Source organism: Nerophis ophidion, linkage group LG12 (genome assembly GCF_033978795.1).
Source record: "Nerophis ophidion isolate RoL-2023_Sa linkage group LG12, RoL_Noph_v1.0, whole genome shotgun sequence".
Taxonomy (NCBI): Eukaryota; Metazoa; Chordata; class Actinopteri; order Syngnathiformes; family Syngnathidae; genus Nerophis; species Nerophis ophidion.
In genome coordinates this window covers 38,702,430-38,836,207 of record NC_084622.1, presented here as the reverse complement: position 1 = coordinate 38,836,207, position 133,778 = coordinate 38,702,430, and the positions used below count along the sequence as shown (strand labels likewise).

At 40.4% G+C, this 133,778-nt stretch overlaps 7 protein-coding genes across 7 annotated transcripts in view; 4 read left to right on the top strand and 3 right to left on the bottom strand.

Annotated features, from left to right (window-relative positions):
• The window catches only part of man2a2 (mannosidase, alpha, class 2A, member 2), a 198,359-nt gene extending 156,342 nt beyond the window's left edge, over nt 1-42,017 (bottom strand). Inside the window, exons 1-20 of the mRNA XM_061917557.1 lie at nt 41,860-42,017; nt 39,125-39,885; nt 38,776-39,033; nt 38,529-38,673; nt 36,024-36,195; nt 35,677-35,804; nt 32,935-33,108; nt 31,832-32,018; nt 26,663-26,840; nt 26,167-26,369; nt 20,870-21,052; nt 20,570-20,684; nt 17,643-17,713; nt 17,391-17,556; nt 2,201-2,437; nt 1,999-2,121; nt 1,806-1,920; nt 873-1,006; nt 242-383; nt 20-153 (exon numbers count right to left, since the gene is read on the bottom strand). Of these exons, the coding sequence (XP_061773541.1) occupies nt 20-153; nt 242-383; nt 873-1,006; nt 1,806-1,920; nt 1,999-2,121; nt 2,201-2,437; nt 17,391-17,556; nt 17,643-17,713; nt 20,570-20,684; nt 20,870-21,052; nt 26,167-26,369; nt 26,663-26,840; nt 31,832-32,018; nt 32,935-33,108; nt 35,677-35,804; nt 36,024-36,195; nt 38,529-38,673; nt 38,776-39,033; nt 39,125-39,256 (2,997 nt within the window). The 5' untranslated portion in view covers nt 39,257-39,885; nt 41,860-42,017. The remainder of the gene's footprint in view (nt 1-19; nt 154-241; nt 384-872; nt 1,007-1,805; nt 1,921-1,998; nt 2,122-2,200; nt 2,438-17,390; nt 17,557-17,642; nt 17,714-20,569; nt 20,685-20,869; nt 21,053-26,166; nt 26,370-26,662; nt 26,841-31,831; nt 32,019-32,934; nt 33,109-35,676; nt 35,805-36,023; nt 36,196-38,528; nt 38,674-38,775; nt 39,034-39,124; nt 39,886-41,859) is intronic.
• Nucleotides 42,018-57,421: 15,404 nt separating this feature from the next.
• Nucleotides 57,422-69,962, top strand: unc45a (unc-45 myosin chaperone A). Its single transcript, XM_061917545.1, has 19 exons — nt 57,422-57,582; nt 57,658-57,850; nt 61,358-61,533; nt 61,626-61,715; nt 61,806-61,973; nt 62,328-62,496; nt 62,785-62,955; nt 63,129-63,300; nt 64,226-64,526; nt 64,599-64,693; nt 64,796-64,937; nt 65,029-65,169; nt 65,294-65,421; nt 65,492-65,558; nt 65,628-65,741; nt 65,820-65,935; nt 67,609-67,726; nt 67,791-67,946; nt 68,028-69,962. Exons 1-19 carry the CDS (start codon nt 57,562-57,564, stop codon nt 68,292-68,294), a joined length of 2,805 nt encoding a protein of 934 aa, XP_061773529.1. The 5' UTR covers nt 57,422-57,561; the 3' UTR covers nt 68,295-69,962.
• Nucleotides 69,962-79,547, top strand: LOC133563424 (RCC1 domain-containing protein 1-like). The gene is made up of 8 exons (XM_061917546.1): nt 69,962-70,217; nt 70,296-70,496; nt 73,430-73,595; nt 73,666-73,787; nt 73,864-73,971; nt 74,473-74,622; nt 78,965-78,994; nt 79,072-79,547. The coding sequence occupies exons 1-8, from the start codon at nt 70,019-70,021 to the stop codon at nt 79,221-79,223; spliced, it is 1,128 nt and encodes a 375-aa protein (XP_061773530.1). The 5' UTR covers nt 69,962-70,018; the 3' UTR covers nt 79,224-79,547.
• On the bottom strand, nt 79,335-85,672 carry LOC133563425 (calcium and integrin-binding protein 1-like). Its single transcript, XM_061917547.1, has 7 exons — nt 85,403-85,672; nt 85,156-85,190; nt 84,984-85,083; nt 80,514-80,667; nt 80,304-80,422; nt 80,144-80,232; nt 79,335-79,544 (listed from the first exon to the last, which is right to left on the bottom strand). The coding sequence occupies exons 1-7, from the start codon at nt 85,451-85,453 to the stop codon at nt 79,523-79,525; spliced, it is 570 nt and encodes a 189-aa protein (XP_061773531.1). The 5' UTR covers nt 85,454-85,672; the 3' UTR covers nt 79,335-79,522.
• A 5,971-nt stretch (nt 85,673-91,643) lies between these two features.
• On the bottom strand, nt 91,644-99,060 carry LOC133563419 (titin-like). Its single transcript, XM_061917542.1, has 4 exons — nt 98,900-99,060; nt 98,448-98,547; nt 92,069-98,329; nt 91,644-91,935 (listed from the first exon to the last, which is right to left on the bottom strand). Exons 1-4 carry the CDS (start codon nt 98,918-98,920, stop codon nt 91,901-91,903), a joined length of 6,417 nt encoding a protein of 2,138 aa, XP_061773526.1. The 5' UTR covers nt 98,921-99,060; the 3' UTR covers nt 91,644-91,900.
• Nucleotides 99,061-102,461: 3,401 nt separating this feature from the next.
• On the top strand, nt 102,462-103,916 carry LOC133563422 (GDP-D-glucose phosphorylase 1-like). Its single transcript, XM_061917544.1, has one exon. The coding sequence runs from the start codon at nt 102,764-102,766 to the stop codon at nt 103,844-103,846; it is 1,083 nt and encodes a 360-aa protein (XP_061773528.1). The 5' UTR covers nt 102,462-102,763; the 3' UTR covers nt 103,847-103,916.
• A 3,323-nt stretch (nt 103,917-107,239) lies between these two features.
• LOC133563421 (ammonium transporter Rh type C 1) lies at nt 107,240-123,349 on the top strand. Its single transcript, XM_061917543.1, has 12 exons — nt 107,240-107,321; nt 107,537-107,902; nt 114,128-114,320; nt 114,753-114,903; nt 115,726-115,873; nt 115,961-116,127; nt 116,212-116,349; nt 117,919-118,055; nt 118,136-118,260; nt 118,335-118,408; nt 118,475-118,542; nt 121,553-123,349. The coding sequence occupies exons 2-12, from the start codon at nt 107,680-107,682 to the stop codon at nt 121,584-121,586; spliced, it is 1,458 nt and encodes a 485-aa protein (XP_061773527.1). The 5' UTR covers nt 107,240-107,321; nt 107,537-107,679; the 3' UTR covers nt 121,587-123,349.
• The last annotated feature ends 10,429 nt before the right edge of the window (nt 123,350-133,778 follow it).

Sequence of the window (133,778 nt, the reverse complement as noted above, 5' to 3'; positions counted from 1 at the left end):
GTTGGCAGTCTGAACTGACCTTGTTGCCTGTGGATCTCCTTTCTAGAAGCAGTCGGAAGCGGTTGACGGTCCTTTTGTTGTCCTTAAGGCCTTGACCCAACCCACGATTATCATCCTGCATCAGTCGGCGGTCCAAAATAACTTCGAGATCGCCTGTGGATGATCAATAAAAAAAGTCAACATTCTAACCTCTAAGAGTCACATGAAAGTGGAAAAAGCGAAAGCGAAATAAGAGGCAGACCATTTCTCAGGCTGCTGACACCCAAAGACTGAGCAGTGTGCAGCGTCAGTCTGTGATTGCTGTCCTGGATGTATGCCTGACTTGGCATTGGGTAGAAGTTGGCCTGTAACGGGAGCTTCAGGTGTCGCTGACGAAGTTGCATCTACAAGAGGATGCGGCTGTCAGCTTCTCAATAATCACATTGAGATTGTTTTATTGTAATAACTAAGGGTTTCCCAATACAACATTTTCATTTTCGATACAATGCTCATATTGGAGCCTTGAGTATTGGCAGATACCGATATCAGCGTGAATCATAGAACACACTTTAAATAGTTTGTAGTGTGGAATTTTAGAAAAGGCCTAAATCAAGGGGCATTACTCAGAAAAATGATGGTAACTATGTAAAGCACATTTTTTAACTGGAATGAACGTAAGCTGTCTTTATTTAAAATGAAGTGAAGTCGTAATTTGTTTTTGGGAATACCGAGTGATCAAATTAGTTAATTAAGTTAGCGCATGACTCTCATGAAGCAGTAATTTGAATGATTCAAACACATTTGTTAGTGGCTCGGCCAATATCAGTATTGGATTAGGACACCCCTATTAATAACAGCATCAGTCAACATTTAGTCTCTAGGCGGGGACTGACCTGGAAGCCATTGAGGTCTGTGTAGAAGCCGTCTCCATTCTGTATGTTGGTGACCAGTCGCATGGCCAACTCCTTATTTGCCTGATCTCTGATGTCCACTGAAGTGGTGATGTCCACAGACAGGCCATCCACACCTAGAAACACAAGGAGGAAGTAAAATAAAAACTAAAAACCGTGCGTGTGAATATGTATTTTTATCCATCCATCTTCTTCCGCTTATCCGAGATCGGGTCGCGGGGGCAGCAGCCTAAGCAGGGAAGCCCAGACTTCCCTTTGCCCAGGCACTTCGTCTAGCTCTTCCCGGGGGATCCCGAGGCGTTCCCAGGCCAGCCGGGAGACATAGTCTTCCCAACGTGTCCTGGGTCTTCCCCGTGGCCTCCTACCGGTTGGACGTGCCCTAAACACCTCCCTCGGGAGGCGTTCGGGTGGCATCCTGACCAGATGCCCGAACCACCTCAACTGGCTCCTCTCGATGTGGAGGAGCAGCGGCTTTACTTTGAGTTCCTCCCGGATGGCAGAGCTTCTCACCCTATCTCTAAGGGAGAGCCCCGCCACACGGCGGAGGAAACTCATTTTGGCCGCTTGTACCCGCGATCTTATCCTTTCGGTCATGACCCAAAGCTCATAACCATAGGTGAGGATGGGAACGTAGATCGACCGATAAATTGAGAGCTTTGCCTTCCGGCTCAGCTCCTTCTTCACCACAACGGATCGGTACAACGTCCGCATTACTGAAGACGCCGCACCGATTTGCCTGTCGATCTCACGATCCACTCTTCCCCCACTCGTGAACAAGAATCCTAGGTACTTGAACTCCTCCACTTGTATTTCTAATGGAATATAAATTACACATTTATTGGATCCATCGTCCCTTCTGGTGCTATGAAATAAACAGTTGCTATTTGAACAGATTCCACATCACACTTTAGTTACCTGGCACATTGTGGATGCGAATAGTCTGCTGAAAATGTTGGTAGTATGCCACCACTTCAGAGAAAAGAGGCCCCTCTACTAAACGCACTGCGGGCGGTTCCTTGTACTCGTATGGCTGAAGAGAGAGAAAGTGCAATAATGTGATATAAAAGGACACAGTGTGGCATCCAGAAAAAAGCCTGTGCGTCAGTACCGTTGCTTTTTTATCAGGAAGGAACAGATAAGCACCACTTTTGTCCTTGGAGATGCGAGTTCCATACACCAAGAAATGCATCTCCACCTTCACTTCCTCAGGATCATCTTTCCGTTTGATACTCTGTAGATGAAGACATAATTGAATAAAGTCTATTTTATTGAATTTATTTGAAGTAAAGATGAGAAAATTAGACTCAAACCTCCAGCAGACCCGTGGTGCCGGAGAAGCCCAGCGTCAGAAACTGGCTGCTGACGTAGAAGGTCTTAGTGTCAGTCTGCTGAGACCGAACAGGAAGTGGATCTGAGGCGCGGTGTGGCAGTGAGTTTCCCGGCAGTCGAAGCAAGGTGTCAGATAGGAGTGTCATTGGTGAGTCTGGAGAATTGTAGAGGTGGAAGATGGTGAGACCCAGTGGAGGCAGGCGCACCATGAATGTGACCTGTGAAAAGAAAGGTTAAGGGTTAAAAACAAGACTTTTTAACCAGGCAGTAATGACAAATAAAATAATGCTATGTATTGTAATAAAAAAACAAAAACAAGTATTCTGATGGATGGAAAAAGTTATTTTTTTTATTTTTTTTTTTACCTCCCCTTTAAATCTGATTAGAGTTGACTAATGTGTTCAAACATTTGCCAGTGCCTTCTAAATGCAATAAGCATTTTCTCTCTGGTTCTCCCGAAAGCAGACGCTTCTCTTCCCTCTCCTTTATCTCTTCTAATTTTGCTTTTTTTGTCTTACCTTAACTTTTTGGAGCCTCTTGTTGCACGGCTCTTTAATTTCTAAAAAATGTAATTGATCAACTTTTCACTCAACTAATTTGACAAGGTCTTCTCGACGGGAAGCTTGGGTTGGGGGGAACCTGCCTGTTTTGACAGAAAGTTGTTGCTAGACACACGGTGGACTCATGAGAGAAGGGGAGTGCCGTGTGCCTTGTGGGTTTATCTATTCGCAATCAGGACATCTGTTGGTTGGCGTAAGCAGAGCCCTGGCGCATCGACAAATTGGAAGATGCTGGCAACCGTTCAAAGTAACCCAAAACTGCCACAAATGATTGAAGGTTGGGCAGAGCTGTGGGCACTCAGACCTTAGTGATTTCTGGACTAAATCGCACACTGGATAAACATTTTTGGAGAACCTGTTTGATCTACAAAATATGAAGAATTTGAGGACCAGAAATAGACAATTAAGAGTGAAATGTTTAAATTATTTTTCGCTCACTCAAACAGAAACATTCTAATCTGGATTGTCTTCCATGGTTAGAGCGAAGTGGCACGTGGCATGGTGGTTGTTTCGAGATTTCCCCAGAGGACAGTCCAGTATTCCTTCTCTGTCTTTCATGCTTGGTGTTGACTTTTGTTGGACTGACTTGCTGTGGTATCGCTATAACACAGAGATTTAAAGAACAAAGCCACTCTTCAAGCTTACACATCCACGAAAAAACACACACCACAAACACATAGCCAACCCCCCACATCCCACGTGTTTGTCACTTCACCTCACGTGGTACGACAGGAGGTTAGTTTGGGAGTTGCTTTTTCTCCTCCTCATTTGTTGTACTTTTTGGTATAATGACAATAACGTTCCATTCCAGAGTAATTATTTTTCTGTCAAAAAACGGACAGACAGTATATTCACAATTACACAGTATAATTTATGTCCGTGGACTGGACTCATCCAACGCAATGGACAATGGCATCAGTCTTCTTAAGGTCTTTTAACATTGTTTCAAACACATCTAAGAATTTTTACCCAGCAAATATTTAAAGTGGGTGACATGCACAAAATCCATGACCCCTTTAAGGAATCATTAGCATTCAATAATCATTATCCTTAATGATGGTCACAAGAGTGGATTGGTTAAGACCAAAAGTGTATATTCTTGGGTGACGTGTCTATTCTTGTTGTGCTTCTTATGGTGTTAATCTTTACTTCTACAGTGATGACTTTCCCTTTCTTTGGAGCCCTGCCGCTTAATGTAAATGAAATGATATTTATATACATACTAAAGTCCAAAAAGTTTAGTAATAACAGATGAACAGATGTTATTCTTCCTCAGTGTGCCATGCTGGCACACATTGCAATGTTGTGCTGCGCATGGCACGCGTTCTTTTAATGGTGCAGAATGACTAAATCTCATGTTTTTACGGTTTTGATAAATTTATGGGATCGTGTATGTAACCACGAAACATAGCATGTAACATTGTAAACCGAGGACTACTTGTATTTAATTACAAAAACTGAGAGGGAAAAATGGGATCATTTCATCAAAACTAAAGAACGAGTACTAATTTACAAAATGTGTAGCAAATACAAATACTGACCTGTGTTGAAAGCAAATACCAAAACAATGACAAGGCAGCAGTCAGGGGACTAAGAATTAAACATCATTTTCCATCCAACGACAGACCTACAAAGATCTGGAGTTTATACATACAAAATATATATTACAAAATAAGTGCCCATGCCAAGCATGTAATAGCCACTGTATGCCAGTTATGATTTATGACGCACAAAGTCTAGTTTACTCATGTTCTTGGCCTTGAAGTCTTCTTACTGAGACACCATGGATCAAGGAAAATCTTTATTATGACTCAAATATTATGATTAAAATAAATATGTATTTCACCCAGAGTTGCTCTTTAATCTAAAAATGAAAGTCAGCTTAATGTGAATGCAAATCTACATGATCTATTAGGCTTCTTGAAATGTTCTCCTCCTGTTGAGGATGGTCTCAGGAGGCAAAAAGCGTGTTCCATTTGCAACATTGGGATGTAATTGCACATTCAGCTCATTTCATTTAATACGCAGCAAGCAGCGGTGCTGAAAGACGCTGGTTGCGGTTAGCACTCAGGGGAAATGTATCAAGGAGGAGCCGGACTAAAACTTTGCACTTCTGTGTTTGTGCTACATTCACAAGACGCTTTGCGATATATTTAGTCATACATAAGTTTTATGCATAATGCAGTATTTTGCATTCATATATGCAAATTCTCATCAGATTGGATTTTAGTATTTTACAGACAAGCTAATATGTGTTTGGTTATGGTAATACAGTAGTTTATTTTGAACATGCATACAGTTAATTAACATGTTCACATTTCAACATGTTTGATAAGGAGTAAAATGAAACAAAGCTTATTTAATCGTACTACTTTTCCGTTTCAAAGCCATTACTCACACATTTTTTCACTTCCTGTATTCCAGTGTTTTTCAACCTTTTTTCAACCAAGGCACATTATTTTCATTGAAAAAAAATGCAGAGGCACACCACTAGCAGAAATCATAAAAAAATTTAACTCAGCACACACAGTAGCTGGTATTTTGGCTCATTCCTCCATGCAGATCTTCTCGAGAACAGTGATGTTTTGGGGCTGTCGCCGAGCAACACGGACTTTCAACTCCCTCCACAGATTTTCTATGGGGTTGAGGTTTGGAGACTGGCTCGGCCACTCCAGAACTTTCCAATTCTTCTTACGGAGCCACTCCTTCGTTGCCCGGGCGGTGTGTTTGGGATCATTGTCATGCTGGAAGACCCAGCCACGTTTCATCTTCAAAGCTCTCACTGATGGAAGGAGGTTTTGGCTCAAAATCTCACGATACATGGCCCCATTCATTCTTTCCTTAACACGGATCGATCTTCCTGTCCCCTTAGCAGAAAAACAGCTCCAAAGCATGATGTTTCCACCTCCATGCTTCATAGTAGGTGTGGTGTTCTTGGGATGCAGCTCAGTATTCTTCTTCCTCCAAACACGACGAGTTGAGTTTATACCAAAAAGTTCTATTTTGGTTTCATCTGACCACATGACATTCTCCCAATCCTCTGCTGTATCATCCATGTGCTCTCTGGCAAACTTCAGACGGGCCTGGACATGCACTGGCTTAAGCAGGATTTGATTCCCTGTCGGCGTAGTGTGATACTGATGGTAACCTCTTTTACTTTTGTCCCAGCTCTCTGCAGGTCATTAACCAGGTCCGCCCGTGTGGTTCTGGGATTTTTGCTCACCGTTTTCATGATCATTTGACCCCACGGGATGAGATCTTGTGGGGAGCCCCAGATCGAGGCAGATTATCAGTGGCCTTGTATGTCTTCCATTTTCTGATAATTGCTACCACAGTTGATTTTTTCACACCAAGCTGCTTGCCTATTGTAGATTCACTCTTCCCAGTCTGGTGCAGGTCTATAATTCTTTTCCTGGTGTCCTTCGACAGCTCTTTGGTCTTGGCCATAGTGGAGTTTGGAGTCTGACTGTTTGAGGCTGTGAACAGGTGTCTTTTATACAGATAACAAGTTCAAACAGGTTCCATTAATACAGGTAACGAGTGGAAGACAGAAGAGCTACTTAAAGAAGAAGCTACAGGTCTGTGAGAGCCAGAGATCTTCCTTGTTTGAAGTGACCAAATACTTATTTTCCACCATAATTTACAAATAAATTCTTTAAAAATCCTACAATGTGAATTCCTGGATTTTATTTCCACATTCTGTCTCTCACAGTTGAAGTGTACCTATGATGAAAATTACAGACATCTGTCATCATTTTAAGTGGGAGAACTTGCACAATCGGTGGCTGAATAAATACTTTTTTTGCCCCACTGTAGGTTTTGGGTGACACTACAAATTTTGGTATCAAACCAATACCAAGTAGCTAAAGGGGCATACATTGGTCATAATGAAAGTTTCCCTGTGTCCAGAGACATATTTCCTAGTCTTAGAAATAAAATTAAAAAATGACAAAAGATTATGTGATAATAAGAAATATCGATGTAATCATTGTAGGATTACATACTAAATACAGCTCTTGTACTTGGTATTATTACGGTTGATGACTGCGTAAATCCACCCATGGCATTTGTATACATTCAGGAGTGCGAGCTTGCTGTTCGTATGGTAAGCAGCTGTATCCTCCTCCTACAGTGTGTAGTGAAGCATGTTTAGCTATTTCTTTTCTTGATACTTGTAAGAAACAGTTTATTTGTTGCAATAGAGGGGAGGATTACCGATTTGATTGATTGATTGATACTTTTATTAGTAGATTGCACAGTACAGTACATATTCGGTACAATTGACCACTAAATGGTAACACCCGAATAAGTTTTTCAACTTGTTTAAGTCGGGGTCCGATTTAAAAAGTAGCTAAAACACTGGACTGCGGATGGATGTTAGCCGCTAGCTAGTTCTTGTCTCAAGGTGCCACACATCAGTACAACTTAAAGTAATTTACTTTGAAACATATTTGGCTTTATGCAGACTCTGAGCTTGTCTTCATCCTGCTCTTAAACTGAAGAAATAGCAGATAAAAACTATACAGTGATGATATTATAATATACAATAAAAGTGCAAGTTAATATTTAAAATGATATAAACTTGTATTCCTTTGTACTGTAATTGGAAAGTAAATAACTAAGTTATGCTAAAAAAAAATAAACACAAATTGAAAATGTGCTCTCATTTCTGTAAACAAATATTTAACTTGGATAAATATTAAACATCCATCCATCCGTCTATTTTCTACCGCTTGTCCCTATCGGAGTCATGAGGGTGGCTTCCAGCTGCATTCGGGGGGAAGGCGGTGTACACCCTTGACAAGTCGCCACCTCATCGCAGGGCCAACACAGACAACCATAGACAACATTCACACTCACACCAATTTAGTGTTGCCAATCAACTTATCCCGAGGTGCATGTCTTTGGAGGTGGGATGAAGCCGGAGAACCCGAAGAAAACCCATACAGTCACAGAAAGACCCCAAGCCTGGGGTCGATCCCAGGAGCTTCTTATTGTGAGGCGCACACACTCACTCCTATAACACCATGCTGCCCAATATTAAACATACTGAAGTGCAATTGGAAAAACAAGGTCAAGTTGTCTTTTTGTTGATTGCCATCACGCGATCAAGGCAGAACTCTCTCTCTCTCAATCGTCCGTGTTAACAGGAAAATATTGCCCATTCGATTTGAAGCTGAAATATAACCACAACAGGATATTTGGGTTTGTGAGCATATTTTTTTCCTCCTAACTTGTGTTACTTTGCGGCACGATTCATTAGCATGTCGCAAGTAGCGAGGCTCTTTGTACATGCTCCCTCTGTTTGTAAAATAATGGGTTGTACTTGTATAGCGCTTTTCTACCTTCAAGGTACTCAAAGCGCTTTGACACTACTTCCACATTTACCCATTCACACACACATTCACACACTGATGGAGGGAGCTGCCATGCAAGGCGCCAACCAGCAACCATCAGGAGCAAGGGTGAAGTGTCTTGCTCAGGACACAACGGACGTGACGAGGTTGGTTCTAGGTGGGATTTGAACCAGTGACCCTCGGGTTGCGCACGGCCACTCTCCCACTGCGCCACGCCGTCCCTAAAACTGGCGCCCTGCACTCTGCCCTCCAAGACAAAGATTGTGAATGACTGAAGAGAGGGCTCACTGCATTGAGTTATCTATAAACGTGCTCAGGTGCTGGGATGCAAAGAGTGAGACCTCTTTTTCTCTATTTGAAGCAAAAGGCAATCGAATGCAAGGCTCAACACCTCTGATTGGCAAAATGTTTGTCACTCAAATACCGGTGGGGAAAAAAAAACAAAAAATCCCAGGCTCCTGCGGTTATTTATCACTCTAATTAAATCTTGATGTTGATTTGATGTCGATTAATTGTGCAGCCCTATTTTATAGCTTCACCTTTATCGTTAGTTTTATGCCAAAATGCGTCCGCGTCCATTCTCCCTCTTCTATCTTCATGCTGTTTCTACTTGTACTGTAAGTATGCCATGCGTGTGCATGGCCTAACATGCGCCTTACTTGTTTTACCAGCAATGTCCAACGTTACGACAAAGGCGTGCCCTCATGTCCGGAAAAAAAAGATAAAAAAGGTACCAGTATTTTTCAAAGACAGTATAGGACCTGGTTTTGATTCATTAGTACCGAGGTACTTTATTGGTACCGGTATACCGTACAACCCTACACTGAATTTTAAAACAATCAATTTTTTAAACACGCTTTTGCAAACAATTTTTTGGGGTGAAATTGTCAGCACAATTTCATAATTATGCTGACATAATTTCAGTTAAAAAAATTCAAACGCAAAAAAATTACCTACATAAATTCAGTGTAAAAAAAAAAAAGCTTTCATAATACAGACAAATTAACGTATGTATACTGTATCTAAACCTTAATGTGTTGACACTGTGGTCTTTCTGCTTATTCTGTCTGCGCTGGATGTTGTCCCCCGTCCAACTCCACCCAGTGTGAGGCAGGGTAAGAGCCATGCTCACTTGACACAAAGTCAGGTACGAGGAGTGTGTGACGCATATCTGTCAACCTTCCTATTTTGCAGAGAAATCATGTGTTTTGTGCTGTGTTCCCGGCGTGTTGCCGATCCCTTTTTTCCCCTGATTTTACTCTCAAGAAAGAAAAAAAAACCCTAAGCAGCTGGCAACAACGTTGCTTAGGATTTTTTGTTGCCAGCAATCACGTCTGTTTGATTTAAGCCTCGGCATCACTCGGGGCAACACGCATTCAGGACAGCGGCGTGGCAAGTCGCAATTTATGTGAAGTGAAGTGAATTATATTTATAGCGCTTTTCTCTAGTGACTCAAAGTGCTTTTACATAGTAAAACCTAATATCTAAGTTACACTTAAACCAGTGTTGGTGGCACTGGGAGCAGGTGGGTAAAGTGTCTTGCCCAAGGACACAACGGCAGTGACTAGGATGGCGGACGCGGGGATCGAGCCTGAAACCCTCAAGTTGCTAGCACGTCCACTCTACCAACCGAGCTATACCGCCCCGTTCTGTCAAATCGACAGCACAGGCGAGATGGATGCACTTGAAAACAATGGAGAAGACATTTATGTCAAAATATAAACTTTGTAAATAGATATGTTTTAGGTTCAACGATATGAAAAAAGAAAAATAATTTAAAAAGCTCCCAGAAATAATCAGCTTGTATAAGCTTACCAGTCACAACTACTTTTGCTCAAGAAGCACTGCCACAACAAATGTACACAAAATCTGAGAGTGTGTTTAGCTGCAGTAGCAATAATGTCACCTACAACACAGCATCCCGCAATGGACATCTTGGTGTTTCTGGCTTTAATTCTTATGGGATTTTAATTAAGGGACTAAATTTTATATTTTATTCTTTTGTGTTTTTCTTATTAGCTGAGGATTCAAGCATAGCTATAGGTTTGTTTTAATGAAAATGTAAGATTATACTTTACTTTTTTTTATTTTCAAGGCTTTTAAATATTTTTCATGTGCATCCATCTACGAATGAAGCTTAAACATTTCCCTAAATTTACTTTTGTTAAGAATTTGTTCCAATAAAACAACTTGACACACATATTTGGTTTTGACTTTGTCTAAATTCACTTTCCGATTAAAAAATATCGTGATATGTATCGTATATCGGTATTCAGCCACAAATATATCGGCATATGAGTTTTGGTATATATCGCCATGCCCTAATGGCTTCAACTTACACTTTTGTTTGAATCGAAATTCTGTTAGTCAATTAAAGTTTTGTATTTACATTTATTCACAATTTTCAGAATTTCCTCTTCCATCTCATCAGTGAAGAATATCCAACTGGGATTTATTGGTCTTTGGCGCAAGTATCAAACTCAACGCCCAGGGGCCAGATCTGGCCTTCCACATTATTTTATATGGCTCGCAAAGGCCTAGTAAAAATATTAATTATTATTATTTTGAAAGAAAAAAATATGCACTGCATGAAATAGCATACCTTTTAAACTTGAATAATATTATCATACTTTTCAAACAATTTTTTGCCAAAATAAATACTTAAATTTGTCTGCTGGATTTATGATTTCAAAGCAAGTTATGGACGCCAGCTAGATTACAGTACAATAGCCTGTATAGTAAATATGTGTGAAAACAGTCCTACAGACTTGGGACCGTTTAGAAAATATAAACAGTTTTAGTTATACTGTAATACTTACAATACTGTAAAACTTACAAACGTTGCTTAGAGAGATGAATAAAGAATCCATAAAAGTAAAAACGCTATGGATTGATGGAAGACTGAACGACAGATTCTTTGGGGAAAAAAAAGTAAATACAGTAAATGGAGGGAGAATGCAGCACCTGCAGCGAGCAAACTCATCCAAAAGGTGGCGTCAGAGCACAAACAATAAAACAGCCTCTAGTGTTTTCGCTTGTTGCATTTCCGAGGCTATCAGTTGAGAGAAGGCTTGCCATTTATATGGCGATTTGATGTCCAAAAATGACCATGCTGGAACTGGCACAGAAGAACAATTCAGGGCAAGTCGTGGGTCTTTGGGAATGTTTCAAAAGAGCAGCCGTCATTCACAGTGTCAAGTGCAGCATGCCCGCTGATGAGGCAACACTGATCGAACAACGTTGACGCTTCGACTTGGCTTTTATCCGTGAGGGGGGATTTCTACCTATCTTTTAAACTATGATAAAATGGGACTTTTTGGGGAAAATAAGCCAGAGGGAACCTTTATTACTGCAAAGGAGAATGCCATAGCGGAACAAAACAGGCTGATGGAGGAGCGCCTCACACTGCTAGTTTGTGCTAACGCTAGCTGGAACATGTGAAAGGTGAGGCTATACTTGCTTACCCTTCCCAAAATGTTCAACAAATGTCACAAATATTCGAAGTCACAAGGCAAAATTATATTCCTCTTTTTTTTTTTTTAATGTAGCACATACTTGCAAACCCTCCCGATTTTCCCGGGAGAGTCACGAATTTCAGTGCCCCTCCCGAAAATCTCCCGGGGCCACCATTCTTACAAATTTCTCCCGATTTCCACCCGGACCACAATATTGTTACACCATCCTTCACTGAGCGCTGTTTTCGGCTGGACAATAAACGGTTACACATCAAAGTCAAGCGCGGCAATCAGAACAGAAGACGAAGCAGAAGAAGAGACATGGTGACAACGAGAAAGAAGAAGAAATACGCTTGCAAGTTCCAAAATGATTGGAAAAAAGAATTTCAATTCATCAAGGACAGCTCGAAGGGGAGGGGTATGCTGCCTGCAAATTTTGTAGATCAGCGTTCTCCATTGAACACGGTGGCCGAACGGATATAGTCACTCATGAACGGTCAGAAAACCACAAGGCTGCGGCAACGCAGCACCGGTCACAGCCCAGTATTATGGGCCACCTTGCTAAATGTAGACCCGACACAAAGATGGCTATGCTGATAGCTACAAGCAACATCCCGTTCTCATTCGCGGATGTTTTCAACACATTTGTGAAGGATATGTTCGGATTCCGAGATTGCTCGCCAGTATGCAAAGGGCAAAACAAAGGCTACTCAAATAGTGAAAGGTGAGTGTGTAGGGTTGCCACACATCCCTTATAATGTCCAGTATTTTAAGATTAAATTGTTAAAATATTATTATTATTTGTTTAAGTAAGCAGCAAGGACGGTACAGTTAGTATAAAAACCGTGTTTTCAGTACTGTGTATTTGATAGGTGCAATTGCCCCTGGATTGGACAAGGAAGCGATCAAACTGTGCCAAAACCAACTCTTTGATCTGACGTGTGATTAAAGCACAGGCAGAAACACGGATAAAGTATGTATTTACACTTCTCTTGTAAAGTAATTTTGTGGCTGCTGTCAGTGAAAATTCCATCCATCCATTTCCTACCGCTTATTCCCTTTGGGGTTGCGGGGGGCGCTGGTGCCTATCTCAGCTAAATTCGGGCGAAAGGCGGGGTACACCCTGGACAAGTCGCCACCTCATCGCAGGGCCAACACAGATGGACAACATTCACACTGACATTCACACACTAGGGCCAATTTAGTGTTGCCAATCAACCTATCCCCAGGTGCATGTCTTTGGAAGTGGGAGGAAGCCGGAGTACCCGGGGGTAACCCACGCATTCACGAGGAGAACATGCAAACTCCACACAGAAAGGTGCCGAGCCCAGAATTGAACCATTTGTCAGTGAAAATTGCTCTCTAAATATATACTTTATATACATTTTTATTTTTTTACTATTTATTTATTTATTTTTAAAAAGAGTTTGTGATATTGGCCAGGGTTTGCCATCCGAAAACTCAGGAGGTGTTGACAAGGTTTCTGCACATGCCAGTGTGTAACATTGGCACAGCACAGAACCTCATTGAGTCACTGAACACAGTGTTAAGTAAAGTCGCTAATGTGTAAATGTAAATACATTACAATAAACTAGGAGATGGACCACCAATAAGTAATGTTGTACTTTGTTTATTCCTAGTGACAGAAAAATTGACTGGAGAAATGTGGCATTCAATAGTGATAATGCCAGTGTCATGAAGGTGAAGCACAATTCGGTTGTCAGCAGAATCAAAGACATGCAGCCCTCCCTAATTGACATGGGATGCATCTGTCATCTGGTCCAGCTGGCCACAGGATGTGGCATTAGGGCTCTACGGCAGCCTATTGAAGACATCCTCAGCAGTATATATGCTCACTTAGACATCAGGTAAGCATACTGATATGCCGCATGTTACACTTGCACTTAAGTTAAAAGAGAGCCTCTGTGCCACAATTTGACAGTTATTGGATGACATTTTGGTTCCCTGGCTTTTCATTATTTAACGATTTTTCTTTTTGTTTTTTTAAACCGTTCTCAACTTTAGTGCCAAACGTTGTGAAATCTTTAAAGAGTTTGTGGAGTTCACAGACTCAGAAACTCTGAAGATATTCCGATACTGTGCAACCAGGTGGCTCAGCTGGCTGACTTGCATTAACCGGGTGCTCAACCAGTGGGATGCACTGCAGGCATATTTTTCCAGTCATGAGGATGTGGAGAAGCCTGGCAAGGTGAAGATGTTGGCACATATGCGGTCCTCTCCAAGGTTTCTCATAGTCATCATTGTCGATGTCCCACTGGGGTGAGTTTTTCCTTGCCCTTATGTGGGCCCTACCGAGGATGTCGTTGTGGTTTTTGCAGCCCTTTGAGGCACTTGTGATTTAGGGCTATATAAATAAACATTGATTGATGATTGGTTGATTGATTGATTGATGTAATGTAGCAACAAGCATGTTTATAATAATATCTAATATTTAAGTATTTTAAACATTTCAAGCTAAGATTTATGTATTTTTATCAATTAAAGCGTATGCAGCGCATTGATTAAAAAAAAAACGCATCAAAACGTTTACCTTTTTTTTTTCTTCATCACTGATTTCTGCAGACTTAATGAGAGCCAACAAACATAATAAAACATTACTTATTGTTCAATGTCAACTTTCATTAAGATGCAGACTGCTGAGATGTTTATATATTCCCATTTAGATGAAAAATGTCTCATAATCCTTGCAAAGAAACGGGTGGTGTTGTAGGGAGGACAAGCGCTTTTTGTGTCTGCCACTCCTGTGCAGTGTGTGCTTTAAGGTATTTTTTTGCACCTTTCTATTAAAGGAATTGCAGAACTATCACTACCGAGGATGTCGTTGTGGTTTGTGTTGTGGTTTGTCCAGCCCTTTGAGACACTAGTGATTTAGGGCTTTATAAATAATCATTCATTGATTGATTGATCACTATCTTCAGCTTCACTTAATGCCACAATACTTACTGATACTAATGTAATAGTTCTTTTGCATGCTCCACCGATTGTGATTTAAAAAGCTGTGCTAAGAACCTCATAGAAACATTTTTTTGGCAACCCCAGCTGCAGATCATATTGATGCATGAAGTGTGCAACATCAACCCTGAGAAAACAAGGTGAACGTTTTGCATCTTTTCCCCACTAAAATGTTAAAGTATTAATTTATCTAAGTTTTCCAGTCAAAATGCGGAGTAAAAGCCTTCACCAGAGCTCCTAGAATGGCCAGAGAAAAGTCTCTCACTTGTTTTGTAACAGGTGCACGCACCTGCACGAATCTATTCAGTCAGCGTGTGATGGCATTAACATCATGTTTCTCTGACAGAAATTGCACCACTGGGAGACTGGTATGCCCTGTCAGAACACACTGATACAAGAAGATATGGCCAGATGAGACATGGTCAGATGAGACATTTGGCCTTATCAGTTTTCTTACAACTGATGCAGTTGCATCAAATCATACTGTCTGGTGAGTTTTCTTTGTAAAGGTCACATGCATTTGTGTTCGACTCCAGCAGTGACAGAAAAACGTGTCCAGTTTAATGGCTGTGATTCTATCACTGCAATAAAAAATAAGATTTGTGTCACCTAGATTTAAAATCATTCTTTTCTTGTTTTGCTTTGCACAGAGTGGAGAAATTGGGCAGATGAGTTGGCTCTGGATCTCCAAAGTTTATGAGCTTATGGGACTGTGATGCCTTGCAGACATTGGGTTGCATCCTGCGCTTGCACAGTTCTGAGGTTAACTGCACAGGCAAAACTTCAGATTAAAATAAAATTGCCAATGTGTAGCGTGTAGGGAGTCATCTTGGTTTGTGATGCAGCCTTTGAAAACCATTGGGCTGTTAATTGAAGGCTTTCTGTCACATGTTAAATAGACGTGACCATGACACTCCTTGCAGTAGCCTTTTATGTCAACATAATTGCTGGGGATTGATGAATAGATTTTAGCTCTTTTAAAATCAAATGTACAAGGACTCTTCACCGCCCTCTAAATGTGCTCATTAATAACATGAGTTTAGATGCCAAATTTCAAAATTGTATAGTCACATTCATTCGTGTATTCTCGTCCATCTCGTCTATTTAGAGTGGTTTTGTCTTCTTGCCGTACTTTTATATTATGGCGCAGTACTCTGTTTTTTTTCTCACAAATTCTTCATTTCATTTGAAATTCCTTATGTCGTCAAAAATCTCCCTTTTCAAGAACACATTATAAACTTTCTATATAAAAAATCAGAGTATTACAATAGTAATACTAGGATTTTTTTTTTCATCATTATTTTCTGGGTATCTGTTTCCAGAGAGTCGTTCAGTGGAGAGAAGTTTTGTCCCTTACATTGCATTGTTGCTTTGCAAACACTTTGAAAGATGGTTGACGCTTATTTGCTTCTGGGCTACTAGCAGCACTTATAACTTGTTCATGTCAACAAATCCGTACCTTACGTTGGACAGGGCTCAAGTTGGAGGTGTTAACATAGTAACCATGTTTTTGTGATCACTCTGCGTGATTAGAGACTCTTTAAATCGGTCCAATCGGAGCTCCGTCGGCTTAAGGTTGCTATGCAACCGCTTGCACTAGCCACCAACGGTGCTTCTAATTTGCTTGTTTCAACAAATCCGTTGGTCTGGGTTAAGGTTGGATGTCTCAGCTTGTACTACTACTACAACTACGGAATAATGAACTTTCCATAAAATGACAATTCTCAACAAAAAAAATCTTATACTACGCTGTTGGTGGACAAGGGGAGCGACAGCCATTGACGCACATTCATTCGCTTTATTAACTATCACTAAAAACATTCCACTAGCGCTGCCATCAACATTCGGTTTCAAGTCCACAGACTATCAATGTTGAGCTAAAACAACCAAAGAGCACGCCCCCGCTAATATCACGCTTTACTTAGCACCAGGTACCGCCTTTTAAGAAGGCACACACTCATCCACTCCTCTCTAATGTTAAGTGAAGTGAAGTGAATTATATTTATATAGCGCTTTTTCTCTGGTGACTCAAAGTGCTTTACATAGTGAAACCCAATATCTAAGTTACATTCAAACCAGTGTGGGTGTCACTGGGAGCAGGTGGGTAAAGTGTCTTGCCCAAGGACACAACGGCAGTGACTAGGATGGCGGAAGCGGGAATCGAACCTGCAACCCACAAGTTGCTGGCACGGCCACTCTACCAACCGAGCTAAACCGCCCCTGTGACACCTCTCAACTGGAAACACCAGACATATATGTTAAAAAAACATGAATTACTTTCCCTAGTAATTAAATGCATCTATTAAAGAACAATTCCGTGTTAGCACTTCTATCAATGCCATCAATCAATGTTTATTTATATAGCCCCAAATCACAAATGTCTCAAAGGACTGCACAAATCATTACGACTACAACATCCTCGGAAGAACCCACAAAAGGGCAAGGAAAACTCACACCCAGTGGGCAGGGAGAATTCACATCCAGTGGGACGCCAGTGACAATGCTGACTATGAGAAACCTTGGAGAGGACCTCAGATGTGGGCAACCCCCCCTCTCAGTTACTTTTTGGGAAAATTAACAAGTAATGTTAATTAATTACTTTAGTTTTCAGTTCTTTTTCTAAAACTGGTCATTAGATTAGTGGAGCAAATAAGACTTGTTTAGTCTGATTTAGCAGATACTGTTATTGGACAGCGTTCTGACAGAATGAAAGTGAAGCAATGCTGCAAAGACATGACAGAGCACTGACTCTGCAGACCTGACGGTAAAAGGCAGAGAGCATAGAAAGACTGCAATCAGTGAGATCTAAGAAAAGTGACCACGCACCTCAAACACCTCTCCACTCATTTGACTTGCTGAGCTCCATTGAGCGCTCAACTGCACAGGCACGGTCTGTCCGTCTTCAGTGAGGACCCTCACCTTGACTGTGTTGACCAACACGGTCACAGCACACAGTCGCTCTTGCTCGAATGGGTTGAACAGCACCAGGTACCTGACCGCGACAAGAGAAATTAATCAGACTTTTGGGATAGAGATGTAGGAAAGGTAGTGTTACCGGAAATATGATGCAAGTCCTACCTTGGCCCTGCTGGGTCCAGCTCGATTAAAGTGCGCTCAGGTAAAGAGTCTTGAGTAGCGCGTCTATCATCCTGAAAAAAAAAAAACACTTATTCATCACCTTGACTGATTACCAGTCAACCACAAGACTGGTAAGCAACAACTATTTATATCCAAACATATTTATGGCGCTCAATGAACCTCCAATTCATGTTTTTGAACAGTTAGTGGATGCTGGAATACATAGGAAAAAAGCCTACAACCCAACACAGAAAGACCAAAACCCAGGTTTAAGCCTTAAACTATTTAGAATCAGATTTATTGAGCAGGTATGTTTAACACACAAGGAATTTGCCTCAGTAGACTGTGCTCTCTTTATACTTTTAACTGTGAATAACAACAATTAACTTAAATATAAACAAGTACCTAAAAAATAAATATGTGAAGACTGATAACATAATAGTGCAGTGGTGAATAGAGCAAAAGGATGATGAAAGGAACATGAGGTATTACATTCACAGCGACAGACTAGTTCCAGTGTTATTTCAGAGCAACAGGTCTGACAATGTGACTGTTTGGCATTCATCAGAGAGATAGCCTGCAGGATGAAACTGTTTCCTATGACTGGTTGTTTTTACATACAGTGATTTGTAATGGGGGCACCATGGTGGCAGAGGGGTTAGTGCGTCTGCCTCACAATACGAAGGTCCTGAGTAGTCCTGGGTTCAATCCCGGGCTCCGGATCTTTCTGTGTGGAGTTTGCATGTTCTCCCCATGGCTGCGTGTGTTCCCTTCGGGTACTCCGGCTTCCTCCCACCTCCAAAGACATGCACCTGGGGATAGGTTGATTGGCAACACTAAATTGGCCCTAGTGTGTGAATGTGGGTGTGAATGTTGTCTATCTGTGTTGGCCCTGTGATGAGGTGGAGACTTGTCCAGGGTGTACCCCGCCTTCCACCCAATTGTGGCTGAGATAGGCACCAGGGCCCCCCGCGACCCCAAAGGGAATAAGCGTTAGAAATGGATGGATGGATGATTTGTAATGGCTGCCGGAAGGGAGGAGTTTGAACAGTTTGTGACCAGGGCGTGAGGAGTCTGCAGTGATGCTACCAGTCAATACCATGACAATGATACGGGCAGTCCTGATTGTCCGTTGCAGTCCGTCTGTCCAGCTTGTTTGCAGATCCAAACCAGACAGTGATGGAGGTGTAAAACATGAAAAGCATTTCCTGGAGCAGGTGGAATGCTGTGCCTTGTTTCTGATTGGCTGGGGGGCACCAGTACTGATTGTCCTGGTGCTGGAAGTGATGCTCCCCAGCCTTACCGGCTGCTTTTCTTCAGTCAGGAACTTCATGATTCACTGACAGGTGGAGGCCGGCACTGTAAGTTGGGATGATTTACGGTGAAGAATATGATGGTGTTAAATGATTGTGTTAAATGCAGAGCTGAAGTCCACAAACAGGACTCTGGCATAGGTCAGTGGGGAGTCGAGGTGATGTAGGATGTGATTCGGCCCCATGTTGACTGCATCCTTGGGCCCTTCTCCCCCAATCGCTCAGATTCTATGACAGCTCTCGGAAGAGTTCTGGTGGTTTCAAACTTCTTCCATTTACGAAAGATGGAGGCCAGTGGGCTAATTGGGATCTTCAAGGCAGCAGATATTTTTCAGTGACCATTCCCAAACATGTGCCTCAAGACAATCCTGTCTTGGAGGTTTGCAGGCACTTTCCTTGACTTCATTCTTGGTTTTTGCTCTGCCATGCACTGTCAAGTGTTTATAAGAGAGAGATGGGTGCCTTTCCAAATCATGTCCAACCCACAAATTAAGCTGTACAAACATGTCAAGGAGGATCAGTTGAAACCGGATGCCCCTGGGCTCACTTTTGAGTTAAAGTTAAAGTACCAATGATTGTCTCACACACACAGACCTTATTGCAAAGGCTGTGAATACTTATGTACAGTACATGTGAATTATTAGTTGTTGTATTTTTATATATATTTGGAAACACTTCCAAAAAAAACAACAACAAAAATAGTTTTCACATTATAGCATATTGTGTGTAACATTTCAAAGACAAAAATTAATTAATCCTTTTTGGATTAAGAGTGTAACATAACAAAATGTGGAAAAGGGAAATGCTCTAAATACTTTCCAGATGCACTGTATGATGAAAAATTTGCAGTGTGTTTGTCAAATTTTTTTGATGTTACTTCAAAGACACTCCAATCAGTACACTCAAAGCAGACATGTAGCTTTGATTCCATTTGACTCTCTCTTTATAGTCCTTACTACAGGCTTAGCAGTTTTTAAAACTTCTGCGCGTAAATCGGGATGAGGTGAATCAGACAGTGATCAGAGAGTCCTAAAGCTGTACGGGAAACAGAGCGATAAGAGTCCTTTGTTTCTGTGCAACTATGGTAGGTCCTCTGGTGGGGCATTTGATATGATGTCTGTATTTGAAGGGTTTGTGGGTTAAATTTGCTATGTTAAAATCCCCCAGAAAGATGAGCAGGGAGTCAGGATGTTTTTTCTCCACATCTATAATATATAACGCTTCTGTTATACAGGCCTAAAGTGGAATGTAAACACCAACCACAGTGAATAAATTGATTTACAGATTGTAAGAAAAAACTCTCCAGATGTGGGCTCCATGTCTACTTTAACACCTTTGTTTATGTAAAAGCCTATTTCACCATGCCTCATTTTGCCAGAGAGCTCTTACGAAGCCAGCTCTGAGGAGATGAAAGTCAATTAAGTGTAGTGAGCTATTCGGTAACATTCTGGTTTAATTGGAACCAGTGAAAAGAGTTCAACAGATAACTGTACAATGTTTAATAGTTATTATCTGGTAAAATCGAAAAACTGCAAAAATAAAGAAAAACGCAACAACCACGAGACAGCACAGAGTGGCAAAACATTTATAGTAGTGTCAGGGGGTTCTTCTTACCGTCTCCAGGAAAGGCTCTGTCTGGTAGAAGCGATAAAACTCTTTGTTCTTCATTACCAGGAAATGAGCAGCATTGATGATTACTCTTTTTAGGCCGATGAGGGACCGCAGCAATCTATGGTAGGAGGACAGCAGACAATCCATGGCTCAGGAAGCAGTCACAGCGTACGTCTTATAATTTTACTACAGTTCATCACTAGTAAATTGATGCCATACAGACAGAAGGTAAAATTACACTGTAAAATAAATTAGTAATCGATCAAAGTCACAGTCATTTCTTGCTCGCGCGCACATCCTTACCTAGTGCCATAGTCAATGACAACATTCTCCTTCGCAGTGCCAGTGATGGCATCATGATGCTGGAAGAGCCCCACAGAACGCCTGGCATCCACAAGCAGAGCGTAATCTGAGACAGGGTAGCGTCCCTCCATGGACATGTGGCGAGCATTGGCAACCGCCAAGCTGTAAAGGATCTCTGCACCCCTAAATATGGATGTATATCGTTAAGATTTTATCGATACCAATATTGATATACATCTATAGTCTTACCAATATTTTTAGGTAGGCGGTTCCTGTTTGGGTTGGCCCAAGCGGACCGCTAAAATTCTGAACTAATGATACTGCTATTGGTATTTTTTTTGTCCAGTTGACCATTGAAATTATGACAAGCGTGTGCGCTGTCACTTTCTTTCAGGTGCCGCTGCATAGCATAAAAAAAGACATGGTAGGACAGCCAATTAAAGTTTAACTTTTAACGCCTTACTCCCGGGTTACGCGTTAGTGAACAATCATCGATTTACATGTCAACAGAATCGCGGATGGAATCATCCATCCATCCATTTTCTACCGCTTATTCCCTTTTGTGGTCGCAGGGGTCGCTGGCGACTATCTCAATGTTTGCTAAACAAAATCTAATTGCGGAAAGTCACCAAAATGCTGTATTGTGATTGAGATGCGGTCATTGAGAGGAAAAGGGAAAATAATGTTCATTGTGCACTTGACAAACTCACCTCCATGGAGCCGTGTCAACCAGGAGCCGGCTCTCTGTACACGGCAGCCCTGCACGGTGCACTATTCTCGGGCCATCTCTATGTGCCTGCCTCCGGGACATATAGCCACCTCAAACTACCACACTAACTAATATACAGAGCCAAACATTTACCAAATGACTTCTATTAGGTGATATGTTTCTTTTGCAAATATGATGAGTATATGCCACCATAAAGCTGTGTGGAATAACACCTGCTCTTACTGCAGTCATCGGTAAGTTCATGATAACTTGACAATTTCTAATACTATAGTTGGACCAACAGTGTTGAAATAATCACTGATGCATCTTTGTGTGTGCTTTATTTTACTTGGACACATGTGAACTCAAATGTTTTGGTACATTGTTATTGTGCTTTTTCTTATGTAATTGATTTATTTTTTATTCACTTAGAATGTTAATACCATTTTGAACTAATTCCTAATTAATTTGTTTTTTTAGAACAGATGATATAAAACTGGGAGGTTAAAAAACAATGTAAAGAATTGTGATATTAATGGATATCTGATTTGTTTAGTTTTTTTGCCATCCCCAGGACGTGATAATCAGCTTGAAATAATCAAAAATAAGGAATCAACACCACACAAATGTTTACAACACCAATATTTCCTTCTCAAAAGACCCTCAAAGTTCAGTGTCCATCAATCCACAGGCCAATAATAAGGAACAAAATAATCCATAAAGTTGTGACAAGCAACATAGCATCCGATAACAGGCAACGTCACTCCATAGTCCCACGTTTGTGTGGCATCGCAACACACCTTGCTTAACTGCACACCCACTTAATATGCAAATTGATTGTATTGATGTATTTGATATGAAACAAATGATGAGTTGATATACAGTACCATGTAAAACGTTTGTGCTATGCTAACATAAATATTATTTCCAGCTGAGTGTAATTGTAATGAATAGAAAAACAGTGATGGATCTGCGTGGTGTTTACAAGATGATATAACAGCATTGCACGTTGCACTACAAACATATTTGACTTGTTTAGGACTTAAAAAGGCAGCAGGGTGAAGCAGCGATTAGTGCTTGTGCCTCACAATAGGAAAATCCTGGTCCTCAATTCCCCGGCTCGAGGTCTTTCTATGTGTAGTTTTCATGTCCTGCGTTGGTTCCCAAAGACACGCACCTGGGAGTAGGTTGATTGGCAACACAAAAAATTGGCCCTAGTGTGTGTATGTGAGTGTGATTGGTTGTCTGTCTATCTGTGTTGGCCCTGAGAGGAGGAAGCGACTTGTTCAGGGTGTAAACTGCCTTCCGCCCAGGTTTAGCTTGGACCCAAAAGGGACGGACGGTAGAAAATGGATGGATGTATGGAAGACCTAAAAAGCAGGGTTTGATTAAAAGACTTCCCTGCTGGGAGATGTAAAATAATGTTAATCTTTGTGCCAATGAAAAATGTAATAAAAATGCATGTTTTAACCTCTTTAGTTACTGCAATTGCAAATAGTACAGATAAAAGTACCGATAAATACCAGTATCGATAAAAAAAAATCGATAACGGTATGGTATCAATTAAATTATAACTATATACATCCCTACTTATTGGTACATCATGTAATTTGCATAAAAGATGTAAAAAATGCATTTTATATTACAATGTTTATTAGTACAAGAGGTTGTGCACCTGCAACATCATGATATAACACCTCACAGCAGGGAAATAATCATCAACACATGCTTTTAAGTCTTATCAAGTCAACTATGTGTGTATGTGTAATGTGCAATTTAGTTGTTATGTCATTATCTTATAAAGACCACACATATCCATCACTGTGTTTCTATTCATTACAATTATACTTAGTATATACCGTACATCCATTCATCTTGTACCGCTTGTCTCTATAATAACATTCAAAATTAGTAATTGAATAATAAAGTAAAATTATATCAATGTGTTCATGTGCAGTCACAGTTAACATGGTATAACATATCAAATATATAGTATAAATGAACACTGAGCATGTGAGGTGGGTGTGCATTTTGTAATAGCAATTTTTATTTGTGTGTGACTCAGGGATGGGAATGAAGATTTACAAAATCATCTGAAAACTTTTTAATCCTAAAACACTGCTTTGCGGAAGGCTGCACCCCAAAAATTTTGAAATCTATGTTAGCTTAGGATGCATTTCCTGCTATTTTGAGTCAAAATCTAACAACATTCTCCTGACCAAAATTTCACATTCATTTGCAAATATTTTCATAAAAATGTAGCATGTGATGAAATATATGTATTTAAGTTTACACATATATCAAATTCATGCACACTTTTGGATTATAGACAAAAATAGGCCTACAAATGGGTTAACCAGAATTCTTCTCCATAAGCTCACTTTACTTAGATGCCTTGCCGATTTCGCGTGGTCAAAGAGTGCCAACTTTCCCCGAGATCCATAGTTCACAATGCCCTTGCAATATAAGCACTGAGCACTTCCCGGTTCTTCGCACTTTGCAATGAAATCGCTGATCAGTTCGTCTACTTCTACGATATTGTTGTTAATCTTCACCTTCAGTTTGATGGATATATCGAGCCATGCCCAGTTCCACTTGTTTCTCACGCCCATATCGATATCTTTCGCTAATGAAGCACTCCTATCTTGAATAAGCTTAACCATGTCTGAAACTGTTTTGTCAATAAAGAAACGTGTAATTGAGAGCTACTGTGTTTTCTTTCCAGATTAGTCGCCGATAAACACAACCAATATAAACAGAATACGAGTTCGGAAATGCTCACGATAATTGAGGATCAGGGACCAGATATTGTCGGCAAACGAGGCGTGCAGACGCCTATAACGGGCAATGTCATTGGTTGATGTTGTCAGCTGATAGTAGAGCTATCCAATATGGTGCCTTCACACATTGGCATTATATTTTTTGCAGGAATTCTCTGCCTTGTACTGATAACTAGGTCAACGCAGAGACAAAAACCACAATTACCTAACCCCCCCTATAATTTTCTCCCCAGATTTAAACGATTCACAGAAATGACCCTGGCGGCGCCAAAATCGGCGGACTTCCGCGGATCCGCGGAAAATTCCCATCCCCGGTGACTTTGGGGACGAGGTGGTACTATTGTTATGTTACAAACTTTTGTGTGGTGTTGCTTTCTTAATTGTGATTATTCCAAACTGATTATCCTCTACCTGTGCGTAGTCACGGCACTTGAACCGAATTTGAAGTGAAAGTGAAGTGAATTACATTTACTGGAAGCGCTTTATATAGTGAACCCCATTACCTACATCTTTTAAGATACAAAAATTATACCAGTGTGGGTGGCATTGGGAGCAGGTGGGTAAAGCATCTTGCCTAAAGACACAACGGCAGTGACTTGGCTGGCGGAAGCAGAAATCCATCCTGGAAGCCTCAAGTTGCAGCCACACTACCCCCAAAATTGTGACAGTATGTCATAATGACAACTGTCACTTGGATGTATAAAAAAATACCAATAGCAGTGTCATTAGTCCAGAATCATAACAGTCTTCCTGGACCAACCCAATTAGGAACGTGCACCAAAAAATACCGGTATGTGGGCACAGTGGCGTAAAAAAACAAAACCGTTAAGAATCGCGATTAATTAGAAAATCGATTTTAACGTGACAAGCGGTAGAAGTGGATGGACGGATTTCAAAGAAGGTATCTTTTTTTTTTCTTTAAATCTGTCCTGTCCTGCCACTCAGGCAAATAATATTGTTAATGTAGGTGCCCATATCTGCTGTGAAGATATACTTTAGAAAATGGAAGTGTAGGATTTTTCTCTTGTTGCCTTATTTGTATTTCACTTTATTAAGTGCTTTGGTATAAATTATTTTAAGTAATCATAGAACTGCCACACAACGTTAATAAAAAGTATTATTTTTTTGAGAAACTGAGAATCAATTTTGAATCGAATAGTCACCCACAATAATTGAATTCACCCGAATCGTGTTCTGCCCAAAGATTCACAGCCCTAGTACATACTGTACCTACATTTATAACATGAATTCAACGTATTATCTGACTACTTCCTGTCTGACTAGCAGATTAAATGTTGGTCAACCAGCAAACTGTGTCTTTCTGTGAAAAAGAGCAAATACACTTCCTGACTCACCTCACATGAATGTCATTTGGAATAGAAGTGTAAATCAATAAAATCTACACAAAAGAAGATGATCACAACTGAATGGGTTAAACTACCAGAGGACAACATGATAAAATAAGATAAGATAAGATAAGATATTACCTGGGGGTTCCACAAGCAAATGGTTAACATGAGAAGCCTGGCTAGAATATTTTCTTTACATATTACAACCAAACAGTTGGTGGATTAAACATTAGAAAACAACTGGGTTATACAATCTACCAGTGTATGTACTGCATATATGTATTATGCAAGAATGTATGTATGTATGTACTTCTGTCTAACCAAAGAAATATGAATGCCACACCTACAGGTTGTTTGCATTTCACACAAGGAAAGCTAAAGTTCCTGTTGGAAAGCCAACTACTACACACAACAGACCGTGTGACAGTAATGAGTGAAGTGTGAATAAAGCTGCCCTACCTGAGGTGGGACTCAATAACACGGTCCAAACTCTTATAAAAGGGGCGGGATGTAAAATAGCCAGTCCAGTAATGGTCTTCACGGTCCGCATAGGCAAAGAAATCTCCACTAAGCACAGGAAAGTCTGCAGGTCGTGATCCATGCGCCAACCCATATGATTTGTAGAGGGCACTAAAGTAGTCTGTGAGAGTACCAAACTGAGCCTGTGGGAGCAGGCAAAAATAAAAATTAATGTTAAAACAAAGGAAAATACCTTAAGCAGCCACAGAATAGAATAAAAAGAACTTGAGTATGGATAAAAAAAATTCTCCTTGCATAGGATGGACCACAAAACTTTGACAGATTATTTGTTCCCTCGGGTGTATTACCTATAGTAATACACCCGCATGATTAGATTACCCACCAAAAAGATTGCACACTCAAATATTCAGCTAAAGTTACGAAGCATGCAAAACAATAAATAAATAGAAATGTCGGTGACAGTTCAACTTCTCACCTTGACGTGCATCTCAGTGTGAGAATTCATGTAGTCAAAGAGGTTTTGATAGTTTGTGTACTGCTGGTCCCACTCCAGGGCCTTGTCATAGCGGAAGTCATCCCCCAGGGGGATGAGAAGCACCTTGCTTCGGAAAAGTTTGGACTTTTTCCGATATTGATCGAGGATTAGTTGTGCCCTGGATTAGAGAAAAACAAATTCAAGCAGATGCCCAGCATTCAACAGCAGCTTTTTAGGAAATAACTACGACCTTGAAAGAGCAAGATAACAATAGGTAGCACCTGTTTTACTACGGTAGTACCTCGGTTTTACAGGAAAAATATTGCTAAAAATACACCTGTATGTTTCCGTTTTCGTGCATCGTCTCGAGTAGCATAAGGCCAAACATTGCTAATGGAGTTTCCGTATGCACCGGTATAATTTCGCGGAAATGAGTGCCAAAACAAAGAATCCCACGAATAGATGACTTTGGGGAATCGATTGTGATTATTTTTAAGTTGGGACACTGCAGATGGAGTTCAAATTAATAATCGTCATCGTGTGTGTGTGTGGGTGTTTTTTGTGGTTGATAAAATGCAGCTCAGCATCAGTCTCCTTTCTTCCTCTTGTTAGGTACTGTAGGAGTGTGCACACTGCACAGAAGAGATGTTTAAGGGCACTGCATATTTCTGACTGTACTCTTTTATTAAGTATGGTTGTAAAAAACTAAAAATAAAGTTGTCCGTGTGGCTCTTTCGTCCCTGCTCCTCATCAAGAGACTTCAGTAACTGTAAAAGTTATGTTTATCTATCGATTTAATACATTATTTATACGATTTTAGTATAAGAATTATTATTGCTTGGACATCGGGAGCAGTGCCTCTGGATTGGCACACCAGGGTGGTGGTGGTTCTTTTTAAAGGGGACAAATTGCACTTTCTTTGAAATTTTGCCAATTGTTCACAATCATTATGAGGGACATTACAATGGACATTATATTTTTATGCATTCTAACTATTAAATAAACGCGATCAAAAGTTTGCTTACAATGGAGCCTACAGGAGCCTCTCAATTCTGCCTATAAAACCCTTAAAAAACATCAAAACAACCCTATTAAGGTTTTATATACATAATGTAAGTATATATTAGGGGTGTAAAAATTAATCGGTGCCAACCAATAACCTATTTTACCTTTAGACATACAGTGGGGCAAAAAATTATTTAGTCAGTTCTCCCACTTAAAAAGATGAGGTCTTTAATTTTCATCATAGGTAGACTTCAACTATTACAGACAGAATGGGGGGAAAGAATCCACAAAAATCACATTGTAGTTTTTTTTAATTAATTAATTGGTAAATCCTCTGTAAAATTAGTATTTGGTCACCTACAAACAAAGCAAGATTTCTGGCTTTCACAGACATGTAACTTCTTCTTTAAGAGGCTCCACTGTCCTCCCCTAGTTACCTGTATTAATGGCACCCGTTTGGCCTCGTTATCAGTATAAAATACACCTGTCTACAACCTCAGACAGACACACTCCAAACTATGGCCAAAACCAAAGGTGTCAAAAGACACCAGAAACAAAATTGTGGACCTGCAACAGGCAGGGAAGACTGCATATGCATCAGGTAAGCAGCTTGGTGTGAAGACATCAACTGTGGGAGCAATTATTACAAAATGGAAGACATAAAAAAACACTGTTAATCTACTTTGATCTGGGGCTGCTCGCAAGATCTCACAGTGTGGGGTCAAAATGATCACAAGAAAGGTGAGCACAAATCCCAGACTCACACAAGGGAAACTACCGAATAACCTGCAGAGAGCTGGGATCAAAGTAACAAAGGGTACCATCAGTAACACAGTGCGCCACCAGGGACTAAAATCCTGCAGTGCCAGACGTGTCCCCCTGCTTAAGCCAGAATATGTCCAGGCCCGTCTAAAGTTTGCTAGAGAGCATCTGGATGATCCATTAGAATATTGAGAGAATGGCAAATGGTCAGATGAAACCAAAATAGAACTTGTTAAAAACTCAACTTGTCATGTTTGGAGGAGAAGGAATTCTGAGTTGCATCCAAAGAACACCACACCTACTGTGAAGCATGAGGGTGGAAATACTATGTTTTGGGGCTGTTTTTCTGCAAAGGGACCAGGAATGTTCCTGGGATTAAAGGCCTCAACGTTTCTCCTCCAAACATATTGCTGGGTATTGTGGCCAAACAGCTCATTTTTTGTTTCATCCGACCACAGAACTTTCCTCCAGAAGGTCTTATCTTTCTCCATGTGATGACAGATGAAACAAAAATTTAGCTGTTCGGTCATAATACCCAGCAATATGTTTGGAGGAGAAAAGGTGAGGCGTTCAAACCCAGGAACACCAAACTTACAAGCATGGTGGTGGTAGTATTATGCTCTGTACCTGTTTTACTGTCAATGGAACTGGAGCTTTACAGAGTAAATGGGACAATGAAAAAGGAGGATTACCTCCAAATTCTTGAGGACAACCTAAAATCATCAGCCTGGACGTTGGGTCTTGGGCGCAGTTGGGTTGTTCCAACAGGACAATGATCCCAAACCCACGTCAAAAGTGGTAAAAGAATGACTAAATCAGGCTAGAATTAAGGTTTTAGAATAGCCTTCCCAAAGTCCTGACTTAAATGTGTGGACAATGCTGAAGAAACAAGTCAATGTCATAAAACCAACAAATTTAGCCGAACTGCACCAATTTTGTCAAAGAGTGGTCAAAAGTTCTACCAGAAGTTTGCCAGACGATTGTGGATGGCTACCAAAAGCGCCTTACCTAGCAAGGGACATGTAACCAAATATTAACATAGCTGTATGTACAGTATACTTTTGACCTAGCAGATTTAGTCACATTTTCAGTCGGCCCATAATAAATTCATAAAAGAACCAAACTTCATGAATGTTTTTTGTGACCAACAAGTATGGGCTCCAATCACTTTATCACAAAAAAATAAGAGTTATAGAAATTATTGGAAACTCAAGACAGCCATGACATTATGTTCTTTACAAGTGTATGTAAACTTTTGATCGCGACTGTATATAGTCTCATACACACAATTATTCATACTTTCAGTATATTGCCAAAAGTATTTGGCCACTCATCCAAATTATGAGAATCAAGTGTCCTAATCACTTGTCCCGGCCACAAGTGTATAAAATCAAGCACTCAGGCATTCTTTCACATTTTTGAAAGAATGGGCCGCTCTCAGTGATTTCCAGTGTGAAACTGTCATAGGATGCCACCTATGCAACAATTTCAGTCGTGAAATTTCCTTGCTCCTAAATATTCCAAAGTCAAGTGTCGACTTTATTATGAGAAACGTGAAGAGTTTGGGAACAACAACTCAGCCACTAAGTGGTAGGCCATGTAAACTGACAGAGAGGATGACTTATGGTTTGGGGTTGCTTTTCAGAAGTTGGGATTGGCACCTTAGTTCCAGTAAAAGGCATTTTGAATGCGCCAGGATACCAAAACATTTTGGACCATACCATGCTCCCAACCTTGTGGGAACAGTTTGGAGCGGGCCCCTTTCTCTTCCAACATGACTGTGCACCAGTGCACAAAGCAAGGTCCATAAAGACATAGATGACAGTCTGGTGTGGGTGAACTTGACTGGCCTGCACAGAGTCCTGACCTGCACCCGATAGAACACCTTTGGGATGAATTAAAACGGAGACTGAGAGCCAGGCTTCTCCACCAACATCAGGGTCTGACCTCACCAATGTGCTTCTGCAAGAATGGTCGAAAATTCCTATAAACACACTCCGCAACCTTGTGGACAGCGTTCCCAGAAGAGTTGAAGCTGTATTAGCTGCAAAAGTTGGACCGACATCATATTAAACCCTATGGGTTAGGAATAGGATAGCAATTCAACTTCATATGTGAGTCAAGGCAGGTGGCCAAATACTTTTGGCAATATAGTTTATGTACATACTTGCACATAGGTACCTACGCTCCCACATACTTACACACTCAAAGTTTGTACATCCACACGCGCATTCACTGTACAACACACTCATTCATGTAATCCCGCTTCATCACACATATTAACAATATTGCCCTATGGAAAACTGGGTAACACATGACACATTGACAAAGCCTAACCTATTGTTACTATAACAATCAACAAGGTTAATACAGTTCACTTCGCCTTCTTCCCCTCCATTTATCTGCTTTTTGTATTCCAAGTTATCATTACATATATGTATTGTTGCATTTGAAACAATTGTATTGTTGATAATAATTTGTGCTATTTCTATTGGTATTTATATTGCTCCATTTGTAGTGTATTCATGTTCATTGTCATTTCTGTATCTTCTTCGCTATCACTTTTGCAGTCATATTTGTACATATCTTATTCGCTGATGCTGTTCTGTTGTTGTCTCTCTGTCTTGTCCCCCTATGTTCCCGCAATTTCCCCCTCCTGTCTTCCTTTTTTTCCCTCTTTCTATGCCCTCCTAATCCGGCCCGGCTGCACCAAATAATAATAATATCAATTCATTTAATAAATTCAAATACAAATAAGGCAACAAGAGAAGTATCGCACACTTCTCTTTTGTAAAGTAAATCTGTACAGCGGATATGGGCATCTACTGTACATCAACTATATGATTTGCCTGAGTAGAGAAGACAAGACAAGAGACAAGACAAGAGAAAAAAATAAAAAATAAAGTTCAATACGGTAAATTATTACCAGGTTAACCCTGTACATCAGCAAAGGCAAAACATTCCTGAGCCTTTATTTCCTAGTCTGAAGTGAACTCCTGAAATTATAAAACTTTGAAAGATATTGTAATTTATTAAGATGCGTGTACTCTAAAAAATCTATCCATGTCTGCTAAAATCTGCTTAATATAAACGTTTTCACCCTGTGCGCTCTCTTTCTGCCAGCTATCCTTAGTGAAAGTAAAAATTTGGATAATGGGCATGTGTTCATGCAGACTGCAACAGTCCGGGAAATTAACAGAATCCATTTTTCTCTGAAATGAAGCATTTCTTACAATTGATTTAGATAATAAAAGTCACACTAACTAAAATTTTGATTGCGCTTTGATATACCAAGTAGGCGTAACAAATATACTATCAAACAAGGCAAATGTCTTAAAACAAACAATTATTTAGTTCCTTAATCATCAATCCCCCATGTTGTATTTTTTTCTAGCATCTTACCGTTCTGCTAAATTTGCCTCCACCACAGCTTTAGGTGGAATCTTCCATGGACAATTGATCCGTCCACCTGGTAGCCTCTTGAAGTCAAACTGGCAGCAGATCTTTGGGTCAGGCCCGCAGGTATGAGGGACGTCGTAGCTATAGAAGGGCATCATGTGGCAAAATATGTCTGAACTGGATCCAGTGTCTGTAAACATGGTACACATTAAGAGATTAACTAGGCAGAAGAGTACAAAAACCTCCCAAGCAGAAGCAAAAGGTTAGTGACAAGCACATATTAAACAGATTACCAGGATTAAATTTTACCAAAAATGTTTGTGGACTTTAACAAAATTTTGTTTTAGGCAGCATTTCAGCCTTTAATTAGTACTTGTGTAAAACCCGCTTGGGGCTAATTGATCTATTGCAGCCAAGTGAGTGTTGTAATGCAGTCGTCCCTCACCACATCGCATTTTTTAAGTTGGATACTTGTAAATGTGACAACGTAGGTGGTTTTATGTCGAGAGGGCTTTTTTTATGTAAAAAAAACACATTTTGATACATAAAAAGTAAAAAAATTGGTTGATAGGTCTAAGGAGAAAAGAAAAGTGTTCAATATCTCCTACCGCAGTGAAGCCAATTCAAAACTGTTACACCACTTCAGCATTTATTGAAAAAGTAAACAAAACAAATGGGCAAAAATTCTGAAAAGAAAAAATGTTCTTTAGACATATCTTAGGGAAAAAGATTTGGCTACAATTTAAACTTAGTGTGGTCGTTTTAGAAACAGGGCAGTAACTCTGTCAACATGAGGGCATTAAATCTGGTTAAACTGGACTAAAACGATTACAAAAGGACATATTGACTCATGACGGCATTACATCTGGTTAAACCGGACTAAAACGATTACAAAAGGACATATTGACTCACCACTGACTAAAAGATAAAAAAAACTTGCAGACCACAAGAAAATTCAATCCTTCAAAGTGGAACAGCCAAACACTAGCAGAGCATGTTTATAATCATCTACTGAACTGACAATCCCTGAAATATTAAAGGCCATTACGATGGCAGAAAAGGTAGACAACCTCTTGCAGCAGGTGAGCTGGCTGCTTTTTACTTACCCCAGTTCTGCCGCCACATAAACTCCAGATTGCGAGTGGCAGCAAAATGCTTTTTGACCGAGTAGTGGACCCTCTGTATGAGCATACTTGTCAGGTTGGCCTTTTTCAACACATAAGCCATAGTGGAGCTGTGACCAAAAGGATCTATTGCCCACCCACTGCGTGGAGTTGTACCTATAATAGAACAAGGGTAAAATATATTAGGATGAAAATACTGTTCCTGTTAGAAATGTTGCATAGGCATCACTGCCTGTTGAGGAGCTAAACCCTAGGTGTCAAAGTCAAAGCCCACGGACCCCATACGGCCCGCTAATTAATTATTTATGACCCCTGTGATGATATCTGATTAGTATTAAAACCGGGCCGGCCCGCAGGCCACAGCTGCCTGCTGCTGTTTTGCATGCACCATTACTCCATTCCCCACAGCGCAACGGTAGCCTGAGAACTGAGAACTCACTGCAGCGACGCAAGTGGGCCTCGGTTTCATTATTCATCAGCATTCAGGGCAGATGTCAACTTTCAGCAACCCACCCCCCCAATAATGGCTAAACGGAAGGTGGACGGTGACAACAGGGGGTTTCAAGTCAGGTGAGAGGCAGAGTACATATTCACGGAGGTAAAAGGCAAACCTGTGTGTCTTCTGTGCGGAGAAAGTGTGGTTGTAATGGAAAGAATATAATCCAAAAAGCCACTATTAAACATCTAGGAAACACAAAGACAAAGACAAGAATCTGGAAACGGAACAAAGGCTACAGAAGGTGGAAGAATTAAAACGAAGTCTTAAGTTCGGGCAGGCTCTGTTAACAAAAGCCACATCACAAAGTTATGGTGTCATTTTGATAACTGACACCATCCATCCATCCATCCATCCATCCATCCATTTTCTACCGCTTGTCCCTTTTGGGGTCGCTGGAGCCTAGCTCAGCTACACCATGTTTTTTTATAATTGTAATATTTGAATGATGACAAATGAATGTGTTGTGGCAGTTTGCGGATTTCACCAATGCGGCGGTTTGTGGAAACAATCGGTTGCTTTTCCAAAGATTTTGAAAAAACTACTAACGTTAGAATGCTAAACAAGAAGAAGTGCTTAAAGTTTAATGGTTTTCTAAAAACACTGAGACAAAGTCTAAGTTCAGTATGTTCTTAACAGTGTTTTTGAAACTTTTTTTGAAAGTTAGACAAAGAATAGAATCTGAAGTTGTCCTTATTTTTAAATTATTATGCCACAATTTTACCAGTCCGCCCTGCGTGGGAATAGATTTTCCTTCATGCGGCCCTTGAGCTAAAGTCTGAATGTGGACTTACATTCCCTCAGAGACTCGGGCATGCAGCAATGAGTTAGTTTGGGGCATTAGAATGTTCATTAGTCTTACCAGTTAGTGACATACAGGGATGGGAATCAAAAACTGGTTCTTGTTCAGAAACGGTTACCGGTGTATCGATTCCTATTTTTCAAGCGATTCCCTTATCAATGCAGGTGGTTGGGAATGATATTACGCATAGTGTGTAGTGACGGCAGACAGCAAAATGCCGCTGCCTGGACAGAACAAACGCTCTAAAGTCTGGCTAAATGTTTTAAGAAATGATTACGACAGTGCTACTTGGAATAATTGCAAGATTTGTATTTCATCAAGAGTAAGACATACGAGCAATATGCTAAAACATTTGAACACAGCATGCAATAACTATAAATGAAAGTTGCCTTTCTGAACGACACCGATTTCATCCCAGCTATCTGGCGCAAATACAACAGGTACTAACTGCCTGTTAGCGCTATTATTTGCGCAATTAAAATGCATGCCATCTCATTTAGATTTACCGTGACAGCAAAGCGAACACACAGGACAGACAAACAGTGACTAAGTTTGTGGCCAAAAGGTTGCAAGCCTTAGCGACAGTGCACCTGAATTTCAAGAGGAGAATGTTTAACAGTAGTCAAAGAAAAGTTGCATGTTTTCCTGCAACCACATTTTCAGTTAGTCATTTCCAATATTCAGGTGAAACTCAATTCAAATATTGAGTTAACTTCCATCCATGTCAGCAATTCAACTTAAAACGTGACACCAATATGTAATATTAAGTCATGAAAAGTGAGATATGTCAAGCTTTTATTTATTATTATTTTGATGATCCTAGCTTACAGTTTTTGAAGACCCCACATTTTATGAGATTTTCAAATCAAGGTTATCATAAACTGTAAAACATAATCAGAAAAAATATATCTAAAGAAGGCTTGGAATATCTTCAGTTGCATGTGATGTATATGATCGTTTCACCTTGTAAATCTAATCAAATAATTCTAATATTTTGAGTTTCACCAATACATTTTCTAGGGAAATAAAAGATTTCCTAAAAGTTTTGAAAATGTTTGACTAAATGTTACATTCTTGGGTAATTTCCACACATTTTATTTTGTTAAATTCTACAGAATGATATTTCAATTATTCATTTTCAAAAGTTGTTTTTGTATCTTTGCCTCTCAAGACCTCTCCGTTGGCTTTGCAAGGACATGTTAGTGCTAAACTAAACAATATTGACGGTAATTCACCTTTTTGTTATTTTTTCCAAATAAGAATCAATAAGACATCCGATAAAGAACCGAGTCGTTAAGCAGAATCGAAAGTGGAATCGGAACCGGAAAAATCTTATCAATTCCCATCCTTAGTGACACAGCAGACATATTCTCCCAGAAATCCCTATAAAAGGCATCAAATAAATAATTCCTTATCTACTGGGTACCTAGGTTTCTTTCAAGCCACTGGTGTCCCTCAATGAGCTGGTCTATCATGGCGAAGTAGTGAACATTGGCTTCATCAGTCATCACCCAGCCTCCTGTCACAATCTCTAGCTGTCCTCCGAGGATCAGCCTGTTGTCAGGGAGGATTAAGGAAAGGAGGTGAGAATAATCCCACCGTGAAGTGCAAGACTTTCATTATCTTGAGACAACACGCTATTCCCAGAGCGTCCACAATTTACTCGTGCATATGAGCCATTGTGTAAAACACTGTACCGCAGTCACAAAGCAGCGCAGCCATTTTGGCTGTGCAGGATTGAAAAATTGTGCACTATAATGAACTGTGACTTACTTGCGCGCAGCCTCCTGCTTTTGTGCATCAGCGCTTTCCCACCACTTTGCGAAGAAGGAAATCTCCGACCAGATAAACTTCCTGCGAGGATCCTCAGCAAGCTTTACCACCATGTTGTTTAATATCTGCTGTGTCTGGTCTGTGAAGTACTTGTCAAAAGTTTTAACCCAACCTAAAAAGAAAATTGTTGTTGTCAGATTCAAGTCCCGACCTATCTGCTACCAAGACAAAAAAGCAGTTATGAAGGTCACAGAGGGAAAAACTTCTGCAAACGATCAAAAATAAGCCTCGTGTTTTATTTAAGTCGAGTTCTTGCCAGAAAGTCATTTCGCAGAGCCAGGCTTTCTATACACTCGGGGTTCAAAATATTGCAAAGATGTATTGGCTCATGTCTATAAAAAACCTGTCTTACATTTAAATTATAAAGCAATTACTTTTTTTCAACCTGTAAGATGACTTAATGTGGGCTGTTTGAAGCTGGCATCTATGAATTCCTCAAATGTCAACTGACTGTTGAGATAAGGTCATTAAAAGGGGACCTACAATGAATATCATCTTTTCTCATTTATAAACGTTGTTACAATGTTGGATACTAAGCCTGGACAATTAATACAATTTTAATTTCAAATTTAGATTATGACTTTGTACGATTATGAAAATATAATACTAATAAAAAACGGAGCTTGTGACGGTAAAACAGATGATGAGGGAATACGTGAAAAAAAGAGCATGTCTTCTAGAAGTTACTTTTTATTTGACACAGCGCTACTATGCCTAATCAATAATCACTAAACTCAATATAAGGCATAGGATTTCTGCATTTGCATGACCGCGGACGGAGTCACATAAATTGCCAATGAAACTGAATCCGCTGTTGAGCGCAAAATAATATCAGGGAGATTGACAGAAATGTGACCGAAATGTTGTCATTGTGAGGAGATGAAACATGTGTTTGGTAGAGCTTATTTATCCCTGAAACACTCAAATGCCCCGAGCTGAACTAAACAATGTCTAGACGGTCACTAGAAACAGTGACTAAAACTACAAAGCTAAAGCTAACAAGAACAATCTATACACCCAGAACACATCTCATCTGCTTGTGTTGTTGTGAACAACATCATCAATGTACAAACAAGGCAGCAGTCGGGAATTGAGAGGCTCTCTTTATTTTTTTAACAGCCTGACGTCACCTCTTTACTCGTCAAGTTGAGAAAAAATGCACAGCACACTTGCTCCCTTAAAAATAGTAGTGCAGTGCACCACATCTGGTCTGACTGCACAAACAAAATAAATGCTTCAAAAAAGTACTTCACAAAAGAGTAATGTATTAAAAGCACTTATTGATACATTTACATAATTATGCTTTGTCTGAAATATCTGGTCAACATTATCCCAAGATGTATTGCAAAAATAAATGTGACAATTTTGGCTTTTATTTTTTTCACAAAAAGCACACATTCTACAGTGGTAAAATAAGTGTAAAAGGTCATGAACTGGACTAAAACAGCATAAAATTGAAAAACTAAATGTTTATGTTGCAATTGTTATTTAAATGTTGTTTTAGTAGTTGTTTATTCATTATAATTATTTATTCATAATTTGTATCCAAGTTTTTTAAACTATATTCAAAGTTGTCACAGCGAGGTCGGTGTTCTTATTTGGACATTATGTCAAATGTTTCAGGCTATGAAGAAACACAAAATATAGGATAAAGTATTATTTTCAACTAATGTTAGCATTCACATAACACTGACGTTGATAGCTTTTTTTTTAGCACACTCTGGCTCGATCATTGAGTGACCGGGAGAATCTTTAATAATGTTTATGAAGTTTACCAGTCTAGGAACATCTCCACAATCACACATAGACTCAATAAACGGGTTACAAAAGTGACTGTAGAGCAAAATGTACGCATAATTTACACCAAAGCTATCATGTACACCACAAGAAAGTGTTTTCAATTTACATTAAAATCATCATAAATCCTCTTTAAAGGCGGTTTAGCTCCGTTGGTAGAGCGGCCATGCCAGCAACTTGAGGGTTGCAGGTTCGATTCCCGCTTCCGCCATCCTAGTCAATGTCGTTGTGTCCTTGGGCAAGACACTTTACCCACCTGCTCCCAGTGCCACCCACACTGGTTTAAATGTAACTTAGATATTGGGTTGCACTATGTAAAGCACTTTGAGTCACTAGAGAAAAGCGCTATATAAATATAATTCACTTCACTTCACACTAAAGTAATAAGGCTGTGGAGGCCTAACATTCTACACAGCACTGTATATCTTAGAATGAAGTTAATTATCTACATTTGCACCATTTACCGGTTACTTTACAGTAAGTCAGTAGCAAACAGTTTCTTAAAGTAAAGAGTGAGGTCACCCTCATTCTAAAGACGTTGGTTGTGGCATGAGTATGGAAAAATATGATATACTGTAACTAATTAAGCACACTCAGAAAAGGTCTACTACCTATGTAAACACTGGGTTACAATTTAACAAGCATTACCTGGATCATTGTGTGAGTGTGGAACCACAAACACTTGCAAGGGTTCTTTGTCCCACTCATCAGCATCGTAGGTGATGTCAAAGCCCTGTTTCCACACACCACCATCGGGGTTGTCAAACTTTAGCAGAGAGTTTACATCCAACATCTGTTGACAGGAAAAAAATAAAATATTATCTTGTATTTCACATAAACTGAACAGAGCGACTAGCATTTGACCATCGAAGTGCCAAACATACTGCAGGCTCACCTGAACATCTGCCTGACTTTGGCTATCTGCAGCGAACTGGCAGTCCTGGGGCTTTACAGCAAGAAAAGTAGGGTGGCCGTCAAAGGGAAGGACCCAGGAGCCATTGGCACTTCTGAAGGGCAGATGGCCGCTGGGAGACACTGCTCCTGTGTCTGTGAGCTCCATGACAGAGTCTTTTATGTGGCTGATGATTTGGTGGTTTTCTTCAAGCAGCTGCTCCAGCTGTTCTATCCGATTCTGCAGGACAGAAATTTGGCTCTACGACACATACAAAAAGCATGGTGATAAATAATAAAATATGCCAGAAAAACAGAATGAGCTCACAAAATAACCTTCACGGTTATCTTACCCTTGGAAAATTTCCACCATTTTGTCGTCGAGCAGGTTCATGCTGGACACGGTCCAACATGAGATAGAGTGAGAATACAGCCACACAAAAGATGGCCCCGCCACACACTGTCACCTGTTTCCTTAGCTTCATCCTCCCCTGGAGCAAGCTTCTGTCCAGTTTGTAAAAGTAGGTCCTGGTCTCTTATTTCCCCAACACAATGAAAAACAGAGCTCAAAATGGAAAACAAGTCCTCACTGAGCAAAACATTAGAAATGTGATCAGTGTTGTCAATTGCAAGGGTTCGGTTCCTCACGGGTGCGTCCTCCAGCCCCCATTCATGGCACTGGTGACCACACTTCAGTGAGCAGTGGCACCAAATGTCGTGAATTAAGTGAGCTGGCAAGCGGTCTGTGGGCTTCGGCCGGGCTACAGACACCTGTGTCCTGCTTCAAAGTAGCCCTTGTGCTCAATCCTCCAAAACTATCAGAAAACAGGAAAAGAGAAAAAAAGCACCATACAGATAGGAAGTTTGGTGTCCGTGTAGCACGTGGTGCCTCTCAGTGGGCCTGCATCTTTTTTTGGTTTAGTCCTCACTCTAACAGCAGCGAGTGATTTTGCAATGTTGTCCTCTTATGCTCCTTCCAGTTCCATAATTACCCAAGAAAATAAAAAGTACACTCCCAAATAGTAGATCCAGAAAATTAGGACAGCAGCATAGGCAGATCTTTTTGCTTGATGACAGCAGCCACAATGACATCACATCTGAGAGTCTTCTTTAGCTGTTAAAAAAACATCAAAAAGATGAGAGAAGCCAGGAACAATTTGCAGTTAACCACATGTGACATGGTAAAAATAAGAGATACAATAAGAAAGAGAAAGCAATCAGGAAGAAGGGGGGGTTGGGTATTTCCTTTTAAGCTCCTAATGTGTTCATGTTTCTCCACTGTGAACAAATCCAACACAGGCATAATCCGCTCACAAGTCAGCGCTGTCACTATTTAAACATAACCACAGAGGTGCAGCAAACTGACATGCAGTATTCGATTTTTTTTTTTAAATGTATTGTCCAAAAATTGAGCAAGATGTCATTATACGTACAAAAGGCAGATGAAATAATTGCCCCTAAGCCATTTAACGATCAGACATAGATAGTGTTTTTGGACAGTGTAGGCAAAGTTCCCCGGTCGTTTGTGTAAACAATGACAACCTATGAACATCCATGTTGGCTTTATTGACAATGAGCTCGACTCCTGTTAAGGTTTAACTTGACGGGGCAGCTACTATTTGGAGAGGACTTTGTTAAAAATACACATATTTGAACCGAAATTTGACCGAAACTATGCACGCTTTAGCCCAGTGTTTTTCAACCGCTGTGCTGTGGCACAGCCGTGAGATAGAGTCCGGTGTGCCGTGGGAGATGATCTAATTCCACCTATTTGGGTTCAAAATATTTTTTGCGAACCAGTAATTATAGTCTGCAAATGATGTGTTTGGTTGAGTGTCGCTAATGTCTAGAGCTTGGCAGAGTAACCGTGTAATACGCTTACATATCAGCAGGTAGCAGCAGGTGAATGGCTTTCTAGGTGTCGGAAACAGTGGGAGGCACAGTGAAGGTAAAAAGGTGTCTAATGCTTGAACAAAAAATAAACAAGAGGTGAGTGCCGATAAAAAAAGGCATTGAAGCTTAGGGAAGGCTATGCAGAACGAAACTAAAAACCAAACTGGCTACAAAGTAAACAAAAACAGAATGCTGGACGACAGCAAAGACTTACTGTGTGGAGCAAAGACGGCGTCCACAAAGTACATCCGAACATGACATGACAATCAATAATGTCCACACAAAGAAGGATAAAAACACCTGAAATATTCTTGATTGCTAAAACAAAGTAGATGCGGGGAATATCGCTCAAAGGAAGACATGAAACTGCTACAGGAAAAAAACATAACAGGAAAAGCCACCATTAATAAAAGGTGTTTTTATCCTTCTTTGTGTGGACATTATTGATTGTCATGTCATGTTCGGATGTACTTTGTGGACCCCGTCTTTGCTCCACACAGTAAGTCTGTGTGGACTTACTGTGTGGAGCAAAGACGGGGTCCACAAAGTACATCCGAACATGACATGACAATAGGAGCAAAATAGGAGCGCAGAACAAGAAGTAAAAGACTACACACGAGAAAAGAGCAAAAAAGTGCAAATAAGTCAGGGAGTGATGTGACAGGTGGTGACAGTACACCTACTTTGAGACAAGAGCTATAGTCATGTATGCTTGCTAATGCTTTAAAGTCATATCCAACAATTGCCACAACCACTTTTTACTGTCAACTGAGTATCGTTTTTTAATTATTTTTGCTGGTGGTGTGCCTCCGTTTTTTTTCAACCCAGAAAATGTGCCTTGGCTCAGAAAAGGTTGAAAAACACTGCTTTAGCCGAATAAGCAGTCAAGCTCTAATAGTACAGAAGCGGGCGAACAAAAAAAACAATCCAAAATTCACCAATCTATTTCAGTCTTAACAAGATAACGCTGGTGACCTGCAGTCATTACATCCGTCTGCTGGATTACACGCCTTTCCCGTCTTTTATTTCCATTAAACGCATAACATTAAAGGCGACGTTTAAGTGGGTACTTAGGAACGTTTAGACAATAACCTTACATGACAACAACAAAAAATAGCCAAGGCTAATATTATAGTCGTACAACACGGACGTTGTTGTGGGACATTTCTGGACTGATTTGGAATTCTGACGTTACCTGTCAATGGTGCTTCCTCCTGCTTGTGTTGTCCGCCTCGGGCTGCCTTCGACGGGGAGGACGGCTAACTGTCACCTGCCTGTAGCAGCCCGTTAGCCTAGCAGCTAGCATGGCAGCTAGTTGGCGTTTTCAGACCGCCGCAAAGGCTTGGGGGAGGAGCCAGCGCTGATTGGCCAAGAGCTTCAACGGTACCAGGAAAAAAAGTCAACCCTGATTATTGAATATTCTCAAAGCCACGTAATCATTAAACGACTGTAATGCTTAGCAATTGAGTGGATCCCCAGGGAATATGCAACTGTGGCATTAGAAGGACTGTGTGTTGCATTGATTTTTAATATTGTTATTTTTATGACAACCCCATTAATACGAAGTAGTTGGGCAGAACGACGAATGAAACGATAACTTTTCATACCTATTTTTTTGTAAATACACGTGTATAAGATGTATATTGAAGGGTTTGATTACAATATTCTTTGGTAGATAATGTCACAAAAATTGATTATAACTACACTATAATGGTCATGTAATTTTATTTTTAATGAATGAAGTGCATAATTAGTCAACATGCATACATGTCACACTAAGGGTGGCTGTATGAACAACAGAAACCCTGTCATAAACCTGTGTCATATAGTGAAACCACACTAAACAACAATGACAAACACATGTGTGTGTTTGTGTGTATGTGTGTGTGTGTCTTGGGTATGACTTTAAAGTGCATCCGGCAGTGGAGGCTCCTCTATGGGGTCTTGGGGCACTAGGAGGTTAACCCCTTTCCTACTGTTACCCCAGATGGCCCTTGGCAAAGGCCTCGTACCTGACTGCCTCCTAGCCAGGGATACGGTGAAGACCTCAACGGCGGAGCCGGCGGAAAACGGTAGATTTAAGAACTAACACACCGGCTGCAATGACGGAGGAAGGCTGCAGCAGAAAAGGGTCCCCAGTCGTCTTGGACTCCATGCCACTGGACCCTGACCCGTTTGCGTCAAGGATCGTGTGGTGACTGTCTGTGCACCAGTGTCCCCACGTTAAACAAAGTCACGAACAGGCATCCTCCATAAAGTCCATAAAGACTTTGGGAGGTCGAGTCCACGGTCACAACCTATTGTGATCGAGGGAGTTGAGGTACAGACCGTGGACTCATTCAAGTACCTCGGGGTTTGGGTGGACAATAAGCTGGACTGGACTGTTAACACGGACCGCCAGTACAAGAAAGGACAGAGCAGGCTGTACTTCCTCAGGAGACTGCACTCCTTCACCATCTGCAAAAAACTCCTGTGGATGTACTACCAGTCTGTGGTTGCCAGTGTTCTGTTCTACATGGTAGTGTGCTGGGGGGGCAGTACATATAAGAAGGACAGCTCCAGACTTGAGAAACTGATCAGGCGGGCCGGTTCTACATTGGGAATGAAACTGGACTCACTGGTGACGGTGGCAGAGAAGAGGACTGTGGACAAACTAGTGAGCATCCTGGATGATGCCAGTCACCCTCTGCATAGTGTTATCAGTAGCCAGAGGAGACTGTTCAGTTCTAGACTGCTTCATCCCAAGTGCAGGACTAATAGACTCAAAAACTCCTTTGTCCCACACGCCATTAGACTGTACAACTCCTCTCTGGGACGGGGGGCGGGGGGTACTAGGATGACAGGGGATGCAAAACATTAACAGTGCAATACGTTTTCATAACATGGTCACTACTGCCTACTTTGTCTTGTTATATTCTTATTTTACTGTTATATTGTTATTCCCATTGTTGCTTTTTAGTTTTTATTCTTACTGTAATATTTCTCTATTTTGTTTCCATTTAAATCCCCATTATTTACTTTTTAATTTTATTTAAATTGATCTCAACTCTGTACACTGCTGCTGGAATTTTAATTTTCCTGAAGGAATCAATAAAGTACTATCCATCTATCTATCTATCTATCTATCTATCTATCTATCTATCTACTGTATCTATCTATCTATCTATCCATCTATCCATCTATCTATCCATCTATCTATCTATCTATCTATCTATCTATCTATCTATCTATCTATCTATCTAAAGGGATACACCCTCGTTCGAGTGACCGCCGATGATGATGATGGTGTGTGAGTGCATATCAATACATATATACATATATATGATAGATATGAGAGGGACTGGTGGTAGTAAATGGATGGATGAATGGATACATACTGTATACCTATATATCCATTATTATATTATATCTAATAGGGCTACTGCAGAAAGCATGGAACATGAACTGTTGCAAACAAATAGCAGCATAAATCATGGTTTGATATTCTTTAAATATCCATTGTTCCCGACAATCTGGTTGACATGAACCATACTATTGCTGTAAGTGGTGTCCAATGTGTGGCACACGGGGCGTTCACGGCAAATAGCAGTTTTTTGCTTTTTTTGGTTTGCAGCATACTAAAAGAATACAGTTCAATACATAAGATCACATCAGGCAATTTCAAAGGTACCTTAGTCTGGAACGAAAAAGGTCATGGTAAAAACCACCACACAAATTATCCATGAATTTTTTTATTAATTCTACTCTGGAAGAAAAAACAAGAAAAACTAGCAATGCACATTATTAATTCTCTATTAAGGTAGCTTACAATACTTATTTACTTTATATCATTAACAAAAAGAGCATCTCAAGCTGTAAGAAATATACATATTTTGGTTATTATTTGTTTAAAAATGACTCTTGTCTGTTTTCGTTTATTCGCCAAATAAAAAGCCATCCTTTTTGGGGGCGTGGGTTTAAACATGTTTTGAAAGATGTCTTTGTTTTTTCTTTGTTTTTTTATAAATACTGGTATCTCAACTTAAGAGTTTTTTGACATAAGAGCTGTCTCTTGGCTAATTGTTATGTTTTAAATTGAAAACAAAACATCTTGTTACGAGGATCTTTGACAGTAGTTGGTGTAAGAAATGTCAGCGTGAACCCCGTAAGATCCGCCAATAACATCAGGTCTTATTCCCTTGTAGCCACAGATCGACAAAACTGTGTTTTCCAACCACAGGAAGGAAGGAAGTGGGTGTGAAGGACAGTGCTGAGAGTGGACGATATTCATTGATTTAATGAAAGATATCATTATAAACATGATCCAGTAATTTTTCTGTAAACAGCACTCAGCAAAAAAAAATTAGCACCCCTACACTGCAGAATTGATACCCCAATAGACACTTTCAAACATCAAGTTTTTTAACTGGACCATACCTTCCATATATAGTCACTTAAACTGTAATAATACATTTATGTATTATTCACTTGATAATTAAAATCCTCAAAAAAATGTAAAGAATTTTCTTCCTTGGGCCAAGGGTCACAACTTTAAAAATGTGGGGGAAATTTTTTTTGTGTTGTTAGTATTATCCTGCTAATTGTCTATATCTTTCTATTTACTGTTTTTTCTGTGTGAAAAAGATCATTACACAAAGAAACAAACGGTAGCTATTTTTTCTTGATTGGCCTTATTTGTATTATCCATCCAGCCATCCATTTCCTATAATCCTTCCCCTCATTAGAGGTAATCCGGAGTCTATCCCAGCTGACTTCATGCTTATTTTTAATATCCTACACCCAAAACAGCATATTTTGTGGTATTAACACATCTTAAATACAGGTCACATAATGGCTGAGGGCATTATCAACAATAACTTTTACAAAACAAAATTACAGATGAACACATTGCCGAGTATACTTAATTGGCACACCAGTAATATTGTATTTGTTATCTAATTAGAGTGAAAATTATTTTTAAGTGCATCATGCGTAAAAATGGTTGTCATCTGAAAATCTTTGGTGTCAGAGCAGTGCCAGGAACAGCACAAGTCTGGCTGCTTTAAACAACATTTATACATTTAAACAACCTCCCGCCACCTGAAAAGTTTTTTCCCCTCAGCCATCAGACACACGAACAATAAGAAGATCTGATAACTCAGTTGCAGCTCATGTTATTCTATTCTGTGTTATATGTGTTTTTTGTTGCACGATTGCGCCAAGTAAAATTCCTAGTTTGTGAACCCGTTCTCAAACAATGGCAATAAAACTCTTCTGATTCTGATAGGCGCCAATGATTGAACAGTTACTTGACATTCTGATTTAAGTAAGCAGCTCGCCAGGTCTCTCCTGGTGCTGGTGTTATATGAGGTCTCAAAGCAAACCCTGGCCCTGGGAGACATGCACCCACTGTTCATCTTGAAGAACACTCGCACAAAGAAGTTTGTTGTAATGTGAGAATCTAACAGGAAAATTTGAGCACAAACTCCTAAGGGGGTCAGCATGTTCCCATGGCAACAGAGGGTTCACAACAATGGTAGATGGCTGTTCAGATAAATTCATCTTCAGGACACTAACCTGGAAAGCATCACTCTCAGTTAACTGAATTAACCTGGGCGGGGAAAAGGGTAGTGACAATGTGATGCAACATGACAATGCTTCATATAGTGTGTTCAAACTGTGGTACTGTATGTGTAAACACATTTGAAACGTGAATTCCTCCTCTATTTATCAATAGGTATAATATTTATGGTGTTAAAAATATATACAGCGGGGCAAAAAAGTATTTAGTCAGCCACCGATTGTGCAAGTTCTTCCACTTAAAATGATGACAGAGGTCTGTAATTTTCATCATAGGTACACTTCAACTGTGAGAGGCAGAATGTGAAAAAAAAAAATCCAGGAATTCACATTGTAAGAATTTTAAAGAATTTATTTGTAAATTATGGTGGAAAATAAGTATTTGGTCAACCATTCAAAGCTCTCACTGATGGAAGGAGGTTTTGGTTCAAAATCTCACGATACATGGCCCCATTCATTATTTCCTTAACACGGATCTGACCACATGGCATTCTCCAAATCCTCTGCTGTATCATCCATGTATCCATTTTGGTACAAACTCAACTTGTCGTGTTTGGAGGAAGAAGAATACTGAGTTGCATCCCAAGAACACCAGACCTACTGTGAAGCATGGGGGTGGAAACATCATGCTTTCGGGCGGTTTTTCTGCGAATGGGACAGGACGATTGATCCTCTTGCTAGTGTATGTCCGCCTCGGGGACACCAATAATATTGGTTAACCAGCTGTTTTCGGTTTCTGTACATGTGACATTTCTGTACAACACAGAATACTTTCATGAAAATGTAAATACAGTACTGCAAATAGAGCCAGTATGACATAGCATTAGTATTTTTCCACATCAAGTATGTAGTAGAGTATGTGTATTTTAGGTTATCATTGTAATTAGAATGGCATTATTTACCAAACATATAAGCATTGATGGGCAGTAACAAGATACATGTAGCTAAGCTGCTTAGCTTAATTAAATTTTTCAATAGCTTGACGGTAGTTTAGCTACTTTTTTAACGAGTAGGTTTTTCTGTAGCTTAGCTACTCTTAGAACCATGGAGCTCGGTAATTTAAATCAAAGCTACAAGCTACAAAGAGAGAAAATTAATTGCGAACCTAGGCCAAAAAAATGTTTTGAGAAAATACAACCACCTGGATCAGACCTGGGCAAATTAAGGCCCGCGGGCCACATGCGGCCCATTAAGCTTTTCAATCTGGTCCGCCGGACATTACCAAATTATTTTTTTAGATCCTTAAGATGGAAAGTGATGTGCAATGAGGTTTTCAAATTACCTGATTTTTTTAACTATACAAAGTATTTCAAAGGTGGGAATCTGCGCTTTGAGGTGATACACTAGTTACTGTGGTCATCTAATTAGTTACTATGGTAACCTAAGTCACAGCAGCTCAGACGAGCCACCAATAACTGTGGGTGGGGAGCGTTTCCACAGTGTTTCCAGAGCGGCCAGGCTGAAATGCGGGTGTCAGGGACAGACGTGGAAGGATATTTTTACAACAAAGTTCTGCAAGAAATATAATATTATATCAGATTGTAGGTGGGGTTTTTTTTTACACTTGGCGTTCATATTTTGCTGTTTGTCTCATGTTTCTTGCGTTTCGCTTGATTGTAAAATATGTGGAGGGAGAGGGGGTGTGACGTTCACATGTTGTCAATATTCAGTGTTTTATCCTTCATAGTTAATATTGTAAATCCCACATTCTTTATTTTCATGTACATTCTGGGTGTCTCATTCAGTAAAAAAAATTAAAATTACAAATCGTTTTTAAGGCGGTCTATCTTAACGTTTTTTGCATTCAATCAGACACTATTATGAGGTTCTGTATAAGTGTTCCTAAAAATATATATACTGGCATCCAGACACATTTTTTTCTGTATGAGAACATCCATACATATGGAGAAAATCCATGATGAGGTTAGAGTGAAACATTACAGACTATCGACTGGCCTATCAGAGGCAAGATAAGGCAGGTCAACTAAACTATAAAGCAAAACCGTTACATGACGACAAGGGAGTCAGAGACAGAGGGAGGACTCAAGGGGACGACTCAAAAAAAAACAACAACAACTTAACAATATCAGAGGAATTCTCTCCTACAGATTAGATTTTTCCTTTAGTGATAAAGATGATGTGCAGGAATCCCACAAAAATGCATGTCCATCCATCCATCCATCCATTTTCTACCGCTTATTCCCTTTCGGCATGTCCTTAGCCAAATTTAAACAAATGTATGTATTTATAGAAAACAATGCCCAAAACTGTAATGTATCCTTGTTTACTCTGTAAATCGATATCATAACAGTTCTCTTCGTCTAAGACGTCCAACACAAATTTAGGAACACACATCAAGGTGAGTTGAGTCATGAAAAGTTTTACTGCACATAACCATTACCAACTGTTCCCTAACAACACATAAATAAATGGGTTGTACTTGTATAGCGCGTTTCTACCTTCAAGGTACTCAAAGCGCTTTGACACTACTTCCACATTTACCCATTCACACACCCATTCACACACTGATGGAGGGAGCTGCCATGCAAGGCGCCAACCAGCACCCATCAGGAGCAAGGGTGAAGTGTCTTGCTCAGGACACAACGGATGTGACGAGGTTGGTACTAGGTGGGATTTGAACCAGTGACCCTCGGGTTGCGCACGGCCACTCTCCCACTGCGCCACGCCGTCCCTAAGTATTACATAAGTCATTGTTTTTGTGTCAAAATATAGATAGATGCTGTTTTTTTTACTGTAGGTAGAGAAAATGAACAACATTCTAGGGCTGGGCCAAAGAAAGGCAAACTAAATAAATACATCGAGTGGGGTGCGGGGACCCCTAGAGGTAGTTGTAGGGTGTTCCCAGCTAAATCAATCAATCAATCAATCAATCAATCAATGTTTATTTATATAGCCCGAAATCACAAGTGTCTCAAAGGCTGCACAAGCCACAACGACATCCTCAGTTCAGAGCCCACATAAGGGCAAGGAAAAACTCACAACCCAGTGGGACGTCGATGTGAATGACTTTTATAAACCTTGGAGAGGACCGATATGACAGACAGTTAATCGTAACGGAATTGTACACTCTCAGTTACATCAACATTGATATTCTACATGTGGGCCCATAGATATACATGCCGTTAAATGTAGCTTTGATGTAGCAAACTGCTTTTGCTGTGTAACTTGTTGTGTCGCTTGCTACTATTGGGGATGGCTTCACTTGTCAAAAATCAAAAATAACTTGTAGCTTAGCTTAGTTGCAAATATTTTCTTTTGCATATTCGTGGATAGGAAACAATTCACATTTTTTTAAAGATTTCGGCAAAGTCCTGATACATTAAATGGGTTATAAATGGGTACTTGTATAGCGCTTTTCTACCTTCAAGGTACTCAAAGCGCTTTGACACTACTTCCACATTTACCCATTCACACACACATTCACACACTGATGGAGGGAGCTGCCATGCAAGGCGCCAACCAGCATCCATCAGGAGCAAGGGTGAAGTGTCTTGCTCAGGACACAACGGACGTGACGAAGTTGGTACTAGGTGGGAGTTGAACCATGGACCCTCGGGTTGCGCACGGCCATTCTCCCACTGCGCCACGCCGTCCCTCATTAGAGAATGATTCAAAATGTTCAATAACAGATGGAATTTGTTATTATTTTTTAGGAAAAGAGTTGTTTCATCCGCTAATTTCAATGCAATCAGGTTCCAATATGGTGACAACAGACATCCTCGAAGAATGCCCATCTTGATTGGGGAACCTGGAGTTGTGCCTGGGAGTAGTAGTAAGACACATTAATATTATCATAAAGTCCTCTAATAATCTCCCGAAACTTAATACAGAATCCAATGTGTTCCAGCACTAGAAAAAGTCATGATCAAGTGACTCAAATGCTTTATAAAAGTCCAAGAAGAGCAAAAGACCACCATGTGTAATCACATTTCTGTATTTAATATACATGACAGCCTTATGTTTTTATGATTGGCGCGGCCTTGGAGGAATTTGTGTTTAAAAAGCAGAGATAATTACTAAGGTTCTGTGTTAAGAAAATAATTTAGACATGGCCCAAAGTTACAAGACTTCTACAGAAATATCCATGCACTAAAACACACCAAAAATATTCCAACACCGGAACTGGAAGTTACGAAAGAAAATCTGTACTTTGGCATACGATCAAATCCCTTTTTGGCTCCACTTGCATATGATATGTGCATATGTGTATGATCTGTATATGTCAGAACTCGTTGTGCCATGTCTAAAATATTTCCTATGTAGATCTCTAAATAAATTTTAGCCAGGCATACGTGTACTGTAGTAGCCCCCCCCCCCTTTTTTTTAAAGACTTCCAGTGTTAGGTTATGAATAAGCATCCGTTTTGGTCCGTTTCCGTTTTTGTTTACCATGCACCTTCATTTTTCTTTTCAAAACCAAAAAAGAAAAACACTTTTTTTCCAATTTTCTTTTTTGTAATTTAAAACAAAAAATCAAATAAACCCTGTGTTTTTTGTTTCTTAATATCCCTTTATGAAAATAATATGAAATAACCAAAACATACACTGACCCACTGACCCCTTCACTGACGCGACCACACCCAAGAGCACAGAGTTCCTGCAACCAGCAGCAACGATGCAGCGCCATCTTGGGGAAAAAACATAAGTGAATTTGAAGATAACCACAATCCTTCACAAAAGGCAGTTTCCTTTATGGCACACAACACTTGGCATACCTACTGTAGATCATGGCAATTCGCGTTGTACTGTACTTTTGTACAAATCTGCTAATATTAAATGCAGCACTTTTTGGGGTATTTTGCTTATTGTTAACAATCATCATATACATAAATAAATAATAAAATGTAAATAAATGTAAGTAAAGATCCAATATATAACTATTCAAAAAACAATACTTAATTTACATTTCCTGATTTATTAACCAAGTATTAGTAATATTGTTATTATAAGTGCTAACACATAGAAACTATTTATAGTCCCGTGATCACTTCAGTGTGTCCCTATTTTTACATCAACGAGTGGTCTGCTGCTTCCTCGCTTCCCGGGTCTCTGTAAGCTTATTGAAAATCATAAATCATACACCTCACCTGGAAAGTAGATGGCTAAAGATATAATCCGACAAGTTTGGACCCTTTTACAGCCATTTACAATTTGGAACTAACGAGAACGACATGAAAAGAGCTTGCCTGCCGGCCCCGTTTCTTCACAAGAATTATGAGACATTTTTCATCTAAATAGGAAAATATGAACATCCTGGCAGTTGGCATCCTAATGACAGCAGACATTGTACAGTAAATTATATTTTATTATGTTTGTTGGCTCTCATAAAGTCTGAAGTGACCAGAAATCAGTGATGAAGGGGTAATAAAAGCAAATGTTGTGCTGCGTTTTTTTTTATTTTTGCGCTGCCTCTGCTTAAATTGATCAAAATATGTTATTATTATTGTTGTGTTTGCTGTTGTTGTTCCCCCTCTGTCTTATCCCCTCTTGTCCCCACAATTTCCCCCTCTGTCATAATTTTTTTCTCTTTCTCTCTCCACCTGCTGCGGCCCGGCTGCATAGATAGATGGATAGATAGATAGATAGATAGAGAGAGAGAGAGAGAGAGAGAGAGAGAGAGAGAGAGAGAGAGAGAGAGAGAGAAAGAGAGAGAGAGAAAGAGAGAGGGAGGGAGGGAGGGAGGGAGGGAGGGATGGATGGATAGATAGATAGATAGATAGATAGATAGATAGATAGATAGATAGATAGATAGATAGATAGATAGATAGATAGATAGATAGATAGATAGATAGATAGATAGATAGATAGATAGATAGATAGATAGATAGATAGATGGATAGATGGATGAATAATACTTTATTGATTCCTTCGGGAAAATTAAAACTGTAGCTCGACAGGAAAAAAAAAAAAAATAAATAAAAAATTAAAATTATAAAATGATCAAAATACGTAAATATTAAATGCTATTATAAATGACCTTATTACAACATTACATACATACTTACATCATGTACATAAATTCTTAATGGAGGTGTTTGGATGTTTTTGAACCATTGACAGAATTGAATGTCTCCCATAGACTCCCTTGTGGGTGGACTTTTAATCGCATTTACTTATTATTCAGAATACATTAAAAAAAATAACATCCATCATCATGTCTCTCATAAGGATTGTTCAGTTCCCCTTTAAAGGGAAGTCCAGTGTGTCACTACGTACAGAAGTTAAAGTTAAAGTACCAATGATTGTCACACACACACGAGGTGTGGTGAATTTTTCCTCCGCACTCAACCCATCACCCGTGATCACCCCCTGGGAGGTGAGAGGAGCAGTGAGCAGCAGCGGTGGCAGTGCCCAGAAATCATTTTGGTGATTTAACCCCAAATTCCAACCCTTGATGCTGAGTGTCAAGCAGGTAGGTAATGGGTCCCATTGTTATAGTCTTTGGTATGACTTGGCCGGTATTTGAACTCACGACTTACCGGTCTCAGAACAGACGCTCTAACCACTCTAACCGTGATCGTTTGTTCAAATTATACCAAAGACTATAAAAATGGGACCAAGTACCTACCTGCTTGGCACTCAGCATCAAGGGCTGGAATTGGAGGTTAAATCAGAAAAATTATTCCCGGGCGTGGCCACAAATGCTGCTCACTGCTCCCCTCACCTCCCAGGGGTTGAGGGTTATTGGTCAAATGCAGAGGATAATCTCACCACATCTAGTGAGTGTGTGACAATACTTTAAATTTAACTTGTAAGTAAGCAGGGATGGTCTGCAGTGTTTCCCCATGACCCTGATTAGGATTTTCAAAAGGAAATGGATGGAAAGTAAAAGTTTAAAGGCCTACTGAAACCCACTACTACCGACCACGCAGTCTGATAGTTTATATATCAATGATGAAATATTAACATTGCAACACATGCCAATACGTTTACTAAATTGCAATTTTAAATTTCTCGCGGAGTTTATTGTTTAAAACGTCGCGGAATGATAACGCAAGCGCGTGACGTCACAGACTGTAAGGAAATATTAGCGCTGCACGACTCGCGGCTAAAAGTCGTCTGCTTTAACCGCATAATTACACAGTATTTTGGACATCTGTGTTGCTGAATCTTTTGCAATTTGTTCAATTAATAATGGAGAAGTCAAAGTAAAAAGATGGAGTTGGGAAGCTTTAGCCTTTAGCCACACAAACACACGGTGATTCCTTGTTTAAAATTCCCGGAGGGGAAACTTTGCTATGGATCACAGCGGTCAAGCGAACATGGATCCCGACCAAATGTCAACCAGCAGTTTTCGGTGAGAAAATTGTGGTAAAAAGTCGCCTCTTACCGGAGATAAGCTGAGCTTGCGTCGTCCATACAGCTGCCGTCGACTTCCCTCAGACACTGGCCTCAAGACACCCGTGGACACACACCTCCGACTATCAGGTACTATTTAACTCACTAAAACACTAGCAACACAATAGAAAGATAAGGGATTTCCCAGAATTATCCTAGTAAATGTGTCTAAAAACATCTGAATCCGTACCAATGCAATCGCCTTTTTTTTTTACTTGATTTTTGTTTTTTCTAGTCCTTCGCTATCAATATCCTCAAACACAAATCTTTCATCCTCGCTCAAATTAATGGGGAAATTGTCGTTTTCTCTGTCCGAATAGCTCTTGCTGCTGGTGGCTCCCATTCAAAACAATGTGAATATGTGTGGAGCCCTGCAAGTCGTGACATCACGCGCACATACTTCTGGTAAAGGCAGGGCTTTTCTATTAGCGACCAAAAGTTGCGAACTTTATCGTCGATATTCTCTACTAAATCCTTTCAGCAAAAATATGGCAATATCGCGAAATGATCAAGTATGACACAGAGAATGGACCTGCTATTCCCGTTTAAATAAGAAAATCTCATTTTCAGTAGGCCTTTAAAAATCACAACAAATGAAATTATAAAGTATTTTATGAGATTACATCCCACATGTAACCAGCTAATGTTAATTCAGCTTTAACATGTCTTTATTACACGTTTGTTTACTAACTGGATATGGCTTTGATTTACACACGTAATTCACAATGCACGTTTGAGAGGTTCTACGCTAAACAATTGTGAATTGATTGATTGATTGAAACTTTTATTCGTAGATTGCACAGTCAGTACAGTACATATTTCGTACAATTGACCACTAGATGGTAACACCCTAATAAGTTTTTCAACTTGTTTAAGTCGGGGTCCACGTTAATCAATCCATGGTACTTAAAATGTGAGCATTGGGGGACTCCGGTGAAAATTTGAGTCAAGTCATGCAGGTAAAGAGCCCGCTTGCACTCCCAACAGGTATAAAAGAAAGTGCATCTCTATATTCCTTTAAAACTGCTCTAAAACAACACCTCCAGGTACCCCTCTATTCACATCCCATCTTCCCGGATTATAAATAACCTAATGTAAATAATCAAATGTACTTCTAATGTATATACTTGTTCTTATGCTATCTGAACTCACTATGTTCTCTGCTGGCTGTACATATCCTACCAAGTAAGACCTACACCAGGGGTCACCAACCTTTTTGAAACCAAGAGCAACTTCTTGGGTACTGATTAATGCGAAGGTCTACCAGTTTGATACACACTTAAATAAATTGCCAGAAATCAATCAATCAATCAATCAATCAATCAATGTTTACTTATATAGCCCTAAATAAATGACAAATGGGTTGTACTTGTATAGCGCTTTTCTACCTTCAAGGTACTCAAAGCGCTTTGACACTACTTCCACATTTACCGATTCACACACACATTCACACACTGATGGAGGGAGCTGCCATGCAAGGCGCCAACCAGCACCCATCAGGAGCAAGGGTGAAGTGTCTTGCTCAGGACACAACAGACGTGACGAGGTTGGTTCTAGGTGGGATTTGAACCAGTCACCCTCGGGTTGCGCACGGCCACTCTCCCACTGCGCCACGCCGTCCCTAGTGGCGTGACTAGGGAATCACTAGTGTCTCAAATCACTAGTGTCTCAAATGGCTGCACAAACCACAACACAAACCACTACGACATCCTCGGCAAATGCCAATTTGCTCAGTTTACCTTTAATATATATATATATATATATATATATATATATATATATATATATATATCCATCCATCCATTTTCTACCGCTTATTCCCTTTTGGGGTCGCGGGGGGCATATATATATATATATATATATATATATATATATATATATATATATATATATATATATATATATATACATATTAAAAGTAAAGGTATATATATATATTTATATATATATATTAAAATGGGTATTTCTGTCATTCCGTCGTACATTTTTTTTCCTTTTGCGGAAGGTTTTTTGTGGAGAATAAATGATGAAAAAACCACTTAATAGAACAGTTTGAAGGAGGGGAAAACAGGAAAAAAATTTAAATAAAATTTTGAAACATCGTTTATCTTCAATTTCGACTCTTTAAAATTCAAAATTCACCCGAAAAAAAGAAGAGAAAAACCAGCTAATTTGAATCTTTCTGAAAAAATTTTAAAAAAGAATTTATGGAACATCATTAGTAATTTTTCCTGAGTAAGATTAATTTTAGAATTTTGATGACATGTTTTAAATAGGTTAAAATCCAATCTGCACTTTGTTAGAATATATAACAAATTGGACCAAGCTATATTTCTAACAAAGACAAATCATTATGTCTTCTAGATTTTCCAGAACAAAAATGTTTAAAGAAATTCAAAAGACTTTGAAATATGATTTAAATTTGATTCTAAAGATGATCTAGATTTGCCAGAATATTTTTTTTTTATTTTAATCATAATACGTTTGAAGAAATATTTCATAAATATTCTACATCAAAAAAGCAGAAGCTAAAATTAAGAATTAAATTAAAATGTATTTATTATTCTTTACAATAAAAAAAATGTATTTACTTGAACATTGATTTCAATTGTCAGGAAAGAAGAGGAAGGAATTGAAAAAGTAAAAAGGTACATGTGTTTAAAAATCCTAAAATCATTTTTAAGGTTGTATTTTTTCTCTAAAATTGTCTTTCTGAAAGTTTTAAGAAGCAAAGTAAAAAAAGAAATGAATTTATTTAAACAAGTGAAGACCAAGTCTTTAAAATATCTTCTTGGATTTTCAAATTCTTTTTGAGTTTTGTCTCTCTTAGAATTAAAAAATGTCGAGCAAAGCGAGACCAGCTTGCTAGTAAATAATCAAAATTAAAAAAATAGAGGCAGCTCACTGGTAAGTGCTGCTATTTGAGCTATTTTTCAGAACAGGCCAGGGGGGTTCTCATCTGGTCCTTACGGGCTAACTGCGGGCACCAAGTTGGTGACCCCTGACCTACACTGTTTCAATGTCCATTTCTCTGTTGATGCAATTGTTGATGACTGAAGTACTGATATCAATCAATCAATCAATCAATGTTTACTTATATAGCCCTAAATCACTAGTGTCTCAAAGGGCTGCACAAACCACCACGACATCCTCGGTAGGCCCACATAAGGGCAAGGAAAACTCACACCCAGTGGGACATCGGTGACAATGATGACTATGAGAACCTTAGAGAGGAGGAAAGCAATGGATGTCGAGCGGGTCTAACATGATACTGTGAAAGTTCAATCCATAATGGATCCAACACAGTCGCGAGAGTCCAGTCCAAAGCGGATCCAACACAGCAGCGAGAGTCCCGTTCACAGCGGAGCCAGCAGGAAACCATCCCAAGCGGAGGCGGATCAGCAGCGCAGAGATGTCCCCAGCCGATACACAGGCAAGCAGTACATGGCCACCGGATCGGACCGGACCCCCTCCACAAGGGAGAGTGGGATCGGACCGGACCCCCTCCACAAGGGAGAGTGGGACCAAAGCTCCTCATCCCACCCCCCGGATTGTAAATAATGTAAATAATTCAATATATATACTATGATGATTAACCTGTGTGATGACTGTGTTATGCTGATAGATTTGTACCATGAATTGATTAACGTGGACCCCGACTTAAACAAGTTGAAAAACTTATTCGGGTGTTACCATTTAGTGGTCAATTGTACGGAATATGTACTGAAATGTGCAATCTACTAATAAAAGTATCAATAAATCAATCAATCTGTCTTCTCCGGCATTCCTTATATGGTAATGTAGTGTGGCCGGTGCCTTGGTTGTCATTGGCTACATCATCATTGTGCGCCGCACACACGGAAGTGTCTTTACCAGAAGATGTTTAGTGGAAGTTTTCGGCGTATTTAAGTAGTTTTTGTGAATACCATAGGATACAAAAAAAATATTAATACAACAGCGAACTGTGGAACAACGCGAAGATGAGTGCGACAAAAGAGAAGGTAAAAATGTGGTTTCGCATCACATTCGTGACTGTGAGCTGGCGTTAAATTATTTTGACCGCCGCTTCTTTCCAGGACCCTGCAGCCTGGAGGGAAGAGGGGAACATTCTTTTCAAGGCCGGGGATCCCCAGGGTGCTGTGTGTTGTTACACCAAAGCACTGAAGCTAAGTGACGACCGACGAGAGAGTGCGGTTCTTTATCGCAACCGCTCTGCATGCTACTTGAAACTGGAGGACTACAGCAAAGCAGAGGCTGACGCTTCCAAATGTAATAATTCTGCTTTTTTTAATGTATTGGTAATGATAGACAAATACTACATGACACATATACAGTGAAATAACTTTCCCTAATGAGGTACCAAAATTTGTTTTTATGTAAATGCAGATACTAAGTTAAAAAATGTGTGTTAAAACAGTGTTTTTCAACCACTGTGTCGCGGCATTAGTGTGCCGTGAGAGATTGTGTATTTTCACCTATTTGGGTGAAAAATATTTTTTGCAAACCAGTAATTATAGTTTGCAAATTATGTGTTGTTGTTGAGTGTCGTGCTTTCGAGAGCTTGGCAGTGACCGTGTAATACTCTTCCATATCAGTAGGTGGCAGCCGGTAGCTAATTGCTTTGTAGATGTCAGGAACAGCGGGAGGCAGTGTTCAGGTAAAAAGGTGTTTAATGCTTAAACCAAAAATAAACAAAATACGAGTGCCCCTTAAGAAAAGGCATTGAAGCTAAGGGAAGGCTATGCAGAACAAAACTAAAACTGAACTGGCTACGAAGTAAACAAAAATTGAATGCTGGACGACAGCAAAGACTTACTGTGGAGCAAAGGCGGCATCCACAATGTACAGCCGAACAAGACATGACAATAGACAATGTCCCCACAAAGAAGGATAAATACGACTAAAAATAGTCTTGATTGCTAAAACTAAGTAGATGCGGTAATATCGCTCAAAGGAAGACATGAAACTGCTCCAGGAAAATACCAAAAAAACAGAAAACGCCAGCAAAATAAGAGCCAAGACAAGAACTAAAACACTACACACAGGGAAACTCAAAATAAGTCAGGGCGTGATGTGACAGGTAGTGACACTACACCTACTTTGAGACAATCAATCAATCAATCAATGTTTACTTATATAGCCCTAAATCACTAGTGTCTCAAAGGGCTGCACAAACAATCAAAAGACCTATATTGCTCGGTTATGGTTTAAAGTCATATCCAACAACTGCGACGACGACGTTTTACTGTCAACTGAGATTTTTTTTTTTAATGATTTCTGCTGGTGGTGTGCCTCCGGATTTTTTCAACGGAAAAAATGTGCCTTGACGCAAAAAAGATTGAAAAACACTGTGTTAAAATACTAACACATGGGGTAAAATATTAGAAACACATTTATTGCACACATGGTAGACCAGGCGACTCTTCCAGTAGTACATGTGATGCCCATCCATCCATTTCCTACCGCTTGTCCCTTCTGGGTTGTGGAAGTGCTGGAGCTGTCACGGCAAATTTCTTCTCCACTACAAAAGCCTTCCCCCCGGAAGACATTTGGCGTGACAGCCCCTCTAATGCCTGAAGGACCCAAATGAGGGCGTGATAATACCAAGTTATATGACTCTTAAAGGTTACAGCTGCAAAAATAGCTTGAAAGGTTAGCATGCTGGAATGCTAATATTTTTTCCTCACCGTTATTTTTCACCAATGACAATCAGCCAATTATAATGCTTTTAAAACAGGCAGCTGTGTGGGCTGCTTTAAGGTCCTTCCACCCTCTTTGGGGTCCTTCAGGCATTAGAGGGGCTGTCACGCCAAATGTCTTCCGGGGGGAAGGTTTTTGTAGCGGGGAAGAAATTTAGCGTGACAGAGCCGATCTCAGCTGCATTTGGGAGGAAGGCGGGGTACACCCTGGACAAGTCACCGCCTCATCGCAGGGCCAACACAGAGAGACAGACAACATTCACACTCACATTCACACACTAGGGCAAATTTTTGTGTTGCCAATCAACATATCCCCGGGTGCATGTTTTTGGCGGTGGGAGGAAGCCGGAGTACCCGGAGGGAACCCACGCAGTCATGGGAGAACATGCAAACTCCACACAGAAAGATACCGAGCCCGGGATTGAACCCAGGACTACTCAGGACCTTGGTATTGTGAGGCACATGCACTAACCCCTGTTCAGCACGGTGGAACAGCGGTTAGTGCCCTACGTGTGATGCAATAAGCATTATAAAGTTAAAGCACCAATGATTGTCATACACACACTAGGTGTGGTGAGATTAACCTTTGCATTTGACCCATCACCCTCTACCAAAGGGAGGTAAGGGGAGCAGTGAGAAGAAGCGGCGGCTGCGCCCGGGAATCATTTTGGTGATTTAACCCCCAATTCCAACCTTTGCCAACCCTTGATGCTGAGTGCCAAGCAGGGAAGTAATGGGTCACATTTTTATAGTCTTTGGTATGACTCGGGCCGGGTGTCGACTCACAAACTACCAATTTCAGGGCGGATACTCTAACCACCCAATCTCCACACTCTACATGACGAATTAAAGTTATTAAACGGGGCAGCACTGTAGTACATGTGGTCACTGGGTCTGCCTTACAACATCTAAATTTCTACACAAAACACACAACAATCCGCGACCCAATAATATACAACAATTTTTGTCAACAAAAGAGGAGAAATAAAATCCTAGAGAAAAATTTAATTTAAAACATTTGTACACACGTACAACACTTAAGACCTTAAGTATATCAGAATGTGGAAATAAATTATAGAATGGATCAAGCAAAGAAATCAATCAATGTACTAATATAATCCACTTCAAGGAACTCTTCAAACTCAAAGTGTTTACAAAGTACAAAGAAGAACCATGTTAAACATTCTGAATTGTTTTCATCCATCCATTCATTTTCTAGATAATCTTACTTATCTCACCATATGAAATATAACTTACTTCTCTCAATATTATTTATTTATTTTTATTGTTATTAATTATGGAGTATATTGTGAATAAATTGAAAACAAGAAGTGAAGAAAAGTTTTAGCAACTGCTATGTAAAGGAAAAGGGGTAGGATTAAATAAGCTGTGCTTCTTCCTACTCCTTTTTGAACATGTTGAATACGTCCAACCAACCCATTTTCTACCGCTTATTCCCTTCGGGATGGCGGGGGGCGCTAGAGCCTATCTTAGCTACAATCGGGCGGAAAGCGTATTACACCCTGGACAAGTCGCCCCATGTTGAATGCAGAACCTGGAATTGGGATTTATCATGTTATATGCATGCGTGTTCAAAATAAAAACATACTCAACTCAGCTCAACAATTGCAGGTTCTGGGTTCCTGACTTGGGTGGAGTTTGCATGTTCTCATGCTGGCGAGAATTTTCTCTAGCTGTTCCAGCTTCATCTCACAAACAAAAAACATACACGTTAGGTTAATTTGAAACTATTGCGTAGATGTGAGTTGAAAAGTTTTCTCTTGATTGTGATTGACTTGCGACTTTATGGTCTATCGCCTTAAATCAGGTGTGTCTGGCTCACATGTGACTCTAAAATTAGGTAGCCAAGTGAAAATTAATGAATAAACAATGTACTGTATATGTTTGTGTTGTATTTGTGTTTAGCACTATACATCTCTGACACTAGTGAAAACCGACCATTATCTGTGTAAAGACATATTTTTTTTCATTAAATCTTATAAGATTTTGCAGGTAAACCAACTGTTCTGTCAACAGTGAGCTGTGTGCATGATAACTTGGGTTGTTCCCCTTCCAGCTCTCGATACTGACCCAAGTGATGTGAAGGCGAGATTTAGGAGGGCCCAGGCTTTTCAGAAACTTGGACGCCTTGACCAAGCTGTTCTCGATGCTCAGAGGTGTGCCCAGCTTGAGCCCAAAAACAAAGCATTCCAGGATCTGCTCAGACAGCTGGGGACACAAATTCAGCAGAAGGTGATGTGCAACCCGTGTGTATATTTTATGACATGGGGGAAAAAAAACACACATCTATAGTTGTGCCTTTTTTCCCCACTTAATACATGTAGTCAGTAGAGCAGAACTCCACAGATGCCCGTGTGAAACAGATGTTCTCGCTACTCGTGGAAACATCTGTAAAAGATTCTGACCGACAAAAGGTAAAGTTTCTTCCCTAGAAATAATATAAAGCTAACAGAGTTGTATTTGTAAAGTTCTGCACAAATAATGTAATCATTGAATGATTTCAGGCAGCCCAGAATCTAGTGGTCTTATCTCGGGAAGATGCTGGAGCTGAGCAGATCTTCCGTAACGATGGCGTGAAGCTAATTCACAAACTTCTTCAGTCCAAGCAAGAGGATGTTGTCCTTTCTGCTCTGAGGACTCTGGTTGGCTTGTGTACAGAGCATCAGTCCAGAGTAATTCCCTGATATTTGATTTTATTTATTACAATAGTTGTTTACTCATTGTATCTATATTTATCATATTGTCTCTTTTCTCAATTTTGATATAATTAGGTTAGTGCATTATTTAGGAGAGATTTTGAGAAACAGCAATTTATCAACATGCCCACTAGATAGAACAACAGCACTGTAATTTGAAATTAGGTATTCAAAACATGAGGAAATCCAAAAACTCTCTAGCAGGGCACATTTTTTTGTGTATGGATGCATTTCTAATTTGAATTTAATGAAAGAATTGATCTCTACCCAGAAGCAGTATCCACCTTGTTCTTACATTCTTAATGCTGTCATTTTTGTCTGTATTCCTAGACTATGGCTATAGTGAATGAACTGGGGATGGAGCAACTGTGTGCAGTAATGGGATCAGGAGTCTCATCAGTTTCTCTGGCCACATGCCACGTGCTGCAGGTGATGTTTGAGGCTCTCACAGAGGGCATGAAGAGGGAGATCAGGGGAAAGGAAGAAGCCATACTTCCTGGTGAGTTTAGACGGTTGGGCTTATGTTTTCTGTCTAGAAATATTGTAAGACTCTTGGAGAACATGGCATCAATCTCCAAATTAGAAAAGTTTTAGGGAAGGTTAAATTCAGCCAAGAATCGAGCTAACAAACAAATTATTCAAATGTTTTAGGATGGCAGACGATCAATTTCCACCGTCTCCTTAAGTAGATTGTGTCTGTTGGGTCACTGTAGATCAAAATTGTTGTAATTGATGTCAACTTTGTCTTGTGCTGTCAGTGTTGGCTGATTGTATACATTTAACACAGAACCATCCAAGGAGCTTCGCTCGATGTTGCGTCACCTCCTCGAGATGTTGCCTGCATCAAATGTGTCAGGAGTTGGCAGAGACAATGCCATCAACCTTCTGGTCAAACAAGTACCTCGCAAATCCTTAAAGAACCCAGACAACTCACTCACATTGTGGGTGATAGACCAGGGTATGTCACTACTAAACACACACATTTGCTTCTCTGTACAGTTTTTGTTTAATGAGTTAACTTTAGCAAGAGATAAGAGGCATGAGTTTCTGCTCAGCAGTCTTTGAGTCTGTTGAGAGTGTTCACTTTTTTGTAGTATGTATCTTTACATCTCAATGGAAATCATTCTGCAGGACTGAAGAAGATATTGGAGGTGGCTGCAACACTGCCCGAACTCTCAAATGGGCCACCACTTACAGATAATTCCCACATGAGCTGCTCTGTCTTGCTAAACAAGCTCTATGATGATCTGAAAAGTGACAAAGAGCGGGAGAACTTCAACAAGCTGTGTGAAGACTATGTTCAGTGAGTTGGTCATCTGGGTTCCTCCAAATATTATAATTGTAGTACCTTAGCTTTTAAACTTTGACAGAGCTCTTACCTTAAAACACTTGTATCTGAAATCATCGTCTCCCCTTCCGAGGATGTTGTAGTCGTAATGATTTGTGCAGTCCTTTGAGACATTTGTGATTTGGGGCTATATAAATAAACATTGATTGATTGAAATAATAGAAATCATTTTAATCGATGCATGCTACCCTAAAACAGCACAATTTTAACATGACAGTTAAAAAGAAAAAGTAACTTTGAAAAAATAAATGTTGTATAAAAACAAAATAGAATGTACTACTAACAACTATAGTAGTTTAATGAAGTATTGTAATAATGTACACCATTTACCTTGGAAAGTGGACTCCTATGGCATTTCCTTCAGCATCTTTTCCATATTTTTAATGGAAACATGTAAGCTGATTAGATTTTATTTTGACAACCTTGGCTGGTGTTAGACTCATTTTACTTAAATCTGGTGCAGACTCGCAGTGATACGCTCAAATTGCTTCATCAACATCATTTTTTGGATTATTTTTTTTGTTCAATTGATATTATCCGCTTCTTACTAGTACTCTCCTTAACACCCACTTTCATTGTTCCCATGGTTGGGAAAACCAACTTATGTCGATCTATCGCTGTAAACTAATGATAGTGAGTAAGACCAGATGTTTTGTTTGGATTTCATGGGGTTCACTATGTCATTTGCCACCCCAACTAATGGCGGCGATGCTTGTAATTCGAATTCCTGCTTGTAAATTAAAGCATAACAATTAGCTGAGAAACACCTCTTGTGTCAAAACATTTTTAAAAAGAGTTACCACTGTATGTGTATATATTTGGGTTTTTTCTAAATGTATTTTATGACCTGCCTACAAATTGCTATTTATATCCGCTGCAGGCAAAACTTTAGGCAATCAGGCCTCGATTCCAAGCTGCGAGCCATCCACACTGTTTCTGTGCTCCTCCAAGGGCCAAGTGATGTTGGCAATCGCACCTTAGAGATGTCAGGAATGATGGACGCAGTGATATCCCTGTGCGCCTCTGACGATGTAACTCACCAGCAAGTAGCAGTGGAGGCTCTTATTCATGCGGCAGGCAAAGCCAAGAGAGCCTCATTCATCACAGCCAATGGTGTGGCACTTCTCAAGGACCTCTACAAGAAGAGTGAAAATGACAGGATACGCGTGAGAGCTCTGGTGGTAAATCAAGTTCCAAAGCAAACAGTTGGAACATGTCTAAATATGGACAAAACTAACAATGGTCTCTGGCAGGGCTTGTGCAAGCTTGGATCAGCAGGAGGGACAGATTTCAGCATGAAGCAGTTTGCCGAGGGATCGACTCTAAAGCTGTCCAAACAATGCAGGAAGTGTGTGTGACTGATTTTATCAAACATTTTATATAGTTTAGGAGAATAGTGCAGGAAAACAGCTAAACTGGTGGTGCCTCGGAATCTTGCCTTTTACTGTAGGTGGCTTTGTAATGAGTCTTTGCCCCCCAAATCCCGTCGGTGGTCTGTGGAAGGTCTCGCTTACCTCACTTTTGACGCGGATGTGAAAGAGGACTTGGTAGAAGATAAGAAAGCTCTCCAGGCTATGTTTGAACTAGCAAAGGTGGGATTTTTTTCTATTGCATGACCCAAGTACATTTTATTTTTCTCCACTAGTAGTCACACATGCACATTCTTGCTGTTTTTTGTTGTAGTCTGAGGACAAAACCGTACTTTTTGCTGTTGGTTCCACCCTTGTGAACTGCACCAACAGCTATGAGGTGGAGAAGCCTGACCCTCAGATGATGGAGCTGGCCAAGTATGCAAAGCAGCACGTTCCAGAGGAGCACCCCAAGGTAACACTCCCAATGACAATATTCCTCACACACCTCACAGGGAAAATTATAATTCTGTTTCAAAGTGTATAATGTTTAGATTTTTTGTGTAAAACCAAGCTTATGTTTTTTTTTCATGTATCAGGATGCCCCTTCCTATGTGGAGAAGAGGCTTATGAAGCTGCTGGAGGCTGGAGTGGTTTCTGCATTAGTGTGTATGGTAAAACATGAGAGCCCTGCTCTCACAGAGGCTTGTAGAGAGTGTATTGCCAGGTAGGAAGCAGCTAAGAAGTTTTCAACCCATTTTACAATTCAATCCGTCCATTCTAATCTTTTTTTGTAGGGTGTTCTTGGCTTTAGTGGAGCGACAAGAAGACAGAGGCACAGTAGTGGCACAGGGTGGAGGAAAGGTAGGTCATCACTGATTTGGGGACGCACACTTTAATATTTCAGCCTGTATTGTTTGTTTTCCCTCATAGGCTCTTATCCCACTGGCATCTGATAATACTGACGTTGGAAAAGTGAAAGCGGCACAAGCACTGGCCAAAATTACGATCACATCCAATCCAGGTTTTGCCTTCCCAGGAGAAAGGGTAAGGAAACAATGTCTATGCGCCACTTAAGTTACAAAATATTTCCTGGTTTAACCTCATTGTGTGTTGTTATTACAGATTTATGAGGTGGTGCGCCCCCTTGTCAGTCTTTTAAGTCTTTATTGCACCCAGCTGCAGAACTTTGAGGCACTCATGGCTTTGACCAACCTGGCTGGAATCAGTGAAAGACTCAGGTTAGCCACTAGGGGGCGGTGTCTCCCAGGAAATGGTCTCAAATGGTATCTTGCCAGTTACTGACTTTGAGTAGCTCACTAAAAAGGGCCAATTCATATTTTAGCTTGTCCAAGTTGACAAAAGGCAGGTAAACTTTGAAATATGTTTTTCAACATTAGAGTGCCCCATGGACATTGAAAAAAATATATATTTTAATGACTTACACTCTTTTAATCCAATGTAGTAATTCTGACTGAAACTGAACCAATTAGAGTCCGCAATTCTAAACAGCACGCTTGGAGTGGTTTAGTCTCTTTTAGTAGCCGATACTACTATATAGTGATAGTTGTAATTAATTTAGCCACTTCTTGCTTGAAAATGCTTAGTTTAGGTCAAAAATGTTGTATAATATGCTTTCTAAAAAATTTACGTTGTGGTGAAGACCGACATTTGAAGCGCCATGTAGCTAAGGATGACTGTACACTCTGGACTTCTCACCAGTCAATCACAGGGCACATTTAAACAACCAACCACTCATGCTTACATTAACACCTCTTAGTCACTTTCATTTTGTAAAAGAAGCTCTGGGATTATTTGTATTTGGAAGCCTTTTTTAAAGTAATTTACTATAATAGACTTCTCTTCTTCTACTGATTTAAATATAACTGACTTTTTTCTGTAAGAATAGTGTACGTACATCACGCCAAAAATTATTAGTAGATATGTCCCCGATCTCTGTTATGGGATCAGATCATGGTAAATATTTGCTTTTTTTATACTGATCTTTACCGAAGCCGTCTGTGTTTACTTGGCTAAAGATTGTAGTCACGTGAAAGATTCCTTCAAAAAAGATGCACGCTCAGAGAGACACAGTCATATTTTCAGATACCTTGTTAAACACATGCATGAGTTGTATGAATTTCAAGATGTCTTGTTAAACGCTGTCCCCAATTTGAGCACAAGCCATAATGAACATGTCATCTAGCCACAGTGCAAAGGTGCTTATAAGATACATATGTTTCTTCCATGTAGCATTATCACTGGAGGACTACAGGAAACAAAAAGACCAAGCGTGCTACACGCATGACACAATAAGTTAACTGCTAACTGGTGGTCGACTCAGAAGTCAATATTATTGATACTTAGTATTGTATCGTTATATAAACGATTCTAAAGTGATTATATCGATATTTTTCTTTTTGTTGTTCCTATCATCACACTTTTTTTTTAACGTTTTTTATTGTTTACAAAGTCAGGGAGTAATTCTCAGGGTACAGGAAGACTTGAAGGCAAAACCCAAAATGTTTAAATGCCAGTCAAAACAAGTTTTTGCTTTTGTTTAGTTATTGTGTACTAGCCATTTTATTTTGTTAAAATATTGTCTGAAACATTGAATAGCACACATTTAATACATCATCTGGTATACAACAATACTAGAAAATGTTTAATTTAATAAGATACGCTTCATAAAAATGTTTATTGTCATTACTTTTGTTGCTTACCATAAAACATTTTCAGTTTTACAATCTATTGTCAAAGCATCGGATTGGGACTTGAAATCAGATCAGGTCTGAGGCCCAAAAAATCGGATCGGTCGGTATCTTGGGGAAAAAATGTTGATTAGGACATCTTTACTTATTAGTTAAGGATTTAAGAGTTGATGTTTATGTTTATTTATGTTTTGCTCTGACAGACAAAAAATCATAAAAGAAAAGGCTGTTCCAAAAATTGAAGGCTACATGTTTGAGGAGCACGAACTGGTCCGAGCATCTGCCACGGAGTGCATGTGCAACCTCATCCTGAGCACAGAGGTTAGACGTTCAATAGCAGCACTTATGTGACACAGATTGTGCTGTAAAGTTGAATTGCTCTTAGGTGCAGAAGCTGTACCTTGCCACTGGAAATGATCGCCTCAAACTGCTTGTGCTTTACTGTGGCGAGGAAGACGAAAGGCTGAGAAAAGCCGCTGCGGGAACACTGGCCATGCTGACTGCTGAGCAGCCCAGTGTTTGTTCTCGCATCCCAGAAATGGTAAGCTGTGATGGCCACGTCCCTCAACCCCTCCATCATGTTGCACACAACCTCACTACAAAGTTCCTCTCTTTTCCACAGACGACCCATTGGCTGGAGATACTGCAGGCACTCCTGCTCAGTGAAATAACGGACTTGCGACATCGCGCAGTGGTCATCGTCTATAACATGATGCAGGCCGATAAGGTTCTGACAGAGACGCTCATTGAGAGTGAAGTCTTGGAAATTCTTTCCGTTTTGGCAAAAGGAGGAGAGGGCACACCAGAGCCAGTCTCCAAGATAGCTCAAAGCTGCCTTGATAAAGCGATGGAGTACGGCATCATCATGAGCAGAGTCGGAAAGGAATAGCCAGAGGGAACTTAAATTGTTAAATCTTGAAACACATGCGGTGTACATTTTTATAAATCTTTGCAGCGTGCCTGAACGCTTAAACCATTTCAACTTTTTTTAAATCTGAATTTCATCTTGAAATTTAATTATGGATTACATCCAAAAATGGCGCAAATTAGATAATTAGTGATTTACAGTCGTTCCTCGTTAATCGCTTTTAAATGTTTTCCGAACATCCATCAATCTTCTTCAGCTTATCCAAGTTGGAGTCGCGTGGGGGGGATGGTGCAACCTAAGCAGAGAAGCCCAGACTTTGTTCGTCCAACTTGTACCGGGGAATTCTGAGGCGTACCCAGGCCAGTTGGAAGTCATAGCCCCCTCAACATGTTCTGGGTCTTCTCTGTGGCTTCCTACTGGTCAGAGGGTTTAGAGCACAACTTACTGACAGCAATGTGGACCAAGCTCGGACAATAATCACACATGGAGTGGACCGCCACAATCAGGCAGTCGGAAACCCCATTCTCTCTGAGCACTCCCCAGAGGACCTCCCAGTAGACACGGTTCAATGCCTTCTCCAAAACTGTTTGGGCAAACTCCTGTGCACCTTCAAGCTTCCTGCCGAGAGCATAGAGCTGGGCCACAGTTCCAAACATGACCGCAAATTTCGATTTAGGAATCATTAATTGTAAATCTAATATTTTCATAGTAGGTTGAAACCTCAAATAACGTTTTTCAACATCATGCGAGCTCCACAAGACATGAAATAACACTTAAACTTTTTTAATCCAATATAATGACGCTGCTTGAGACTGAGCCTATCAGTGGACACAATACTGATTGATTTGGTCTTATATCCTGGCTAATACTATTATAACATTATTATTTTTTAGTTCACTTAGAAATTGTTATGCTTGGAAATGCTTAATTCAGGCCAAACATTTTGTAGAATATGCTTTAAAAAAAAATGCAATTCCCAAAAAGACCGCAGTGTGGTGAGGGACGACTGTTTATGGAAACAAAACCATATTCTTTGTTTAAAACTTTTATACCTGCCTCATTTTGATTTTCTAACGAATGTATTTATCACAATTACTGTATCTGAATAATACATGTCCATCCATCCATCCATTTTCTACCGCTTATTCCCTTTCGGGGTCGCGGGGGGCGCTGGCGCCTATCTCAGCTATAATCGGGCGGAAGGCGGGGTACACCCTGGACAAGTCGCCACCTCATCGCAGGGCCAACACAGATAGACAGACAACATTCACACTCACATTCACACACTAGGGCCAATTTAGTGTTGCCAATCAACCTATCCCCAGGTGCATGTCTTTGGAAGTGGGAGGAAGCCGGAGTACCCGGAGGGAACCCACGCATTCACGGGGAGAACATGCAAACTCCACACAGAAAGATCCCGAGCCTGGATTTGAACCCAGGACTGCAGGACCTTTGTATTGTGAGGCAGACGCACTAACCCCTCTGCCAATAATATATGTGTGTAATGTATTTAAATGCACTTGTAATCACATTCCCCTTTTTATTGGACATCATTTTTTGTTAATGCATTTTGTCACAAAATATTTCATATAAATGCTAAACTGCGTGCTTACCCCTTAATTGCTCATCTACATTGACACTTTGTGTGTTTTGAGTACACTATTAAAGAGTGGAGTGCATTGCACTAAAGTGCAGTTTGTTGTTATTCTACGCATGCGCAATAATGTAAGTATTACTCCGGTGCCATGCGCTGGTTCGGATTCGGCTTTAACGCCTTTGGACAGCTGCATCATGTGCGTGAAAGTGTCAGTTACGGCAACATTGTAAAGGAAGTCAAAGTGATCGATCCAGCAGAGCTGAAATGTCATTTGGACGGAAGCTGCTGCAGACAAATAAGTAGAGTCCGAGCAAGCTGGAGTGGATTAGCATGCCTGCACTTGGATGGTGAGTCGAACATGAGATTCGTCACTTGTTTAAATATGACAACTCTGTAGCTGAGTCATGTATCTTCGTGTTTGTCAGGCGACGGAGGCTTGTGCCTGGCAGGGTTTAATGCGGGGGGTGATACTTTTTTGGCGCGGAGCCGCGGGTGCGAGGACGCCGCCATCGGAGAGTCTTTTTTGATCCTCGCTTTTCCTGACAGAGTGGAGTCATGGGACTTGAATAACAACCAGAAGACGCCAACATGGAGCATGAAAACAAAAACGTCACCTGTGGACGCTGGTAGTTTTCTACACAACTTGTAGTCTTTACACAACTGAAAACTTAACATTAAGACGACAGCCATGAAATCAGAATGCAAACAAAAACACTTCCGGTGTTTTGAGAGAACAAGTGCTAGTGTCACGCCAAATTTCTTCCCCCCTACAAAAACTTTCCCCCCGGAAGACATTTGGCGTGACAGCCCCTCTAATGCCTGAAGGACCCCAATGAGGGTGTGACAATACCAAGTTATATGACTCTAATGGGTTACAGCTGCAAAATTAGCGAAGCAAAAATAGCTTGAAAGGTTTGCATGCTGGAATGCTAATATTTTTTCCTCACCGTTATTTTTCACCAATGACAATCAGCCAATTTTAATGCTTTTAAAACAGGCAGCTGTGTGGGCTGCTTTAAAGTCCTTCCACCCTCATTGGCGTCCTTCAGGCATTAGAGGGGCTGTCACGCCAAATGTCTTCTGGGGGGGAAGGTTTTTAGTGTGACACTAACATAAAAATGTCTATGGCACAACCCGGAGACATTGCCAAGCCAAATCCCCCCCCCCACCACCATTTACTTCCGGGGTATGATTAATACAGACGTTTTGTTAATGCTATATTATAAAAATATAACGCTATATTGTAAAAATACAGACGTTTTGTTAACGCTATATTATAAAAAATAAAATGAAAAAAACAATTTACAAACACAAGCTATGGGATGACGCATTTACTTCCGGGGTCACGTTTCCTCTTACGTCATCCCATAGCTTGTGTTTGTAAATCATTTTTGACATTTTTTTTTTATATTTTTATAATATAGCATTAACTAAACGTCTGTATTAATCATGACCCCGGAAGTAAATGGGGTGGGGGGGGGGGCTTTTGTAGGGGGAAGAAATTTGGCGTGACAACAGTAAGTAGATGCAGCATTGGCTGTTGTGACGCGAGAAATTCGGCCGCCATCTTGAAGTGGTGATAAGGGTTGGCGAGCAGCTTAAACTGACCGTTGACAGGTAGAAAACAAAGCTGCCGTGCTGGTGTTCAGCGTTTTCCTGCTAAAATGAGCTGACTGTTGAAAATAAGAATCAGGGGATTACTTTTCACAAGTAAGATTTAACCTTAACGTACTATTGGTTGTATTTTTTGAAAAGAATATTACGACAGAGTTGAGACGGAGCAAAGATCTCCAAGAGTACTGAATATAAATAAATAAATAAAAATATTAAAAAAAATAAAATATATATATATATATATAAATATAAAAGTGACGTGCTGTGAGGTTCATGGCTGGTGAAGCACTGACGTAATCACGGTCAGATTTATAAACATATGAACCCTCTAGAGTATCTTATTCACCATTTGATTGGCAGCAGTTAACATGTTATGTTTAAAAGCTCATACCAGCATTCTTCCCTGCTTGGCACTCAGCATCAAGGGTTGGAATTGGGGGTTAAATCACCAAAAATTATTCCTGGCCGCTGCTGCTCACTGCTCCCCTCACCTCCCAGGGCGTGAACAAGGGGATGGGTCAAATGCAGAAGACAAATTTCACCACACCTAGAGTGTGTGTGACAATCATTGGTACTTTAACTTAATGTAGCAGGTACTTTAGCTAGTATAGTATAGTATAAATAAATTACACTTATCATTATTAGCGATAATACTGCTAACATTAACAATATAAAATAATCACATGTATGTACAAAATAACAAACACGACAGTACACAGTGTGACAGGTGTAACCGCACTCCAGCGGCCGTGTTCATTCACTGTCTTTACTGTAGCATAAAAAATGCAGATGGCCTTAAAACGCCACAATACTCAGTCACCAATTTTAAGTACCCAAAATAAAGACTAGACATAAATATAAATTCAATCGGATCAGAAACATTGGAGGAAACGGGATTAAAACCCGATGCTAACCGGCCATAGAAAATACATGGGTACGGCTAGTAGCTACTACTAGCAAACAAATTCACTTACCAACTCGGCTTAATATCTCAACATCGACACACTCTTTCGTCGCAACTCAGTCCTGATGGTTGGCACCTATAAGTTTACAATTAGTTGTAAAATGTTGGACGGTTGTTTTTACAATATGCAGGCAAACGACAACTTTAAAACATACCGGCTTCAAATGTCCACAGGCCCAGCCGAGTAGTGCAAGAATGATCTCTGGGATCACTAGCGCCCTCTACCACCAGGAGGCCAGAGAACAGGTGCCTCACATTGTACGTGTTTCGCAGCCGTTTTATGATTGCCCAGCACAAGAAATACATTGCACACATACAGCTGTTGACAAAATACACTGTACATTATATACCTCAGCTAACTAAACTATGAAAATGTATAATATAATTCATACAGCAATATGGTCTCACTGCACAGCAGCCAGCAGTTAGCCGAGTCATTGCGCAATCCACGGGGAGGCTCAACTGGCTGTGACTCACCATAAGTAATTCGCAGTATTTGAACGGCAAATGTGAAAATTAAGCGATTTTGAATAAAAAAAATAATTTAAAACTGGTGAAGTTAAATGGAAAATAACTTTATAGTATAATCACTAGATACATACATACATTTTTTTTTTCCTTTTTCAATTTTATTCTTTCCATGATGGCTGGGGAGGACATGCCTCACCTGCCGCCCCTGACTGCACGTCACTGAAATATATATATATATATATATATATATATATATATATATTTGTCTGCAAACCTATGGTGGCATCATTCCTTCAGTGTGCATATTGTATATAGTTCTCTGCAAACCTATGAAATGTTCTATTTTGTCTTCATTATGTGTGGGTTTTTTAACCCATCTTCATGTAAATTAATTCACATCCTATGTTAACCCATTAAAAAAAAGAATAACATTGTTGCAATAATAAGATCATGTAAATAAGAAAAACAAGCAGCACCACCATCTTCTCTTATCACTTTCCTGATTTCCAGGTATGCCACTGAATCTGCCATTGACCCATGGTGGTTACATTGCCACCAAGCCTCCTTTCTACCACCCTTTATCCCCTCTCCTGAAGGCCACCAGGCTGGCACTGGGTGCAGAGCACACCATCCTGCTCAGCGCCGGTGGAGCGGTGTACACCTGGGGATTGGGCAGGTAGATCCCACATGTTTCAATGATGAGTAATCTGGAGAAGACCTTAATCATTTTCTGTGCTACTTAACAGTCATGGCCAGCTTGGGCATGGGGGCCTCTCGTCTGAAGAAGAACCCCGGGTAGTGGAGGCCCTTTGGGGCATGACTATGAGCTGTGTGGCCACAGGAGGCTGGCACACTGTTTGCATCAGTGGTAACAGAAACACTTAATTAACGATGTCAGCTCAGTTTACGCTTCATAAATGGTTTGAAATATATGTGTTTAACAGATGGGGGTGACCTGTATGTGTGGGGCTGGAACGAGAGTGGACAGCTTGGACTACCCTCGCAAGCTGTGAGGCAGACTCGGCAGCATCTGAATAATCAACAATTAGCAGGTTGAACTTTATTTTTAAACTGGTTTTTACTCATATTTCAGTAATAATTTTATTTGAGGATGTTAGATCTACTCTAAGGCATCATTAAGTGTGAAAATAGTACAAAGTAAGGAGCTTTATATGTATTCAATTCAAAAGCAAACTGTTCAAACCTTGTAATAGGAAAATAAAAATAAAAAAAATCTCACAGAAGCATTTACTCTACTCTCAAAATCTCAAATGTAGTCCGAATAAACATTAGCTCATGCTTCTATATTTGCTCTTATTTGTTTTTTGTACTTACAATCTTGCTCACGTGAAGATTGTTGTTGTACTTCAAACCTATATGATTTTGACAATAGAATGGTATAGAATAGTGGTAGCTAAAAATAGCACTGAGCGTTACGCACTTGTCATTGGATTACTGTAAAACACGAGTTACAATACAGGAAGAAACTTTAACCAAAGTATCCAAATGTCATGAGGTTTGATATCAGTCTATTTATGTTTTTCAACTGACAGGAACTTCTTCATGTCAAGAGCTGCCGACTGAAGAGAATGACAAAGAAGTGTTTATATCCATCCAGGCATTCCCAGCTCTTTTGGACATTACTCCATCCTGTGAGGTGACGTCTGTTGATTGTGGCTCCCGGCACACGGCAGCAGTAACATGTAAGACAGCTACACTTGTCCTAATTATTAAAATGTTGATTTTTCCCAAACTTGTCCACTCTTAGTTTTTTTTAGCAAGAAAATGTAGCTATTCTTAGTAAATGTTCTTCATGCTGGTTAAAGTCTAATTCAAATGACAATGTTCATTTAGTATTGGCAAACAAAATAACTTAAGAGCACAGGTCACTCCCAAGGGTTTAAAATATGTTAAATTATACTTACCGTTTTTATTTTTCTATTTCCAAAGTTCAATAAAATTCACATGTTGCTACATGCTTAAACAGTAATCTGATTTGGCAGCTATCGGGTGTCTACAGATATATTAAAGGGGTCCTACAATGCAAAAATCATCTTTTCCTACCACTCAGTACCAAAAATTTTAAATAAAACCATGGAGCCATGGTGGAGAATGTTAGAAATGTTTTTTTATAAATATTTAATTATTTTAAACTTGCTCCAAACAAGCTGTTCGGAGTTTTGATACTTTAGTGACAAACGCCTCTGCAGGTTTCTCGATGGGCTTTAATTATGTTTTGAAAACTTCTTCAGCCAGCCACTTCTGCTGAAATGTGTAGTTTTCGGACACGTATTCATTTTCGCTCTTTCGCCAAAGTATAAGCATGTTCGCAAGATATAGCATTTAGTGATCTGACTTTGTGCATCGGCCGTTAACAATATCCAATTAAAGGGTTCCCACCTGTCAAATAATCACTCTGTCCTTCCAATCAAAAATATTAAATGCTTATTTAATCAAAATAAATTATGAACATATTTTTCATCAACTGCATAGGCTTGTGTAACTGAGGCCAGACAATTATGGGGAATACTAACAATTGGGTTGCCCCCAAATATGGCGAAACACAAATGTTCTTACCTTTCAAATAAAGAAGTACAGTATCTCTGGAGTTCACAGGTGTGGGCTGGACAAAAAAAGTTTGCATTCGCCCTGTGAATTTTAAGGGTGCAACGATTACTTGACATTGTCAACAGTAAAATTTGTGGCCGAAAAGTCGTGACATTATCATTCGTGTTTTTCCGGTGGACGCGAGAGTCAGCACCGCCACTCTCAAAAACATTGCCAGTGAAAACATTTAAAGTATGAGAATATTTGCTTGAATACCTTGCTTGTTTTGCAAAGAGGACCTTGTTTTTTTATGGCAGTACATCTAATACGCGAGCATTTAAAGCAGAGACATGATGTCGGACGTCTGGAGGGAGGATGAGGTCTCAACCTCGGTAAGAGTATGAGAGTGTAACTTGCTGCCTAGCTAACAAGTGTGAGACAAAGTTGTGTGAAAAATAACTTTAATTTTAGCCAAAGTCAGCCAGCTAAACTTTATCTACATCAATTCAAGCAGGGTCAAGTTGCAATGTAATAAAAAATAAATAAACGGCACAATAAACGCAATAAGCGCGCACACACACACGGGCATTAAGCACCAATGCGGTGGTATCATGAGATTAAATATACAATCTTATAGATAGCTAACATGTTAAGAATTAATCAAAGATGCAATTCGATACATTGAGTAATTACTGTGCTAAAACTGCCATAACTTGATCAGTAAACATACCAGTGTGCAGCTTTTTAAACATCACAAATGTTTTTTTCTTTGTGAGGAAGTTAGATCTGTTTTTTTTTTTTATTATTTAAATTGTTCTTTTTGTTTTTTTTATACATAAGGTTTTGTTGTGGGGGTTTTTAACATTTGGCTTTTCCTTTCTTTTAAATGTACAACATTTTATTAGTCATTTTAATATTTGTAACAGCTGAATGAGCAGCACAGTCACAGCGTAAATACATATTTATTAATGAATTAGTAAGCTGCATTTAAAAGAAGATGGAAAAATTTGAGCTATTAAATATGTGTACACTTTATAATCGGACGAGTTAAGGAGTTGTTAAGATAGTCGACAACAAGTCGACTATCAAATTAGTCGTAAGTTGCGACCCTTCCTGTGATTGAGCGGCCAAAAGATGGAGTTGGACATTTGATAGGCACAGAAAAATGGACTCGTTTAGGTGATTGGCTGCTACACACAGACCATCAGCACAGACAGCTTCTTTTTCAGGGGAGGCTCAGTTAGGTAGTATGCAGGCTACTTTACACAACTGCTCTCTCTGTGTCTGACTCCAGTACTGCACATTACTGCCAATGCCTTTATTTCACCCTAAAATTAAATTCAGGTTTGTCGCTTTTCAGAAAACATTAAAGGCTTCAGCCCTGGTTGCCACCCCCTAACGCCGCCCCTGATATTTAGCAGTTCTTCTCATTAGTTGGTTGCGAGTAGTGAGGCATTCTGTGTATTCTGTCCCGCCTGCATGTAACAAAGATTGTGGATGATTGACAAGAGGCTGTACTCCAGTTGATTTAATTACGCTGTCAAATAAACAGGCTCAGGTGCTCAGAGCGATACACGGAGTGCGACTTATTATTTGTCTTCCGTTGCGTGACTTCTTCCCGGAAATGATAAACACTGGTGGTCCACCAAGCTAAGATGGCTGTTATGCAGCAAGCAGCACGCAAACTCGGAGTACGCAAGGGTCATAGATCTTCCTGCAAAAAGCAGACACAATCCAAAAATCTAACTATGCAATGGATTACACCGATATTTTATCGAAAAAAGATTGTCAAGTGATATTTAGGATTATTTGTTGGAGTTTCCAGACTTATCAAACTATGTAGAATATATTTACACTATTCATATATTATATATATAATATATGTTATATATTATTTATTATTATTATTGTGAGCGAACTGTGGTGCTGAATTTCCCCCAGGGATCAATAAAGTACTTTCTATTCTATTCTATCCTATCTATCTATGTTGTGCTCCAGATATCATTCTACGTGACAAAACAGATGAAAACTTGGAAAAGCATGGAGGTCTGTGACTTTTTTGTGTGGCTGGGTCAAGAAAATTGTTATCCAGATTGTCTAAATATGCATCGGTAAAGGTTGCATTTCATGATTTATCTCTGTCTAAAGTTATGTTTTTTGTTGGTGCGGTTGCACATTCCATTTACCAGTTTGCGTGTTTTTTACCCTCATTATCAAAATATAACTTTAGATGTGAACACTGCATACGTGCTGAAAGCTTTATTAACTAGTTTAGGTTGTGCTCACATTTGCTCTTTTATTTAGACTTGCTGGGTAAAATCTGTTTTAAGAAAAATACACATATTAAAGAAATACTTAAATGGGGAAATACTGAATGTTAAAAGTATATCAAACAAACCTTTAACAAAGTGATTACTGCAAACTCGTGCATTTTTGACGCTGCTCCCTTTGAGTGGAGTGCAGGCCGTTTTTCTCGTCGTTTCCTAAAATCTTGCACTCTTCTGCCCTTCTTTATTACGTCTCGAGGAACTCTGAGGAAACGTTTATCCTTTTAGCGATTTGAACTGTCGTACAGCCCAAAACAACACAAGCATAGAGCATTTTTCTTTGAGAAAGGCTAAAAAGTACTTAGTACTCATTTAAACAGACACTGGCTTGACAACCACACATATTTGATGAGCCGGGCGTGAGGTCATGTAAATCCAAGCAATTTGGCTATCGGCCCAGGCCAACAATTGTATGACATTTTTTAATGCCTCAGTACATTATATTTAATGATTTTTTAAATGCCATTTAGGCCTTCATTACCGCAAATTCTATTTAATGACAGAATGCTTTTTAATGACCCACGTAAAACCTGATTCAGTTTTAATCCCTAGTTGTTTAACATTTTTCCTCAAAATCCTATTGAGGAGCAAACTGTCACGTACATGCACACGCATGCTAAAATCCTACGCTGTTGCCATTTCTAATAAAAAGTAACATATATATCTAACTAGACTCGATATGAAAGTGCTAAAAACAACAACATGACTGACTCAGTGGAGACGCACTTGAAGGTGGCTTGGCCTGCCGGGCTTCGGTACGTGGAGATTGCTCACAAAACAGCGCATTGAGAAGAGACTGTCAGAAAGCGGCTTGAAGATAAACAAAATCGATGCAAACATTTTAGTTTTATGTAGACCGAAAGGTATTGTTTTAAATGTAGAAAGCAAATCATAACATGACCGTTTAAATGTGATTACCTTGTTTGATTTTAATTGCTGGCAAAAGTGCAATATGGATTACTTCCAGATCCAACCTTGTTGAACAGCTAGAGAGGGGTAAGACCAAGTCTGAAAACAAATTGCAGACCAACACAGTAATAAACACCTTTAAATAAACAACGTTTTTGTTCTGTTATTTCACTACCAAGATTTGGGTTTGTGTTTTAAAAGTTTTCTTGGTCAACATAACTGAAGCTTTTATTACCTTTGTTTTTTTCCTAATTTTTTTTAGCCACTGGTGACCTCTACACATGGGGCTGGGGTGAGTTTGACTGACTCTGAACATAGTGACAGAAAAATGTACTTTTACTTAAAGTACATATTTCTTGTTTTTCTTAGGCGAATATGGTCAGCTCGGATATGAGACGTCCTGTTCAGATGAGCCGCGGCGTGTGGACTACTTCAGGGACAAACAGATGCGTGTTGTTGACGTGACGTGCGGAGGGTGGAACACTTTTGCTGCTATCGCCAAGGAGGAAGTGGATGACTGATACAGTTAATAAACATGGACTTTGCCTTTTGAGCTCATGGTTCAAATCTTTTCAGAGTCGAACTCAGCATTTTGTAATTTATATGGAACAAAAAACTGGGAAAATTGTGTATTTTGTTAAACTTTTTTATGGAAATATAAAGAACATTTTTTTTCAAAAATCACTGGCCTGGTGATTAACATTTAACAGCAGATAAGTCAATAAAATACATATATAATTTAAGGCAACTATCAGGTTTGTATGACTAATTAAACAATGGAATAAGTGGATGATCCTTTTCAGTTGTCGAGTGAAGGTCTTCACAGCACAATTTTGAAGGAACTGTGGAGAAATGGGTTGAAATAAATTCTAAAGTCGTGTTTAATAAAACATACTTGATTAGGGATGGGTATCGAAACACGGTTATGAGCATCAAACATACCCTGGTAAGTCCTTTTCTGCGCATTCCCTATGGTCCGTTTTGCTGCAATTATGGCAATTTGTTGTGGATTTTTCTTACATTAATGTATTGTCATTTAATTTCTGAACCAACTTTAATGTCAAACATAAGACTTTTTTTAACCCAAAAAATGGATAGCTTCCACTTTGTGTGTACTGTTTTGATAGTACCAAGTGAGATTGGTACGTCCAACCAAAGATTATAAAAATGGGACTCATTACCTCCCTGTTTGGCACTCAGCATCAAGGGTTGGAATTGGGGTTAAATCACCAAAATGCTTCCCGAGCGCGGCCACCGCTGCTGCTTACTGCTCCCCTCGCCTCCCAGGGGGTGGAACAAGGGGAGGGGTCTAATACAGAAGTTAATTTCACCACAACTAGTGTGTGTGTGTGTGACTATCAGTGGTACTTTAATTTTGATTCAATTATCAGATAAAATGAAAATGATACCCATCCCTACTTTTGAATAGCTTTATGCTCACCTGACAAAATCCGGGGACCTGGAAATAACATGCTGAAACTCTGAAAGGTTCACGGTTCCATCCTTGTCGATGTCGGACTCGTCAAGAATCTTAACATGCAGAAGAAAAAGCAGGATTTGAGGGTCGTGATTCACTGTGTTGCAGTGCAAAGCTCACTCACATTGGTGATGAGCTGCCTCATTTCTTCCGAGGTTAATCTTGTGTCATCCGTCTCTCCCGTCAAGCAGTTAACCAGTTTCTCCAGATCCCCACAGTCAAGAGTTCCGTCATCATCAAAATCTTAAAGATAGGAATGTTGCAGGGATATAACTTTTACTTTGGCTGTAATAGATGTGTGTGCGTGTTGTTGTTTTTTGCAAACAATGCTTACCAAATATACGGAATGCGTAATGAGACTTAATTTCCAGTGTAGCAGAGTCACTAAAGGCACTCAAAAGATCTAAAAAATCCTCAAAGGTAAGGCTCCCATCTTTCAGTTCTGATGTGGAGAAGACATGGCAGATTCTTGTTCCGAAAGGGTTGGACTGGGACAAGAGGTAGAAAGGACAGTGCAGTTAATCAATACCCAAGGCACTATATAGAGGAGTCCCTTTTTGATTGGTTGAATCGAGTGAAACTTTTATTGGTAGATTGCACAGAACAGTACAGTACATATTCCGTACAATTGACCACTAAATGGTAACACCCGAATAAGTTTTTCAACTTGTTTAAGTCGGGGTCCACGTAAATCAATTCATGGTACAAATATATACTATCAGCATAGTACAGTCATCTCACAAGTTAATCATCAGAATAGGGCTGGGCGATATATCAATGTACACGATATATCGCCGATTGCTCTCTGTGCAATATAGAAAATGACTATCGTGATATTCGAGTATTCGTTCTCACGCAGTTGCTTTTAGCTCCGGGCATTACACTACAGGCTCTTCTCGCTCTTTCCTGTGTCTCCTTCTCACAAACAAGCAGGCGCACATTCTTTCACACGTCACATACTGTCACGACATACGTCACATGCGTATACGCTCTCGCGGAGCAGAGAGGTAGCAAACTGGGTAACGTTAGCTTTGATGCTAGCAGAGCTGTGCGAGTAGTAATACAACAAAAAGAAATGGCGAATGAAGGAAGAAGTAATTCCCAAGAAGAACTGCAGAGGGTCCATCGTCTGGCGGTGGTTTGGCTTCAAGTGAGAATATGTTGAACAGACAACCGTAATTTGTCAAGTGTCGGCCAAAAGCGTTGCTATAAAAAGTAGCATCACTGCTAATATGTAGCATCATTTTAAAAGTCACTTGTTAGAGAATGAAGAGAATTTCATAACTTCCGTAGTAACCTACCACATATCGCAGGACGAATACTATTTGATTTCCTATTATACAGCTCATTTATATTTGACAATTAAAATGTCTCCGACAATCTTGCACTTTCTGTTTTGGAAATGACATGAATGTTTGTGCCACTGCTTAATAACTGTTTAATAAATACAGTTTCTCTACTGCTCGCTAGTGTTACCATATCTGAGTTATTGTGCAGAAATATGGGGAAATAACTACAAATGTGCGCTACATTCGTTAACTGTGTTACAAAAAAAAGATCAATTAGTTGGCCATAGAGAACATACAAACCCTTTATTTATTGAGTCAAAGATATCAAAGCTCGATGACTTGATAAAATTGCAAACAGCTAAAATGATGTACAAAGCAAATTATAACCTGCTACCAAAGAATGTACAACAATTCTTCTCAACTAAAGAGGAGAAATATAACCTTAGAGGAAAATCTAACTTAAAACATTTGTATGCCCGTACAACACTTAAAACCTTTAGCATATCAGTATGTGGAATTAAATTATGGAATGGATTAATGAGTAAAGAAGTAAAAAAATTGTACTGATATGATCCAGTTTAAGAGGCTGTTCAAATTAATAGTGCTTACAAAGTACAAAGAAGAAGAATTATGAGAAACACTTTCAACCTTATTGAAAATAAGATATTCTTCATCTCAGTATGTTGGTAATGACTGAATTAATCAATTACATGTTACAGAACTGTTGTATTACTCATTCACGGATGTCATTTTACTATTTTGCTGTAAAAAGAGTCAGTAAATGAATGTATATATTGGTGGGCCCTCTGACGTGGGAAAGGGGGAGGATTAAATAAGCTTTGCTTCTTCCTACTCCTTTTCGGACATGATGTGATATGAATTGTCTGATGTATTGTGTTGTAAATGTGCTCATGTTCAAAATAAACTAAGAAAAGAAAAAAAGAAAAAAGTTTTGATCAATTGACTTAATTCTGATTTCCTTCTCTGCATGAAAGTTTAAAAGTAGCATATATTATTACAGTATGAACAAGAATATTTTAATGTAGACACATAGAATCATCATACTGCTGTAAGGCTGGGCGATATATCGATATATACGATATATCGCAAGTTTGTCTCCGTGCGATATAGAAAATGACTATATCGTAATATTCGAGTATACGTTCTCACGCAGGTCTTTTAGCTGCGGGCGTACACTTTAGGCTCTCCTCGCTCTTTCCTGTGTCTCCTTCTCGCAGACAAGCAGGCGCACATTCTTACATACGCCACACGTCACATACACGCCCTCGTAGAGCAGAGACGTAGCGGCATGGTTAATGTTAGCTGCTAACATAGCCGTACGAGAGAAAGATGCTGCGGACCAATAAAAACAGCAAGGTTTCCATCGTCTGGCGGTGGTTCGGCTTCAAGTGGGAATATGTCGAACAGACAACCGTAATTCGTTTTGTGTTTGGGGGGTGGAAAGCGTTGCTATAAAAAGTAGCATTACTGCTAATATGTAGCATCATTTGAAAAGTCACTCGCTAGAAAATGAAGAGAATTTCATAACCTTAGTAACATACCACATAGTGAAGGACAAATACTATTTGATTTCCTATTATGCAGCTCATTTTTCACGGTCTAGCTCCATCCTATCTTGCCGATTGTATTGTACCATATGTCCCGGCAAGAAATCTGCGTTCAAAGGACTCCGGCTTATTAGTGATTCCCAAAGCCCAAAAAAAGTCTGCGGGCTATAGAGCGTTTTCATTTCGGGCTCCAGTACTCTGGTGATGCCACCTCTGTAGAAGCATTTAAGTCTCACCTTAAAACTCATTTGTATACTCTAGCCTTTAAATAGACTCCCTTTTTAGACCAGTTGATCTGCCGTTTCTTTTCTTTTTCTTCTATGTCCCACCCTCCCTTGTGGAGGTGGTCCGGTCCGATCCGGTGGCCATGTACTGCTTGCCTGTGTATCGGCTGGGGACATCTCTGCGCTGCTGATCCGCCTCCGCTTGGGATGGTTTCCTGCTGGCTCCGCTGTGAACGGGACTCTCGCTGCAGTGTTGGATCCGCTTTGGACTGGACTCTCGCGACTGTGTTGGATCCATTATGGATTGAACTTTCACAGTATCATGTTGGACCCGCTCGACGTCCATTGCTTTCCTCCTCTCCAAGGTTCTCATAGTCATCATTGTCACCGACGTCCCACTGGGTGTGAGTTGTCCTTGCCCTTATGTGGGCCTACGGAGGATGTCGTAGTGGTTTGTGCAGCCCTTTGAGACACTAGTGATTTAGGGCTATATAAGTAAACATTGATTGATTGATTGATTTTTATTTGACACTTAAAATGTCTCTGACAATCTTGCAGTTTATGTTTTGGAAATGACTTGAATGTTTGTGCCATTGCTTTATAACTTTAATAAATACACTTTTGGTCAATTCAATCAATCAATCAATCAATGTTTACTTATATAGCCCTAAATCACTAGTGTCTCAAAGGGCTGCACAAACCACCATGACATCCTCGGTAGGCCCACATAAGGGCAAGGAAAACTCACACCCAGTGGGACATCGGTGACAATAATGACCCAGTGGGACGTCGGTGACAATGATGACTATGAGAACCTTAGAGAGGAGGAAAGCAATGGATGTCGAGCGGGTCTAACATGATACTGTGAAAGTTCAATCCACAATGGATCCAACACAGTCGCGAGAGTCCAGTCCAAAGCGGATCCAACACAGCAGCGAGAGTCCCGTTCACAGCGGAGCCAGCAGGAAACCATCCCAAGCGGAGGCGGACCAGCATCGCAGAGATGTCCCCAGCCGATACACAGGCAAGCAGTACATGGCCACCGGATCGGACCGGACCCCCTCCACAAGAGAGAGTGGGACATAGAAGAAAAAGAAAAGAAACGGCAGATCAACTGGTCTAAAAAGGGAGTCTATTTAAAGGCTAGAGTATACAAATGAGTTTTAAGGTGAGACTTAAATGCTTCTACTGAGGTGGCATCGCGAACTGTTACCGGGAGGGCATTCCAGAGTACTGGAGCCCGAACGGAAAACGCTCTATAGCCCGCAGACTTGTTTTGGGCTTTGGGAATCACTAACAAGCCGGAGTCCTTTGAACGCAGATTTCTTGCCGGGACATATGGTACAATACAATCGGCAAGATAGGATGGAGCTAGACCGTGTAGTATTTTATACGTAAGTAGTAAAACCTTAAAGTCACATCTTAAGTGCACAGGAAGCCATGACTTAGTTGTGATTTCCCTCTCTGCATGAAAGTTTAAAAGTAGCATATATTATTGCAGTATGAACAACAATGTTTTAATGTAGACACATAGAATCATCATAATGCTGTGATTATATGTATCAAGTGTTAATTCAAGTCCAAGTCAAAATATCGAGATATATATCGTATATCGCGATATGGCCTAAAAAATATCGCGATATTAAAAAAAGGCCATATCTCCCAGCCCTACATCAGAGTATATACATTGAATTATGCACATTATTTACAATATCCTTATCACCTTTAGTTCTGGAAGGGTGAGAATCTTCTCCATGGGCACCCTGGCGTTTGGAACACCTTGCTCTTCTTTCTTGAGCAGCTCAGTGAAGCGTTTATGCGCCCTATAACAAAGCCATCATCTTGTGTTACATAAACACAGCCAAAGGACCTTAGTAGGATGAACGTTTACTCACAGAAGAATTTCTTGTTTTGTTAAAAATGTCAGCTCCTAGAAGCAGAAGTATAAAGGTCACCATGAAGAAACACGGACTGTTTGATACTTGCAAGCGTTCTAATAGCGTTTAAACTGAAGTTTGACATGACAGGCAATGTTGTTAACAATTAATGCTCTCATTAGCAGCTAAGCCAACATAGCTAGCACCGCCGTGTGGGGCATTTAGCGTTCTATATATTTTTTTTAATTTCAATTCGGTCACTTACTTGGTATTCTGAGAGCAAATCTTTCCCAAGTTGACTCGCCGTTGTTCCCATCTTGTCGTGTCCGACGATTAACTTTAAAGACGCCTGTAGTTTTTCCAAAATAGTCAACTGGTGTCCCACTTCCGGTGTGTCGTTAACCCTTTCGTGCTTCTAAACACGCAGTTTATTTATCGGTGAATATCTTGTTGGTGGCTAATAAAGTGTGACCTTAACATGAATATGCTGTGACAATAAATGGGGGTATTATGTTGTGACATCTAAGCGAGTCAATAAAAGGTTACATGGTACGTAACTTTACTTTACTGGCGATGTCAGTCACGGTCTGTAGAATGTGTAGTGTGAATGTGTGACTGGTGTTGCCAGATGGGAAAGGACATATTATCGTTTTGATTGATTGATTGAAACTTTTATTAGTAGATTGCACAGTTCAGTACATATTCCGTACAACTGACCACTAAATGGTAACACCCGAATAAGTTTTTCAACTTGTTTAAGTCGGGGTCCATGTAAATCATCCATATCCATCCTCTTCTGCTTACCCGAGGTCGGATCGCGGGGGCAGCAGCCTAAGCAGGGAAGCCCAGACTTCCCTCTCCCCAGCCACTTCGTCTAGCTCTTCCCAGGGGATCCCGAGGCGTTCCCAGGCCAGCCGGGAGACATAGTCTTCCCAACGTGTCCTGGGTCTTCCCCGTGGCCTCCTACCGGTCGGACGTCTAAACACCTCCCTAGGGAGGCATTCGGGTGGCATCCTGACCAGATGCCCGAACCACCTGATCTGGCTCCTCTCGATGTGGAGGAGCAGCGGCTTTACTTTGGAGCTCCTCTCGGATGGCATTGCTTCTCACCCTATCTCCACCACACGGCGGAGTAAACTAATTTCGGCCGCTTGTACCCGTGATCTTGTCCTTTCGGTCATGACCCAAAGCTCATGACCATAGGTGAGTATGGGAACGTAGATCGACCGTTAAATTGAGAGCTTTGCCTTCCGGCTCAGCTCCTTCTTCACCACAACGGATAGATACAACGTCCGCATTTCTGAAGACGCCGCACCAATCCGCCTGTTGATCTCACGATCCACTCTTCCCTCACTCGTGAACAAGACTTTTTTTTTTTTTTTTTTTTACTATAATTCGTGCTGGGTCCAGACGGACACGTCGCTGGGTCCGGACATGGACTGCGGTCCGCCTGTTGAAGATCACTGTACTAGGTCATAAAATCAGTGTCAGTTGAGTCCGTCCATAGGTTGCCTGTAGGGATTTTTAATGTCCAGCAGATGTCAGTATTTAGTGACAGAGTATCGACACAGTATCAATACAGTTTTGCAATGTGTCGAAACGCTTCATGACGCCTCATCAACCCATCACCAGCATTAGCTTCGAATGCCACTTGTTTTCCATTTTTTGTACTACTTTGATATTTTGTGGAATAAATAATGTTCCAACCTGCACGCCCTGTCCGGAGTGGCCCGTCTGCATTCGGAAGAACGAAACACGTCAAACGTGACAGCTGCTTTTGAAAAGTAAGAGCCAAATAGGTCTTTACTAAGAAATATTTTTCTGTATATGACAGTATTTCTAATCAGAATCAGAAATGCTTTAATAATCCTTGAGGGGAAATTGAGATTTTCAGCACAATGCCATTCAAAAGCAGATAAATATTACAGGGAGACAGAACAGGATCGCTGATGGGTCTGCCAACTTCTGGCACACCTTACAATAAAGGTGATAAACAGGTAAACTCTGGAGGAGTTAAGAAAAAAAAAAAAAATTACACTGTCCACATCTGACCTGAGATCAGTTCTTGTGGGCAGGTGCACATCATACCTGGGATCAGTTCTTGTGGCCATGTCCACATCTGACCTGAGATCAGTTATTATGGGCAGGTGCACATACCTGCCCACATATGACCTGAGATCAGTTATTACGGGCATGTCCACGTTTGACCTGAGATCAGTTCTTGTGGGCAGTTGCACATCTGACCTGGGATCAGTTCTTGTGGCCATGTCCACATCTGACCTGAGATAAGTTATTTTGGGCAGGTGCACATCTGACCTGGGATCAGTTATTATGGGCAGGAGAACATCTGACCTGAGATCAGTTATTGTGGGCAGGTGAACATCTGACCTGGGATCAGTTCTTGTGGCCATGTCCACATCTGACCTGAGATCAGTTATTTTGGGCAGGTGCACATCTGACCTGGGATCAGTTATTATGGCCAGGAGAACATCTGACCTGAGATCACTTATTGTGGGCAGGTGCACATCTGACCTAGGATCAGTTCTTGTGGGCCATGTCCATATATGACCTGGGATCAGTTATTATGGGCAGGTGCACATCTGACCTGGGATCAGTTATTATGGGCAGGTGCACATCTGACCTGGGATCAGTTATTATGGGCAGGTGTACATACCTGCCCACATCTGACCTGGGATCAGTTATTATGGGCAGGTGCACATCTGACCTGGGATCAGTTCTTGTGGGCCATGTCCACATATGACCTGGGACCTAGGAGACCGAAAGCAATGGATGTCTAGCGGGTCTAACATGATACTGTGAAAGTTCAATGTATAGTGGATCTAAAACAACCGTGAGAGTCCAGTCCAAAGTGGATCCAACACAGTAGCGAGAGTCCCGTCCAAAGTGGAGCCAGCAGGAAACCATCCTAAGCGGAGGCGGACCAGCAGCGCAGAGATGTCCCCAGCCGCTACACAGGCCAGCGGTCCATCTTGGGTCCGGACTCTAATGGCCACCAGACCAGACCCCCTCCACAAGAGAGAGTGGGACAGAGGATCACGCTTATCCTCCTTATTATGTCCTGGGCATGATGTTAAAGTGCATCTGGCAGTGGAGGCTCCTCTATTGGGTCTTGGGGCACTAGGAGGTTAACCCCTTTACTACTGTTACCCCAGGTGACCCTTGGCAAAGGCCTAGTACCTGACTGCTCCCTAGTCAGGAATACGGTGAAGACCTCATCGGCGGAGCAGGTGGAAGACGGCAGGTTTAAGAACTACCGCAATGGCTGTGATGGCGGAAGAAGGCTGCAGCAGTAAAGGGTCCCCAGTCGTCTTGGACTCCATGCCACTGGAACCTGACCTAGGCTGACCATATTCTGAAATCCCCAAAAGAGGACACATAGCGCCTTGCATGGCAGCTCCATCCATCAGTGTGTGAATGTGTGTGTGAATGGGTAAATGTGGAAGTAGTGTCAAAGCGCTTTGAGTACCTTGAAGGTAGAAAAGCGCTATACAAGTACAACCCATTTATCATTATATATGCGTGCCAAGTCCTGGACTAGGTGAAAATTTGCCAATGATACTTGAACTTGCTTTATAAATAATATATTTATTTAAATAAAGCATTTTTTCTCCTCTGTTGACAGCAGTGTTGGTGCTAGGAGTTTTCTAAATGGGGTCCCATGTACCCTATCAACTCATAAAAATGGAGTCCCACAGTAAATTTTTGGGATCCCACATTTTTGTAGGCGTTTTGAAAACAAATGATAAACGTATGCATTATCCTGTTATATGTCACATTCTATACTGTGTTTTTGCCTTAAACGTTACTTAATTCATTAAGAGAAATAATTTAAAACAAAAACTAATTTGTATACATACGTAAATGTATTCAGTTATAAACATTCATTGACTTTCTTCTTTCCTTCATGGATCTAAACTTTACCGCTGCTGTTATTTTTTTCCCATGTTTTTATTTAATAAGTTGTAGGTGTATTTATTTCAGTGTAAAAAGTGTTTTGCTTCGGTCATGAAATGATGATAATGGTGCACCAGGGCATACATACATTTTATATTTAATGCTTAAATCTCTGGATTCTACATCAACTTCAGATGTATTTCTCATTTCAAAATGTTTTCGTTTTTTTTTATGTTGTTTTTTTGTTTGTTTGTTTTCTGCCCTTTTTTGTCAAACAAAACTATGTTTTTTTATGGCAAACACACAAAATATGCAAAGATCTTCCACCAAAAATATTTTTCAAAGTGGAATATTTGATGTGATGTTAATCGGAGCCTTGGATAGGTCAATAATTCATAATAACAATGATTTTGATTCAATATTATGTTTTGAGCAATGACAGTTTGATCTACTTATCTATTAATAAAAGTTTCAATCAATCAATCATTCCATCCACTCCCTCGTTCTCTCTGACTCTGACCCTCCCTCACGAATGATGCTGCCTGCTCACCTTCACAATTAGTTTTGTTTTAACCCCTTCTCAACCCTGGACGTGCATTAAAAATACACGCAACCCTGACTCAAAATGCCGGACATTTGAGGCATTTAAGAAACCCTGCCCGGACAGCACCGCAAAAGAGGACATGTCCAGGGAAAAGTATGGTCAGTCTACCCTGACCCGATTTTGTCAAGGATCGTGTGGTGACAAAGCATCTCATTATTGGGGTATTTGGTTAAAAGATTATAGTATACATACTATAATCTTTCAACCAATTTTTTTTTTTTTAAAAACAACAACAAATTCAAAAGGATTTCCTTCGTAAAAAAAAAAAAACATGATTGAAGATAAGAACACTGTGTTTCATGGACCTCAAGTAGAAATTGAATGTGCATATGAAAACAACACAAGCATTACAAACAAAGTAATATGGCGGAAACTAAATTATAAAAATAAATGTGAAAATTGTGCAAGATGGCACCTTATGGACATTTGAGATAAACATACCAACAAATGTAAGAATGTATGTCCATATAGATGAAAATAGTGTTCATATATATGCGATCTAGTCTCAGACATTGGGTTGCATGTTTACGGCCAAAATAATAACTAAGATTTTTTTTTTTAATCAATATTAATCACAATTATTAATTATGTTATTTTAACCCAATGCGGCCCCCGGGTCAAAACGTTTGGGGATCACTGATGTACACAGTAGCATTCTAGTCCGAATGATATCCATCCATCCATCCATCATCTTCCGCTTATCCGAGGTCGGGTCGCGGGGGCAACAGCCTAAGCAGGGAAACCCAGACTTCCCTCTCCCCAGCCACTTCGTCTAGCTCTTCCCGGGGGATCCCGAGGCGTTCCCAGGCCAGCCGGGAGACATAGTCTTCCCAACGTGTCCTGGGTCTTCCCCGTGGCCTCCTACCAGTTGGACGTGCCCTAAACACCTCCCTAGGGAGGCGTTCGGGTGGCATCCTGACCAGATGCCCGAACCACCTCATCTGGCTCCTCTCGATGTGAAGGAGCAGCGGCTTTACTTTGAGTTCCTCCCGGATGGCAGAGCTTCTCACCCTATCTCTAAGGGAGAGCCCCGCAACCCGGCGGAGGAAACTCATTTCGGCCGCTTGTACCCGTGATCTTATCCTTTCGGTCATGACCCAAAGCTCATGACCATAGGTGAGGATGGGAACGTAGATCGACCGGTAAATTGAGAGCTTTGCCTTCCGGCTCAGCTCCTTCTTCACCACAACGGATCGGTGCAACGTCCGCATTACTGAAGACGCCGCACCGATCCGCCTGTTGATCTCACGATCCACTCTTCCCCCACTCGTGAACAAGACTCCTAGGTACTTGAACTCCTCCACTTGGGGCAGGGTCTCCTCCCCAACCCGGAGATGGCACTCCACCCTTTTCCGGGCGAGAACCATGGACTCGGACTTGGAGGTGCTGATTCTCATTCCGGTCGCTTCACACTCGGCTGCGAACCGATCCAGCGAGAGCTGAAGATCCCGGTCAGATGAAGCCATCAGGACCACATCATCTGCAAAAAGCAGAGACCTAATCCTGCGGTTACCAAACCGGAACCCCTCAACGCCTTGACTGCGCCTAGAAATTCTGTCCATAAAAGTTATGAACAGAATCGGTGACAAAGGACAGCCTTGGCGGGGTCCAACCCTCACTGGAAATGTGTTCGACTTACTGCCGGCAATGCGGACCAAGCTCTGGCACTGATCGTACAGGGAGCGGACCGCCACAATAAGACAGTCCGATACCCCATACTCTCTGAGCACTCCCCACAGGACTTCCCGAGGGACACGGTCGAATGCCTTCTCCAAGTCCACAAAGCACATGTAGACTGGTTGGGCAAACTCCCATGCACCCTCAAGAACCCTTATTATTATCATTATCATTATCCGAATGATAATCAGATTCAATAAATTTTGTCCATGGTTAGTGAGAGTATGCAGGGCTGAGCTCTGCCTGTGCCGGGCAGGTTCTGTTTTAATGTAATGTGGTCTTTTTAAATAACAACTCCTAAAAATGGAAGTACTGCACTTGTCATCTTAGCTTTATTGCAGTTTACCCACACACGTGGTATTTTCTACAAAAAAAATATGTTATAAATTAGACCAATTCTTATTTGGTTTTATAAGAATGCTATGCACATTGCTATACACACATAACATATTGCATAACTACAACAAAATACTATATGAATTAAAAAAAAAAAAAATTTAATAAATCAGCAATCTGTTTATGAAGAAGAATGTCCTGCAAGTGAGAGTTCAACTCTGGAGAGACAAATTACGCTCCAGGATAGGCTTCCCAGTCTGTTGGATCTAAAATAAAGATGGGGAATTAGAATGTGGGTCAAAATGTTTTAACAGTTCAAACAAATTACATAATTGTTTTGTCATTTGACTGGACTACTACAAAACACAACAATGTTCATTTGTTTACTGTACATTGTACCTGTTATTTTCGTTCCTTCCCTCGTCTCAGCCGAAACACCGATGCCAAACTCATTTTCGCCAGTGACTCTGAAGTAGTAGATCCCGCCCTCCTCTAAGTCCGACACCTTGTAGGATAATCTGTGGCATCTGTCAGTGAGTCTTGTCCAGCCTTTTCTGCTGATGTCCAGTATGTCAACAAGGTAATTGTTTACAGATGCTCCTCCCTCATTCTCAGGAATGTCCCAGGTAATAGTGGCAGAGTTCATGGTCACGTCTCTAACAGCTAAATGTGTTGGGGGGCCAGGGGAATCCAGAACCCTCACACTCAGAGTCAAAGAGGTGTTCCCGACAGCATTTTGAAGTTTGACTATGTATTTACCAGAGTCATCGCGAGTCACTTTTTCCAGCGTGATGGATGTGACAGAGCTGGTGGTGTTTACAAGTCCTCTCATTCTTAAATCCACATCTGCCTTTTCCCATGTCACACTGGGTACAGGTTTGCCAGTGAACGGCACAGTGAAAGTGAAGGAGCTGCCCTCTTTAACAAGGAGTGTCTTCTTCATCTCAGTGCTAATGTCAAACTTGGGTCCCTCTTCTATCTCCATAGCAATTTGAGGGTCTGTTTCAGGACTTGGCTCACTGATGCCTACCTTATTAATAGACTTAACAACAAAAACGTATTCTGTTTCTGAGGTAAGCCCCGCCACTTTAAACTCTGTCTTTTCTGTGTTTTGAATGGCAACAACCCAGTTTTCTTCTCCGGATTTTCTGAATTCAACTTTGTAGCCAATGATTGGTGCGCCACCATCAAACAGTGGCTTGTTCCATGACAGGGTGATTGAAGACTTGGAAGAATCAATGATTATCGGCTTTGCAGGAGGGGAAGGCAGAAACTTTGGATCTTCTGCCATGGTGAGTGGACATGGTAGACTGGGTTCGCTTATTCCTGCAGCATTTTCGGCAAAAACCCTGAATTCATATTCACATCCTTCGTGTAGGCCAGAGGCTTTAAACCGCAGGTCATATACAGTTTTCTTATTGACACGTACCCAACGAATGCCCTGCTTTTCTCGCTTCTCCACGATGTACCCACTGATCCGACTACCGCCATCAGATATCGGTCTCTTCCAGCAGATTGTCATAGCGTCACTAGTTGCACTTGTGACCTCAACATCCGTTGGAGCACACGGGATGGTGAAGGGATCAGCTGCTTTGATCGGATCACTTTCCAAAGTTTCCCCTTCTCCGTATTTGTTCACACCCCTCACTCTAAACAGGTATTCATTGCCTCTGAGCAGCTTGGGTATCTTGCAGGTAGTTGCTATTAACTCATCATATACACGTGTCCAGGCTACACGGCTGGTTTCACACTTCTCAACAATGTAGTACATTATCTCTGCGCCACCAGTATCCTGAGGGTGTCCCCATGACAAAGTGCATTTCTCTGCTGAAAGTCCAGACACTACCAGGGGGCCAGCTGGAGGGCCTGGTCTATCTAAGACTTTGCATGTAATAGTGTTAGATGTTGTACCACAAATATTCTGTAGGGTCAAAATGTATTGGCCGGAGTCTTTCCTTACACTTTCCCTGATGATTAGAGTAGTATGTGTCTTTGTTGCGGTAATCTCAATCCTACCCTTTGTACCAATAGTTAAACTATTCTTTGACCAAAACACTTGAGGGCTGGGGCGGCCAGAGATGTCAGCATCTATTCTTAGAAGGTCGCCAACTTTGACAACCAAACCCTGTCTAAATTTGTCCTCTAAGATAATTTTAGGTGGCTCCACATCATGCTGCACAGTAACAGGTCCTGTGGTTTCAGAAGGTGCACTGAAGAACTCCGCTGCATTCTTTGCAATTACCCGGAAGTCATACTGTTCACCCTCTGTGAGGCCAGTCACCTCCAAAAAGGTGTCAAGCAAGCTAGTGAAATTACACTTCAGCCAGCAATTATCAGGAAGCTCTTTTCGCTCAACAATGTAACTGGTTATTTTAGCCCCACCATCATATTGCGGTTTGTCCCATGAGAGGGATACTGAAGTGTTGGTTATATTAGTGACTGTGAGATTGTGTGGGGGATCACAATGGTCTCTTGCTGCCACAGGCTCTGATGCTTTACTGCAAAGTCCAACACCCGCAATATTCTCTGCATAAACCCGAAACTCATATACGAGGCCTTCTTCAATACTTGTAACCTTGAATCTGCTCTCCATCACTGGACCCCTGTTGAGCTTTGTCCACAGAATACTACTTTGATCCTTGCATTCAATATGATAGCCCACAATTGGGCTGCCACCATCACTACTTGGTGGACTCCATTTAATAAGCATGGTAGACTTTGAGGAACTCACAACAGTAATATTGAGGGGTGGACTAGGGACTTTGAAGGGGTATTGGGCAACGATAGGTTCAGACTCAACAAAAGAGCTCTTGCCATAGCGATTCTCTGCAGCAACACGAAACTGATACTCTGTGCCCTGCGTCAGACGGGTTATTTTGATAGAGGTCCTGGCAACTGTGGCTGACACAGTCTGCCATATTGTACTGTCTGTATCTCTCTTCTCAACGACATAATTCGAAATTTGACATCCCCCACTATATTGGGGGGGTTGCCATGTTAAAGACACATAGTCAGCGCTCACGTCTTGCACACTAATGTTGCATGGTGGTCCAGGCCTTTCAAAAACATTAACATGAATTTCAGCAGAGGCAGCACCAGCGGAATTGGTCAGAGTTACCTCGTACAAGCCGACGTCTAGCTTAGTTGCATCTTTGATAACGATTTGAGATGACGTATCGAAAGTGCTAACATTTACCCTGCTTGTTTCCTTGATAGAGTTACCATCCTTCTTCCAGGCAGCTATTGGCTGTGGTACACCCTTGAATGGCACTTCAATCTTTAAATCATTCCCTGCCTTCACACTGAATGTGCTGGAGAGCAAATTAATAACTGGCTCAGCACGTGTGTCTTTTAAAGCAACAGGTGTCGATAGGAGCTTTGGTTCACTCTTTCCTTTTTCATTTACAGCCCTTACTCTAAATAAATATTCCATTCCTTTTGTCAGTCCACTGATGACTGCTTCCAAAGCTTTACTCTCGGAACAGACTGTCCATGTGTCATATCCCTGAGCCTGCATTTCTATAACATAACATGTAATTTTGCTCCCTCCGTCATGATCTGGCTTTTCCCATGCAAGTTTTACACTGTCTTGGGTCAAATCCCTCAGTGAGATTTTTCCAGGAGGTAGAGGAGCTTCAGACACTTTAACACGCTCCTGTGTTTCCACTGCTAGTCCAGTTCCATACTCGTTCACAGCCAAGACACGGAAATAATAAAAACATCCCTCCTGCAGGTTGTCAATCTTTAAAGAGTTCCTCGTACAGGTACTACAAACACTTGTGAATGCCTTTCTGGCTTCCTCTCTCTTTTCCACAACGTAGTGTAAAATGTTTGCTCCCCCATCAATAAGCGGAGCCTCCCAGGAGATGGTCACATAATCTCTTTGTACATCTTTCACTTGCAGGTTTGTTGGTGCAGAGGGAGTATCCAACACCCGGACGTTGATAAATGCTGATTTGGAGCCCTCGCAGTTTTTAGCATTCAGTTCATACTTTCCAGTGTCAGTTCTATTCACATTTTCAATCAGCAAAACTGTGTACGAGCCTGTTACCTCTATTTGCGTACGCTCACTGAGAGGACCACCTTCTTTTGACCATTTGACCTCTGGTTCTGGGCTTCCTCTTATGGGGACATGAAGACGTAATGTTGAACAGGCTCGAACACTTACTGTCTTTCGCAAAGCTGCGTCCAACTCGATTTCAGGTAGCTCCAGTTTTTCAGCTGCTACCACAGACCTAGGTAAGACAAAAGGCTCTCCGACTCCATTGGCATTTGTTGCACGCACCCGGAAGTTGTACTGTGCGTTTTGTCTTAGCCCTTTTATGGTGTACTTTGTATCTTCTGTGTTTGGAATGCATGTGATCCATTCATCATCTGCTGCTTCTTTCATCTCAACAACAAATCCAGTAATGGCAGCTCCGCCATCATAGATAGGCTTAGACCAGGATAGAGACACAGTGCTGAAGGAATAGTCTGTCACTTTGAGGTTGTTAGGAGGACCAGGAGGATATGAAGCTTCGCACACTTTAATATAATCACTTGGCTCACTGGCTGAACCAACACCAGCAGCATTCTCTGCCGATACTCTAAACTGATAATAATGTCCCTCAGTCAGTCCTGTGCATCGGAAGCGCAAGTCATTCAATCTTCTCTTGTTGCACTTAGTCCACCTGACACCGTCTTTGTCGTGTTTTTCCAAGATGTAACCATCAATCTCGGAGCCCCCATCGGCCTCAGGTCTTTCCCATGTCAACATTACAGAATCTCCAGTCACAGCACTAGCTGTCGGGGTAGAGGGTGCACTCGGTGTTTTAAAAGGATTTTCTGCCGTGATAGGGTCTGATTCCAGAAATTCTCCAACACCAAATTTATTCACAGCACAAACTCTGAAAATGTATTCTCTCCCTGGTGTTAACTTTGTCACTTTGCAAGCAACGGCTTCCACGTTGGGATCAACTCCTGTCCATGTGACACGGCTTGTCTCTCTCTTCTCGACAATGTAATGGGAAACAATGGCACCACCATCATTTGAAGGAGGGTTCCAGTAGAGATTGATTTTTTCCGCACTGACAACTTTCAACCTTAAAGGTCCTTGTGGGGGACTAGGTCTATCTAGTATCTTTACATTAACTTGGATAGATTTTGTTCCATCAATGTTTGTGAGACTTAGGACAAAATGTCCCGCATCTCCTCGTATACAGTCCCGGACTGTTAATGTGGTATGAGTGAGGGTGTTTTTAACATCTATTCTTGGTGTAGCTTTGTTGATTTCCTCTCCATCCTTTAGCCACCTTACATCAGGCAAGGGTTTTCCAAAGTAATCAGCTTCAATTGTGAATGTTTCGCCAGCCTGAACGACAATTGTACTCTTAAACTTGGGGTCCATGTATACAGAAGGCCCTTCAATAACATCCTCAGCAAAAATAGTTATACTTTCGGAGGGTTTACTCCAGACACCCGCACCATTCTTGGCAGTTACTCTAAACTCATAACTTTGTCCGCCTGTCAGGCCTGTAATTGTGAACTGATTTTCAATAACATTTGTGAAGTTTGCTTTCATCCATCGACCACCTGGAAGCTCTTTTTTTTCCACTACATATCCTGTAATGGAGCTCCCACCGTCATACTCTGGTTTGGCCCACTGGAGGGTGATATTCTCTTTTGTAATAACAACAGCGTCGGGTTTACCAGGTGGCTCACATTGATCTCTTGCCACATAGCAGTCAGATATCTTGCTGGGTGGACTGATTCCAGCGATATTCTCAGCAAATACTCTGAATTCATACTCAATACCTTCCTCCAGGCCTGTTGTTTTGAAGCGAGGGTCAAGTATGGCAAGTTTGTTCATCTTGGTCCATAAAATGCTATTTTTCTCCTTACGTTCCAGGTGATAGCCGGTGACAGAGCTACCTCCATCCTTGACTGGAGGTGTCCATTCAACCAACATACTGTACTTTGTTACGACGGACACAAAAGGAGTTCCAGGAGCCATAGGCGCACTAAATGGATACTGCGCAATTACAATTGGAGATGTTATCGATGTACTCTTGCCATACCTATTTTCAGCAAAGACACGGAATTGATATTCACTTCCTGTTTTTAGTTTTGTGACTTTGATTGTGGTTCGTACTGTTGTGGCTGATACAGTTTGCCACTCCATGTTAGTAATTTCACGTTTCTCCACAATATAGTTGTCAAGTTGACAGCCTCCAGTGTATTCTGGGGGCTCCCAGGAGATAGAAACATAGTCAGAACTGACCTCATCAACCTTCACAGGTCCTGAAGGTGGGTCGGGCTTTTCAAGAACCACTACTGTGATTTCCCTAGTATCGTCTCCAGCATTATTTCTCGCTGTGATAGAGTACTGACCAGCATGCTCTCTGGCAGCGTGTCTGATATGAAGAACTGTCAATGATGATGTGGTTGCGATCTCAAGCCGGGATGTTTCTTTGATGGCTTGTCCATCTCTTTTCCATTCTACCTTGGGAACTGGATTTGCAACCACGGGTATCTCTACTTTCAACTCTTCACCGTTTTTGACCGTGAATGTGGTAAAATTTAGCTGGAGTTTTGGTTTTAAAGCCTTTTCCTTTGCGGGATCAGTAGTAGACTTGTCTTTAGCATTCTGTTTGCTCTTCCCAACAGATGTGCTGGGCTGTGCTGTAGAAAGATGACACAAATATAATATTGCAGGGACGTGAGTTATTAATGTCACATTGTGATAGAAATGTATTTTAAGGTTGTGTTTACATTATGACTAGATAAATGTTTTTTATACCTTCAGCAGCAGAGGTGGATGACTGGATATTCCTTGCTGTGAGATCAGTATTTTGTGTCAGATTTACTGGCTGAGATTGATCCTTCATTTTATTTCCCACCTACAAAAAAATTACAGTTGTCCTGTCAGTATATTGTATTAAAAGCAGGAAAGCTAAAACAAATAAACGGGATAATGTTTATGAGAAAGTATGACAAAAGTCTTTCACAACAGAGCAACTTACTGTATGTTATCTTGTAAGTAAAATGTACTGGTTATAGTCATGCTGGTTTTCAAACTAAATATATAAACAGTAAAAAGTAGTGCCCAAGGACAACAATAGATTTAACATTTTAATATCAGAGATAAACTAAATTAATGTTTCACAAAATAGATATAATGTTGCCTGAATTAAAATACACACATATTGTACTTAGTATACCTTGCTGCCGTAGTTTTAAAAAAGTACTCACTTCTTTGCTGCTTGCTTCCATCGTCAATGCCTTATTATTCCAAGAAAAACTGAAGTTTAACTGAATGAAGTTTGAGATATAACAAGATGAAGCTGTGCTCGTAAGCAGCCAAACACACACAACCCCAGCAGTTCAGCCTGCTTTATCTCTGAAGGTATGCAGCTACTAAAATAACTACATGACTGACTGGCCAGCTGCTGCCTCTTCTAAAGTTAGTTCAGCTTGCATGTGTTTCAAAACAGTAGTAGATGTAACTACACAAAATAACAATAATTTCTTCTGCATAGAGTAATCATAGTTTTAATGTTTTCAATGAATGACACCTGTTTTTAGAGGATAATAGGATTGTTAAGTGTTGTTATGGCAATATTAAGGCAAAGTCCAATTAAATAAGCTAGTCCAGAAATAGAATACAAATATTGTACAAGAGTAAAATGTTTAAAAAGATAACTTCTGTCGAAAAAGTACTCCAAGTAACACCACAATGAACATCAATAAAAGAAGAAGGCCTAGATATTCATTAAAAACAAGGTAAAGGTTCGATTTAACAGTTGGTATTTTTGGCCACGTTACACACATTTTGAGCAATAAAACTGTATGAATATGTAATTACAAAATGTCATTTCAATCAATCAATCAATGTTTATATTTATAGCCCTAAATCACAAGTGTCTCGAAGGGCTGCATATACAATACAATATCTCCCATTTGAAGCCTCCCTTCCATGTGGAATTGCCTTTTATGGTTTAGATCAGGGGTGTCAAACTCAAATACAGAGTGGGCCAAAATTTTAAACGGAACAAGGTTAAACAAATTAACCTTTTAACAAGTTTTGCATTAAATATTGAACAAGCAAGGCTTATATAACTTTAGTGACATGCAAAATCCAGTTTCAAATAAGAATAATAATAATTTAAAAAAAATATCAATGGCATATCAAATAAAATGTAAATAAAAATGTAATGCCTTTTTTTCTATTTGCAATCTTCTGAGGTAAATATCAACATTTTTCCACAGGCTAATAATACATTTGAAAATAAAATAACAATAATGAATGAACCAAACATTCAAGCCTTGAAGTAGCAAGAGAAAATGCATGAATAAAACGTTAATTATTGGTCAGTTTGCTGGAAGTTTCCCGGAAGAGTTAGTGCTGCAAGGGGTTACTGTTTACTTTAAACTCAATCGTTTTGAGATCAACTTCAGATCCAGCAATTACCGTATTTCCTTGAATTGCTGCAGGGCATATAGTATGCGCCTGCCTTGAATTACTGCCGGGTCAAACACGCTTCCCAAAATAATTAGTGCATGCTTAGTATTACCGCCTGGTCAAACTCGTGACGTCAGGAGTGACACTTCCCCTGTCATCATTTTCAAAATGAAGGAGGTTGATTTCAATACCGGTAATTTGAAATTGCATAAAGGGAAGAAGATTAAGAGCTATTCAGTAGGATTTAAGGTCCAAGCTTACATCATACTCAAATTTTTACTGCATACCTTTGGTAAGTGCCGGAGTGAGAAGAGGTTTTATAATAATTAGCGCATGCTTTCTTTTACCGCATGCCTTTGGTAAGTGCAGGAGTGAGAACGTGTTTTAAATTAATTAGCGCCCTGGCGGCAATTCAAGGAAATACGGTATAACTTTTATTGTTGTTTATGTTTTTGTTTGTTCTTATTAGGCCCTTCTTTAGAAAAAAAACAACTTTGTTTTTTATATGGCAAATATGCAACATTTTCCCCCAAAAATATCTCAAAGTGAAATATTTAATGTGACATTGATTTTGATTAATTATAATTTTTTTTAAAGAACATAACAGCCTGCATGGCAGCTTTGTGTTATTAGAGTAAACATTGCAACATTTTCTTGTCACATTTCACCTGTTTACTCTTTTATACCACATTTTCTGTTTTTTATTTTTTTAATCGTATTTTTAGAATGTGTTTAGGGCCTTTAGAAAATTACCCGCGGGCCGCAAATGGCCCCCGGGCCGCACTTTGGACACCATTGGCCTAAACACAATCATCCATGATTTAATGAAATGAAGCAATGGATGTCCGCTAACTTTTTGCAACTCAACGCCAAAAAAACAGAAATGCTGATTATCGGTCCTGCTAGACACCGACCTCTATTTAATAATACAACTTTAACATTTGACAACCAAACAATTAAACAAGGCGACTCGGTAAAGAATCTGGGTGTTATCTTTGACCCAACTCTCTCCTTTTAGTCACACATTAAAAGCGTTACTAAAACAGCCTTCTTTCATCTCCGTAATATCGCTAAAATTCGCTCCATTTTGTCCTCTAACGACGCTGAGATCATTATCCATACGTTTGTTACGTCTCGTCTCGATTACTGTAACATATTATTTTCGGGTCTCCCCATGTCTAGCATTAAAAGATTACAGTTGGTACAAAATGCGGCTGCTAGACTTTTGACAAGAACAATAAACTTTGATCATATTATGCCTGTACTGGCTCACCTGCACTGGCTTCCTGTGCACTTAAGATGTGACTTTAAGGTTTTACTACTTACGTATAAAATACTACACGGTCTAGCTCCAGCCTGTCTTGCCGATTGTATTGTACCATATGTCCCTGCAAGAAATCTGCGTTCAAAGGATTCCGGCTTAATAGTGATTCCCAGAGCCCCAAAAAAGTCTGCGGGCTATAGAGCGTTTTCCATTCGGGCTCCAGTACTCTGGAATGCCCTCCCGGTAACAGTTCGAGATGCTACCTCAGTAAAAGCATTTAAGTCTCACCTTAAAACTCATTTGTATACTGTAGCCTTTAAAAAGACTCCCTTTTTAGACCAGTTGATCTGCCGTTTCTTTTCTTTTTCTCCTCTGTCCCACTCTTCCTTGTGGCGGGGGTCCGGTCCGGTGGCCATGGATGAAGTACAGGCTGTCCAGAGTCAGGAAATCCAGGATGGACCGCTCGTCCAGAGTCGGGACCCAGAATGGACCGCTTGCCTGTGTATCGGCTGGGGACATCTCTGCGCTGCTGATCCGCCTCCGCTTGGGATGGTTTCCTGTTGGCTCCACTGTGGACGGGACTCTCTCTACTGTGTTGAATCCACTTTGGACTGGACTCTCACGGTTGTGTTGGATCCACTATGGATTGAATTTTCACAGTATCATATTAGACCCGCTCGACATCCATTGCTTTCGCTTCCCCTAGAGGGGGAAGGGAGGGTTGCCAACATATGCAGTCCTCTTCAAGGTTTCTCATAGTCATCATTGTCCCCTACGTCCCACAGGGTGTGAGTTTTCCTTGCCCTTATGTGGGCTCTACCGAGGATGTCGTTGTGGTTTGTGCAGCCCTTTGAGACACTAGTGATTTAGGGCTATATAAATGATCCATACATCATTTTTTTACTCCTTATCACTGTCAGGGTGGACTCAATTCGAACCACACCAGTAGCAAATTACTTAACTGTACCCTCCATGTACATAATAAAAAGCAATTCATGTATTTTCTTCGTTTAGTTCTGATATAACAAAACATTGACGAAAAGCTTGTATTTTATTTTGTAATATGAAGCCGGAAATACAACTACCAACGAAGAAGAACCGGTACAATGATTCCGGAGGTAATTCGCCCAGAAAGAGTAGTGACATTACTACCATTACGCGTATGACTACGACCACAACTATATGGTATGTAATTCATACGTTAGTTTAATGTTTTGTTTTTTTAAAATATATTGTTTACATTGATGTTTTGTTGTGACGACCGGAACGAACTAAAAGAGACCCTACCAGACGACTGTGAACATCTACGCAAGCCTCTGTATTTACGCAAATGGCGTAAGAGTTATACCTCTTCTTTAATTTTTTTTTAACTTAGCAACCGTAATCAACCATGCCGATCCAGTTTGTCTATGGGAACCAGGACTTTGTTAAAGATGTATATGCCAATATTGGTACTACACCCCGCATGGTATCAGCATCAAGGTTTGATGCAGCTGTCCAAGCTGGATGGGCAGACAGGATGGCGAGGGGGTTGTTCCGCTACCATTTAGGGGACTTGCAAACACGCGTCCTGCCCGGTCCATGTGGTTTTGTGGCCCAGTTGAATGTCGAGAGAGGAACTGAAAGAAGAAAGCCACAGAAGATACTCAGTATTCAGCAGGAGTTCAACGCCAAACAGTTTAATTTCAACATGATCAATCAGGATGAGATCATATTTGAGATGATGAAGGAATCTGAAGAAGGACATGGAAGTAATCATCATGCTTGCAAGACAGTTGTGCTGGTCAATGTCAGTCCTTTGGAGTTTGGACATTGTCTTTTTGTCCCTGATCCGTCACGCTGCTATCCTCAGGTGCTCACAAAGTCGGCCATTCAAGTCGGTGTTGAATCTGTCCTGCTGAGCTCTGACCCAGGCTTTCGTGTGGGCTTCAACAGTCTCGGGGCTTTTGCATCCGTCAATCATTTACACCTCCATGGATATTACCTGAAACACAAGCTCAATATCGAATCGATGCCAGTCAGACCGATTCTTCCTGAAATCGGATTTTACACTTTAATGGGATTTCCTGCAGGTTTTTTGTTCTACACCGAATCAGGGGGCGCGGATGACGTCGCAACCGCCATCTGTCGTGTCACCGACTTCCTGGTGGAGGCCAATGTTGCTCACAACCTGTTCATGACCAGGGGGTGTCCGCCTTGTGGTCACACTCAGAGCGAAAGAGACGACAACTTATTGAGGAAAGGTGTGCGGATTGCTGTGTGGCCCAGAGTAGCTTGCTTCGGTACCAAGGAAGAGTCTGCATTGAACATTGCTCTCTGTGAGCTTGCTGGACATCTGCCATTTAAGAACAAGATGGACTATGAGCGCTCTACGGAATCACATGTAATAGAAAACATTCAACAATATCTTCTACCAGATGAGGATATGCTTAAATTAGAAAAGCAGCTTACTCAGCAGCTAGTAACACCGTAGTGTTGGGACAAAGCATTGTAAACTGATGTGCCTATAAGATAAATAAATGAAATAAAAATACACTTTTCTAAGATATTTCACTATTACTTGAACCCTACATTTGTGCAATAATATTTTAAGAGAGATAGATGCCCAGACAGGGCAGCACGGTGGAGGAGGGGTAAGTGCGTCTGCCTCACAATACAAAGGTCCTGAGTAGTCCTGGGTTCAATCCCAGGCTCAGGATCTTTCTGTGTGAAGTTTGCATGTCCTCCCTGTGACTGTGTGGGTTCCCTCCGGGTACTCCGGCTTCCTCCCACTTCCAAAGACATGCACCTGGGGATAGGTTGATTGGCAACACTAAATGGGCCCTAGTGTGTGAATGTTGTCTATCTGTGTTGGCCCTGTGATGAGGTGGCGACTTGTCCAGGGTGTACCCCGCCTTCCGCCTGATTGTAGCTGAGATAGCCACCAGCGCCCCCCGCGACAGCAAAAAGGGAATAAGTGGTAGTAATGGATGCCCAGACAGGTAAAATCTTGTTCATCCCCCTGAGGTCGAATATGCAACTTGACAAAATGTGCCAATAATTAGCTAAAGAAAAAGTCCCCATTAATTGTATAAAATAATTTTAACCAAAATTCTGATTAATCCCCAAGGAGAATATCATTTGCCCAAATGGCATCACCAAGGTAGCAAAGCCAACTCAAATGATGAACATGTTTTCTTGCTCACTCATGATGAGGTTCCTCATTGTTGAATGCACAACCGACGCAGTGATGTGTGACGGGTTTATTTTACCTCAGCATCCGCGTGCTGCCTTGACAACAACATTCAAAGGCATGTGGCTCAATCACTAGGAATTGTAGATTGTGTTTGGCATCTCAAGTTTGTTGTAATGTACAATATGTGGTTTATATTTGCTAGCTATTTTTCTTCAGCCTCTCTTTTGTCTGTACTTATTAGAAGATGGTAGAATTAAAAACATAAGTACATTTTAAGACTAAAGACTTGGTAGAATTGCTCTGTTTCTTGCCACTTATAATAATAATAATTGTTAGATACTCAAATCGCTCACAGAGAAGTGGGAACCCATCATTAATTCACACCTGGTGGTGGTAAGCTACATCTGTAGCCACAGCTGCCCTGGGGTAGACTGACGGAAATGTGGCTGCCAGTTTGCGCCAAGGGCCCCTCCGACCACAACCAATCATTCATTCATCATTCATTCACCAGTGTGAGCGGCACCGGGGGCAAAGGGTGAAGTGCCCTGCCCAAGGACACAACGGCAGTGATTTGGATGTCAATAAGTGGGAAGCAAACCTGGAACTCTTAGGTTTCTGGCACGGTCGCTCTACCCACTACGCCATGCCGCCCCACTTGTTTTCAGACATGTTGAATTTTGTAAATGTGATAACAATAGATAGCTTAAGCAGTGATGAAAGTATAGGACAAAAATGGCATTTAAGATATACAATACAATAAAAGACTCTGCAGCATCGCGTGGACATCGGGGGCGGTACCTCTGGATTGGCAGACCGGGGTGGTGGTCCCTCTCTTTAAGAAGGGGGACCGGAGGGTGTGTTCCAACTATCGTGGGATCACACTCCTCAGCCTTCCCGGTAAGGTTTATTCAGGTGTACTGGAGAGGAGGCTTTGCCGGACAGTCAAACCTCGGATTCAGGAGGAACAGTGTGGTTTTCGTCCTGGTCGTGGAACTGTGGACCAGCTCTATACTCTCCGCAGGGTTTTTGAGGGTGCATGGGAGTTTGCCCAACCAGTCTACATGTGCTTTGTGGACTTGGAGAAGGCATTCGACCGTGTCCCTCGGGAAGTCCTGTGGGGAGTGCTCAGAGAGTATGGGGTACCGGACTGTCTTATTGTGGCGGTCCGCTCCCTGTACGATCAGTGTCAGAGCTTGGTCCGCATTGCTGGCAGTAAGTAGGACACGTTTCCAGTGAGGGTTGGACTCCGCCAAGGCTGTCCTTTGTCACCGATTCTGTTCATAACTTTTATGGACAGAATTTCTAGGCGCAGCCAAGGCGTTGAGGGGATCCGGTTTGGTGGCCACGGGATTAGGTCTCTGCTTTTTGCAGATGATGTAGTCCTGATGGCTTCATCTGGCCGGGATCTTCAGCTCTCACTGGATCGGTTCGCAGCCGAGTGTGAAGCGACCGGAATGAGAATCAGCACCTCCAAGTCCGAGTCCATGGTTCTCGCCCGGAAAAGGGCCGAGTGCCATCTCCGGGCTGGGGAGGAGACCCTGCCCCAAGTGGAGGAGTTCAAGTACCTAGGAGTCTTGTTCACGAGTGGGGGAAGAGTGGATCGTGAGATCGACAGGCGGATCGGTGCGGCGTCTTCAGTAATGCGGACGTTGTATCGATCCGTTGTGTGAAGAAGGAGCTGAGCCGGAAGGCAAAGCTCTCAATTTACCGGTCGATCTACGTTCCCATCCTCACCTATGGTCATGAGCTTTGGGTCATGACCGAAAGGATAAGATCACGGGTACAAGCGGCCGAAATGAGTTTCCTCCGCCGTGTGGCGGGGCTCTCCCTTAGAGATAGGGTGAGAAGCTCTGCCATCCGGGAGGAGCTCAACGTAAAGCCGCTGCTCCTCCACATCGAGAGGAGCCAGATGAGGTGGTTCGGGCATCTGGTCAGGATGCCACCCGAACGCCTCCCTAGGGATGTGTTTAGGGCACGTCCAGCTGGTAGGAGGCCACGGGGAAGACCTAGGACACGTTGGGAAGACTATGTCTCCCGGCTGGCCTGGGAACGCCTCGGGATCCCCCGGGAAGAGCGAGACAAAGTGGCTGGGGAGAGGGAAGTCTGGGCTTCCCTGCTTAGGCTGCTGCCCCCGCGACCCGACCTCGGATAAGCGGAAGATGATGGATGGATGGATGGATGGATGGATGGAATACAATAAAAACATTAAAGGTAAATGAATCAATACATTCAGGAATAAGCTGTCAGAAAAGAGTGTCAAAATGTAAAGTAAGTAAAAACAAGATATAGACTAACCCAAGCAGTAACTTAAAAATGATAAATGAATGAAATCAGGACAAATTATATTGTTTCTTCATATACTTTGTAAAGTTTTTTAAACTTACTCCTATTAGTACATTGAGTGCCTTGCTCATTACACAATTTAACTCTACATACTTATCGCTTAGAAGTTTTTAATGTTTTGTAGGCATACAGATGTTTGAATTTTAGTTTTTCCATATTTTACTCATTTTTAAAAAAACTTAAAGGGATAATTTTTGTCTCTGACACACAAAAAGTGCCAGTGGACACTCGTGTTCACCTTGAACCCTGTGCGGTAATGGATGACTGAGTCAAACCTGTCAAGCACCTTTCTAATACCATGTGGAAAATGTTATTTACAGTGAATGCTTCACAGGGTCTGACTCGTGCAGAAGTCATGAGAACCCCTACCTGCCCCTCCTGCAACCTCCATTGCCGCACGGCGAGGAGTTTGCGAGACTATTCCCTAACAGTATGTCTTCTTTCCATGTTTATAACTTGCATATTTTTGTCCCAGTTAGAGCATACTTGTAAATATTCCTCATCATTCTTTATATATTTAGTGATACTTCCAGTTATGTTATTTCAGCATCAGTAGTGAGTGATGAATTCTCGCAACAAATTGAGAATGTGTTATAATCTGTTATAATTTGTGTTTTGTGTTGCATAAACATGTGCGATTTGCAGAACTACAGTAGAAGGAGTAAGTGTGGGTGTGTCCTCATCTTTGCTTACCTTCCCCCGAGCTGATGATGCTGGTGACTTTCACTCAGGCAGGTACTGTACTTTTCCAAAAGACATACTGAATAACGACCAAGCTATCCTCCAAGATGGGCAGCGTTCAAAGCTTCAGGGAGTTTTGTGACCGCTCCAAAAATACAAATATCCGTTTAAGTCTTCCAGCAGTGTGCATCGTGTGGCAAACAGCCATGATCATCTTGTTTGGAGTTTTTATCCGTTATAACGAGGAGGCAGATCCACACTGGATAGACTACAAAAAAGTCCATAATATATCCAGTGACATTGACAATGACTTCTACTTCAGATATCCAAGTAAGTGTTGACTTTGCTCTTTTTAAACAATTTTATGGTTGTCAGATTGAGTCATTCTAGATCAGTGATTCTTAAAACTACTGCGGGGGTGAGAAACTCGTTTTCATTGAGGGCCACGTCGCATTTAAGGCTGCCTTCAGAGGGACGCTTATACCTGTGAATGTGAATATAGATCATACTATTACACAATTTCTTATGCATTTGGTTATTACATTTTTTGTACATAAAAAAATGATGGATAGCTTACTTTAAAATCATATGTCAAGGTGACAAGCAGATTTTTTAAATTGATATTTTGTCTAAGGAATTGAAATACGGTATATAATGATTAGGAGTGCTCAAGAATCGGTTCACATCCGAATCGCGATTGTTATTTATTTGTATTTTTATTTAATTAGTAATTTTCAAAAGTCTACTTAAAAATAGTTTTAAGAATCTTTTTTTTTTCTACTTTTTTGACTCACTCCATGCTTACTCGCTGCGCTTATAATTCAGCAACCAAAAAGAGGTTTTGTCATCTGTAACCAGTTTTGTAAAAGTTTCATGAATATTTATACTAAATAATACATTGCGAGAATCGGTTTGAAACCAGAATTCATTCCGAATCGAATTGTCACCCCAAGAATCGGAACTGGATCAAATTGTGAGAAAGATTCTCACTTCTAATAATAAAAAAATATTAGCAGATACTAAACGTTTAAAACATATCAAATTTCATGCATTACATACATTTGTTTCTGTCAAAATGGAAACAATGAATACAACTAATAAAAATTAAAGCACGCATTATTTCTAAGCTTTTACGGACCACATTAAAATATGTGGCGGGCCCGATCTGGCCTACAGGCCTGTAGTTTGACACCTGTGCACTTGTGGTATGCTAAATAATCACTTGATTAATGTACAGTGTTTTATTTTCCAATAACAAACACAGTGTTACTGTTCAAACTGTGTGCAGCCAAAATATTAAATATACTTATTCAATAAAACCTCTGCTCTGTTTTTGATTATTACTTAGGCCTAATATGCCACTGTAATTTAATGTTGGTCTCTATGGTGGCACTTGGAAAGCCAAGTGTTTTCTAAGTTGGTACTTGGTTAAAAAAGTTCAGGAATAACTGCTCTAGATTAAATTATTTAATTATCAAATTTTGTAAACACACCGTCTGCATTTAAAACCAGTTCAGGATGGGATAAAAACAAGCTATTTGTGTATACATATTGATATGATGATTACCTATGTTGCTGCCATCCACTGGTGCTTGTTTTCTGTGAAGATCCAGTTGCAACATGTTTCACATAAACCACACTAAAACAATTAATAAAACATATCCCTTTGATAAATAATGTGTTGAGAGCAATAATATTAAATCAAGTTGCGAGTTGGAGTCATTTTGTTTAGTGAGGCAGTGAAAGACTTCTGTAAATGTGGGTTTTAATAGTTTTTACCCTGCTGTTTGTCACAAATTAATCAAATATTTTAAAGTGAAAACATATTGTAGCATTCAGATAGCTGTGGACATGTTTTGTAAATGACACTTCCTGGGTTATGCTGGTATCCGTTTAGTTTCGAGAATTGGTTTATGAAAGCAGACGCGGTCCGAGCCTGTTTGGCGCCCTGAGCAAAACTCTGAGCCCCTCCTAACCCCCAACCCAGAATCAGCAACGGACAAACACAATATTTTATAATCTATGATCTTAAATACAAAAAGATAAAGTAAATACAGTATGTCAACGTAAATAGAAATGTAAATTGTATAAAACCTTTGACACACAAAGATGAATAAAACAAATATAATTTGAAATAGATATTACAGGCGTAAAGTGCAATCTAAAACCGGACTTTTCCAGGTTTTTTTGATGCAAAATCGAATCATTACGTCATACACAATCTGTTGTACAAATGCATGATGTTGGTGATAATGGCAAGTCCAGAAAGACGTTCCTGTGACAAAGTGGACCTCAGGTATACGCATTGATAAGCTTTAGCCTGACAACACTTTTGTCCATTTTGAACTCTGAGCTCGTCCTCAGGCACAGGAAAAAAAACTAAATAGTGATACGGGATGCCCCAGTGCCCACTCAACTAACTTGATGTGGAAAAAAATTATATTCTCCATGTCAGTCTTTTATTAGGTAACATGTTTCATTATGGTGGTAGTCTAGAAGAGATGTGGCAAGTTTTTTTGAGAGGGGAGACTGCACCCTAGACGGTCGCCCACAATGCCCAACGTAAAAACTGCGTCTGCACAAACGAGGTGGACTGAGACAAAAATTGGGTTCAGACTGGCAAACAAAGCAGATAGTGTGCCAACTCCCACTATTGATGTGCATAATGGCATGTCCATATTTGAAAATATACCCAGAGAAAGCATGTATGTGTTGATAGAGAATGGTCCGCCTGGCCATTAAGCCAATAAGCTTTGATTATGTAACACCCCAGGGCCCACCTGCGAGAGTTACTGTAGTTACTAGGCAAGACGCGGCAGAAAATGATCCATAAATTAACGAGTTCATCAGGCCCTTATTCAAACTCAAAATTATTCCTACCGTGCCAGAATGCACAGCAGTTTTTTAGAATGTTGCGACAAAAGTTGTGATAAATTGAGGCTTATTTTTTTCTATAACATTGCATCAGCTTGTGATTTTTTTCATTTTGTTTTACCTTGTTATAAGTGTAACATTAACCACAAAAATAACATCTGGATTAATTAGCAAACCTATGTTTTTTTTAATTGCACACAAATGTGTGCATAGTCTGCAAAACATATACTGTATTGATGTTTTACTCTTTATAAGCTCCCATGCTTCACAAGGCCTGTGTTTATATACTTTGTTTAAAATATAAACAACCGTAAATTAGGGTTGTACGGTATACCAATATTAGTATAGTACCGCAGTTCTAATGAATCATTTTCGGTACGATACCCCGTCTCTGTAAAGTACCGGTCCCGCACCGCCCGCGTCGAAGTCACGTCGTGACATTGCTGGTTTACGAGCAGACGAGCATGTTCGGCGACACACAATCACGGAGTACTTACAAGCAGACACAGTGTGTAGACAGAAAATGGAGAACGGACGCATTTTGGCTTAAAAACTAACGAAAAAGGTGAAGTTATAACACTGAAACGCCCTCCGGAAGAGATGCTTTAAGACATCGCTAGCTAGCTAGTGGCTAACGTCCATCCGCAGTCGGCAGTGTTTTAGCTACTTTTAAATCACCAGTTCTCGACTCAATAGCGACAAATAAAGTAAGTTTATTAAAAGTATCATCTGCTGCAGGACGAAGAATAGCTAAACATGCTTCACTACACACCATAGCTCACCGGCGTCAAAATTTAAACAAACGCCGTTGGTGGATCTACACCTGACATCCACTGTAATGATATCAAGTACAAACACGCATAAAGTCGATACTACTATGTTTACATCAATATTTTTTGGCGTCAAAACATATTCTTTCGTTTTTTAAAATGTATACTGGGTTTATACATTTAGGAAATACGTCCCCCCTGGACTCATGAGGATTTTGAATATGACCAATGTATGAACCTGTAACTACTTTGTCTCGGATTGATACCCAAATTGGTGGTATAATCCAAAACTAATGTAAAATATCAAACAACAGAAGAATAAGTGATTACTACACTTTAAACGTGTATAAAGAACATGTTGAAACAGGAAGTAAGCAGATATTAACAGTAAATAAACAAGTGGATGGATAATTAATTTTCTACCACTTGTCCTTAATAATGTTGACAAAATTATAGAATGATAAATGACACAATATGTTACTGCATACGTCAGCAGACTAATTAGGAGCCTCAGAGTTTTTGTTAAAATAAACCCAAAAATGCAATTTTTATGTGTTCCACCTTATTTAGAAAAGTACCGAAATAATTTTAGTACCGGTACCAAAATATTGGTATCATTACAACACTACCGTAAATATATTTTCTGTACACCTCTTAACTGTTTGTATAAGAAGGATTTTTTAATTAAAGCTTCTATATTAAATCCAAAGGAAGTGAAAATGCATGTGAGTTTTTTATTTTTGACTAACAAATTACAGCAAAATATATCCTACATGCCAGCTGTTAAGACTATTTGGAGCAAAATGGGTTGTATTATTAATTGCACCACTTTAAAGGCATTTGTTTGAAGTTGAATTGCATTTGGAATCCTTATTTTGATCATTCATCCATCCATCCATATTCTACCGCTTATTTCCTTTTGGGGACGCGGGGGGCGCTGGCGCCTATCTCAGCTACAATCGGGCGGAAGGCGGGGTACACCCTGGACGAGTCGCCACCTCATCGTAGGGCCAACACAGATAGACAGACAACATTCACACTCACATTCACACACTAGGGCCAATTTAGTGTTGCCAATCAACCTATCCCCAGGTGCATGTCTTTGGAGGTGGGAGGAAGCCGGAGTACCCGGAGGGAACCCACGCATTCACGGGGAGAACATGCAAACTCCACACAGATTTGGATTTGAACCCAGGACTGCAGGACCTTCGTATTGTGAGGCAGACGCACTAACCCCTCTGCCACCGTGAAGACCATTTTTTTTTTTTTTTGATCATTCATTTACTTGAGATTTTGATGGATAATGACAATAGAGAACTATGTGTCATGATACAGAAGGGGATACTACAGTATTAACTAGGGGTGTGGGAAAAAAATCGATTCGAATACAAATCACGATTCTCACGTTGTGCGATTCAGAATCGATTCTCTTTTTTTTTTTATCCATTTTTTTTTAATTTAAGAAAAAATGTTTCATTTATTTTTTTAATCAATCCAACAAACCAATACACAGCAATACCATAACAATGCAATCCAATTCCAAAACCAAACCTGACCCAGCAATAAACAGAGCAATTGAGAGGAGACACAAACACGACACAGAACAAACCAAAAGTAGTGAAACAAAAATGAATATCATCAACAACAGTATCAATATTAGTTATAATTTCAGCATAGCAGTGATTAAAAATCCCTCATCTACATTATCATTAGACATTTATAAAAATAAAAAAAAAGAACAATAGTGTCACAGCGGCTTACACTTGCATCGCATCTCATAAGCTTGACAACACACTGTGTCCAATATTTTCACAAAGATAAAATAAGTCGTATTTTTGGTTCGTTTAATAGTTCAAACAAATTTACATTATTGCAATCAGTTGATAAAACATTGTCCTTTACAATTATAAAAGCTTTTAAAAAAAAAAAAAAATACTACTCTGCTAGCATGTCAGCAGACTGGGGTAGATCCTGCTGAAATCATATGTATTGAATGAATACAGAATCGTTTTGAATCGTAAAAATATCATTTTTGAATCGAAAATCCCGTTGAATCGAAAAAAATCGATATGTAATCGAATCGCGACCCCAAGAATCGATATTGAATTGAATTGTGGGACACCCAAAGATTCGCAGCCCTAGTATTGACCCAAATATAAGTTATTTTCTGTTGAAAAAAACACTCATTTTTCAGTCTAGAGATTTATACACGCAATCCAACCTATGGGGCCAAACAATTTCATCCCGAGCGAGGCACAGCCTTTCTTTCTGTCACTCACACACAGTAAAGAAAAACAAATGCAACCGTGACACTGGAAAAAGTGCAAACAGAGGAGGCATGATAATGCATGTTTTAAGATAACTGTGATCAATGAAGCAAAGTAAGTGAAAAATTTGAACAAATGTGACGTATAATTTTTTGTCTATAAGTCATTTAAAAAAAAGCCTTTCCACCTATAAAATAAACAGGACTTAAAAAAAGATTCAGATTAGTATTATTTGAACATATATAGTATCAAAATGATGCAGGACATGCATCCATTTTCTAATGTTTAGAATGTCTTTCTTTACATGTCCAAAAAAGGGTAGGAAGAAGCAGTGCTTAGTTAATCCTACCCATTTTTCATTTCATAACAATGTCAATATCAAAACCCATGTTCACTCCTTGTACTCTGTACCTACATATTTTACACATTACAATCAGTATTGTGGTAATACAACTGTTTTTTTCATAACTATGTAAGTCACTTATGATGAGATAAATAACTTCTTTACTTAATTCTATAATTAAAAAAGAGGTTTGATATATTCTGGTCAATATGGTTCTTTGCTGTTTCTAAATAAACCACACTAATTTATCTTTTTTTGCTTTTCTCTGTACTTTCCACCTCAAACATGATCTCTGGTTAAGGTTTCCAGGATGTCCATGTGATGATCTTTGTAGGATTTGGCTTTCTTATGACTTTTCTCAAGCGCTACAGCTTCGGTGCTGTGGGTTTCAACTTCCTCATCGCAGCTTTCGGCATCCAATGGGCGCTGCTCATGCAGGGCTGGTTCCACTCCCTGGACTGGACCGATGGAAAGATCAAAATAGGAATCGAGAGGTATGTTTTTCGTCCTCCAGCTAAGACGGCGTTGTAGGATTAAATAAGATGTTTCATCCTACTCCTTTTCGTACACGTTGAATTTGGTAAACACGTCTGAAACTAATAAACCTTGCCAAGCTACAGTATTTGTAAACATACATTCAAGTGACACATAATTGTTTTGTATTATTACAAAAAAGTGTCTGATGGAATATGTTTACACCTGCATGGTTTCCACACAAAGAAAACAAGTGATGCTGGAGAAACCAGTCCAACGTTCCCATAGAGATACGTTAGCTCTAATAGCGGTTTTTAACGGTTGACTGGTCAGATAACATAAACAGAGCCTTCACACTTCAGAAAAATGATGATGCTATTGGAATGTAGTGGCATTATGCTCACTTTGTGCTTTTCAGATGAACTATTTCTATTTTTTCATCCTTCTTAAAGCTTAATTAATGCAGATTTCTGTGTGGCGGGCTGCTTAATTGCTTATGGAGCCGTGCTGGGTAAAGTCAGTCCAGTTCAGCTGATGGTATTGACTCTGTTTGGCGTCACATTGTTTGCTGTGGAGGAATATATCATCCTCAGTGTCATACATGTAAGTCAGACTTATTTTTACAGTACTGTCTCTTTTTGTATATGCATATACAGTGGTACCTCAATTTAGGAGTGTCCAAATTAAAGAGTGCTTTGAGATAAGAGCTGTCTCTCCGTTAATTGTTCTGCAAGCAAAAATTTGACTTAAAAGCATCCCGTAGTTGTACGAGCCGGTCTTACTTGCTAGCATTTGCTTATAGCGAGTGATCAACATAACTTTTTCAAACCATCGGAAGGAATGAAGTGAGTGTAAAGAACAGTGCTTTGAAGAAGCAGATTATATTCTTTAAATGATAAAAAAAATAATAATCAAAAACATGACTGAGCGTGTTGCCAACTTGACAAAGCAATTGGAGCCTATTGCTGCTAGTCCGCACTAAACTTAAGCAGAATGAGTCAATGACGCTAGCCATGAATGTACTTTTAATATCTTAATGCAAGTAATTATCCATTCAAATATGGAAAAGCTTCCGATGGTGTGTTTGACTGAACAGAGACACCTTAGAAGTCAACTCTCGGAGGTAAATGCTGTACAATATTATTGCATTACTCCAAAAAAAAATACTGTAGTTGTTTGTAATAGATTATATTGTCTTGTTTTTATAAATTGTTTCTTATCTATTTTTTTGAAGTTGTGTTACATATTAAAACATGATAATTAAATTAATTTCAGTAGTAGACATTCATTTGAGATACAAGGGTTTTAGGTTAAGAGCTTTATCACAGTACCAATTAATCTCTTAAATTGAGGTACTACTATACATGCAATATTTCTCACCACTTGAAAATATGTACAATAAATAGTGCATGGTATCCCCTGAAGGCCCGTGATGCAGGAGGCTCCATGGTGATCCACACATTCGGGGCTTATTACGGCCTTGCCATCTCGTGGATGCTCTATCGACCAAACTTAGACCAGAGCAGTCGTCTGCAGGGCTCGGTCTACCACTCAGATGTCTTCGCTATGATTGGTAGGTATGAGATGAAGCTACACAACTTTACTGTCTTCATTTTGTGAGGGGCTTTGTGATTTTCCGCCCTGCTGTTCTTATGGGTAGGAACTATCTTTCTGTGGATGTTCTGGCCCAGCTTCAATTCAGCCATCACTGACCATGGGGATGGGCAGCACCGAACCGCCATTAACACCTACCTGGCCTTGGCAGCAACAGTGCTCACCACTGTGACCATCTCAAGCCTCTTTCAGAAGCATGGCAAACTGGACATGGTAACATCCTCTGATAAGAATGAAACCCATTTTTTGTATAATAATCAGGTGTTTATGAAGCAAGTTTCTTCTTCTGCTTTACAGGTTCACATCCAGAACTCCACTCTGGCTGGAGGCGTGGCAGTTGGAACTGCAGCAGAGTTCATGCTGATGCCTTACGGCTCTCTAATAGTTGGCTTCTGCTGTGGTATCATATCCACGCTGGGATATATCTTCCTCACGGTATTCTTTACTCTGAGTTTTGATCAACTGTCTTAGGGCTTAAGATCTTAAAGTAATTAATCAGGGGTCTTTTTGGTTCCAAATTTGAACTCTCAACTTCACATGTCTGTGTTGAGTTTGCATGTTCTCCCCGTGTTTATGTAGTTTTTATGAAGTACTTATGTTTTTTCCCACAGTTCTAAAACATGTTAGTGTAATTGGAGTCTCTAAATCGGGGGTCAGCAACCCGCAGCTCTTCAGCTCTGCCCTAGTGGCTCCCTGAACCTCTTTAAGAGATGTGTGAAAATGGAAAAGATGAAGAAAAAAATATAATTTTTCTTTTAATATATTTTCTGTAAGAGAAAAAAAACATGACACAAGACTTCTTAATTGTTAGAAATCCTACTATTTATACTAAACCTGCTTCACTGATGACAGCATTTGGCAAGCGCTGTTTTGTCCTACTGATTTTGGCGGTTCTTGAATTCACCGTGGTTAGTTTACATGTGCAACTTTTTTTGACGCTGCCACAGAAAAACGTGTTTTTTGCCACTCCTTTGTCTCATTTTGTCCACCAAACATTTTACTTTGTGCATGAATGCACAAAGGATAGCTTTGTTGATTTTATTGATTTGGCTCACCTGCACTGGCTTCCTGTGCACTTAAGATGTGACTTTAAGGTTTTACTACTTACGTATAAAATAGTACACGGTCTAGCTCCATCCTACCTTGCCGATTGTATTGTACCATATGTCCCGGCAAGAAATCTGCGTTCAAAGGACTCCGGCTTGTTAGTGATTCCCAAAGCCCAAAAAAAGTCTGCGGGCTATAGAGCGTTTTCCGTTCGGGCTCCAGTACTCTGGAATGCCCTCCCGGTAACAGTTCGAGATGCCACCTCAGTAGAAGCATTTAAGTCTCACCTTAAAACTCATTTGTATACTCTAGCCTTTAAATAGACTCCCTTTTTAGACCAGTTGATCTGCCGTTTCTTTTCTTTTTCTTCTATGTCCCACTCTCCCTTGTGGAGGGGGTCCGGTCCGATCCGGTGGCCATGTACTGCTTGCCTGTGTATCGGCTGGGGACATCTCTGCGCTGCTGATCCGCCTCCGCTTGGGATGGTTTCCTGCTGGCTCCGCTGTGAACGAGACTCTCGCTGCTGTGTTGGATCCGCTTTGGACTGGACTCTCGCGACTGTGTTGGATCCATTGTGGATTGAACTTTCACAGTATCATGTTAGACCCGCTCGACATCCATTGCTTTCCTCTCCTCTCTAAGGTTCTCATAGTCATCATTGTCATCGACGTCCCACTGGGTGTGAGTTTTCCTTGCCCTTATGTGGGCCTACCGAGGATGTCGTGGTGGTTTGTGCAGCCCTTTGAGACACTAGTGATTTAGGGCTACATAAGTAAACATTGATTGATTGATTGATTGATATTTGGTCAATCCATGACTGCAAGCTAATTGATTTATATGTGAGGCTGAGGGATGGATATAGTTACATCCCTGTGAAGTACCACTGCTTTTTTTTTTTTTTTACTTCTTGTTTGGAATGTTTTATAGTCTAGTCCTGATCTAATGTTTCTTGTGCAGCCCTTCATGGAGAAACACCTGAAGATCCAGGACACATGTGGAATCCACAACCTTCACGCCATGCCTGGTCTTATCGGTGGCATTGTGGGAGCTATTACTGCTGCAGCCGCGTCTGAGTCTGTTTATGGTAAAGAAGGGTGAGTGAAGAGGAAAACGGCAGTACACAAGTGCAGTAGTAATGTGTGTCACCTTGTGTTTATTGAATTTGTCATTGAAGACTGAAAAACACCTTTGACTTTGATGGTGACTTTGAAGACATGACACCGACAAGGCAGGGGGGTCACCAGGCTGCCGGCATCTGTGTGGCCCTCTGCTTTGGTGTAGGTGGAGGCATCATGGTTGGTACGTGGACACTGGTGACGAATATGGCAAAGGTGTTTTGGTCCAAGTTTAGGATGTCTTTTCTTTCGGCGCAGGTTTTATTTTAAGGTTACCCATCTGGGGCGATCCAGCTGATGACAACTGCTTTGACGATGAAGTCTACTGGGAGGTTAGTGAGCCAAATAGCAGACTTTCCTCTATGATCCAGTCAAACATGATATTGTTTAAATTGTAGGTGCCTGATGATGAGGAAAGTGTTCCACCAGTACTGCAGTACAACAACCACATGTTGAACAAAGATGTGTAAGTCTTTACTTACTTTAATTATTTGCTGGCGTGCCCCCAGCCCCGCCCAAAGGAAAATAACATTTTTACCTCCTCCTCCTCCCCCCCACCCAAATTAAAATATTGACAAGTCCTGATACTTTACTCCGGTTTGTGCAGCCCTTTGAGACACTAGTGATTTAGGGCTATATAAATAAACATTGACTGATTGATACTGTTTTTGTATTTTTATGACAAGAGTAGGCAAACTTTTTGGCTGAAGGGCCATATTGGCTTTTGAAATTTGACAGGCGGCTGCATACATGATGCATTTCAAAGCAAATCGTATCGGCTGAAACTAAGAGTAGACTTCCCAAACATAGGCTATACGTCTATTTTCAACAATATCATACGTGAACCTCAAAGAAACACAAAAATGGTATTACAGGGTTAACACTTACGTTCTCTTTCAGTGGGAGCAGTGTTGTTGTTCACCCTTTTTTTTTTGCCAATGCGTTTTGTATTTATTTATTTATTCGCACAATATAAGGTGCAAAAGGTAGTAACATTGTGAAAAAAAAAAAAAAAATACACAAACAAAACAAAACAGACAAGTAATGAGAAATACGTAATAAGAAATAAGTGCAGGTGAGAAAAGAAACCCAAAAAGTCTTATGCAAGGTTCTCACCTAAAGCAGTAAATTACCGGTAACAAACAAAATTAAACATAGTATATAGAAAAATTAAGATAATAAGTACCTTGTGTGGATGGAGTCTAGGTGTGGGTGTGTTAGTTTTTGTGCGTGAGGAAGTGTAAGGCTACTTTGTAAGGTAGGAACAGATGGAGAATGTTGGTTAATCAAGATTGCCCTTAATCTATGTTTAAAGTTACTGCCCATCGTGAAAATGAGTCTAACACACCTGCTTTAATGACGTTATTTATTTTTAAAAACAGTGTGGAGTATTAAGGCAAAATAAATATTCTATCAGTGTCAAAATATTTCTGACTGTGTGGTGAGTTTCATGCCTTTTTTCCTTTACTTTATATTCTAGAATAATTGCATTTCAATTATTAATAATCTGTATTATTTTTTTTTTCTGTCTGTGCTCTAATTTATGTTATTAAAGGTTGCTCATTAAAAGGATAACAAGAGAAAATTAGAGAATCATTCACTGTAGGTGAAAATTATTTTTCGATAAAACTTAACAAAAAGTCTATGTCACTTTGACTTTCTGTAGAAAGACAGCAGCAATAAGCAACTTGCATACTGTACGACCTTTCACACTTAGCCAGACTACTGTGCTGTGTGTAATTGAACAAAATATTCAATCAAACTTAATTTATGTAGCACTTTTTATGCAAAAGGCAACACAAAGTGCTTTACCCCAGTAAAACGAACACACACACGCACACACACACACTGAGGATAGAGAAAAACACTGGAGAATAACTAAACATGTAGAGAATCTAAAAAAAATTAAAACAATTTTTTTAAATATATGTAAAAAAAATACGAACATGCATGCACGCACACACACACACACACACACACACACACACACACACAGAGGATAGAAAAAAAACACTAGAAAATAACTAAACACGTATGGATTCTAAAAAGAATAATATATATTTTTTTAAATATGTGTTCAAAAAATATATGTCATTAAACTAATAAATACATATATTATTGATAGTGATAGTAGTAATAATAAAAATAAATAAAATAGAATAACAACTAAGAACCTTTTGAAGAGTTTAAAATCCATCCATCCATCCATTTTCTGCCGCTTATTCCCTTTTGGGGTCGCGGGGGGCGCTGGCGCCTATCTCAGCTACAATCGGGCGGAAGGCGGGGTACACCCTGGACAAGTCGCCACCTCATCGCAGGGCCAACACAGATAGACAGACAACAATCACACTCACATTCACACACTAGGGCCAATTTAGTGTTGCCAATCAACCTATCCCCAGGTGCATGTCTTTAAAATAATCAATAAAAAGCCTGATTAAAAAGGTGTGTCTTTACCATTTAAAAAAGAAAGAAATCAATGGTATCTGAAGTAATGATGTCATACCTATAATAAATAAATGATGTGTGATATATGATAAATGTTTCTGCAAACATACTAACGACATCCTGACAAAAACGGCCCATGCATTTGGGACCGATTGAACAATTTGAAAACTTCTCTTTTTAGTAAAGCTTTTAGTTAATGCACCTTTTAATTAAACCACTTTTTATCCTTTTTATGATATTGTCCCTGTTGTTTTAAATTGAATTGTTGTTTTACTTCGCCTATGCTTTGTACAGCGCTTTGTGATTTTATCTGTGAAGTGCTTAATAAATACAATTTACTCACTTAATTACAATCAGCCTCATCTCAGGTGTTGCCACGTATTTAATCAGAAAATGTGCAAATTCTGCGAATAAAAATAATACTTTAAACATTAACAATTGAAATAACACAGGAAAAATAAAAAATATTGACATCTAATCATGTGATCATTATGCTTTTTTTCATAATGGTCTGCCTCCTCTGACAACACGTACCTGCTGCCTATTGTTGTTGCATTCATTGCCCTCTTGGTGGCAGTACTGGTTCACTAAAAACATAAAAAAGCATGAATTTAAATGTTTCAAACTGAAGCTGCTGGTCACCAATAGTAACTGCTTGATGTTTAATGCACGCACACACACACACACACACACACACACACACACACACACACACACACACACACACACACACACACACACACACGTACACACACACGCGCGCATGCACGTGTTGTTGGGGCAGCAAAATGTCATGTTAACACTGTACATGTGTTTAATGTGTTTATGTGGGTGTGAGCTACATAATGTACTCCAAAGTGACCTTAAATCCTGAATATGTCACCACACTGTCAGACATAAGTTATTGTTTCCATACTTTTTTCCATCCATCAATTTTTTTACCGCTTGTCTTTCTTGGGGTCACGGGGGGTGCTGGAACCTATCTTTATTATCTTATGAAATAATGTGTGAAATGTTTTTGATTACAGGACGGAGTCAAATTTCACAATGGAGCAGAACTGACCCAGCATCACCTGGAACATGGAGGGTTGCAGTCCTCTGCTGCTATCGTTGTATTCTCCTGCTAAAAAGATTTAATTTGATCATGTTTCCCACCTTTACAAATATTTATTGTCCAGCCAAAGAGTTTCTTTTTTTGAGGATTTTTCCCCCATATTTGCAGAATAAAATGTGTGTGTGTACGAAAATCAACATATAGTATTTCCTTGAATTGCCGCCGGGGTGCTAATTCATTTAAAACCTCTTCTCACTCCTGCGCTTACCAAAGGCATGGGGTAAAAGTAAGCATGCGCTAATTATTTTAAAACTTCTTCTCACTCCGGCACTTACCAAAGGTATGCAGTAAAAATTTGAGTGTGATGTAAGCTTGGACCTTAAATCCTACTGAATAGCTCTTAATCTTCTTCTCTTTTTGCGATTTCAAATTACCGGTATTGAAATCAGCCTCCTTCATTTTGAAAATGATGACAGGGTTAGTGTCACTCCTGACGTCACAAGTTTGACCAGGCGGTAATACTAAGCATGCGCTAATTATTTTGGGAAGCGAGTTTGACCCGGCAGTAATTCAAGGCAGGCGCATACTATATGCCTTGCGGCAATTCAAGGAAATACGGTAGACTACTTTATTCCTTAAGGCAGGGGTGGGCAACCCAAAACGTTGAAAGAGCCATATTGGAAAAACAAATATGTCTGAAGCCGCAAAAAATAAAAGGTATATATAAGTGTTATAATGAAGGCAACACATGACGGAAGTGTCTATATTAGCTATAATAGCCTACAATCAAAATGACTATGTGTCGCAGGCTGAAGCAAATCTTTATTGACAGAAATGTTTAAATTTATTATTAATTCAACACATTTTACAACATTAGGAACCATTAGTAAATCAGGAGCTAGTCAGAAGGTGAGATAACTCCCGGAAATTACTGGCTTTTAATGGCCAAAGGTATAAATGTCTGTGTCCAAGTTAAGGCTGTCTTCATTTATTACATTTTTTGGCACGCTAGATAATGTTTGCTGTGGTCTGGAACAACATGGCACACAAACAAATATCAGAAATGCAGCCAATATTACATACAGATAATGTGTCATGATATATGCAAAACTAAATTGTATACCAAGAGGATAAAAAGTAAATGATATTAAAGGTGCTCAAATATACCTACAGACGAGGCAAAATGATGCAATATGTAAATACAGCTAGCCTAAATAGCATGTTAGCATTGATTTTCTTGCAGTCATGCACTGACCAAATACGCCTGATTAGCACTCCAACAAGTCAATAACATCAACAAAGCTCACCTGTGTGCATTCATGCACAGTATAAAACGTTTGGTGGACAAAATGAGACAAAGAAGGAGTGGAGGATTTTACATGTAAACAAACCGTTGCATCACAGTCCACACTATGGCGAGTTCAAGAACTGCCAAAATATGTAGGACAAAACAATGTATAACAAATGCTCTCATCAGTGAAGCATACACAAACATAATATACAGTGGGCTTTCTAACCATTGGGAAGGTTTTTTACATGTTTGTCCTCAAACAAAAAACATACTAATACAAAAAAGTATATTTTTCCCCCATCTTTTTACATTTTCAATCCTTTTTTTAAAAATGCTGCAGGTAGCCGCGGGTTGCTGACCCCCGCCTTAAGGCATTGATGGATGTATGATTGATAACATGACTAAATAGTTTTTGTGTGCTGTCATGAGGAGTCAATTAGAAGAGTAATAGGTTTGGGAAAATAAAAAGTTTGTAAGGTATCACATTGTATAACATGCATGATGCACTCTAACCACAAGATTAACTTAAACCGAAAGTCAGCATTATTATATTGAAACAATACATTTATATTGTCACTGTATACAAAAAAAAAATCATATTTCTCTCATTGAAAAGACAGACAGCAAGCTTTTTTTGCACGGGTCAGACCCTTATTGATCCCAGGAGACTTTGTGCTTAGCAAACACACGCTGGCTTATGCTTTGTGCCGCCAGGTCAGAACATCATTGGTGAGTGGAAGTGGTCAAAGTCAAAGTTGTGTTTTACTTTATTGCATTGACCAGTCGTGATCATTCCTGCAAATATTCAGTTCAAACAAAAATGATCCATCTATAGACCATGGTCGGGAACCTTTTTGGCTGAGAGAGCCAAGAAGCCAAATATTTTTAAATGTATTCCCGTAAGAGCCATATAATATATTTTTTTAACACTTAACACAACTAAACACGTGCATTTTTAAGTAAGACCAACATTACTAGAGTATAAAGGGTCTCTTATTCTTTGTAATAACATTGATATTCTGAAGCTAACTGTGGAGGGGGCGTGCCCTGCGGGTCTGCAGCGAAGCGGGGTGTTGCCACGACCGGCCTCGAAATCAGCGACAAGTGCGTAGATGGCCCACCTGGGCCTTTTTATCTAATCACCTGTCGCCCTGTTTATAAGCAGCAGCCAGGAGGAGAGACGGGGTTGGGGCTGGAGCCAGAGTGCGAGCGAGAACGAAAGAGGAAAAGACAATTGCTGGAAAGCAACTGAGAGACTTATTGAAAAATAAAAAAATATTGTAACCCTGAAACAGGCTCTCATCTCGGTGCTTGGTGGTCTGAAAAACCCCCCAGGAGGGCAAGCCCTAAACTAACCAATAATAAATAAATCACTTTTTACCCTTGATGCAACTTCTTGAACAAGTGCGGTAGAAAAAAGGATGGATGGATTCAAATGCATGAGCATGTTTTATATTTTGAACGTTATTTTTAACACAATTATTCAATACTTATTGTGTTAAGCAGTGTTAGCTCAGATTTATCCGAGAGCCAGATGGAGTCATCAAAAGAGCCACATCTGGCTCGCGAGCCATAGGTTCCCTACCCCTGCTCTAGACCATGTTCACACTGCAGGGCGTGAAGCTCAATTCAGATTTGTGGTTAAAATCCACTCGCAAATGTTGTCGTTTGCATTACTAGAATATAAAGTGACGTCTACAATAGCTAAATACCTCCGCATGTGCACAAAACACGTCTCGTGCTGAAATGTGTTAACGGAATTAAAAATGTCTCAATTGTGTGTAGGCCAAAGTCCTGGCACTTTACTGGCAATTTTAAGGATTTTGTGCAACCGTAGTAATTTCTTTTGTTGCATAGAAATGTCAGTAATGTAATCATTTTAGATCTCAGAATGATGTCTACAGGTAAAAATCCCCCCAAACAGACACAGCAATCATTTTAGACTTGTTTTGCAACAAGTTTCAGCACATTTTGGAACACCCACTTTTACTTCAAAATGTGGATGAGCCTGCATCTGTCTGCTGACATTACATTCAGAAGACTGCAGGCAATTTTATACAGTTTGTGTTTTAGTAGCATCTGTACACTGAATCACAACATTAACGCAAATAATTTGAATGAATTAACAAATATGCCTGCCAGATGCATGGCTGCAGGCTGTAGCAGTATAACTAAAGAAGGGGTCAGCCCGCATATATTTCCAAATGATGGCCACATGAGGAAAGTATGGACCTCTCCTCTCAAATAGACTGGAGCAGAATGGTACAGACCAAGCGAGAGTAGTGTAATTTGCAGCAATGTTACTTTGGATGGGAAACATTTAAAAGACTCAAGGCAAATGCGATCCCAAAAATTAGGAGCACCCTCGAGGGGAGAAAGACTGATGAAGAACCCGCTGAAAAACAGAAAGACGAGTGGACCTGAGGCTCAAAAACAATAGAAAAGTAGAAACCACTAGTATGCTATTTTGTGCCCTCTTCTACTGAGGTTTTCTTTAAGATGAAACACGGGGTATGGTGTTTACGGAAGAGTAGGGAAGTCCGCAAATGCTGATTATTTCGTATTTCTTTTGGTTAATAATGAAAACCATATCAGTTTTGAAGTGATTATGTACCATGGTGACGAACTGTGTTACTAACGGCGTTATTCTTTTTAGTAACTAGTAATCCAATGAATTATTGTTCCTATCGTGGAAACCCCGTTTTCTGATTCTGGGAATGTGAAATGGCTACTACAGTTTGGTTGAATGAAGCGCAAGGTGACAGGTTTTGGCTACACATCAGTTGCCTGGATACAGAGCTGGGGTGGTGATGATGACGTGGTTGTAAATGTGATGATGATGATTGTCTGGGTGTGCGGATCATGCCTTGCTCACACTATCTCATTGCATGCTCTGACTGACACACAACAAGACCACTTTGCTCTGGCAACCGAACCCAGGGAAATTCAAAGGTAACATCCTCAAATTGAGTGTGCCAGTGCTACTTTTCGCTCATTAAAATGAAAGGCAAGAATATTTACAGTACAGTGGGGAAAAAAAGTATTTAGTCAGCCACCGATTGTGCAAGTTCTCCCACTTCAAATGATGACAGAAGTCTGTAATTTTCCTCATAGGTACACTTCAACTGTGAGAGACAGAATGTGGAAAAAACAATCCAGGAATTCACATTGATTGATTGATTGATACTTTTATTAGTAGATTGCACAGTACAGTACATATTCCGTACAATTGACCACTAAATGGTAACACCCCAATAAGTTTTTCAACTTGTTTAAGTCGGGGTCCACGTTAATCAATTCATGGTACAAATATATACTATCAACATAATACAGTCATCACACAAGTTAATCATCATAGTATGTACATTGAATTATTTACATTATTTACAATTCGGGGGGTTGGATAAGGAGCTTTGGTTGATATCAGAACTTCAGTCATCAACAATTGCATCAACAGAGAAATGTGGACATTGAAACAGTGTAGGTCTTATTTAGTAGGATATGTACAGCCAGCAGAGAACATAGTGAGTTCACATAGCATAAGAACAAGTATATACATTAGAAGTACACTTGAGTTGTTTATAATCCGGGGAGATGGGATGTGAATGGAGGAGGGTATTAGTAAAGTGTTGAAGTTGCCTGGAGGTGTTGTTTTAGAGCGGTTTTGAAGGAATATACAGATGCACTTACTTTTATACCTGTTGGGAGTGTATTCCACATTAATGTGGCATAGAAAGAGAATGAGTTAAGACCTTTTTTAGACGGGAATCTGGGTTTAACGTGGTTTGTGGAGCTCCCCCTGGTGTTGTGGTTATGGCGGTCATTTACGTTAAGGAAGTAGTTTGACATGTACTTCGGTATCAAGGAGGTGTAGCGGATTTTATAGACTAGGCTCAGTGCAAGTTGTTTTACTGTCCTCCACCCTGAGCCAGCCCACTTTGGAGAAGTGGGTTGGATTGAGGTGTGATCTGGGGGGGAGGTCTAAAAGTAACCGGACTAGCTTATTCTGGGATGTTTGGAGTCTAGATTTGAGGGTTTTGGAGGTGCTGGGGTACCAGGATCTGCAAGCGTAATCGAAGAAGGGTTGAATGAGAGTTCCCGCTAGAATCCTCAAGGTTCTTTTGTTGACCAGAGAGGAGATTCAACTCGTCGTGTTTGGAGGAAGAAGAATACTTAGTTGCATCCCAAGAATACCATACCTACTGTGAAGCATGGGGGTGGAAACATAATGCTTTGGGGATGTTTTTCTGCTAAGGGGACAGGACGATTGATCCGTGTTTTTTGCTTTTGCCTCTATTGTAAAATATGTCGATGGAGAGGGGGGGTGACGTTCATATGTTGTCAATATTCAGGGTTTTATCGTTAAAAGAAAAAAATAAATTCCATTCCATTTTTAAGGTGGTCTGTCATAACATTTTTAGCATTCAATCAGACATTATTGTGAGGTTTTGTATTAGTTTTCCTAAAAATAGATATACCAGCCCCCCCAGACACGTTTTTTTCTTTAAATTTAGCCCCCGATTCAAAATAATTGCCCAGGCCTGGTTTAGACGGTCACGGGCACACTAGCACGTGCAAAATGTTTAGCTTGTTTTTAAAAAGGCTCAAATTGCAAGTGCTTCCTGGAGGAGTTTATTCTTTTGCCGGCTAAACAAAAGTAAACTTCCCGCTTGATGCTTGCTCTTTTTGTCGACAGGGACGTTTGAGTAAATGAGGTAATGATGCAACAACTACTTCAATTAAAAGCAACGCAGCCCTGCTGGGAGGAACAACTCCCACATTGCTGTGGATACCACCCACCACCCTGCCTCCTTCTTGTTGGAAAGTCACTTCCCACTCAAACCTGACTCATGTTTATTCCCCAATTGCTGGAAGGACAAATGCAGAACTAAATCAATGTTTGCATGATAGCAGTCCTCCTTAAAAGGTGCAGGTGCAAACCAGCCCTGATTGACAGAAAGTGAAACAGGCACACATGTGACTTGAGCAGATTTTGGTGGCTTTGGGGCAGCTGAGAAAGTGAGAACGAGAAGAGTGAGGAAGGCAAAGGGGCCACTGAGAACTATTGGCTTTCATTGCTGCCTGGCGGTCATGCAAGCTCAGTCGTGATGTTTGATTGACAGGGGGGTTGGATAAGGTGAGGGTGCAGAACAAGGACTCCATAATGAGAAGTACACAAAACATACTCCAGAGCCGGTGCCACAGAGCTCATTAATGAGAAAGAACAGTGTTTACGTCTGCAGGTTCACATTAATCCTATGAAATGTACGGAAAGGCTGAAATACAACATGGGGGGCCGTGGGAGGGCACCTACTTTGGAATTTTACTTTCGCTATAATTCACCGTGCAACCTCTCTGTGTGTGTGTCCGAAAAGGAGCAGGAAGAAGCAAAAGCTTGCATTGTCCTGCCCCATCACTCAGGTCATCTGATTCTTAATCAATCAATAAAATATATAATCACCGATACTTGGAAGTACGTATATTAATACAGAGGTTCTTAAGCTTTTCCACTACAAAGAGACTGAATTAGTCATCTTACTCTTGATTATAATCATTTACAATACTTATGTCTAACCTAGCCCTGCGATGAGCTGGCGACTTGTCCAGGGTGTACCCCGCCTTCCACCCGATTGTAGCTGAGATAGGCACCAGCGCCCCCCACAACCCCAAAGGGAATAAGTGGTAGAAGATGGATGGATGTCTAACCTACCTATACAACTATGCAAATGATACGAAAACATGTTAATCACCAATATTTATTTGCAAACCCCGTTTCCATATGAGTTGGGAAATTGTGTTAGATGTAAATATAAACGGAATACAATGATTTGCAAATCATTTTCAACTCATATACAGTTGAATATGTTACAAAGACAACATATTTGATGTTGAAACTGATAAACTTTTTTTTTCTTGCAAATAATCATTAACTTTAGAATTTGATGCCAGCAACATGTGACAAAGAAGTTGGGAAAGGTGGCAATAAATACTGATAAAGTTAAGGAATGTTCATCAAACACTTATATGGAACATCCCACAGGTGTGCCGGCTAATTGGGAACAGGTGGGTGCCATGATTGGGTATAAAAGCAGCTTCCTTGATATGCTAAGTAATTCACAAACAAGGATGGGGCGAGGGTCACCACTTTGTAAGCAAACTCTCGAACAGTTTTAGAACAACATTTCTCAACGAGCTATTACAAGGAATTTAGGGATTTTACCATCTATGGTCCGTAAAATCATCAACAAGTTCAGAGAATCTGGAGAAATTACTGCACGTAAGCGATGATATTATGGACTTTTGATCCCTCAGGCGGTACCGCATAAAAAACCGACATTAGTGTGTAAAGGATATCACCACATGGGCTCAGGAACACTTCATAAAACTACTTTCAGTAACTACAGTTGGTCGCTACATCTGTAAGTGCAAGTTAAAACTCTACTATGCAAAGCCAAACCCATTTATCAACAATATCCTGAAACGCCGCCGGCCTGGCTGGGCTCGAGCTCACCTAAGATGGACTGATGCAAAGTGGAAAGGTGTTTTGTGGTCTGACAAGTCCACATTTCAAATTATATTTGGAAACAGAGGACGTGGTGTTCTCAGAGAACAAAGAGGAAAATAACCATTCGGATTGTTATAGGCGCAAAGTTCAAAAGCCAGCATCTGTGATGGTATGGGAGTGTATTAGTGCCCAAGGCATGGGTAACTTACACATCTGTGAAGGCACCATTTATGCTGAAAGGTACATACAGGTTTTGGACCAACATATGTTGTCATCCAAGCAATGTTATCATTGACGCCCCTGCTTATTTCAGCAAGACAAGCGTTACAACAGCGTGGCTTCGTAAAAAGAGTGTGGGTACTTTCCTGGGCCGTCTGCAGTCCAGACCTGTCTCCCATCGAAAATGTGTGGCGCATTATGAAGCGTAAAATACGACAGCGGAGACCCCAGACTGTTGAACGACTGAAGCTCTACATAAAACAAGAATGGAAAAGAATTCCACTTTCAAAGCTTCAACAATTAGTTTCTTCAGTTCCCAAACGTGTATTGAGTGTTGTTAAAAGAAAAGGTGATGTAACAGAGTGGTGAACATGCCCTTTCCCAACTACTTTGGCACGTGTTGCAGCCATTAAAATTCCAAGTTAATTATTATTTGCACAAAATTTTTTTTATAATTTTGAACATCAAATATCTTGTCTTTGTATTGCATTCAAAGGATTTGCAAATCATGGGCTTCATGGTGGCAGAGGGGTTAGTGCGTCTGCCTCACGATAAGAAGGTCCTGAGTAGTCAGGGTTCAATTCCGGACTCGGGATCTTTCTGTGTGGAGTTTGCATGTTCTCCCCGTGAATGCGTGGGTTCCCTCCGGGTACTCCGGCTTCCTCCCACTTCCAAAGACATGCACCTGGGGATAGGTTGATTGGCAACACTAAATTGGCCCTAGTGTGTGAATGTGAGTGTGAATGTTGTCTGTCTATCTGTGTTGGCCCTGCGATGAGTTGGCGACTTGTCCAGGGTGTACACCGCCTTCCGCCTGATTGTAGCTGAGATGGGCACCAGCGCCCCCCGCGACCCCAAAGGGAATAGTCGGTAGAAAATGGATGGATGGATGGATTTGCAAATCATTGTATTCCGTTTATATTTACATCCAACAAAATTTCCCAACTCATATGGAAATGGGGTTTGTATAACCAAGAAGAGACATTGCAACCCCACAGCGCTGTCCTATAACTCGCAACTTTCTTTGACCCCAAGGAGGCTTATTATGCAGTTGGGTAATCGCTACAGGGGTTCATTGACCAGATTGTTACGCACAATGTTTAGACGTACAATAACCGGGGCAAATTTTCACTCAAGTGTTCATGGAAAACTGAGGCGCCACTGTACTTCGGAGCTTTCACTGTATTTATTAACACGCAAAACCCTTTTGTTGGATTTGAGAAACATCCCTGAATAGGCGTTACAGTTACACAGTAACAGCAGCGAGGCATTCAGGGCTCCGTGTTGTACCTCAATAAAGAGAGCAGTAAAAGGCCTGACTGAAAGCATCCACAAGTCCATAAAAGTGTTCATAAACTATTTAGGGCCTTTCTGCTCTCACCACAGGGGACGTGCACGCATAACGTGCAGCTTATGTTCCCCATCAATGAAGCTCCCACCTGAGCGTGCCCCAGGTATCTCCCCTTGTCAGCAGCGACACACACAGGCTGTTTAAGTGCTCCTATCGGACCACAGAGGAGAGGAACAGCAGATTAAGCATGATCCTATTCCATCGCCGCTAGCCCTTTCATACGCTCCGTTACACCAGCATTTAAAAAGGGGAGCGTGGGACGTGCGGGGGGAGGGGGGTTCCATTCAGACCTGTGATATGAATCTCAGACGTATGGACAAGAACACAGCTTTCCCCCCCCGGTTTCACAGAAAAGACCCCTTTTTGGCACCCTCTATTTCTGGTTGCTACGGCCGTCTGGGTTCAATGGTGCGCTCCTGTTGTGAGGGGACAAAGCCTCTCAGTCATCCAGCCACGGTTGCTAGGGGAGCCAGAATGTATGGGGAGGGACGGGCTGCTGTTGTCCCAGACCAAATGTCTCTCTTAAGGCGGCTGAGAAGAAGTGATTGACAGGTGGCTACACGCTCCGCTGCGGATCACCCGGGAGGTCTGAGGGGGGTGACATTATATTTCAGACGTGTGTGTGTGTGTGTGGTTCCGGTGAGTTATGCAGTGTGAGCAGACGGTATATATGATAGAGATATGGAAATATAAACGTAGCACCGTTGATATTGATACATGTTTCAAATATGCTGTTGGCAATCATTTGAGTCAAAGTGCTATGATCACTGTGACTTTTTTGGTGAATATCTGTCCAAGCAGTGGTTTGCTGGTAATTTGGAACCATCCTAGTAATTACAACTGCTGTAAAAAGTTTTTTATATATATGATAAATATACACACTTTTTTTTTTTTTAAATATTTGGAAAAATATGACATGCACATTTTTCTAAACTGAAAATATATATTTCACATATTCAAAGTTCAGTTTTTTCGAAATGTTTATTTGGAAAAAATATTTAAGACTTTGTAGAATTTTTTAGATTTTTTTTTTACACACATAATTTATATATATATATATATATACATATATATACACACACACACACTAAAATAAAAATGATTGGTATTCGGAAAAACGTTTCTAAAAAAAATACAAAAAAATATATGTATTTTTTTCAAGATTTATTTTCAGAAAATGTCTAATTGTTCACATGTGCTTTGAGAAAAATATTTGATGTTTTTTATACATAATTTAATTTACATTTTGTTTGTGATGTATGTATAACTATATTTATTATCTATATAAAACTTTTTTTTTTTAGATATATACATATAAGCGACTTGTCCAGGGTGTATCCCATCTTCTGCCCAAATGCAGCTGAGATAGGCTCCAGCACTCCTGTGTGCCCAAACAGGACAGGCGGTAGTAAATAGATGGATGGATGGATGGATGGACATATGTGTATTCATGTATGTGTCTATAATTGTTTTAAAAAATATATTTTTTAAAGAAAAATACATACCACCAATAAATTTAGATAAATATATTTTGAAATAATTCGCAAAATAAGTGCTAAATACGAATATAAATTAGTTTTTCCTTCAACATTTCAGATACGTGAATACCCAAAATATTAGATATACTCATAGAAGCATTTGTTTTTACACCACTTCATTCCATCTATACTGTAATACACACTGTCAATACAAACATCGAAGCGTATTTATCCGACTTTTTGACATTTTTTCTATGCTAAAATAGCAGGTTACTACTGCAGCTGAAATTCAGGCCAAATAACTACGTATTTAATAACAAATTTAATAGGTTTATATATTGTATTTTTGTTTCTTTCATGGCCGAGAGACACAAAGGCGGTGAGTTGTGTGTTTATTTGTATGTCAGGGATTAGTGAGTCTTTGTGTTGCCAGCAGACATGAATTCTCTCTGCAGGCCTCAGGAGCAGACAGAATGCAGCGTTGGGATATAAAGAGGGGGTCCACGTAAAGTCCCCGCCTGGCCCCGCATAGAGGTGCCTGAGACTGTCTGGCTTCTGCACTCCCAGACAGGGAAGCCTTCCACTCGTCAGATGGCACCCATCACCATCTCCCCGCCCCCTTTCCCTTGACCTTGACCCTCTGTCACCATGGCCCCTCCAGACAGGCTGGGGTCAAAGGCTAACACAGCAGTCACACATCAGACACGGTTCGAATCCCCTGTGTCCGTATAAATGCTGAATGATAAATCACCCGAATGCACCGTGTTGGAATGTGCCTCAGAATTCCTGTGGAGGCTCATTTTTAAAGGCCACGTTAAAAAATATTAATTGTAAGGTAAAAATAACACCTTGGTTCATGTTATGATTTTAACGGAACGCGTTGACACATTGCATTGATTAAACTATTTGGGAGCTCCAGACGTTTGCAATGCTGCTGAAGCCATAACAAGTTCGGACACTTTTCTCATCCATCCATCCATTTTTTACCGCTTCTCCCTTTCAGGGTCGCGGGCATACATGCCAACCCTCACGGATTTTCCGGGAGATTCCCGAAATTCAGCACCTCTCCCAAAAACCTCCCGGAAGAAATTTTCTCCCGAAAATCTCCCAAAATTCAGCTGGAGCTGGAGGCCACGCCCCCTCCAGCTCAAACATGCACAGTTCGAAGCATTTAAAGTTATTTTTAAAAACGACTGCTAATCTTCCTCCGTTTTGGCCGGACGACCGCGGAGAATTAAACTAAGAACACTCCGGAGGCAGAAGTTCATTAAGAGGGGCGGACTCACCGGCTCTCAGCCATGTTTCTGTCACACAGAGGAAGTCCAAAGTCCAAAGGGGCAGCTAATCCAGGTGTGG

What these genes read in the sequence shown, in the direction of transcription:
- LOC133563424 (XM_061917546.1), top strand. Translation starts at nt 70,019, where the DNA reads ATGCGCTGGTTCGGATTCGGCTTTAACGCCTTTGGACAGCTGCATCAT. An exon ending in AACGTCACCTGTGGACGCTG is followed by an intron (nt 70,497 to 73,429) that starts GTAGTTTTCTAC and finishes CCTGATTTCCAG; the next exon opens with GTATGCCACTGAATCTGCCA. An exon ending in TACACCTGGGGATTGGGCAG is followed by an intron (nt 73,596 to 73,665) that starts GTAGATCCCACA and finishes GCTACTTAACAG; the next exon opens with TCATGGCCAGCTTGGGCATG.
- LOC133563422 (XM_061917544.1), top strand. Translation starts at nt 102,764, where the DNA reads ATGCCGATCCAGTTTGTCTATGGGAACCAGGACTTTGTTAAAGATGTA.
- LOC133563419 (XM_061917542.1), bottom strand. Translation starts at nt 98,920, where the DNA reads ATGGAAGCAAGCAGCAAAGAA. An exon ending in TGGAAGCAAGCAGCAAAGAA is followed by an intron (nt 98,548 to 98,899) that starts GTGAGTACTTTT and finishes ATTTTTTTGTAG; the next exon opens with GTGGGAAATAAAATGAAGGA. An exon ending in ATCCACCTCTGCTGCTGAAG is followed by an intron (nt 98,330 to 98,447) that starts GTATAAAAAACA and finishes ATCTTTCTACAG; the next exon opens with CACAGCCCAGCACATCTGTT.
- LOC133563425 (XM_061917547.1), bottom strand. Translation starts at nt 85,453, where the DNA reads ATGGGAACAACGGCGAGTCAACTTGGGAAAGATTTGCTCTCAGAATAC. An exon ending in TCACCCTTCCAGAACTAAAG is followed by an intron (nt 80,668 to 84,983) that starts GTGATAAGGATA and finishes CTCTTGTCCCAG; the next exon opens with TCCAACCCTTTCGGAACAAG. An exon ending in TGAGGCAGCTCATCACCAAT is followed by an intron (nt 80,233 to 80,303) that starts GTGAGTGAGCTT and finishes CTGCATGTTAAG; the next exon opens with ATTCTTGACGAGTCCGACAT.
- LOC133563421 (XM_061917543.1), top strand. Translation starts at nt 107,680, where the DNA reads ATGGGCAGCGTTCAAAGCTTCAGGGAGTTTTGTGACCGCTCCAAAAAT. An exon ending in TCATCCTCAGTGTCATACAT is followed by an intron (nt 114,904 to 115,725) that starts GTAAGTCAGACT and finishes TATCCCCTGAAG; the next exon opens with GCCCGTGATGCAGGAGGCTC. An exon ending in TGGGATATATCTTCCTCACG is followed by an intron (nt 116,350 to 117,918) that starts GTATTCTTTACT and finishes TTTCTTGTGCAG; the next exon opens with CCCTTCATGGAGAAACACCT.
- unc45a (XM_061917545.1), top strand. Translation starts at nt 57,562, where the DNA reads ATGAGTGCGACAAAAGAGAAG. An exon ending in CTGTGTGAAGACTATGTTCA is followed by an intron (nt 63,301 to 64,225) that starts GTGAGTTGGTCA and finishes TATCCGCTGCAG; the next exon opens with GCAAAACTTTAGGCAATCAG. An exon ending in TTGCCTTCCCAGGAGAAAGG is followed by an intron (nt 65,742 to 65,819) that starts GTAAGGAAACAA and finishes TTGTTATTACAG; the next exon opens with ATTTATGAGGTGGTGCGCCC.